This window comes from Diabrotica undecimpunctata, chromosome 3, assembly GCF_040954645.1.
Source record: "Diabrotica undecimpunctata isolate CICGRU chromosome 3, icDiaUnde3, whole genome shotgun sequence".
NCBI classification, from domain to species: domain Eukaryota; kingdom Metazoa; phylum Arthropoda; class Insecta; order Coleoptera; family Chrysomelidae; genus Diabrotica; species Diabrotica undecimpunctata.
The window spans coordinates 120,863,754-121,007,932 of NC_092805.1; the positions used below are offsets into that span (position 1 = coordinate 120,863,754).

Here is a 144,179-nt window from a genome sequence, read left to right on the forward strand (position 1 = left end):
CCATTCGTGAATTCACTATACATAGATTTTCCTTCGGTCTTCTACGTGGAAGTGAGTGTCACAGACTGGAATTCATTAGTGTCCCCACCTATGTCAATTTATTTTCATACAACTGCACAAACCTAGCACTATAAAGTTAATAGAATTCACATACAGTCCTACATAAACGGGCGGCTTGGAGCTAAGATTGCCCAGAGCTTATTCTGGGCGCACCTGCGTTCTATATTTTATTTTCTAACTTGCTCATGTCATCTTTAGATGCGAAATTTTGGTCTCTATTATCCTTCTATGAAGGCTGGCTATAACCATTACAAATTCGTCTAGCTTCTGCTTGTCTTAAAAGCGTCTATGTATTTAACCCGGTCCAGTCGCGAATGTTTTTTAGCCAGAATATTTGTCGTCTACCACGATCCCTTTTTCCAATTTTTTTACTCTTCATAATCAGCTGCAACAACTCGTACCTCCCATTCCTAAGTATGTGCCCCAAATGTGCTGTTTTTCTTCTTTTAATGGTGGTTAAAAGTTTTCTGTGTCTTCCCATTCTGTGCAACACTATTTCGTTCGTAATATAATCGGTCCATGGTATTTTGAAATTTTTTTTTAAAAAGCCACATCTGAAAAGCTTCCAGCTTTCTCATCAAGTCAACATAAGTTTCTTCATCTTCAAAAAGGCTGATCTTAATATTCTTGATATTCTTGATCGAATTTCTGATTTCAGATTTAGATCTTCAGTAATCCTTCTTCTTCTTCTTCTTTAAGTGCCGTGCATTTCTGCGTAGGCGTCCACCGTACATCGTCTTGTCAGGTGAGATGTTAAATAGTCAGGATTAAATAATTCTGTTTTTAGCAGCATTGCGAAGCATTTCATAGCTGTAGATTCCTGTCCATTGTCGAATATTGCTCAGCCATGACATTTTTTTACGTCCCAGACCTCTCCTACCCTCTATCTTCCCTTCGAGTATCAGTTGTTGAAAAGTATATCTTTCTCCTCGTAATATGTGTCCCAAGTATGCAGTCTTCTTACTTTTTACATAACTAAAAAGTTCCCTATCCTGTAAGCCCGCTCTTCTGAGTACTTCCTCATTTCTGACCCTGTCCGTCCATGATATTCTAAGCTTTCGACGCAGACACCACATTTCAAACACTTCAAGTTTGTTAATGGAACTGGCCTTTAACGTAAATGCTTCCATTCCGTACAAGAGAACAGGCCACACGTAACACTTATGCATCTTGTATCGGAGGTTGAAGTCCAATTTGCGATCAGCCAGAAACTTACGAAGCCTCAAAAAAAAGCATTTCTGGCTTGTTCAACTCTGCTCTTTATTTCATTCTCGGGGTCCCAACCCTCGTTCAGCAAACAACCCAAGTATTTAAATTGCCTGACCTGTTCGATTTCTTCTCCAGAGACATATATCTTTGCGTTGGGGTAATCATTTCTACTTATAATCATTGTTTTTGTCTTCTTAATATTTATTTTTAAACCCCGAGCTTCACTTGCAAGAGTTAGATCATTTAAAAGGCATTGAAGATCTTCGATGTTATCAGCCACTATGGCTGTATCATCGGCATTTCTGATGTTATTAATCAATATGCTGTTAACTTTAATCCCCTTATTTGAGTCTGCCACTGCTTCTGCGAAGGCTTTTTCTAATCCTTCAGTACTTCATTTTATTCACTTGTTGAATATCCTCATTTTTATCTGGATCTGGATGACTTTACCCCTCTTACGTATAACCATGGTTTTTGTTTTTCTTTTCGTTTGTTTGGTTTCTGTAAGTTACGCTAACACACGATTAGATATAGGGAGCTCTACGGCCTTAACAACTTTTCACTGCGTTTTCTCTTTAAGAAAGTCTTTTGTAATATTAAAGGATTCTTAATCAGTGCATATCAAGCTAAAGTACCCGCCCATGAGGCGAGTTTCTTTATATCGAGAAGTACTTTATATTTCTTCTAGTTTTTCATGCGTTAGATCTACACCCATATTTACTCGTATATTTAGTCTTTTTATGCTTATTTATATTTTCAAAGACCAGTTGTCTTTCCATCTCTTTGGTGGTTTTCCTGGGAGCCTTCTTCTGTTTGGTTTTCCATATATTACAATTTTTGAATATATCTTTTCTATCCACACACCTAATGTGATCTTTAGGTATTTTCATATTTCAGATATCGACTTCTCTTTACTACGAGTAGTACATGGATTTTTATCGATGTTTTATCAGGGCATCTTTTATAGGAGATATTTCATTGTCGGCATAATTTTGTCACAGTAGTTTTTGGAGATTACTGCTATCGTGATCCCCATTAGAGCAGTTTTACCTTCCATCGCCACAATCTTTTGGTGAGGATGTTGTAGTTCTACTATTTGTGTGATTTTCTCGTCGGGGGTACTTCTGGTAAATATAGTTCTTTAAAAGCCTGTGTCACATCAGTACTCTCTCCAGAAGTAGTTGGAGGTGTCCGCAGTATAATAGCCTTATTAGTGACAATAATCTGCTACCTTTTTCCTGAGTTTACATATCATGATTATGTAAGTTGTAATTCTTTTATATAATTTGTCTAACTTTAAACTTTTAATTTTAATCTAAATTCTATACACCCTACATCAAATAAACAGATTATGACTGACTATATTGTAAAGTTTTCATCAGACTGGTTATAACCATTGCCACTGATGTCTCAATATATTTTATATTGTGCCGATTCTCTTATAAATTAAATTTACTGTTCTTATTAAGTTAACGTTATATTATATATATATATATATATATATATATATATATATATATATATATATATATATATATATATGTTACGGTAAATATGATTAAATGGGAATTATTAATAATTACTGGTTACTATTAATACAACCCTAATAGCTAGGTAAAAGTAATAAATATACCAGAAATAATCACATTGACCGGTTATTATTAATAAATCCCGTATTCAAACGGTAAACGTGATAAATATTGAATACCAATAAGTTCTTAGAAGCTTGCGGGGTGGCGGGAAGTAAGTGTATTAGTCACTGAGACATACCAGTGTTAAAATAAGGCGCGCGTATTACCACAGTAATAGTAAATCTGTAGTCGGAAGCGGTTCTGTGTCGTTGTAAAACATTTTTGTTTAGTTGAACAGGCGGTGTGCAGTTTCGAGTATTCTGTGCATACCTACCAACTTATTTTACAATGAGTGATTTCGAGTCCATGAAAGCACGATTTAGCGATCAAATTGATCTTAAATCTGGAAAAGCAAACAATCATCAGTTATTCACCAGAGGTGAGTATTATGCATTTTTAATGAAAGTTAAAACAGCGAAAGACAAGATTCATTTTCATTATATATTGTGGAGTTTGTCAAGGTTTATTTAAATCTTTGTGTACTGTGTCAAAAGAAAATGAGTATTCCAAAAAAAGGACTCGTTGTGAAGCCAATTTTAAGTAGTGCATTTAATTCGAGATGTCAAGTCGATCTTATTGACATACAGTCACAAGCGGATGGTGACTATAAATTTATTATGGTCTATCAAGACCATCTTATTAAATTTGTCCAGCCCAGAGCATTAAAAACCAAGCGTTCCGAAGAAGCTGCGTACCATTTGTTGAAAGTGTTTACCATATTTGGAGCTCCACACATTTTACACAGTGATAATGGTCGAGAATTCGCAAATAAGATTATTGAAGAAGTCTGCAGTATGTGGGACAAACTGAAAAGTGTCCACGGAAAACCCAGACACAGCCAGTCGCAAGGTTCGGTAGAGAGAGCGAACCAAGATATCGAAAAAATGTTGGCCACATGGCTGGAAACAAACAAAACGAGTCAGTGGTCGGAAGGCCTAAAGTTCATCCAATTTATAAAAAACAGAGCTTACCATTCCGGCATTAGCTGTAGTCCATACGAAGCACTATTCGGTTGTAAGGCTAAAGTAGGATTGAAAACATCCTCACCTGCTGGTACTTTAACTGAAATTAGAAGCGAAGAAGATTTAGAAGCAATATTAGCAGATGAGTCCGATGATGCTGATGATGGAGCAAAGCACCGTGGTAATTTGAATGTTAACAGTACAACCGAAGATTCACAATTAGCGAATGTTGAATATCCCGGTAACGCTAACAGCCCAATAGAATTGCATGTGCAATAGTTGCTGTCAATGGGGAAGACAATGACAATGGGGAAGACAAGACAATTGGAGTTGAAGAAAATGAGAGACACGAAGAAGATGGAAAACTTCAAAGAAAATTCAAGAGATTCGAGATATTGCTAAACAGTTACTTATAAAACAAGTTGACAAAATGTTAAAGCACTCTAATGATAAATTCCCTATTAGAAAAGTAGGTGAAAGTGTTAAAGTGCGAATTTCAGAAGTTGATAGAGCTAAGGCCGATAGCCGAAATATTATTGCCATTATTATTTCTGTTAAAGATGAAAGGCTGTATAAGCTAGGCACCAAATATGGTATTTTAAACCAACTTTATGCAAGAAACGAATTTACCACCTGCAAGGAAACACTTATTTCAGTCAATGATGTGCCTGCTACTGAAATAGGTCTCAGGGAATGCACCGGTAAAGATTCGAATTTAGGTGGTCAAGGATTCCGTCACTACAATTGTAGTGGCCAATGCAACTCAAATCGCTGCAAATGTAAAAAAGCAAATGTTCTTTGTAAGTCTAAGTGCCACAAGAACCTGTTTTGCAAAAACAAGTAATTATAGTCTGGTAACTTACAGCTAATGCGTATGTACGAGTTTGTTTTTACTTATTGCATGTCTAGTTGGGATTTTTGATTGATAAATTATGTTTAAATGTTTAAATTTATTACCTAATACGAGTCTGTTTTGATTTAATACATGTCTAGTTGGGATTTTTAATTGATAAATTCTGTTTAAGTGTTAACCTTTATTACCAAATATGAGTTTTTTCACTTATTAGATGTCTAGTTGGGATTTTTGATTGATAAATTAATGTTTAAATGTTTAACTTTATTGCCTGATACGAGTCTGCTTTTACTTATTACATGTTTAGTTAGGTTTTTTGATTGATAAGTCCTGTTTGATTGATAAGTGTTTTAGGCTTGGTTGCACCAACAGATCTTAAGCTTAAGACGTGACTTAAGCTCGGTTTACGAAACATCCGCGTTACACCATTGAGTTTTAGATCAATTTTCGGTTTGTCACAATGGATTGCCACGTGCAATGGATCGATAAAAATTATAGTGCAAAGTAAGTGAGACGGTTCTATCTATAAGCTGATCTGGGCTATACTGGAGCTCAAGATTTGTTGGTGTAACCAGACATAAATCTATTACAAAAATACGAGTCTGTTTTTACTTATGTCTAGTTGGGATTTTTGATTGATAAAATTATGTTTAAATATTTAACATACCTGTCTGTTTGTTAGTCTGTTTTTACTTATTACATGTCTAGTTAGGTTTTTTTTATTGATAAATGTTCTTTAAGTGTTTTAACTTTGTTACCAAATTCGAGTCTGTTTTTACTTATAACATGTCTAGTTAGGTTTTTTGATTAATATGTTCTGTTTAAGTGTTTAACTTTATTACCAAGTTTCATAAATAAACAGTACCGAAGCCATAATGCGTTTGTATTACATTTACCAGAGCTGTTAGTAGTAAAGTATTAATAATAACCTGTTAATCTAATGATAAAGGCATTATTAATCACATTGACCAACTGCTAAGGTTATTATTAATATTTACCGGTTATTATTAATATAGACCGGACTTATCACATTGACCGTAACATATAACATCAACTTTCTTACTTAATTTAGGATAAAGTTTTTTGTATAATTTTGATTTAATCTGTTTTGACTTTAACTCTTGTTTTGTATTGTGTGTTCATTGTTTGTTTCATGTTTGAAGCTTTTAGTTTTTATTAAAACAAAAACCTTTGTACTGTAGTCTGATGATTGGGCATATATTGTAAGCCTTGAAACCGCTAGCCTACAATTTATATACAATAAAAATTACCTAAGATCATGAGAATTGACTATCTCATATACATCATTTTTATATTTTGTTGAAATGGCATATTCTGGTCCCACGTATATAGGAGAAATAAGGTAATAGTTACAGAGTTCATAAGTTTGATATGTCCTAATATAAAAGGAAGTGCGGTCTGCTGCCTCCAGTTAAACCGTTCGTAATAGTTATTTTAAGGCACACAATTGTCATGCAAGTTTGGGCACTATTTTGTTAGTCTCTTGGCAGCAGTCTGCCTGGAACATGTTCCATATCTATATCATGATGGAACATCACGATGAAGGAGTCTAGAAACATTTACTAATCTTTCTTAATAGTATTATTCAGTCATATCGAAATTTATTGTAGCCTACAGCTGCAGTACTTTACCATACAATAAATTTAGAACTTTAAAACTTTTAAGTCATGTAAGGTATTTATAATACATTTTTTTAAGGTGTGTTTTTATTATTATTAGCAGGTGCTAATTAACACGCACCCAGTGAAATAAAACAAGAAAATAAATGCTTGCAGGGTTTAATGTTAACAAAAAACAATGCGAGTCCATTACCTTTGTGTTTTTGGTTGATTTTTTATGTTCATATTTACAAATATTTTGTTTTTCATATCTTCCAGCGTACGTACACCAAGATACGAAAACAGTCGTCGAGTAAAAAAAATCGGTCGGTTTTGTTTAGGCTGCTGGTTTTTCATCACCTCCGGAGACTCCAGTTGCAGTGGAAACCGTATCGTCTTGAGCTTGGGTGCAGACCAACGATGGGAATTTCTTTTCTAGAGCTTGTCTATATTTAGGATGGCTGAAAAGTAATAGAATTTAATTAACATAACAAAAAATTAATTTATGGAAAACGTTTTTGTAGTAGATATAGGTATATACTATATATCTCAAATAGACGTGTTGAAGCATACGCAAAAATAGTTTTGTATGAGTAAAGAAAATATTAATTAAACTCTATGAAGATAATCCAAAACCTTCAGAAAGACTTAACAAGCGCTGGAATTATTGGAATTATTGTTCATGTTTCCACTATATGAAAACAACTTTTAGAATGGAATGAAAAACAATCAGACCGCAAGAATTTTCTATTTTCGTCTACAAAGTCATAATGAAATATTTCAAGAACAAAAACACATCATCCTTGAAAATTCAGTAAACGTACCGGATATACTAAAGGGAAACAAAGCTTACTTTTCAGTCGCCCATGTGTTTCGCTCCAAAAACTCATCCTGGAGATCGAAAATCAGGGTCTACAAACTATTATCAGACCAAAGTATGTTATGGATGCGAGACATGGGTGATGACAGAAGACACAATCTGTATCTGTATCCGTAGAGTAGGGAGGGCGAGTTAAGTTTCACAGCACTTAGGAACCTGCCATTTCTAGGAAGGTGGACAAGTCATTAGGAGACTTATCTTTTATATGGGCAGGTGTGGGCCAGGACTCACCGAATGCGTACTCTCGTATTAACGATAATTCCGGGCATTCACATAGGACATGCTCTATAGTTTTGTCTTCTCGTTCACACTTCCTACATATAGGTATGTCTGCTAGCCCCAGTGTGTGGAGGTGTTTGCTTAGTTGACAATGACCAGTTAAAAAACCAACTGTCAAACGTAGGTTTTTCCTGGCCATTCCCAAGTAGTCCTTTGATGTTGACTCTTCAAGGTTACTTAGTGTTACCCTGGCAAGTTTACATCCTTGCCCTTCTTTCCATCTTTTTACGGTTTGTGTATGGGAGTGACATTTGAAAACTTCCGCGATTGTTGTAGTTGACCAACCAAAAAGATCCCCAGGTCCTAAGAGTCGCCTACCGCCTCCCTAGATAATTGGTCAGCAATGCGGTTGCCTTTATTCCTATTGTGTCCTTTAACCCACCTCAGGATGATGGTATTACCATCCGAAGCTTGAGTTAGTGATTCGTGACACTCCATTACTAATCCTGATGTGACACGTGGTCTATTCAAGATTAGTAGCGCTTGTCTGCTATCTGTGCAGATCAATATAGTTTTCCCTGCTATACCTTTTTGGGTTATCTCTTTTGCGGCTATAGAGATACCAGTCAGTTCTGTCTGAACTACGCTAGCATTTTTGCTCATAACCCACTTTCTTCTTAGGTTCAGTGATCTGGAGTATATCCCGCATCCTGAGCCTTCTTTCATTTTGGAGCTATTGGTGTACGTCGCATCATTGTCACTAGCGCCACCTCTTTGACATATATATCGTGGCGTGATGTCAATGATCAACTCCATTGCAGCAGTTGGTGTTGTTTTCATGGCACCTGTTATATTTATGCAATCCATCCGCTGAATATGGTTTAGTTTGTTAGTTGCTGTTGCCTGTAGCACTTTTGGTACCCAAGCAATAGCTCCGTAAGTTAGCATTGGCCTAATGACAGCACTGTAGACCCAGGCAATCACCCTGGGCGTAAGGCCCCAGATGCGTCCGACCGTTTGTCGACACTGCTCGACACAAGACACAAACCGAAAACTAGAAGTCTTCGAAAGAAAAATCCTTAGGAAGATATTTGAACCTATTAACAAAAACGGAGTATGGAGATCCAGGTACAAGCATGAACTCTAGCAACTGTTCAAAGAGGCACCGATCTCAAAATTCGTTAAATTTCGGAGACTTCGGAAGCATTGCCAAAAAGAGCGCTAGATAGTAAAATGCGGAACGCAAGATCAAAAGGACGGTCACGGAAAAGATGGGAGGATAAAGTGGCAGAGGACGCGTAAAATTTGCTAGACGTGAGAACCTGGAGAAGATCGGTGCGGGAGTCGCAAGGTTGGAGGCATAGTTTGGAGGAGGTCAAGGTTCGATTTGGGCTGTAACTCCATTAGAGAGAGTACCGGATCTTAATCCCATTAAAAATATGTGGGCTGTTTTAAAAACTAGACTTCCTTAAATAGATCACGCAACAAAAACAAAATTGATTGTGGCTGTAATCCAGATGTGATTTCGAGATCAACAAATATCAGAAATCTGTAAAAACTTGTTGATTCTTTAGCAAAATGCATCTAAGAAGTTACAAAAGCCAAAGCTATTAAATATTGTTTAGTAAATATGATTACTTGTGTCTACAATAATTCGCATACTGCTTTAGTTTTTTTTTTTGTTGCTGAACATAGATTTTATGTCTCCCAAAATAGCCGATCCAGTCAATTTTCAGCTTTTTCATTACGCAATTTTTGTTTACACTTTAAACACTTACTACTTGTATAAACACAGTTTATTTTACATATTTCGTCTGATTTATTTTGAGCCTGAGAATTATTATTCCTCCAGGTCTCTACAAATGCAATCCAATTCCAAAACCCATTATATTTATGATTTGAAGTCCAACTATTTTAGGCCTACTCCTCTTATACAAATGCGTCGAACCCAATTTGATTTGTCTAAAAATTTTAACATCTAAAACAGTTTCCGTGACTTATTAGCCTTGAATATTTTTATCGGGTTGTCTTTTAAATCCATTGGGAAAGTGGTCGTCCGCGAACAGAAGAGAGTATGTTGTGTCATTATCCACCGTCGCATTTCCATTTAGTCACATTTCCGTCGACATATTTTGAGTGCTTCTACGAGGTATATTTTAAACAATAGCGGTGCTAAGAAACATCCCTGTCTTAAACCTTTACTAATCCGAATATTATCAGACGTCGTCTTCCTACTTTGACTGAGCTGTTACATACTGAGTATAAGGCTTTTACAACTTTAATTTAACCTCTACGGACACGATTTTTTTTTCATGAACTTATTTAATGTTACAATATGGTAATGGTAAGCTTTCTCAAGGTCGGCAAAGGTTATGTGGATAGTTGACCCTCTGTCAATGCGTTTTCCTATAATCTGTTTAATAGTGAATAACCCGTTTATACAACACTTTAACTTGTTCTCCAATTCGGTGTTTTAGTACTCGTCCATAAAGCCTTGCTATAGAACATATAACACTAATTCCACTGTAATTTTGCAGTCTTTTCGGGTTTCTTTCTTATAAATGGAAGATATGATCTTTCTATTCCATTTGTTGGGTAGCTGCTTGTTTTCGTTCAGTCCTGGACCTGGACCAGGGACTTTCCTATTCTTTAGCTGCATGACACTTTTTCGTACTTCGGCTGCAGCTATTATTGCTTCTTATTGAACATTGCCTTCATAGATTTTTTCTGAAGTGTCTTCCTGAACTTCGATTCTATCTTCTGTTAGGAGCTTATAATAATATTCTTTCCACTCTTGAATGCTTATAAGATGTAGTCTTGCATCGTCTTTATTCTGTGTTAGTAGTTCTCTAATAACGTTCCAGCCTCTATTCGCTCTAGTATTTCCGGCACACATAAATACTTCTTCGCACGTTCTTTCCCAGTAATTGTTTTTGGCATCCTTTAATTCTTCTATATATTTCTATTTTCGAGAGTTCCAGTAGCTGTCCATTTATCGGATGCTTTCTTCTTCTCTTTCACCAGAGTTTCTAGATCATGAATCAGCCAAGTGCATTTCTTTCTTTTATAGTTATTACAAGAAAAAAATATGAAATGAAAAATTAAAGAATGTAACGAAGTAGGTATAAATTGAAGGCAAATAGAATATAGAATAATTTTTAAATCGTGAATTTAGATAAGTATTTAAACTAGTCAATTGTTTTTTGTTCTTTTAATGTTATTTCAATTTTTTTTTCTGGAAATGAACTTCTTGAACTGTTATCATTTATGAAAGCTTAAAATTCTCACTAAATATTATTTTGGTTTTTATCCCTATGTTTTCTCCGTAAGTTTCTTCTTGGATCATATCAATATCTATCTATCTATCTATCCCCTGAACAAACACACCTTGCCTAAACATCGCCTACCAGGTTTTCTTTGGTATGCATCCTTGCAACTCTGCAATTCTTAGTATATATATATATATATATATATATATATATATATATATATATATATATATATATATATATATATATATATACATCGGTTTAGAACGTCTTTCGACGTTGTCCGATACCTAAACACCATCTCTTCCTATCTTCGCAGTCGTTTGTTGTTAAATTTCTTTCGCTCATGGACTTGTTTACGCCGTGTTGCCATTCTAATCTGGGTCTTTCTCTTTTCCGTCGACCTATCGGTTGCCATTCTATTACTTTTTTGGGGAGTCTTGATGCTGGCATCCGTTGAACATGCCCATACCACCTTAATTGTTTCTTCTCTATATCTTGAGTTATATTTCCTTCTATTCCCATACGTTATTTTATTACATCATTTCTGATTCGGTCTCGTCTGGAAATACCTAAAGATCTTCTAATTGCATCCATCTCTACTGCTTCTATTCGCTTTTTGTTCTTTTCACTAATTCTCCATGTTTCAGCGCCATAAAGAAGAGTAGTTTTAATCATGGTCTCATATATATTAAATTTCCTTCCTTTCGTTATCAATTTAATCCACAGTATACCATTGAGACATCCTAAGACTTTCTTTGCTTGAGTGATTCGTTTTTCTATTTCCCGTGTATCAGTTCCTGTATTGTCAAAGGCAACACCCCAGTAGTCATAGCTCTGACAGCAGGAAATATGTTGTCCGTTTTCGAGGTCTATGTTATCTGACTCGTTTCCAATACAAAGATATTTGGTTTTTGTTGTATTGACATTCATTCCCCAGTCGTTATATTCTTCTATCAGTTTTCTTAGCATGTACTGCATGTCTTCCCTGTCGGTCTCTAGCACTACCTGGTCATCAGCAAACTGGAGTGTATATATACATGCATTGCTAAGCTCTATACCCATCCTATGTACCTTTCTTTTCCATCTTTCCAATGCCGCTGCAACATATATCTTGAATAAGGTTGGTGAGATACAGCATCCCTGTCGCAAGCCTTTTGTAACCAGGAATTCTTCCGTTAGATATTTTCCTGTTTTTATCTGTGCCTTAGAGTCTCTATATAGTTCTTGTACAGCATTTATCAATGTGTGGTTGATGTTAGATCTTTTCAACGTTGTCCACAGTTTTGTTAAGGGGATGTTGTCATATGCTTTTTGCAGGTCTACAAAAGTAATATGAGTTTCTAGATTCTTAGCCGATCTTTTTTCTATTATTTGTTTAAGACAAAATACATTATCGGTGCACGATCTTCCTGCACGGAACCCGCTTTATTCTTCCTCTTCATTGTGCTTATATTCTTCCTCGATCATATTTCTCAAAATTCGTCCATACAGTCTGATCAGGGTGCTGGTTACCGATATGCCTCTATAATTATTACACTTCCTTTTGTCCCCCTTTTTGTGTATTGAGGACATGTATGCCGTTCTCCATTGTTCTGGTACTGGGTGTCCATTTACTGACACTGATTGATCACATAAGTTAATATTTCAAATAGTTTATGAATTCCATTCTTAAGCATTTCAGCATAGATTCCCTCAGGTCCAGCGAATTTACCATTCTTTAGGGTCATTACAGCCTTCCTTACTGTTTCGATGTCTACCCTCGCTTCCTCTCCTTGTATATGTACTGACTGTGTTGGGGAGTTCGCTAGGTATTCTTGTCTTGTCTCTGTCAGCAAGCTTTCATAGTGATCTTTCCATTGTCTTGGTTTTATGGTGTGTATCTGTGCTTTGTCTTTTTCTGTATTTTTTACTGATTGTATAAAATTCCATACCTCTATACATTGCTTCCCTCCGATGTATGTATTGATTTCTTGACATTTCTGATCCCATGTTTTATTCTTTTCTTGTTTTATCATTTTTTGTAGTTGTCTATCGGCTTCTTTGTAAGCTTGATGGTCTTCAGTATTTTTTGTATTTAGCCATTTTAGATGCTGTTCTTTTTTCTGTTTTACCATATATTCGATTTCTTCGTTCCACCATATTTTGTTACTAAGTTTGTTTTGCTGTGTCCCGAGTGTCTCCTTAGAGGCCTGGTGTAAACTAGCAGTAATATTCTCGTAAATTCTTAGTATTGGATGCTTATAACTTCGGCGTTGAATGTTTCCCTCTTTGTCTAATTTTTACACACTTTTAAACACTTTTACACATGCCACACACGGGTTTATCATCACGTTTTTATTTCTTACTTTCTTACTTTACTTACTTTCAATTTTATTTCTTATTTGGGTACATCTACTTTGAATTTTTTGATCATTTAGATTAGGGTATATTTTTTTAGTAGATCTGTGACTTCAGAAATTACATTGATATACATCCTTACAATGCTTAGTGGGTATGAAGATCATGTACTGTTTTCGAAGAAACTTATTAGTTGTTTATAATTTAAGAGATAACTAGAATTTTGGTCTCTAAATAATTCTTCTATTGGTTTCAGCCTTTCCTCTAGTCTTTTTTGATTTCTTGTCTTGGTTTAATTTAATCTTTTTCTCTTTGTTTTTTTTTTTGGTAATTCATAAATATGTTCTACTAAAGAAGTTGGGGACGGTGTAGAACGCTCGGAAACTGTGCGTTTTTGTGGTACTGGAGCTGTTTCTATTTGGTTAGTTAGGAGTTTTGTGCTTAGTGTTTTATTTTGCACAGCTTGTTCGTTCAGTTGGATTTGCTTCCGTTGGATGTCTTTAGTCACCTGATTGTTACTATTTTCAATAGGGTTCTGGCCTGCTTCTATATTGTGAGGTATTGAAGGTGTGTCGCCTGATACAGATACCTTTCCTGGACATTGTTTTGCTAAATGCTTGGTATTTTTGCATATTTGGCAAGTCTGATTTTCTAAAGATAAGTATATTCTATATGATGTCTACTCATGAGTGATAACGAAAGAATCGGGTAAGGTATGTTTGGTTAGAGGGGATATGTAGGTTTGCCACCTGAAGATGGCATATATCTTAGCCATCCAATTGGCTGTAGTTATACGTAAAATAGTGGGTTTGAAAATTTGCTACTTTTCCTCACATACTAACTAACCGCTAACTCTCCTTTTTGAAGGCCCATCAAAAGACTTTGCGGTATACTCTATCATACTCTTTCTTAACAATAATGAATATCATATGAACGATCGTTACTTAATATCTATAATTTCTCATTAGCTTCCATATAATAAATATTGCTCATTTTAGCTTTGTATAAAAAAAAACTCATTTTCAAACATTTCACTTTACTCTATCAGTTACTCTATCTCATATTTTATGGTGAAGCTGAGTAGTTTTATGACCTTGTATACATGTCTTTTTTGTTATGTATTTTCCTTTACACATTTCTTTCTTTATTGTCTACAATTCATTAATTTTTATCTAGAAGTTGATAAAAATGAAATGTCTTCTTGTTATTGTTATTGTATAGACCTCCCGGAAGACCACCTAAAAGATGGAGGGATAGTTGGCAATCTACCTTCCAGGAAATTAACCAGAGGCAGCTTCAGAATTAAACAGATCGAAAGATGTCCAAGAAGTAGTAGAAGAAGAAGAAGACGTTATTGTATCATTATAAAGGGTTTAACTAGTGTTTTATCGTTTCACTGTTTTAAAATTTTTTAAATCCATAGGCTCTTCTTGCCCTCTTCGGTCTCAAAACATTCTTCGAAGAAATGATCGAATTTGTTGCTTCTTAGTAGATAATGAAATCTGATTTACACAGGTGAAATAGTAAGGATTTTAACTTAGCATGTTAGCAACTTAGCAACTTAGTTTTCAGTGAAATATTACACATTTTCTCTAAAAATAAATTATTAATAAATAATGTAAGCGAAGATAACTTTAAAAAATATTTTCAAAATAAAATTTAAAATAAATTACCTAATTCCGTATACTATAGGATTGTATACAGCATTAGCTTTGGCGAAGAGCGAGCACCAGATAGTAGCCAACGGGCTGATTTTGGAATTGCCCATGATACCAGCGAAGTTTGTGACCAAGTAGGGTGTCCATGCCATAAACCATAGCGTAATGGTCATCAAAGCAATTTTGGCTAATTTGCATTCTGCACTAGTCTGTGAAGCTTCCGAAGATCGGAGAGAGGCTACATTCATCTTTTTGGCTTGTTCCCTCATCGATTTTTCGTGAGCAGCGACAGCCTTAACAAAGATAAAAAATCATAGTTTTCAAAAAAAATCAATTATATAAACTAATTATTTGAGAAAAGTTACTTTTTTTGCTAAAAGGGTATCCAAAAAATTTTTTTGTTGAAAATTAATTGGCTTATTTGTACTTTAGTATATAGAGACGGGTTTTCTTAAACAAATTTCATGTCAGGTCAAGGTTGCTTAGGTGCTTATGTCACTATTTCTTGCTAATAATGTTAAGTTTCACCGATACCTACGATTTAATTTTAAAAAATGGCAAACAATTGCTAATTTTGCGAAATATCTTTAACATAAATCTTGCATTGCATTTTCTACTCATTTGATTACGATAAATAATAATCTGTAAGTTAATCCGCTTTTTAGGTACGGAGATACCGATATTCAAAGTTGATGGATCATAAAAATGATAGGTTTCGAGGCGAGAGTGAACGAAGGGAGTACGCTTAAATCACTAGGTGGGAGTTGGCTAGAATAAGTGGGGATAGATTAAATTAGATTTCAAAAACAGCTGTATGGGAAAAGAGACTTAGACCTTACTATGACCGAGAGAAGACAAGAAAGGGAAAGGTCAATTGAAACATGTAAAGAAGAATGGAACACCATGGATGAGGTGGCACAGTGGACAAAGATGCTGGTACAGTGATCAAGAAGAAAGAAGAGGAAGAAAGACAGCCGGACCAATGACAAAGGTAAGGATTTTGTAAGTTGAAGTTATGGGGAATAGATCTTGATAAGAGGCAAAGAAGTTTACAAGTAAGTCAGACTGTGGGAAGGAGGAAATGCCCGGCTAGGAGTGACGCCGTTCTATGAGCGATGTGGGTCTTCCACGCGCTACCTGAAACAAGTTTCCTCTCGAGTTAAATCAAAAAGGTATGAAAAGCTCAATTTTTGTGATTCAAAAAAGAAAAGATGGAAAAAAGGGACAGGGACCCTCCTTGCTGGCAGTCTATCGATAAGTGAAGGGCGTGATTCAGAAATGTTGCTCGACCTTACAGCGGCCATTCAGCTTCCGGAGCGCTGGATTACAGATGAGGGTCTGTTTTAACCGGTAGTCGTTCGGCATAGACTCGTCGACTAGAGGGCGTTTTAAAGTACCTCGGTAACTATTACCGGGATTACGAAGAATAAATTCTGCACTAAGGTCAGGCAGGCGGCGTCCTGGACTGATATGTCTTTTAAAGATTCCAGACCCCTTCTATAAAAGCGAAAAAAAAGTTAGATTTAATTAGGTTAACTTTTGTTAAGATATATTTAGTTAGGTTAGCCCTCGATATTTTATGTGTTATTATAATGTTATTGTAAGAGAGGCCATGTATAGATCGGATTGCCTTTAAGGTTCACAGCTGTTTTAAATGTATATCGAAAGCATTAAAGAATCTCGTATTTGGAGGAATCTTTGTAATACGGCAAAATTACAAAAATTCTTTTTAAATTCGAAATCGCCATTAAGAAATAATGCACTTTGTAAACATAAATAATTAATGTTGTAGTTATTTCTGGAGTAATACGGACGTTTTACGCAGTTATGACTATAGTATATTTTTATGTATGAGAGAGTAATAAAACAATAAATTATGTATGCAAATCCCTAAACTGTTGATACGGGTGACTCAATGAAAAACAGATATTTGTCAACAAGTTTACAGAAGTATATAGGAAAACAATTTTAAATTGAGTATGACCACCAGGTATAAAGGTTGGAGCAGAATAGAATACAATAGTTGTGAGGGTTACTAATCCCTAAATAAGGTTGCCAGTGTCGGAGTGATGGAGGTTAACAGGTACTAATGAATTTGCAAGAAATGTAAGATGTTTATTTTATTGGTTATATATAATCAATAAAAGTTTAATAAGTACCTACCTATTTGCAAAATAAAGTTTAATTATTTAGATAAAATAAAACGTTTTATTTTATCTATTTGCAAAATAAAGTTTAATTCTTTGCCCATTTGCAAAATAAAGTTTAATTCTTTAGATAAAATAAAACGTTTTATTTTATCTGAAATGAGTTCATTCCACGAAGTAAGGGTTTCAACAATCAAACATTTAATTCTTTAATTCCAGGAATCTACGACAGTAATTGACTAGATAATTACCTTCTAAACTTATTCCACAGAAAATGTGATAGTGGGTTTTTCCATTTTGTATATAGGAAGGTCCAAGTGGCGTATTCAAAATTCTTAACAGTTCACTAAAAGTAGGTACTTCAGTTGCAAGGTGCAGTTTATTGTGTATACTAGTGTTATGGAAAATTTGGAAGTGCCGTGTAAACGCCGAAAAATTGGTCCTCTAACAGTTAATGAAAAAACATTAATATTTAATTGTTTTAAATCATTTACAGACAAACGTTTATGTGAAAGTGTTGATGAGACCGTTGAGTTAGTTAGCAGTACACTTGGTGTTGGGAAATCTACGATTTACAGAGTTATTAAAGAAGAGAAATGTGGTAGTTTTCAAATGCCACGTAATGCTCCAGGAAAACCAAAATTTCAAATAGAATATCATTTTAAAGAAGGACTTCGACGGAAAGTGCATAATTTCTTCTTTAGACAAGAATTTCCAACATTGGATAAAGTTCTTGTCTCAGTTCGAGATGATAAGGATTACCCAGAAATGAGTCGAAGTACGTTATGGAAACTTTTAAAAGAAATAGGCTTCCGCTGGAAAAAGAATCCCAGAAAGTCTATTTTATTAGAAAGAAGCGATATTGTCATATGGAGAAGACATTTTCTAAGAACCATAAAGGAAATGAGAAACCGAAAAAGAAAAATATTTTATCTTGATGAAACATGGATCAACGAGGGTCATACACCAAATAAATTTTGGCAGGATGAAACTGTTACAAGTCAAAGGCACGCTTTTGTAAAGAACTTATCTACTAGTTTAAACCCACCATCAGGAAAGGGACGCAGGCTGATAATAGTACACATTGGCAGTTCAGACGGTTTTGTTGAAGGTGGTTTATTAACTTTTGAATCAACTCGTACCGGTGACTACCATGAAGACATGAACGCTGATGTCTTTCAAGAATGGTTCGAACAAATGATAGATCTTCTTCCTAAGAACTATGTAATAGTAATGGATAATGCAAGTTATCACTCCAGACTTATAGAAGGACTGCCCACAACCAAGTGGTTAAAAAAAGACTTGCAGAATTGGCTGAGTTCAAAAAATATTACGTACCATCCCGGATCTATAAGAAAGGAACTTTATTCGTTGTGTGCCCTTCATAAAGAAAAATTTAAAAAATACGAAATTGATGAAATTGCCAAAAATCGTGTAATGACAGTACTTAGATTCCCACCATATCATTGTGAATTAAACCCGATTGAACTGGTATGGGCACAGATAAAGAGTGAAGTTTCAAGAAAAAATACCACTTTTAAAATTCATGATGTTAAACAGTTGTTTTTGGAGGCCGTAAATAATGTAAAACCTGAAAACTGGGAAAAGGCAGTAAATCACACTATTAAAGAAGAGGAAAAAATGTGGAAGCTGGACAATATTACTGATAAAATGATCGAGCCAGTTATTATAAATCTTGGTTCTGAAAGTTCATCTTCTGAATCTGATTTGGATTTGTAACAAGTAGCTGTAAGTTTTATATTACTATTTTTATTCATCTATTTAACATACCTTAGACGGTTTTAAAAATTTTTTTTCTCTTTTGTAATTTTTAAAAATTAAAAAAAATGTGAATTTTTTAAAACCCTTTTTAATGTAGGCCAGTCAGTTCTAATATAGTGTGTGATAAAAAAAGTCACTTTTGTTTACATACATATAACACTTTATAACACTGAAATAATTCATTTATTTTTTACAATTATTCAAAGTAATTTTTCAATTAATCTTGAGCACGCCCATGGAGTGGTCGGAGCTACCAGTTAAAATTATGCTAATTACTCTCCCGTTCATAAAAATAAACTATAGTAAGGATTACTGAATTTATAAGAATTAGTAATTACCGCACACAATTGAGAGTTCTTAGAACGTTTTTAAATAAGTATAAGTTATTTATTTGCTGGCTGCCGAATTACTAATTACGAACTGAGAGACAGATTTTTGGATTACTTGAACTGTTAAACTGAGACCGAAGAAACGATTAATAACTTACGCTATAGTACTACCAAATTTCTAAGAGACTTATTAATATTCAGCTCAGAGGGGTGCTTTTGCTGGTGGTGTAAAATTCCATAAACCTGTTTTATGAAATGATCCATTGTTTATATAATTTCTCACCTCGAACAATAGCACCCCACGAAGTAGGATCTGTATGATACAACAATTGGGTTTTTTTACCGACGTCACTAAGGGACGTGAACAGTTAATACATGATAATTGTCGCTTCAGAAGGATTTGAACAGGTAATGCAGGTAGTTAATGCAGATATTAATCCTTATATAATATTTTTAATCCCAACTAATAAAAAAATAGATTGCAAAAGTTTTAAATTAAGTCTCTTCTTCTTCTTCGTGCGACCAGGATTACTCCTGTTTGTCTGCCTCTTATTTCAGTCATTGTTGACTGTACATTATCTTTCCACCTTTTTGGCGGCCTTCCAACGGGTCTTCTGCTATACGGCTTGTTGTTTTTACAGATGTTCGCTAATCAATCTGGTTGAGTTAAATTAAGTCTTAAAGACCAAATTATCCTGGCTGTTCCACTACAAAACAACTGGATGAGGAAATAGAACTATTCATGAAAAATATTCGTCAAGCAGTAAGGGAAAATACTGTCACATTAACTCCAAGAGGAAAAGGGAATAATTATTCAAAAGAAATCAGAGATCTTATAACAGAAAAAAAAACTAACAAAAAGATGGCAGCAAACTAGAACTCCACAAGATAAAACCCGTTTAAATAATGCCACTCAACAATTAAAAAAAAAGAGTTACAAAATTTAAAGAGTAATATATCAATAAATACCTACCAAATACTAACATGTAATTTAACAGCAGATAGTAACACCGATTATTCACTGTGGAAGGCAATAAAAAGCCTGAAGACACCGATAATTATCCCAGCTCCTCCAATTAGGATGGAAAATAGTAATTGGGCTAGAAGCAGAACAGAATGCGGAGAAATTTGCCGTCCCCCTTAAAAACACATTTGATCTAATGATAACCAAGGGAAAGTGAATCCGGTCCAGATAGAAGAAAGAAAATCCCAAAAAGCTCCAGGATATGATCTGATCACTGGAGAAATATTAAAGAAGGGAAGGGAAAGTAATAATCAAGGTGACTAATTTAATAAATGCTTCATTCAGACTGAGATAAAGGCTCTTTCTGGAAGAGGGAAAAGTTATTATGATCACGAAACTACGAAAACCTTTTAACGAAGTAATCATCCTATAGACCAATATCGCTACTCCCGGTGATATCAAAATTGCTTGAAGAACTTCTATTGAAAAGATTAAAACCAATATCACTTTGGTTTCAGATACCAAATCATCACTTTGGTTACAGAAGCAAACATTCTACAATTCACCAAGTAGGTACATAAAATAACATATTTTAAAAGAATCATTAGAAGAAAAGAAAGTCTGCTCTACTGTCTTGTTAGATGTAGCTCAGGCTTTCGATAAAATTTGGCATGAAGGTTTAAACTACAAATTAAGAAGTAAGAACCTTAATGTCTGAGATTATAAAAAGTAACAAGAAGAGGGAGCTGGAATACTTTGGACATATAATGAAAGGTACCAAATGTAGCTCAGGCTTTCGATAAAATTTGGCATGAGGGTTTAAACTACAAATTAAGAAGTAAGAACCTTAATACCTGAGATTATAAAAAGTAACAAGAAGAGGGAGCTGGAGTACTTTGGACATGTAATGAAAGGTCCCAAACGTAGCTTCCTACAAAATATTATGCACAGGAAAATAGCAGGCAAACGCAGTCCAAGACGAAGAAAAACTTCATGGTTGAAGAACTTGCGAGATTGATATGGTATTGATATAATGGTGCTATAAAATTAAGATATGTATGATTGTGACCAACGTTCTAAAAGGACATGGTACATGAAGAAGAAGAATGCCTAAACATTATTCAGAAATCTTAAAGACTAATATTTTGCTACTTACTACTTAACACTAGTGAGAAAGCGACTGAAAATCTGCAAACATCACTTAATAAAATACATTCATGGACCACGCAAATCAAATTAAATGAAACAAAACTGACTCATATTAATTTTATAAATACAAGAATCCAAAATTTATCAGTTACAATATGTGATATCCAAGTTGCTTATGCAATGTCAGCAAATATCTAAATATCACCTAAGACGCGAGACTGCACTGGACAGTACACGTCAAAAGAAAAGAGAATAGCTTGGTAATCGATATAAGAAAATGTATTGGATGGTTGGGGGAAATTCTGTATTATCCACTTATAAGCAAATATTAAAACCAGTATGCGTATATGGTTATCAACTCTGGGGATGTGTCAAATCTGGTAATATAAATATCATCCAAAGATTCCAGAACAAAGTACTGAGGAATATAGTTACTGCCCCTTGGTACGTGCGCAACAGTACCCCGAGACCTGGGTATGGAAATACTGGATAAAGTGATCAATAGGACAGCAGCAAGTCACGAGCAGAGACCGCATAACCATGGGAATGACGAGGTAATCCAGCATTGACAACAATGGGGCTATAAGAAGACTCAAAAGGACAAGACCTTTGAGATAGTGTAAGTGTTGAAAAGTAGGGTACAGTGCTATAAAGTGTTGCGTGTTAGCTTAAATGCATTATAATTATGTAAGATAAGATAAGATAAGAGGACGGATAAGTTCTTAGTTTTAGTAACTTCGGTATTTCTAAATAAAAAATAAGAAAGCTTGTATTTGATACTCTGACATTGTGATGTAAAATAACTAATAGTTGAAAAACTGGTGTTTACTAAGAAATATTTTTATATATTTTGATATTTTAGTGAGAAACTGAATTTGTTGAACCACTGTTTCTTATGTCTACTGCAGTAGTTAACTGCATATGTCTGTTTTTATAATTTAGTTAATTGAAATAATCGTCTCATGACAAATTTAATAGACTTAAAGATTTAAATTGCTCTTAAGTAAACATAATATTTTAAATTTATGTTCATATTATCAAACATTGTAATAGCTTTACACATGCTGATACTCATAAAATGTAATACAATTATAAATTAAATAACAATGAGTTGTAGCAGTGTTGCAGTTTTAAATAAATATAAAACTAATTTATAAATAAAACAACAAAAAAAGTGGTACAATAGGCGGTACTGTAGACTATTGCCAAGCTTCATACTAGATTTTCACTATTTTTAAATTTTAGATATTATTTTTAAAATTGTTTATGATTTATTTATTATTGTTTTTATAGATTTTTTAGAGATTTTAATAAAATTGAAAAATTTTACATGTTAAATAGCGGAATCTCCTCGTCACGTAAATGGACTCTTCCAACTGTTTACTGTGACTGCGAATTACGAACCGCTATTTCGTGGCGCTTCTTCCGTGGCGCCGTGTCATGGAGCTACTTCCGTGACGCTCGCCTCAGTATTTTACTATAGAGGAAAAATAATACAACGCTAGGCTTCGCTTCAAAAAAAAAATAATAAATAGTACGCGCTTACAGGCTGCTCTTTTCGTATATAGCTGCATACAATACTGCAAGCAGAGTATTGCATGCATCAAAAGGCAATCCAGTCGCGTTATTTTATTACTTGCCTCTCCCTGTTTACACCAAAATTCGTAAATTTTGTAATCAGCGTCCGATGTTCGTTAAAGCACTTGTTTTCGCTACTATTGTACAAAATCCAACAAGTTTGTAGCATTTCTATTTCCCCTGGTATATGTTCAAACGCCAAAAAATATTCTCAATCTTTTTGCATCGCTAAGAATGATAATATAAACATTTCTGTTCTGTATATAATAACACAAATTTATATTTCTTTGCCAGAAACGCCAAAGCGTTTGGTTTTATTGTTTGAGTCCGGATTTTTTTTTTTTTTTTAATTCGTCATTGTTTTTCGTGATTCATTTTGTTTATCGGAAATAGTGAAGTGGTAGTAGCAGTTAGAGTTAAGAATTAGATTCGGAAGAAATAGCTTCGGGCGTGTAGGTCTTCAAAGCCGGCAATTTTTTTGTGGAGAGGTGAATCTGGGCTCAAGATGTTATTTGGCAGTGTTTGTTGAGTTAATCACCGTTTTTTAGTTAATTTGTTGTGCTGTGTCCTATGTGAGGAGTTTTGTAAAGCAGCGTTACAACAATTTGAGAGGTGCACATGGTTTTAAGCAGGAGCGTTTTGAGCGGCCGAGTTTTGAAGAGTGCAGTGCAGAGAATTCAGTGCAGTTGCAGGTTGTTCTCATCGGATAATCCGAAGTCCGAGTCAGTGTTCTAACTTGCGAAGAATTGTCCATTTTGTGTTCCATGGTCATCCCAGACCATTTGCAGTTTGTGTGGGACAGTATTTTCGATCCAATTCCAATCCCAAAAACTCCTTAAAGGATATACCAGCCAGAGTGATATAAGATACTTTTTGTTAAAATTTTTCTAAGTAATGTCGATCAAAATTATGTTATTTTGATTTATAATAATTGCTTAAATTGCTACAAATAGCGCCACTGTAAGGTTTGTTGATAAATTTTGTTAATATTATTTGCAATGCACATATAACACAGATTATGCGAAATGAATCCAGATATGCTCTCCTTCAAGCCATCCTGCAAGGAAAAATATTTGGAAAACGAGGTCCAGGAAGAAGAAGAACATCTTGGTTAAAGAACCTCAGAATCTGGTTCAATACAACATCTGTGCAGTTTTTCCTCGCTGCTGCAGATAAGATAAAGATTGCCATGATGATCGCCAACATTCGTAATGGATAGGCACATCAAGAAGAAGAAGAATTTGTAATAATTGTTGATGTGAAATAATAATAAATATGTAATGTTTCTTTCTAAATCAGGAGTTGTAGAATTATTTCCTTTAAAAAGATTTTTTATATTTTTTAGGAAAGAAAAGCCTTCAAGAGGATTCTTTTAAACGACGTCCAATTCTTGTGTTTGTTGCCCAGGAAATCTATGTAAGTATTTTTATTTCTTCCTTTTAAGTTACCCTTTCCAGTCCCTCAAATAAAGATACTTACTTACGACCCAGTTCTCCAACCAAAACAAGAGTGGCCGTTCGCAAACGTTTGGGTTTGTTTGCTTACCCTATCTCCAGCACAGTATTTGCTCAGTCCCCACTTTCAACCCCTTATAAGTGATACCCAATGTGGTAGGCAAATAAGATCGTTACAAGTTCCGTGGAATAATGAAATTCATTAGACATCTTATCTCCGTCGCAAGATTTTTTCCATGTCAAGATAATATTTATTTACATATATAGGTTGTATATAGGTTATTTGAACTTTTTTGAGAACGATTTCTGGACTGGAGGTCGAAACGTAAAATACACGCAATTTTAGTTATAATTCATTAGGTAACAAAACACGAAAAAGTTAAGACTTACTTACAATTAGTGAGTAAGTCTTTTCTCTTCTAACCTATTGAAAATGAACTCAGCAAACTTTTGATTGGAATCTCTCTAAGATTTCAATGTTGGAGTTTGATACAGTTGCCCAGAGTTGTATTCCGTAACTCCAGATAGGTTTTAGAATTGAAAAAAGTAATGATTTGTGGCCAATCAGCCAATATAGGTTGTGTAATTTGAGACCAAGTTGTTTGATTTTTATAAAACTGTGTATCCTCCAGTCAATTTTTAGTCAAGGTGCATTCCAAATTATGTGACAGTTTCTTGCTGTCGCTGATTACTGTTGAAAAATGTGGCGGGTAATTACTTTTGTAAGTTGTAAAAGAAATATGAACCGACTTTGATTCGTTTGTTTAGAAACGCCATCGCTTTAACGAAATTTGCATATTGTTGAGTCTAGTCTGATGTAGTTGAGAAGATGTTCTTGGGTCCTGATGTAATGACATCACGTCTGCGTACGTGGCTGTCGTGGTATGGTTATTTGTTGGTAAGTTCGCTGTGTACAATAAGTATAACACTGTCCCCAAGACACTGCCATGAAAAACATCGGATTCAACAGGAAATAGTGACGTATGCTCATATGTTGTATAAAAAATTAACAATCATTAGGTTTTTAGAATTAGGAAGTAAGTAAGGGGAAGGTTTTTCCTTAATTTGTATAGAAGGCCTGAGTGTCAGACTTTATCGAAAGCTTGCGAAATATCTATGAAGGCAGCAGGCAGTACATTTAGTCTTCCAATGCTCTATTCACAGTTCTGTATATCCAATAAAGCTGGTCTGTGGTTGCGTGTTGGGGTCTGAACCCAAACCTGAGCAGAAATTAGTTCACGATCTGAAAGGAAGGATTGTAGAAAGGAGTGGATTCTTGACAGTATCAGCTTCTCTAAGATTTTTGACATTATTGGTGGCAAGCTAATGGCTCCATGTACTTTAACATGTCAACATGTCAACATTCATAACATTACCAAAAAAACCAAATGCAAAAGAATGCCAAGACCACCGGATAATAAGTTTAATGAGTCATACGCTCAAAATATTTTTAAAAGTTATACACCGGAGAATATACAACAAACTTGAGCAGGACATAAGTGAAACACAATTTGGATTTAGAAATGCACTGAGAACGAGGGAAGACCTGTTCGCTGTAAATGTACTTGTGCAAAGGTGCATGGATGTTAATCAGCCAGTATATATGTGTTTCTTGGATTACAACAAAGCCTTCGATAAGGTCAGACATAACCGTCTTATCGAATTACTTGAAAAGCGAAAAATCATTAGCGCTATCTATTATTATCAGATCGCTGTGGTAAAAGAGAACAACGTCTTTTCAAATGAAATACAGATTGAGAGGGGCGTCAGGCAGGGCTGTGTCCTGTCTCCTACTTTGTTCAATTTGTATTCAGAGGAAATAATCCAGGAAGCACTAGAAGAACTAACCATGGAAATAAAAGTAAATGGATGACCAATCAATAATATACGGTTTGCCGACGACACTATTTTATTAGCGGAATGTCTTGAGGATTTACAACAAATGGTTGACAGAGTAGTAGAAGTCAGTGAAAAAAACGGACTGTCCCTAAACACAAAATAGATACAACTTATGGTAATTACAAAAGCCCAACAGCGCCAAGAAAACATAACAATACATGGAGAACAAATTAAAAAAGTTGAAAAATATAAATATCTGGGTACAATAATTAACGAAAATAATGAGTACACAGAAGAGCAACAACAAACTCAAAGAAGAGATTAAGGCAAGAATAGGGCAGGCAAGAATACGACAGGCAAGAAATTCTTTCAACAAACTGAAAAAAGTACTCTGCAGCAGGGACATTTCAATTTTTTTAGAGATAAGACTTCTGAGATGCTACGTGTTCTCCGTATTATTTTATGGCTTGGAGGCTTGGACATTAAAGAAAGATGTTTCGGACAGATTAGAGGCCTTCGAGTTATGGGTCTACAGAAGGATATTAAGAATAAGTTGGGTGGATAGAGTCACGAATGTCGAGGTGTTGAGAAGAATGGGAAAAGATAAAGAGGTTTTAAATACAATTAAAGTCAGAAAACTGCAATATCTGGAACATGTCATGAGGGGTGAACGTTATAACTTGCTGCAATTAATAATACAAGGAAAAATACAGGGTAGAAGGAGTCGCGGAAGAAGACGCATCTCCTGGTTAAACAATTTTAGAGCTTGGTTTAACTGCACTTCTGCTGACCTCTTTAAAGCAGCGGTATCGAAAGTGCGAATTGCTATGATGGTTGCCAACCTTCTTAGAGGAGATTGCACATGAAGAAGAATACTTTAACATCTTCTTTTGGTTTATTTGGTTTGGAAATTAGAATACTTTTGCAACTTTCTGCGAAATACGCGGTTCATTGCATTACGCGGACTGCATTGTATAATTGAGTCAGGTACACAATTCTTTTCCTGGGTAGTTGCTATATAACTTTGCTTTTGATAAGATCAAAGCCTATGGAATTTTTTAAATAAGTTTTTCTATTATTTTGTTTACTTCTTTTATCCTAAATTTTTCCAGTGGGAGTTTTAACCTATATGCAGATTCTAAAAACTGTTAAATAGATGCTTAAAATTCTGATTATTATCAGGTGGGAAAGGTTGGAAGACGTTTACGAGATGCGTGACAAATACTTCCGTTTTTTCTTTATTATATAATTATTATTTCTGACTTCTGACCTACCCGCTTCTGTTGCTTACAGGTTCCCAAGATATTCTTTGATCTCATCGTTTTTGTATTTATTTAGCAGAGCTCTGAGTTAAAGTGTTGCCTGATTGAGTCTAGAATACCAGTGATCTATCAGCAAGATTTTAAATAATATGCCCTAGTTCCCAGAAAAAACAATTTTGTAGGCGTGTGAAATATGTATACCTAAAGAAAATGGTTAAATAATCACAACTACTTCAGTAACCACAACATATTTTAAATAAATTGGAAAGTTAAAATAAAAAATAAATAAATAAAAAAAATTAAAAAAGTGCTAACAATTTATCTTTTTAATTATAATGATCGTAGTGGTAGTATAAGTATTCCGGTGGTTAAAACTTGCCACAAGCAAATGACTTAAAAACCATCGTAAGGATATGGCATCATCAATTAACCTATATTTGTCCACTGATGAACGTAAAATGTTCCACCTATTTCTATTTTGAGCTTCTTGCTTCCAACTTGTGGTGATGCGCTTTATATAATTCGTCGATCTAGTCGGTGACCGTCCTAGATCAAGGATATGTAAGTTAAGTTTAATAGGAAATGTTTTAAATCATTTTATGTTCTCTGACGATATACTGCTTATAGCAAAAAACTACAAAAAATTAAGCACAGTGATATCAGATCTAGAAAAAGCATCACTAGGATAAGGGCTGGAGACGAACCGTAAGAAAGAAACAAAGAAAAAAAGTTACGGCAAATGAAGAAGACATGTCCAAAATTGACATAGACGCAACAAAAATAGAACATATCCAAGAATATAGTTACTTAGGATAAACTATCAGGACAGGTAAAAGTAGAAGAACCAAAAAAAACAAACACAATAAAAAAATGAAATGAAAAATACTTCTGAACTTACTTAAGAACGAAGGTTCACAATGCATATTATGTCGTACCTATTCAAAACCACTCTAAAACTAAAATGATGAAATGTTGGACATAACGGAATATCTGAAGATGAAAGATGGAAAAAAAAGATTGGACACTAGAGACCATATACTGCAAAAGTTTCAACAGGTCAACCACAAATGAGATAGAGCGGTAATATACATAAAACTGCAGGTATAATATACAAAAGGTAAATGGAAGATAGAGATACATGGAGGTGAATGTTACAGGACTATATTCATAATATAAATTATAGATCGATAGACAGATTGTCGTGACCAACTACGTTTAAATTCGCGAAACCAGTAGACAACGAATAATGTTTATCGCCAAAAGCGACCAATACATTTATTGACATTGATACTATTTTAGTCTTCCTCTAAAGTCACATAAATTCAATAACCAAAGAACACTTTGCACATAACAATTTTACTCTTGTTTTCGCTAGTCTCTATATCTATACGATTTTAAGAGATTTAGTCTAATGCCCAGACATATATGAATGCCTCGCTTCTTGATGAAGTTATAAGTTATCATTAATGTATAAACCGTTAGGATGGTTGTTAACCTTGTTAATCGACATAAAAATATTTTGCCTTCTTAGACTTAAATTTAAACTACATTATTTGCGTACTTTCGAAATTATATTCCCTCGTTCATCAAGAGGTATAGTCTTTCATAACGATCAAAAAATAAGTAGGTTTTTATTATTATATGCCTCTCCAGTTTCTTGTATCTATTCGATGAAATATATTTGTAGGGCTAAGCGGGTACAACTTAAGGTGAAAAGACCGCGATCGTAAGTCACTGTTAATTTTAATTTAAAAGCCCTCCATTGCTGCTCATCAATCTTGCCTAGTTCTAGTCCATTTCGTGACAGTAATTCGTAGTGCAATAGCCAAAAGAGCCAAACCACCTCCAACCGCACCTTGTAATTTGTTTCCCCGTGAGAAGTGATTGCAGCCCTTTTGAGAATATATTACCGACATTTTTGTCTCGGATAAAAGCACAATCTAGTCGGTAACCTCTTGGGTGCAATATACTTGTTTATTTAATGATGTTGCTTCTCTATACACGAGCGCATCGGTGAATTGTTGAAGGAGGATTACTTAATAAATATTTAGTAAAATATTTATGTAGAATATTTTTAAATAGGTACTTATCTTATGCTTCTTATTTTACTTATCAATCCTAGGATGAATTAATTTTATTGATATATTTCTAATTCCTTCGTTCCTCTCCTCTCGTTCGCCGCCTTCCTAATACTCTTCTCTGTTATAAGTATCATTGCTTTATATGCTTTTGGTTCAATTTGTATGAGTCGGGCAGTGCTACTAAGTGGTCAAACGAGTACTCAAAAAAAAGAAGTTAAGTACTTAGGTTTTTTGACAAACGATTAACTTCGAAATCTCATATACATATAACGAAAACAATTGAAAATTAAATTACCTCTTCTGAAACAGTTTTCTTGTAGCATGTCTAAGTTATACTATGTTTATATGAGATTAATCCACATTTGATTATAACAAATACATTTTAACTAATTAATGTTTGATGTTTCGATTTCCACTCCGGAAATCGTTCTCAAAAAAAAATATTTGATAACTTTGTTAAAAACGGTATATAACCGCCAAAATTGTTGATAAGTTTATGTCATGTCACCAAATTGGAAGTTGACTTACTTTTGGCCACGGTGGCCAAATGATTGGTGATTAATTATATATTGCAGCCTCGAATGTTGTTTTCTCCCTGGGTCTCCTTATCCTTATATCCTACCCATTAAAATAAATCTTAATATCTCTTTCAGTTTTTATTACCTAACCTCCAAATTTAGTTTATCGAAAGTAAATGGATGTTATTTTATCCAGTTTACTATACAGAAAATTTATGGATGTTAGCGTGAATGTGTGTTGACTGTATTGTTTGATTAAGTGCGCTCGTATTTGAGTTGTTTATACCAGTTCGGAACCGTAAAACAGCCAGCCTTTGTTAGTTTCAGTATGGAATCTAAAAGAAAACTGAATTTAGAAAAATTTATCAAGAGGTGAACCAGACGATATTTTAAAGTGGTTGGATAATATCTCCGAAGATCAGGCGATCGACTCTGATGTGGGAGAAGATTCGGATGCTGAAGATATTTTTCCCACTATACGGCTATCTTGAGTATCTACATCGGTGAGAGGAAAAATAAGTTATAAAGAAATGCATGATAACGACTCCGATTTCGATAGCGATGATTCAGTGCATGACTCTAACTTTATGCCACCAGATCTTAGCAATCCTAGTAGAAGGCTATCTGTATCTTCTGATGAGGACACTTTAAATATGGTTGTCACACCACTGCAGTCTTTTCACTTGGATGAATGTTACTGGTCGAAATAGCAGTTCTTACCTCATATCTTCGAAGCAGTAACATTTGTCGAATCCTCCGGTTCGAATATAACAAGCCAGTCTCCGCTTGATATTTTCTTAAAAATATTTGGAGAGGATCTTTTGCTTCTAATGGTCGACGAGTCTAAGCGTTATGCTCAGCAAAACGGCAAAAAGTTGGATTTGTCACTAAATGAGGTAAAAGCATTTATTGGTATGCTAATTATCATGGGCTTCAACCACTTGCCAAGTTTACGTTTTTATTGGTCGACAGATCCAAATTTCCATTCAGATAAAATATCTAGTATCATGCCCGTGAAAAGGGTTTTAAAAATATTACCATATTTGCATATTAGTAATAACCAGGAAATGCCAAAAAGAGAAACACAAATTTTGACATGTTGTACAAGGTAAAACCTTTGATTTCCTATTTGAAGGAAAAATTTCAGAAAGCGTATAGAAGTAGAAATTTACCTGTAGATAAAAGCACGATTGCTTTTAAAGGCAGAACCAGTCTAAAGCAATACATGCCAATAAGCCAATAAAAAGAGGCATCAAAGTGTGGGCTCTAGCCTGATACAAAAATGTATCATTGTGGCTAGTACCATACACTACGTAACAGAAAAATCTTGAGTTCAGCGTATGACTACAGAAGGATTAACAATAACAGTACAATGTCCAAAGAATATTGAAGATTATAATCGAAATATGAGTTGATCGTTTCGATCAACTTCATTCTTGTTACAGCATTGCATGGAAGTCTCGAAGGTGGTGGTTGAAACTTTGGTACTATTTTGTCGATACTAGTATTGTAAATGTATATTATATTATATACAAAACTTCAGCTTTGAATAAGTAGCCTTGAGTCAAACCTGAAACACAACTAGTATTCAGAAGCATTCTGGCAAAACAAGTTGTGGACGAATTTTCTTCAAGAAAAAATCCAAGTTCTTGGTTGGTAATAGGAAAAAATAACACAAAAATGGTAGATGATAGAGCGGTTACTGTTGAGAATACAGTGCGACTGATAAATGTTGGCGACCACTTACCAACCAACGCGGCTTCAAGAAGATGTGCAAGATGTATCACAGAAAAGCACCCAAAAAGATCTAACGTAGTTTGCGCTAAATGTGAAGTGGCCCTCTGCATACCATGTTACGTTTTCTAAATAAGGTTTTACAATTTTATGTTTCTTTTTCAAATTATCTGGTTTTATTTGGAATAATATATCACATTTTGACGTTACAAAGTATTGTTTAATTACGGAATAAACTGGTTGAAATTTCTACGAGAGATTTTATGCAAAATTATTTTGCATAACTGGATACTGGTTGAAAAATCAATCGGCTCAGAAAATATTCTCAGACTGTTTTTGTTTTTAATATTTTTATAAACTACTGCGGTAGGACTACTTTTGCTTAAACGTCTAAAAATTGACAGTGTTATTTAACATAAACATTGACGTTTGGTTCTTGATAGAGTACTAATTTATCTTTGCAAATGCGTAAATAATGTTATCTACTTAAGAAAGATTTTGTTAGTTGCCTGTACGATTGCCCATTTGCTCAAACGCTTTAGACAAAATAGTCCAAGTCTTAAATTCGCCCGCGAAACATTTTGAAAATTTAATAAACAGGCGCCAAGTAATGCTATTATACTGAACATTATTTAGAAGAATTGTATTACTAAAGTTCTCACACCATTTGTAAATAAGTTTTAAACATTTTGCAGTTCAAGAAACTTACCCTTCGGTAGCCAGTTTTTTCACCAGGGTAAGCATTTGAGAATCAACCGAGCGAGTTTATTTGTTAATAAAGTAACCATGACAATGAAAAATGGATTTGAAATTGAGTGTAAATTTTATTGTAAAGTTTTTTATTTTATTTAGAATCTAAGGTATATTAATAATATAATTAACTTATAATTATTTTGGTTATAAGTATAAGGAACTAAAGTAATTTAAGTATATAAAGGATATTATATAGAAAGAAAAATATATTACAAAATTTGGTATATTTTTGGGCATATCAATATTAAATGTGGATTAGTAAATTAGTTTTTTATTGAAAGAAATAAAAAATAGTTTCAACAAGAAAAACGAACTTAAAAACATTGTTTTTGTGTTTTTTTCTCACACTGTGTATTTTTGTTAGATGTAATGGGCGTTGTAAATACATGCGTAGTTTTAAGACACAGAATGAAATTATTTTAAAATCAAAATTCTTAGTAAATCAGATATTTGTATAGTAAAAGAATTTGTTTATAATGATACCTAGATCTCTTTTAATACAGTGTCTGATATCCTTAAAACTGTTGAATGTGTAACAGTCCCACAGCCCCTCAACGTGTGATACGACAATGCATATGTAGATCGATACAAGACAAAGTAGGACCGTTGGTACACTGACAAATAAAAGTGTATACCTGAATAATTTCATTAAAAACGTCAGAGAAAATATGAGCTGCCAAATTGAATTTTTAAAACATGGCAGCAATAAAGTAGAAAATGGAATTTTTGAATTAAATTTTGTAAATGGGACACATGGTGTTTACATTTTGTATGAGTATGTTACAAAATGAGCAGTATATGTTAAACAGTTTGTTAAAAAACGGAGTAAATTTTTTAATATACAGATGTCCTAAAACATACCTTAATAACAAAGTAAAAATAAGTGAAAAAAATTATATCCCTTTGCCTAATAATTATTCAAGGGTATTGGTATATGTAATAAAAAATATAAAATGTTTTAATAGGTGATAAACAAAAATAAAAACTATAAATGATTCCGGTAAATATGTACTATATTTTTGTGTTGAGATATATAGAAAATAAATAAAAAAAAAGTTCAAATTTTAAGGTAGAAAAAAACTGTGAACACATCTCAAGACAAAATTGAATCAGGGATAATAATTAGAAGGTAAGCTTCTAATTTCTACCAAAATCAAATTAGCTAATTGCAGCTTTGGACCGTTTTGTCTGTATGAATTCAAGAAATGTAGATCGTGGAGAAAATTGAAGTGAATAAAGTATTTAACCTACACAGAGGCGAACATTATATTTGTAAAATAATTTTATTACTTTGAAATATAAAAGTAGATTTTAGACTGAAGAATGGCACAATTTTTAATGAATTTATACAAGTGGTAACATATTTAAATGGCATCGACATCATTGCTAGGTCCACGAATTACTGGCTAAAGATATTCGGTCGTTAAGGACACCTGGACTTAAGATGAAATTTAAAATACATAAATGCCCAAAAAAAACCAAAATATATGTTCCTTGACGAACATATATCAAAGTTAAATAATCAAATGCCTAGAATAATAATTAACGGTATGAAATTAAAGGATGTGTACTTCTTCATATATCTAGGATCGTTGCTGAAAATTTACTAGCGGCAAATTCTAAGAAGAATATATGAAGGAGGGCAACAATTGTTGCGCAGGTATTAGAACTTTGAGTTATATATGTTTTGAGGAACCTAATGTAAAATTTATTAAGGTAGCACATTTCAGGAAAAAACAGAACATGATTAAAAAGGTTACAAGGGTTAAAAAGTAAACAGTTACTACTGATAAAGAACAGATAGAAAATTGTACCGTAAAACAGGAAATAATAAGCATACTAAAAAAATAACGTGGACACCCAGCCAATCAGACAGTGTTAAGAAAAGCTGGATGAAAATAAAAAATATATTTGAAGAACGTTCAGGAAGAAAATAAGGGTGGATAACAGTAAATACTGAAGCTCATGGATCAAAATATAGAAATCAGAAATAAAGATAAAAATAAATATAAGAAAATCCACGCAATAAACAGAACAGAACAATAAATCCAAACAGAAGGAAAGATGAAAAGAAATACTGTGGTTAAGTTAAAGTAAACATTGCAAAAATGTGCTCTACGGAAAAATACAGGAAAAAGGAAATACAGTCAAATGTGGTCAATGTGCAAAAAGTGAGTCAGCAGAAACTGAAATTTCATCATTGAAGCCAAATAAAATCATCTAGTTACACAGTTAAGACAGTTAAGATTTGATTTCACGTACAGGGCGCCTGCGCATCCGGTTATACGTATTTCGGCCTAATAGGCCTCATCAGGACGGCTTTCGCAGTCGCTCTGAACGTGAAAATAAATCTTTTCTGTCTTAGGAAGCAACTCTAACATGGCTTCGTATAGATGCAAATAGCGACATCTGATAATAAAATCCGTAAACTAATTTTCGAAACCTTTTCGAAGACAGAAAAGATTTATTTTCACGTTCAGAGCGACTGCGAAAGCCGTTCTGATGAGGCCTATTAGGCTGAAATACGTATAAGGGGATGCGCAGGCGCCCTGTACGTGAAATCAAATCTTAACTGTCTTTTCCTTTTTATTCCGATATACTCTGTATGAGTACAAGAAACCAATTCGCTAAGAATTTTGCTTAGTTGAGGAGATATGTTGTGGAATGCAATTTTTAGATTCCCCATGTCTCTAATAACATCTTTGTCAACGTCTGTTTGCCTTGCAATTCTTAGAAGGCACATATTAAAGCGAAATTCTGAATTTGGTTTCGAAAATTAGTTTACGGATTTTAAAAACCAAAGTTTTACAGCTAGAGAAAAGAATCTACGAATTAGAAATTAAAGAATATTCAACAGAAAGACGGTATTAGATTTAATTTCAATGCAGCGCATCCGCCAACCGTTTATACGTATTTCCACCTCATTAAGTATCATCAGAGCAACATATTCAGAGGCCCTGAATAGAAATTAAATCTCTCCCGTCATAATACAATAATTATAAAAATAATTATTTACAGACGTTACAACGCCATCTAATAACAACAATAGAAATCCTTAGAATTCGTACTTGGCGAAACTAAATTTAAATTTTTACCAGTGTGCTTTCTAAAACTTGCAAAGCAGACAGATTTATAAATTAGTCGACAAGGGAATTGATAATTAGTTTCGTAAAGTAGGAAATGTTATGATTTCTATTGTTGTTAAAGAATATTCCTGTAATCTGGAGATTCATGGAACCCAAATTAAAAATGAAGATCCTAAAGAGGTTCTAATGGAAATTGCTAATCATCTTTTATCATGTAATTTGACTAGTCAGGGGATGTGTCAGACTGTTAGAACCAGGAAACTTAACATGAATCTGTAATTGTGACACAATTTAGGTCTCAAGATATTAAACAAAAGTTAATAAAGCAAGAAAAAATCGTAAGATAGACTCAAAGATGATAAGTTGTATTACAGACAAAAGTAATATTTCAAAAATATACATAAATGAGCAATTAACTTTGTTAAACTGAGGCTTATTCAACATGGATTATACATTAAGAAAGGAAAAAAGTTCAAATATTGTTGGACAAAAAATGGTCTATTTGAGAAAATGTGAGGATTCGGAACCAATTTATATCTATAATGAGGACATAATACAGAAACTAGTATAGGTCAGTGACAATTATGGTTAATTTATTCAATTAAAAATGGCTAATGAATGTAAACTACAAATTTAAATAAAGTTCTATGTAGTAATAATACTGAGTTTAGTATCTTCTTCTTTACGTGCCGTGTCCGCGACGGAGGTTGGCAATCATCATGGCTGATCTTAGATGCTGCCGCTCTGAATAGTTCGATTGATGTGCATCCGTACCATTCCCTCAAGTTACGCAACCATGAGATTCTTCTCCTTCCTACACTTCTCTTGCCCTGGATTTTCCCTTGTATAATTAATTGAAGTATGTTGTATCTTTCATTACGCACAACATGCCCCAGGTATTGCAGCTTTCGTGTCTTGATGGTTTCCAATACTTCCATTCTTTTGTTTACTCTTCTCATGACTTCTTGTCCATTCTATGATATCTTCCGGATTCTTCTACAAACCCACAGTTCAAATGCTTCCAACTTTTGAATAGTCTATGCGTTAAGCGTCCATGCTTCTATCCCGTAAAGCAGAGTCGAGAAAATATAACACCTTGCCAGCCAAACTCTCGTTCGTGCTTTCTCTATTCGAACTTTGATTTCTTTGGAATAATCGTTTGTGTGATTAATTATTGTGCCAAGATAATTGTAGTTTTCAACTTGTTCTAAAGTTTTACTATTAATTGTCAGGCTTTCATCATTATTTTGGGTTTTTGATATCCTCATAAATTTAGTTTTCTTGATGTTTATTGATAATCCATATTCTGTTCCATACTCAACTATCTTCTTCATTAGCTTTTGGGGGTCTTGGGGGTTGTCTGCTATTATAATAGTATCGTCCGCATATCTAATGTTATTAATTGGTGTTCCGTTGACCTTTATTCCTGCTGTTTCTCCCTGAAGAGCTCTTTTCATAATTTCTTCAGAGTGTGCATTGAATATTAGTGGTGACAATACACACCCCTGTCGCATTTCTCTTTTAATTTCGAACTCTTTTACTGTGTGTTTATTAATGCGTATGTGTGCCTGCTGTTTATAATATAGAGTTGTTAAGGTCACTGTAATTGTTTTGCTTTGATGACGTCCATTCGCTCTTTGTGGCGGACTTTATTGAAAGCCTTGTTGCAATCTATGAAACAGACGTACATATCTTGGTTCACATTCAAGCATCTCTGGATTAGTACGTTGAATGCAAAGAGAGCTTCACGGGTACCTACACCTCTACGGAATCCAAATTGGGTTTCTTCAATATCCATATCAAGTATTTGGTAAATGCGTTTATAGATGATCTTTAAAAACATTTTAAGTGTGTGAGACATCAGGCTTATGGTGCGGTGGTCGGTGCATTCTCTAGCATTTTTATTTTTTGAGAGATAAATAAATGTTGAGGTCAATCATTCATTGGGTATATCACCCAACTGATAAATTTTATTAAAGAGCTTTAAGAGGACATCAATGTACTCATTTTCTATTATTTTAAGGATATCAATAGGCAGTTGATCTGGCCCCAGGCTTTTTCCGTTTCTGGTGTTCTTTAGTGCATACAATATTTCTTCCTTTGTAATTTCTACACTCGTTTCTCTGTCCTCGAAAGGTATATCTTGTAGGTTTCCTCTTTCGTCATCGAAGAGCTCTTCCATATACTCTTTTCATCATTTGAGCTTTTCGTCAGTCGTTATTATAGTAATTTCGTTTTTATCTAAAAGAATTGTGTTGTAGTTTCTTTTTTTTCCCATTGTTGGTTTGTCTCGTAGGTGTTAGTATCTAATTTATTAAAGTTTTCGTATATTTTCTGTTGGAGTTTGTTTTTATATCAGCTTCTTTTAGTTTTCTAACATCAAATTTTGGAGTTCTTTGTCATCTGCCCCTGGATATGTTTTAACTGATTTGACAGTGTTACGATATCTCTCTTTAATCATTATATAATCGATTTGGATTCTTACCACTTTTTCCTGTTTATCTGCTAGTGAGCGCCATGTATATAACCGTCTCATAGGTAATTTAAAGAACGTGTTTGTGATTATTAGACTTTGTTCTTGGCAGAATTGTATTAGGCGATCTCCTCTATCGTTACGTTCTCCTAGTCCTTAATCTCCCATTATGGTTCCAGCTCTTCCCTTGCCAACTTTTGCATTGAAATCGCCCATAACTATCGTGATTTCCCTGTTCTTTGTCATTTTCAGTGCATCTTTAATTTGTTGGTAGAATGTTTCTACTTCATCTTCTGTCGCATCCGTCGTTGTTAAGTTTAGTATACTTAGTTAAATGCTCAATCAATAAGGAATACAATTTTAGAACTGGAAGGATTGGTAGTTAAGTTGAATAAGCCAGATGCAATTGTAGTGGCTGAACATTGGTTGAGAGCTAGTGAAGAATCATATTTTAATGAAATGGATTTAGTGCAGTGTATGCGTGTAGAGACAAGGAAGGTGGAGGTGTACAAATATCTTGTTACGGTTGTATGTTACTGATATTTGTTCTTCATCATTAAACGGAATGAAAAGATGCGTATAATATAAGTGTGATATTTTTTATAATTTTAATCTCTTATTATATACTTTCTGTGTTCAACATTGGATGTCTCAAAGTTTTTTTTCAGATTTTCTTTACCTTACCAACTTCAGACGTTTTATAACTCCCTATCATTTTAAACGATAAATTTAACAATGTTCGACTAAAAACATTTTAATTCGATGTGTTTAATATTCTAATAATTTTTTATTAACGGTAAATTTAACGAGCAATAAATTACAATTATCAAGAACATGATCACCAATGAATACGTATAGTTTTTACATTTGGATTTTTGCACGTTACACATCACCTACCACTTCCTGAATAAGTACCTATCAATATACCTAATACGGCATAAAATCAAAAAGTCGGATCTCTATACTTTACCTGTACGATGAAGAAATATGAGTAGATGATGATGAAGAGTGGAAAGAAATAAACGAAAATTCCGTAAACGTAGAGATAGCTCTTGCTTAGCGGATCTTGGTTCAAGTAATCGGTACCGCAGGCAGTCATGTTGCCCTCGGGGACGTATCTGCAAAGAAAAAGGAAAAATTTCTTGTAACATAGCCATTCCCACACTTTATCGACGCTATTTATTATTATTGATAGCTGCACCTATAAAAATTGTAAGTGGTACATTACAGCCGATAATAGTCAAATTAAGTTTACAGTGTTGTATTAAAAAAATAGACAGTAAAATTATGTATTGGTGAGATTTAACAAACTGAGACTTATTAAGGATAAAATAACAGAAACTGTTACATAATAAAATGATAAAAAATAAAAACGTTAAAGTAAATTTTGAACCAGGAGTACACATTGGATAAAAGCTTTTGTTTTTAAGTATTGGAGGATTTTTTATTTTTAAGGATATATTCGAATAGCATTCACTTTACCGTGAATTATCTAGTGGACGATGATTCAAGCCCTGGCCAGAAAACAAAAAGGCTAGCTAGTTGTTTAAAATTCTAAAAAAATCTGCTACTTAAACTGGAATACGCTGATGTATTGGATTGAACTATGGATAAGCAGTACAGCAAGAGATGAGGGCTTGCATATAGGATATACTTCTACATAGATCCCTACCGGAAAAACGGCTTTTGTCTTTTGCCTTATTCTAATAATGACGTTTTCTTATACATTTCGTTGTCTTCTCTTCGTCGAGAAAAAGGGCAAATCTCAAAATAATCAGACGTACAAAACTTACATCAGACCTATTCTCGAGTACAGAGCGCTCCTTTATGCCGTGCTAAATCAACAAAGGAATTCTCCAATTAACCAATATCCAAACAATACAGATTCGGATGCAATGTATCTGCAAAAGATACATCCTGAGAACCATCGAAGGTTCAAACATCGGATTAAAAGTGGTTCTTAAGACGGCTTGCCACCTCCAAAGGCAAGTACTCGCCAGATTTTCCAAGCTAAAAGTTCCATTTTTGCCAACTGAACAAGCTTGTTAATTTAAGAGGCAACAAATGGGTACTTCGACATCCTAGAAGTTACGCTCCTGAGATATCGTAGGTACCTGCATAGCACAATAAAATACGCGGCAGAAACAGGACCTGATACAGAGAGAACAAAGAGAATGAAAACTCTTAGAAAAATTGATGGTAAGACACTATGGGACAGAGCTAGAAATGTAGATGTACAGATATACGACGTAGATGCAAGGTGGAGAACATCAAGGACTGGGTAAGAAATAGAAGAGTAGAATGGAACGATCATAAAATCCGAATGACAACAAATAGAGTAGTAGAGACCGCGAGAGACGGTTCCCCAATAGTAAGACACTCAGTAGAAAGACAACGAAAACGATGAAACGACAACTTACTGGAAACACATTGAAAAACAAGCATGGACATGTCAACATAAAAAGAAGAAGAGGAACTGCATAGCTAAAAAAGCTGAATTAAGAACCATTTCCAATGACTTCTGTACCTGGTATAAACACGATGACCTTTGTCTGAGTAGTGCAAGTAATGATTAATCAACATCTTCTTATCGTTTACTCCTACGTAACACTTTCACACCATTACTTTATAAAACGTCCACTCGCGCCCCTTTGATTTCCTCAATAAAAAAGGAAACAGTCATGAATATGCGATAACCTAAATAAGGTCATCATAGCTCATTCGATCGACCATCCAGTTTTCCATAATTTCGTTTTCAACCGTTTATAATATCCTATAATGTTCGATAAATTCTTCTATTTATACCTGTCTTGACAATGTCGGTGTATTCTTCTGAGTTGAGTTTTTTTTCGTTATTAAGTTTACTCTCTTTTCCATAATTTATCCATTTTTCATCATACATATTTTTGTACTACCTTATTTAAATATATTTTTACTGTGTCCCTCTTACTTTTTCTCTTCCTTTAGCTACTTCTGTTGCCAGATAAATGGAATAACACCGTTGTCTCCCAGTCTTCGGTAGAAGAAGAATCCCTGACAGGAGCATAAGAAAAATCAAAAACAAAACCTTTTTGTACTACCTTATTTAAATATATTTTTACTTGTGTCCCGCTTACTTTTTCTCTTCCTTTAGCTACTTCTGTTGCCAGATAAATGGAATAAAACCGTTGTCTTCCAGTCTTCGGTAGAAGAAGAATCCCTGACAGGAGCATAAGAAAAATCAAAAACAAAATTAAAGCAAACAATGACGTCAAGGTAGCGACTTGGAACATCAAAAGCCTGTATGAAGCAGGAAAGCTAGCAAATGTGGGCCAAAAAATGAACATACTAAATATAGAAATTCTATGTTTGAGTGAGGTACGCTAGAAAGCCCAAGAACAAACCTAACATTAAACTATCAGAAATATGCCTGACACAAATAACCACTCAAAATATAAATATAATATGGAAAAAAAATCAAATAAATTCTGATCAATACTATGAGGAAAGAAATTCCAAAAACTTCTTCTTCTTTTTATATAGACATGAACTCTGTCTGTTTTTCAAAGTGCCTCCAGTAAGTTGTCGTTCCATTGATTTCGTGGTCTTCTTACTGATCGTCTTCCTATTGGGGAAACGTCTCTTGCCGTCTTTACTACTCTATTTGTTGTCGTTCGGCTTATATGATTGTTCCATTCTACTCTTCTATTTCTTACCCAGTTCTTGATGTTCTCCACCTTGCATCTACGTCGTATATATGTGCTTCTAGCTCATCCCATAGTGTCTTACCATCAAGTGTTTTCATCTCTGCTGTTTCTAACATCCCTTTTGTACTCTCTGTGTCAGGTCTTGTGTCTGCCGCGTATGTTATTATTGGTCTGATGACTGTTTTGTAAATTCTGCCTTTCGTTTCTTTCCCGATATTTATATTCCTTCATATTGTTTCATTCAGGCAGCTTTATTTGCTCTATTCACTTGATCTTGCACTTCCGTTTCGAGCTTTCCGTAGCTAGATAATGTGATGCCTACATATTTAAACTCCATCACTTGTTCTATTATATGATTTATCTGTAAATCATCTTCACTTTAAGAGAGTAGTATTGCGTCGTCTGCATAGCAGATTATTTTAAGTTGTTTTTTTCCCATTTGATATCCTTTTTTAGTTCTTACTTTTTTTATTATTTCATTAATAATTAGGGGTGACCAGGCAACACTGCCTGGGGTGATTGCGGGGTGGATTGAGTAGCTCTGCGGTTACCACAGCCGGTCCCAAGCCCGGATAAAATGTGGAAGGTGATTGGCAAGGTTAGCAACCTAAAAATCGTAAAAACAAATACTGTTCAAAGAAACAATGTACATTTTACATATAATGGATGAAATAAGAAGGCATAAAAATCTTCGATTATAAACGTTTGAATAGGGAAATACTAGAAAAAATGAAAGACGCAAAATAAAAATGGCTAGAAGACAAATGTAAAGTAATAGAAGAATTGGAAAAGAGGCATGATTCTTTTAATATGTATAAGAAAGTGAAAGAATTGTCATTCAAACCAAGAAAAAACCAAATTTCCCTGTTGTAAATAACAAAGGACATTTAATTTATAGCACCAAAGAAGAAATACAAGAATGGGAAAAATTGATACAAGAGCTGTTCCGGAATGAAAGCTATGGGCATTGCGATAAATAATTTTAATGAAAAAGCCCACCAACTCTAAAACCCTAGGTGGAATATGCCATTAACCAATTAAAAACCTACAAGAGCCCTGTATTCCACGAAGTTTATCCTGAAACACTCAAATACTGAAATACTGAAATACTCAGATTAATAAGTCTTACGAGCCAAGAAGTTAGAATTCTACTGAACATTGTTTATATTGAAATTATATAGAAAATGTGAAGAAGAAGTGGGATATGACAAAGTTGGATTCCGAGTAGGAATGGGAGTAAGAGAGGCTTTGTTTTCTCTACAAGTACTTTTGCAGAAGTGTTACGTTACTGTTACAACACAAGGATGTTGTCCTAGGCTTTGTCGATTTCGAAAAGACATTTGAAATGTTAAGTACTGTACATAACATTAACTTATATGATAACGACCTCAGATTAATAAAAAAACTTGTATTAAAGGCAAAGTGACAGGGTTAGGATCGAGGATCAAACATCCAGAAATATTAGTATAAGCAAAGGAGTAAGGCAAGATTGGGTATTGTCCCCTAAGCTATTTAACTTTGACTCGAAATTGCTATTCAAGACAGCACTGGAAAACCTTTCTACAGGAATAAAAATTAAAGGAGAACAAATTTCTAATATAAGATATGCAGATGATACTATACTACTAACTGACACAGATACAAACTTTTAGAAAGTCCTAGACCATCTTAATGATGCTTGTAGAGAGTCTGGAAAGAAAATTAAGGAGAAAAAAGCCAAAACAATGGTAATCCAAAAGAGGCAGAATGTCCCTTTACCTAAGTATAATAATAAATTGGAAGATAATAAAACAGGTAAACCATTACAAATACAAAACTACAAGCTTGACCCAGAATAAGAAATTAAAGCGAGAATTGATAAATCTAAAGATATTTTCTTCAAGTCTTCTCTGCGATACACACATCAATATCAAACTAAGGTTAAGACTTGTAAAATGTTTTGTCTGATCTGTTATTACCTATGGAGTCAAAAGGTGGACTCTGAAGATAAAGATTCTGCAGAAGTTAAAGAAATTTGAAACGGGTGTACCGGAGAATTAAAAAAATTCCTTGGACTACACGAAAAACAAATGAAGAAATTCTAAATAGACTAAATCTAGAAACATAACAATTGAGAACATAACTATAATAAGAAAAATCAGTTATTTGGGTAATTCGCTACGTAATAAAGATTGAGGTACATTCCTCAACGGACTAGACTTTACAGAACTTATATTGTTAACTTGTTCGTTATTTTTTATCCTCCGTCTTTTCATAAACAGGATAGACATTAACTTATATTCAATATGGTTATAATTATTATTATTTCATGGACTTCAAAATGCTTGGCCTAAATAGACGATTTTTGTTTAGATTAGAAATGTTTCTCTAAACCATTTTAAAGTTTTTATGATTAGTTAATTTATATAAAAATAACAGATACTCCTAAGAATAAGAAGAGAATAAGCGAACATATAGGTTACCACAAGATCTTACCTGTTCCAGCCGAATAGTGGTGCAATGGTCCAACCAACGGACATAGCCCATATCAACAAGATTCTCAACATAGCAGTCTTTTTCGTAAGAGGCTGAGCACTCAGTCCTTTAACAATAACATTGTATCGGTCCAGGGCGATGAATACCATCGTCCAGATTGAAGCACAGCCGAAGAGTGAGCCAAACATACCGTATAACTCACAAAAGAATGGACCTACAAAAAATTACATTGTATTAAATTTATTACATTTTAACAAATATTTCTTTTAAAAAATAAGAAAAATATATTTAAGCTGAAATATTACAGATTGGAAAAGAATATTTATATTTTGGTACAAGGAGTTACATCTCGTTTTGTTAGAGTACGTGCCAACTACTGCCAACGAAGAACTTAAGATATTTCACATTAATTAAACAGTTTAACATCCTTGAAGATGTTTTGGGGCTGCTTTTCTTATAAAAATTCCGGAATTCCTGTGCCTATAGAAGGCATGATGATTGATGAACCCGTTAAAATATAAAAAAATTGCTACAATATAAGTTGGAAACTGAACTAATAAAATAATAAAAATAATAACGGTACAGATGAAGATATGTCGCCATCCAGTTTATATGTGTTTTATTGACTTTAAGGAGACATTTTATTGAGTAAGACATACTGAAATCCTAGCAATTCTTCAGCAGGTAGGTACTATTGATAAAGACCTACGTATCATTAAAAAATTTTACTGGCATCAACTTCAGGATTGGCCAAGATAATTCTTCTTCTTCTTTACGTGCCATCTCCACGACGGAGGTTGGCAATCATCATGGCTATTCTGATCTTAGATGCTGCCGCTCTGAATAGTTCGATTGATGTGCATCCGTACCATTCCCTCAAGTTACGCAACCATGAGATTCTTCTCCTTCCTACACTTCTCTTGCCCTGGATTTTCCCTTGTATAATTAATTGAAGTATGTTGTATCTTTCATTATGCATAACATGTCCCAGGTATTGCAGCTTTCGTGTCTTGATGGTTTCCAATATTTCCATTCTTTTGTTGACTCTTCTCATGACTTCGTTGTTTGTTACATGCTCGGTCCATGATATCTTCAGGATTCTTCTACACACCCACAGTTCAAATGTTTCCAACTTTTTAGTAGTCGACGCGTTACGTGTCCATGCTTCTATCCCGTAAAGCAGAGTCGAGAAAATATAACACCTTGCCAGTCAAAATCTCAAGTCTAGTTTCAGGTCCCTTGCATAAAGTACCTTTCTCAGTTTATTGACGTTTGTTCGAGCTTTCTCTATTCGAACTTTGATTTCTTTGCAGTAATCGTGTGTGTGATTAATTATTGTGCCAAGATAATTGTAGTTTTCAACTTGTTCTAAAGTTTTACCTTTAATTGTCGGGCTTTCATCATTATTTTGGGTTTTTGATATCCTCATAAATTTAGTTTTCTTGATGTTTATTGATAATACATATTCTTCTCCATACTGAACTATCTTGTTCATTAGCTTTTGGAGGTCTTGGAGATTGTCTGCTATTATGATAGTATCGTCCGCATATCGAATGTTGTTAATTGGTGTTCCATTGACCTTTATTCCTGCTATTTCTCCCTCAAGAGCTCTTTTGATAATTTCTTCAGAGTATGCATTGAATAGTAGTGGTGACAATACACATCCCTGTCGCACTTCTCTTTTAATTTCGAACTCTTCTTATGCTTGTTCATTAATGCGTATGTGTGGCTGCTATTTATAATATAGATTTGTCATAAGATAATTCTGAAGAGCTTCAAATACGAAGCGGAGTAAGACAGGGCTGCATTTTGTCCCCACTAATTCTTTCTGATCTATTCGGAGTTCGTATTCAATAAAGCATTGGATAGTGTTCAATGTTATCTCAAAATTAATGGCGTCAATATTGATAATTTAAGGTACGCAGATGACACGGTGTTAATTGCAAATAGTTACGATGAACTTCAACATCTGATATAATAAGATTACCACGTGTGATGAGTATGGACTGAAGCTAAACACCACAAAGACAAAGGTGGTGGTTCCCAATGAAACGTTAATATAACCAGGAGTGGTATCAGCTTATGGAAAATAACTGGAGAGAACCAACAGTATTAATTACGTAGTTGTAATATAAATGAGAACTGGGACATAAACAAAGAAATTAGAATGCGTAAAGAAAAGGACAGAGCTGCATTCTTTAAGATGAAGAAACTTTTATGTGGAAACAATATAACAATATCACTTTGAGTGATCACTGAAAATTAGATCAGTAAGATGTTATGTGTTCTCTATTATATTGTATGGTGTCGAAAGTTGAACTTTAGCCGATACAGTTCTCAGAAATCTAGACGCCTTTGAAATCTGGATGTATCCGATAATTATACGAGCAAATTGAAGAGATAGAGTTCGTAACGAGATTGTTTTGTAGCGGATGAGAAAATTACGGAAGTGGTCAGAACAGTTAAAAGTCGCAAACTGGAATATTATGACCATGTTATGCGTCACACAAAGAGATGTAATATACTTCGTTTAATAATACAACACAAGATAGACGGAAGAAGAGGACCAGATCGAAAAAGAACGTCATGGCTTTGAAATCGAGGGAATGGTTTAATAGATCCTCTGCATCACTTTTCCGAGATGCCGTGAACAATTGGGCATACCAAAATTGGTATGCTCAATGTAATAGCCCACGCCCCATAATCGAGTATGGCACAGAAAGTAGAAGAAGAGCTGTTCTTCAATAAGTTTTGGCTCCATGTCACCTGTCTAAAGTCATGATGATTTTAAGGACAAAAACATACCAAGCCTTGAACCACCACAAAAATTACCGAATCTTCATCCAATGGAAGATGTTTAAGCTATAGTTAAAGTTATACTTTGTAGAAAATATTGCTATATTTTCTATATATTATCCTGTTTTTTTTTTCTCGTTATTATATTTGTTTTTTAAACTGCAAAGTTTGTTCTATGTGAATAATTTGATACACATATAAACAAAGATGAGCCTTTGGAAGACAGAACAAAAATGCCAAAAAAAAATATCTTGCCGTCTTATATTTACAGATATGAATTAGATCTTCAAAAAACAACTTTTTTAGACTAGGATTGTCTCATATTTTGTTTGTTGCGTTTTTAGTGTAAACGACTAGTATATTTAACTTACCCAAAACCCATGTTTCATTATAACAGTTAATAACCATAGGAGGAGCCATAGTAGTCATCATTAGGAAATCAGAAAATGCTAAATTAACAACTAATAAATTGGAGGGAGTTCGTAGCGCTTTTGTACCCATAAAGATGTAAATTACCATTCCTGAAAAAACAAACAATTTCGTATTAATTTAGACAACAGAAAGAAGGTAAATTCCTAAAATTATTATTATTTTCACCTTTTTCATATACGATAATTTACAAAACGACGCCTCTAACAAAACTGAAATCACATACCACATAAACAAAACTAACAAAGTTATAGGATGTAATTACGTACAATTTGGACAAAAATATACTTCCTAAAATAGAACAAATACTAATTGAGCCCAAATACTGCTACGAGTAGCTGAAATAAATTTCGAAAAATAGCAAAAAAATATTTAGAAACAGAGTATCACGTGAAGAGTAAGAAACATATAAAACAGGAAATGGAAGAAAAAATAGAATAGCCGCACTAGGAAATTAAATAAAATAAGTGATGACAATTGATAAAAACCCGTTATCGAATATGAGCCATCGCCTTGAGGCAAATAAATTGTTAAAGAAAAATGGCATACCAATAAATTGAGCAGTAACTACAGTTTTGGTCAACGTTTCATCTTAGCTTACAAGTGCTGAAGGCCAACGACAAGATTTAGTACAAGTCTCATGACCAAGGACCAGAGACAAGTAGGTCTCACCTAATTTAGAAAGAATAACAATAATATTTATTTTTGATGAAGTGAATAAAAAATATATTTAATGAACGTAGCGTGACCAATTTGTGATTTACTATTGAAGCAAAATAAGGCAATATTCCCAGTGTTGATGGGGAAAAATAAACTATTTAATGGACAAAAACATTGTATGCTTTGTTTATCATACTAACAATATTTCCTATTTTTCTAATGTAGTCAGTGTCATGACATTGTTTACTATGAATCATACTTTACCATTTCCTGTAATGGAGATGAAGCCCAAAACACCGATCATGAAGCCCAAAATGCCGTGCCATAATGGGTTCATAGGTGGGAATTGGTACCAATAGGCATCTACCATATGTAACATATCTGGCAACACCTAAAAGAAGAGCACCTAGGTCATTTTTAAAGTAACCAAATAAAATGTAAAGTTTTTGGCTTAAAAATGGACTTTCATGATTAAAACCAACAGTTAAAAGCTTCCCCGAATATTATGTCATTCTATAAATATTTACCTAAATTTTGAAACTTATCTTGCCCTTACCATGTCCATTACTGAAGACAGATATAAAATTGGCAATCTAATGTCTATCATATCTATTCATTCTAGATTTTAGAAATATTTTGGTTAATAATCTAGTCTTAAATATTTCAACTACTTACAATATATTCTCTTAAAAAATAACAAAAGTATCTTAGTTTTCTACTCTTACTAGTGGTTGGTTATGGTTATGATTTGCTAAATATTAAAATTCTTCTAACTATTCTATTAGTTTTAATTTTGTAAGATTTATATTTGATAAGATACATACCAACTGCCTCATCGCTTTGAAATAAAATCCAAAATAAAATAATAAATTTTTAAATATCCACAACTATTGAATATTCCTGCACTCGCCCTTCTGCAGTTTTTGGTCCCGTCTGTGTATCAGATAACTCTGCAGTCAGCAATTATTTGTGTTTTATAGTTTTGTAGTCATAGTATTAAATTTTCCTTTTTTTCGTATTTTGCTATCCTCAACAATTTTAATTCACCTTCACCCAACGTATTGTTTGGGGACATCTCGTTAATTCAGTTCTTCCTGAATACATTTGATTGGAGATTCTTGCTTTCTATACTGACGATATTTTGCATTCTTTGGTAGATAGTTTTTCAAGTGGTATCCATTTGTTTTAATCCTTTCCAAATATTGCCAGAGCCAGCCTTTCACAGGTTGTCATCTTACTCTACTACTATATACTATAAGTATGTCATCGTTCATTTTTGCATCATTGGTTGCCTTGTTTGGTTGATGGTAGCTTTGTTCACATAAGATTATTTATAAATTTAAGGTATTGTATTAAAAAAACAAATATTACTACAGTCAAATGTGTTTACCTTGTCCACAACGGTGATATTACCGCCGAAGCCGGCTGCCCGCTGGGCGGCCCACCCGGCATAGCTCGGTTCACCCATTACGGACATTATTTAATATGGCACTGAAACAAACAAAATTTAACATTAATGCGATCAACTACTGTTTTTAAGCTAAATAAAATATTTTATTTTAGAAGTAACGTTTTTTCGGTTTATTACCTACGTTTAGACAATATTTGAAAGAGATTATAAGAAAATAAATAGAATGGTAAAATTTGTGAGGTAATATAACTAATTTTATATACTAATACTAAAAACTATTTATATTCTGCTTCCCCAGTCTAGTTTTGCAAATAATTTTTTACGTATTTTGTTAAGTTTGGATCAATTCTTTTTAATATTAAGGTAATCATTCCTTTTTGTTAATATCCTTCTGATCCTTTGTTATACCTAACAGCTCTCGCATTTCTTTTCATTTTTTAATTAGGCAAGGAACGGTTGTTTCATTATACTAAAGTTTGGTTAGATCGGTTAGATTAAGTTTAAAGTTTCATTGCATCAAGTTAAGCTTATCCCAGCATAAGTTTGTGGTGGATATTCATATTTAAATATGTGAAATGCAATTTGGATTCCGCAATAACATGGGTACACGTGAAGCACTTTTTACCTTACAAGTCCTACTTCAGAGATGCAGCGATGTCAGTTGTGATGTCTATATTTGTTTTATTGGCCACGCCAAGGCATTTGACCGTTGTCCGCACCAGAAGATGGTCGCCTCCCTACAAAGAGTAGGATTGGATGAGAAGGACATTCGGATCATCATAAATTTATACTGGAACTAGCGGGCTCAAGTCAAGCTCGAAGACCAGCTGACCGACCAAGTGAAGATCATGCGAGGAGTAAGGCAAGACTGTGTGCTCTCGCCGACTCTTTTCAATATGTGCTCTAAGGAAATTTTTACTGAAGCCCTCACAAACCAGCCTAAATGATCTACAAGCCTTACTAGACCGAGTGAGAACTGTGAGCGTAACATACGGACTCATCATCCAGCCTCAAGAGTCCACTGCTGAACATAGGCCTCTTCCTCGTGTTTCCAACCCTGTCTATCTTGCGCCGCTCTTATCCAGTTTTTATTGAGTCTTCTTAAATCGTCAGTCCATCTTGTAGGTGGTCGACCGACGCTTCTCTTGTCTGACTGGGAGGACGCATTGATCAAATAGCTTTCTCTTTAGGCATACGGGCAGCTCACTTTTAAAAGTTTCTCTCAGTTTTCCAAATGCTGCCCACCCAAGGCCGATTCTTCTCTTCAGTTCACGAGTCTGGTTATCCCTGCCAATCATAATTTCATGTCCCAGGTATTTATATCTATCTACGAGTTCTAGTTCTTTCCCACCAATACTGATGTTCTGGTGGGTACCAAATTGGTCATTATTTTGGTTTTCGAGATATTTATATTTAAACCTACATTTTCTGTAGCCACAACGAGTTCCTGTACCATCTCTCTTGCCATACCTAGATCTTCAGCTATTATAAGTATATCATCGGCGAAACGTAAGTTGCTTAGATATTCTCCATCTATTTTTATTCCCTTTGTCATCCAATCCAAATTCTTAAAAGCATGTTCTAGCACCGTATTAAAAAAGTTTAGGTGACATTGGGTCTCCTTGTTTAACCCCCCATTCTATTTTTATGCGATTTTTGTTAGTATGTAATCTGACAGTGGTTGTTGCCTGCAGATATATTTTGTATAATAATTTAGTATATCTATAATCTAGCCTGCATTCTTTAAGCGCCTGTAATGCTCGACTGTGTCAAAGGCTTTGTGAAAATCGATAAATATTAGAACTAGAGATTTATTGTATTCCACTGCTTTCTCTATTAGGGTTTTTATACTTTGTAGATGGTCATTTGTTCCGTAACTTTTTCAGAATCCTGCCTGTACCCTTGGTTGATAAGTCTCTAATTTTCTTTCCATTCTCTTAACTAGTATTCGCGTAAACAACTTATATATGTGGCTGAGGAGGCTAATTGGTCTGTGATTCTCTAAATTTGCTTTGTCTCCTGCTTTGTGTAATAGAATCATAGTAGCGTTGTTCCAGTCTGTTGGAATATTGGCGTTGTGAACATACGGACTAGACCTTAATATTAAGAAAACTAAATTCATGATTGTTAGCCGTGCAAATTTAGATCCCGGAGCACTAATGGCAGGTAGCGAAGAGATCCAGAGAGTCGACAGATTCACTTACCTCGGAACTACCCTCAACTCACAATGGGACTACGCTCAAGAGATTAGATCCAGAATTGAAATGACACGGTCTACATTTATCAAGTTGAGATCCTTGCTGTGCTGCAGTGATCTCAGTTTGGGAACCAAGATACAGATAGTGAGGTGCTACATTTTTCCAGTGTTACTATCTGGAGTTGAAGCCTGGACACTGACGCAAGCCACAGAAAAGCGGATTGAAGCCTTCGAGATGTGGATCTATAGGAGGATACTAAAAATATCGTACGTGGACCATGTCACCAACGTTGACGTCCTACAACGCATGACAAAAGAAAAAGAAGTGAAACAACGTAATTTAGTGAAACAACGTAAGCTTAAGTAGCTCGGCAACGTGATGCGGAACGAAGAAAAATATCGAATTCTCCAACTCGTTATGCAGGGTAAAGTAGTTGCAGGAGAGGACCGGGACGCCGTCGTATCTCGTGGTTGAAAAACTTCCGACAATGGTTTGGGATGACCTCTGCGGAGCTATTTCGCAGAGCAATCAACAAAACCATGATAGCCTTGATGATTGCCAACATGCGGACCGGATAAGGCATTGAAGAAGAAGAAGAAATATGCGAAAATATGGGCAAGTATCAAATAAGTATAATAATTATTGATTGAATCATATACTACGAAAAATTTTATTCCTAACAAATGATTTATGATTCTCTTCAAATTGAAGTATGTTTTAAAAATAAATTAGCTTCTATTGATCCATTGCTATGTTTGCATTCATCATCATCATTGGTGCGACGGCCAGAAATGAGCCTCGACGTTCCTAAGCTGATTCCTTCATTCGGTCCTAATCTTTGTAGCTTGATGCCAGTTGATAAGACCGACCTTTCTGGAATCCTCATTAACACCATCTTTTTCGTCTAGTTCGTTTGGGTTTGGACAATAAAATCGTCGTGCGGGATAGCTTTCATATGCTCTAGTTAGATGTCTTGCCCAACGCAGGCATCTACTTTTTATTGCAGTTACTGTAATTCTGATTTCGACTAATTCTTTATACTTATTATATTATTCAAAGTTGATGATGCCAAGTTCCATTTTCATTTTAAATTTTAAATGTTTTATTTTCGGTGATGACCAGAGCCCATAACTAGTTAACCGTTCTAGTTAACCATTCTTGACCAGAACCGTCTTTCCTGCTGCGATGGAAACTGCAGTACACATCTGGATTTATGAGTCGTACGTGCGACAAGGTCCACGTCATCTGCGGTTGCAAGTATTTGGGTAGATTTATTAAAAATTGTACCTCGTATGTTTCTTTATCGTGCATATAATGTTCTAAGACTATTTACTATAACATAAAGTTATAAATTTTAGTTTATGGTATACCTTTGTTTCTCTCTCTTAACTTTCATTTGTTTGGTGTAATTTTATAATCTAAGATTTAATGTCACATTGTTTTATACCAATTTTATTATCTCTGCGTGATGTACGCGGTATGTTCATATCGATTTAAAGATACTTGGTAATCAATAGAAATTTTTTGGAAGTATTCACTAAAGAAGTTTTTTTTTAGGAACTTTTTCGAATAATATATTAAAAATGTAGAACATAAACAAAAAAATAATTCAAAAAATTAAGAGAAATTTATTGATTTGGGAGGCAGTTGTCAATAATGAACGCTTAGTACATTTCACGCACTATAAATATTTGCAAGACATATTTGCGAGACATATTTATTAATGCTGAGAATATAGACACTTATATACGAACAGTGGTATCCCTAATAAGAATACAGGAATTAGAAATAACAAAAATCTGCAAGAAGTTGAGATCGAAAAAGCTCTTTTTGGGCTCAGAAAATCAAAAATCAGAATGCAATCGACGCATTATAAATATATGATATTACATTTAAGATTCATAACAAATATAGGATAAACAAATTTGTAAAACCTAAATATAAAATTTTAGGATAAGCTTAAGAATTAAACAAGATTACATAAATGTTTAACTTTATCCTAAAGGTAGTTTTGGGAAAAAGTGAAACACAGAGAAGAAGGCATCATTAACTCTTTAAAAGATAAAAAAAGAAAAAAAAAAGAAATTAGCCTTTACATATACAATTAAGATATATTAGAAAAGAGCCAGAAATAGTTGATTCGAATTCCAAACTGTATAGGTACTAACTTGGACTATAACGCAAAAAAATTGGACTAGAAGCAAGCAAAAGAAATAAATTAAAAAAGGAGACAGTTGCCTAAAACCACAGGAGGTTTATCTGAGGTTTAAAAACATCGAAGGAAAAATTGTAAGTTTAGCTGTAATAAGACTGTGAAGTCTATAGTTTCACGTGCGTAACAGCCTAGAATTGCATATAGTCCGTTAAAGAACTGACGAAGCACAAAAAGGTACCTTTGTTACGGATTTTAGGACATAAAGTAAACGTTAGTTGATAAACGAGATTGCTGGTAATACTGCTAAATATGGGGCTACTGCTCCTCTTATAGGAGAGATCTATTCCGAAAATAAGAAAAGAAACTTATTGCAGCCTACTCTAAAAATATAACAGGCTAAAAGCAAGTAAAAATGATATTCAAGCCTTTTGAACGCTACCTAAAAATATTCTTAGAGTTTCAGAAAACTATATATATATATATATATATATATATATATATATATATATATATATATATATATATATATATATATATACATATATATATATATATATATATATATATATATATATATATATATATAAGGTTCTTGAACTCCTAAGTGGAGCATAGAGCTTCAGTGAAAACGCGCCATCGGGTTCTATTTTGCGCTAAGGCCTTCACCTCATTACAAGACTTTCCTTGGCCTCTTATCTCATCCATGATGGATCTTCTCCAAGTTTGTACTGGGCGACCTCTTTTTCTTTTCCCTTGGGGATTCCACTCTAGAGCAGTCTTTGCGATACTGGAACTATTTTTTCGGAGTGTGTGACCGATCCAACCCCACTTTCTGGACTTATATCAGGTGTAGCAGATCTTCGTTTCTGATGGTGTTAGGCCAGAATATACGAACAATTCTTCGTAGACATTTGTTAACAAAGACCTGCAGTTTGTCTGTGAGGGTGTTTGTCACTTTCCAGGTATCATATCCGTAGAGTAGAACAGACATGACATTTGATCGGAATATTCGAATCTTTGTCCTTGTAGTATACTCGCCAGATCTCCAAACAGGGTTGAGCGTGCTGAAAGCTTGTTGGGCTTTTCGTATCCTCATACGAATATCGTCTTCTGTACCTCCGTTTTCTGTTATGACACTTTAAAGATACGTAAAGTTTTCCACATTTTCAATCTGCATATTGTCGATAGTAAATAGCGTGTTGTTCCTTGCATTTATTCTCATGGACTTGGTTTTACTAATATTTATTTTCAAACCTATTTTATTGGCTTCAGTAGAAAGTATTTCCAATTGGTAAGCCAGATCTTAGAACCTTTGGCCTAATAGGCAGATATCGTCCGCGTATTCTAGTTCGCTTAGGCGTGTGGTTAACGTCCATTGTATCCCTCTTGTGCCGGAGTCTAGTTTGGAGAGAACATAGTCTATAGCTATGTTAAAAAGAAACGGAGAAAGCACGCATCCCTGTCTAACTCCAGTAAGTACGTCGAATTCGTCACTGTTGATCCCATTGTGTGTCACGCTGCATTTCGCATCAGTATATAGTGACTTTATAATAGAAATTATTTTTTGCGGGATGTTTCTTAGCTCTAAAATTTTCCATACAGCAGCGTGAGACAAGCTATCAAAGGCACGTTCAAAATCAACAAAAACCATGTATAGGAGTGTGTTCCATTCAACCGATTGGACCATTATTACCCTCACAGTATTAATGTGGTCTATGCAGGAGGATTATGGTCTAAAGCCTGCTTGATTAGCTCGAAACTCAACCTTGTTTGTTATTCTTTTCAGTATGATGGTCGTGAAAATTTTATTTGTGACAGTAAGCAAGGTTATTCCTCTCCAATTTTTGCACTAAAGAAAACTAAACTCAGTTTAAACCAATTTTTCAGAAAACTAAACTCAGAGTAATTACACACGCTCTGTTAACCCTTTTCATTTGTTTACATTCCGTGAAAATGTAGAGGAAATGACCAAATGTATCGTCTAAAAATTCTTGATCAGTACTCATTTGCCAATATCATAAATATCTGGAAATGGCGTTTTAGAACCTGATCAAGTAACAAACGTCACTCTAAAAAGCTCCAATTTTTTCTGGATGGTCCATAAAAAGTGAACAATCAAAAGCACTTTTGGAAACCACTGCCAGTTGTTATTTAATAATCAAATCGATATTTGATTTCTTGATCCATTTAGTCACGATAGATAATATTGTTCCCTACAATATTAAATAAAAGAATATTATAGACATATACGCACATATACACACTTACGCACATATATAGGTACCTATTATTAAATAAAAAACTAATAAAAATACAAAAAAAGGAAATGGAAACATTAAATTGACCAGTAAATATACTCTTTATCCAGGATTAAATTGATTTACAAATAAAGAATTAGAGGTCACTTGTCACGCTAAGGTGCCTTTCATAGCGACTTTATACTACAATACAAACGGGAAACTGCCAGGAAGGTAATATTACATAGGATAGACATAAGGAACAAATGCTAAACACTTATTCAACAAGATAATTTGTTTTATTTTATAATTTCATTGAGACAAGTTTAAGAGACAAGCTTGATTTTGTGGGAAAGGTACTTGTTCTTGGGTCAGAGTTTGCATCAACTAGTTAATGCATTATCATTATGTTTAAGTCCAAACAGCCTATGATTAATATCATCTACATATCCATTGCAATCGCAAAGGCCTGATTGCAAAGATCGCAAGGACACATCTAACAAACATGGAATAGATTTTTCTATTGGGGTGACTCCTGATGGCAAAAGGTTCAGTAGGTAAAACAGGATGAATTTTGGTACAGAGATTGTTGCTTCGATTTCAGAAAGCGTACCATTCGATATCCCCATTTTGTTTTAGACTTTCCTTGTGTGTAGCTGTTAGATCGCTTCTATCTAGCCAGATTATTTCTGATCCTTTTAAGATCGCTTTTAAGAATGCTCTTAAAAATACAAAACCACATCTACAATAAATAACTTTCTTGGATATAAAAAGATAGAAGCTACAACTAAAAAAATGTTTAAACACAAAGCCAAAACAACATGGATTAAATTTTGCTCCAGTCTTAACTCTAGTTGTCCATCAACTCCCATACGGAAGATGGCTAACAAATTAAACAACAAAAACACAAATATCAAACATGCTCCATTCGCAGTTGCAGAAGATATTCTTCAGAAGTTATGTTCACCATTTGTTGACAAACATATACCTCACATGGGTTTACATTCAGAAGAAGATTATTTATTAAAAGAAATCATCCGAACTGGAATATGCTATCAAGACATCCAAAAACACAGCTCAAGGTCCAGATCAGATTTCTTATATTATGTTTAAAAAAATGGGTGTAATGGCTAAAAGACTACTACTACATATTTATAACTGTATTTTGCAAACTGGAATACATCCTTACAAATTTAATGATTGCTTTGTTATATTAATTCTAAAACCGGGAGAAGACAAAGATAATCCGGAATCATATAGACCAATAACATTATTGTCATGCATTTTTAAAACATTTGAAAGAATTCTAAAATTGAGAATGGAAATTTGGTTAAGGCGGCATAATATTCTACCAGCAACACAATATGGATATAAACAAGGCTATAGAACCACTGATTCAGTAGTTCGTCTGACTACAGATGTTCAAATTGGTTTTTCTAATTCTATGACAACAGGTGCATTGTTTATCGACATAAAAAGTGCATATGACAATATTGATTTAAATATACTCTGTAATAAACTTATGTTTCTTGGCATTCCAAAATCGATAGCACATTTACTATCAAATCTATACAAAGACAGAAGTGTATCGATAAGAGTAGGTCACAATATTATTGGACCCAAGATTACATCAAAAGGTATTCCACAGGGAGCTGTTTTAAGTCCACTTCTTTTTAATTTGTACACATAAGATTTGCACAAATTATGCTCTCCCAATATTGTTTACTTACAATATGCTGATGATATTGTCATCTACTCACATAAGAAAACGTACAGTGAAAGCACTACTGAACTCAAACATATTATGTACAACTTGGATAATTGAACTTGGTTAAATGGATTCAATATTTCGTACCAAAAATGTGCCGTGATACTTTTTTCAAGAAAATATCCTATTAAAGATCACGCTGTAACCTTTTATGGCAATGATATTCCAATTGTTTCGGAATTTAGATATCTTGGTGTCGTATTTGACAGACAATTGCTTTGGACTCAACATATTAATTATACAATTGGTCGCTGCGAAAAAGGTATTAATTTTCTTAAAATGGCGTGTAAAAGATCGTGGGGTGCAATTTTCGTAAACTTAATAGAATCCAATTTAAAGTTCTAAGAATTTTGTTAGGATTGATAAAAAGCACTCCAAATGAAGCCACCCTAGTTCTAGCACCTGAAAACCCATTCTCATTGCGCAGAGAATTTCTGGCAATCAAATATTTTCTAAACCAACATTATCGTGGCACTTATAATGTAAAAATAATTAATGAAATAAATACAGCGGATTTAACATCCACATACTTCATTAAAAAAACTCTTCACCACTTGCAAGAGCAATTATAACTTGCAACGAACTCAAGTTAATAAATTCCCCTTGTAATCTTATCTGGGAATCGTTGGATATACCACATCTAACAAGTGTTCTAGCAGTTCTAGCTACAAATATTATTATTCCTCCAAAACGAATTTTGTTACACTACTCACAAAGAAATCTTAAGTGGCTATTCAGACCATATTGTGATCTATACAGACGGGTCAAAATCACCAACATGTACAACCAGTGCTTACTTTGTACCAAAAATGAAGATTAAAAAATCATTTATTTTAAATAATCAATCCAGCATCTTTTCTGCTGAAGCATGTGCTATATACAAAGGCCTTGAATTGTGCTGTGAAAACCAGTGGAACAAAATTGTCATATGCAGTATTACACTCCTTACAAAACTTTAAATTCACAATCAATAGCAATATATTCATATTAGAAATTTTTCAACAGTTACTAAAACTATCAGATCCATATGGTGTTAAATTTGTATGGGTTAAGGGACACTCAGATATTTTTGGCAATACTATTACTGATTCTATAGCTAAAAATCCATTACAGCACCCACATATGGTTAGAAGAATTCAACACATGTGATCTACTTGCCTATATCAAACAACATATTAAATTTAAATGGGACAGACGATGGATTCAGTTTGGTGAAAGCACAGGCACTAATTTATACAAATGACAACCAACAGTAGCTGTAAAACAATTTTACAAAGATGTTACACTAAGCAGAAACACAGTGTCAACTGTCTTATGATTAAAAGTAGATCATGGATGTTTTCCGAAACATCTACACAAAATAGGAGTTCTCCCAACAGACCAATGTGAGTGTGAAACTAGTATGGCTGATTTAAATCACATATTTTTCAACTACCCACTACATTGTAATACAGGCACGTATCTGCTAAAAGAATTGATAAAAGAGGGTTTAAGTACACCATTAAATCTATTGAGTGTAGGCAATATAAAAAATTTTAAAATCAATATGATATTTCTTGTAAAAATTAAATTAAAGGTATGAGTGTAAAATTATGAACATTTCCTTTGTATGTTTACCATATATGTTGCCCACCTACCTAACCGTGGTTTATGTCTTGTTTGTTAAAATAAAGCCTCTCTGATGAATCCCTGAACGTGAAAAGTGTCCTGCTTGTACAATCCTGTATGAATGAATACTAATATTCATATGTAATTACATAATTAAAAAAAAGATCGCCGCTCTAACAAAAAATCTGTTTTGATTTTACCGAAAATACCAAAGTGTCCCTTTACCCAGATGAAAATTACAAAAGTATGTAATTCCAGCAATTTTAGTTGGATTTCTAAAATTTTAGTTTTTAGTGAGTTTTCTAAATTTGACAGCAAATTTTAGAGCTTGATAAATTGCAAACATTTGTGCAGAGTATATGGAGCATCGTTTATCTAACTTGAACATTAGGGATTCTTGGTGGTCTAGAATATATAAAGCACAATTCCCAAATTTTTAAAATCAATTAGATTGTCATTGTCAAAATTTGTGAAACAAACATTTACTTTGGTATAGGAGATGCCGAAATTCGATTGAAAGAAAGTTAATTTACTTGGACAGTTTAAGTGATTAGAAACCTTAGGATATGCTACTGCTAGAATAGGGGAATTTTTAATATGCCACCATTTGTCGACAAGATTACAAACAAATATGTCACATATTTTTTGTAGTAATCTAGTTAGGTAAACAATGTCAAATATCTAAAAAAATTACATGGCAGACGTTGATTAACAGCACTTGCAAAGACTAAAAAAAGACTAAAACTAAAAAACTGTCCTTTTGAAAACAGCTGAATCCGTCTGGACGAAAACGATGGATATAAAGTGATTATTATAAGAAAACAGTTTCAGGTTCATCAGGCAGGGTAGAGTCGATGGCAAAAAGGGAATATGTAGAAAGAGGAAGTCATGGCTGCGAAATATTCGAGACTGGACAAACATGACTGTAGACGAATTCTTCCACGTTGCAAAAGACAGAGAAACTTTTAGAAATGTGGTCGCCAACCTCCGTTAATGGGGACGGCATAGGAAGAAGAAGTTTCAAGATAATATTCACTTATATATAAATTGACATACCTTAAGAAATTACTGGGCGTTACACTCAGGATACATGCAAAACAGGAAAGCAAACTTTGCAACTTGATTCAACTAAATATAAAATTTCTTAAAAGGAATCTTCTTCTGTATAAATGTATACAAACATATATTCGCGAATAGATTAATTTTTAGCAGTAATGACTGTCTTATTATTATTTTTGTTTCCATTTAATCATTTAGTAACACTGTATAAGTAGTGCTATGGACTCTTCAAAACCATTGCTCAAGAGTACCTATTTATCTAGCACCTTTATATTTCACTAAGTATACACATATATAAGATATATATATACGCAAGGTACAAATCAAATGTCTGATGTAATTTTTAAAGCTATGAAACGTTTTATTTATCACAGAACCGTCACGTATATTGGAAGATGATTTCAGGACCAAAATAATGTTATAATCATATAAATAATATTCGTTTACGTATATTAAATAAAAACACCACAAATAAAAAGTATTGAACTCACCCTAGATCGGATCACAGTTAGAGAATATAAGCACGGTTAGAGTCAATCAGGTTAAGACTTTTTACATTAAAATACTATCGGAAGACGCGCTTGGGCTCGACTCGAATTACGATGGTTGTAACTTTCTTTTATAGCATTTTCCGAGGAAACACGTCTTACAGTCCTAATTCAATAAAGACAAATCTCTTTGTTTTTAAGGATTCCTTTAAGGGTACCTTAATGGAATTACGATTCTTATTCTAATAGAAAAAATTAAAATTATTAGTCAAGGTTAGACGTTTATACAGGATGAAAGGTTTGTACTGTTGTACCGGTGGTATTGGAATTAAATTCTGTAACAGTATAATAAGAGACATATTTTACCTCGTAAACTATCTTGCAATACTTCTGAACAAGACACACATACAGCCTTTATTTAATATAAACTTTTAGAAGCTGTGAGCTATTTTTTATTCAACAAATTCAAATATTATATTTAGTCCAGTCGTTAAAGAGTTGACACCTAAAAATCATACGAACAAGCTGAATTTTGCAGAGAATATTAAGTTTGGGACTCCAAAAAAGTTTACCACTTTTACCCCTGGGCTTTCCACTAAAACCCCCCTCGCAGGGGGTAAAAACGCAAAAAAATCGATTTACCAAGAATCCGTACACCGTAGAAAAAAATGTTTCAAATAAAAAATGTAGCTGAGATAATTTTAAACAAAAATGTTTATAAGCATTTTTTGCGTAGAATGAACCGTTCTCTTACAAACAACGCTTGAAGCGATCCTATTCTCCTTTGCTAATGACAAAAATCGCGCCACGTTTATTTATTTAACACCCGTATAAAATCTGAGTTTATTTGCGGCAAAATACAAAATCTGCATACGAAAGCTAAACTCTTTATCTTTAAAATTCATCTTGATTTTTGTCGATAGGTCACTTGTACCAAAAGATATCGAATTTTTACCGTCGAGCTCATACAAATTTTATTTGAAACATTTTTTTCTGCGGTGTACAGATACTTGGTAAATCTATTTTTTTGCGTTTATGCCCCCCTGCGAGGGGGATTTTAGGAGAAAGCCTGGGGGTAAAAGTGGTAAAAAATTTTACAAAGAGGTAAAATACTGAGGTATCAGGGTATCAGGTGAATGTAAAAGATCACGATGAATGTAGAAGATAAGCAAGGAATCCTGATGGTGGACGAAGACCAAACATGTGAACGATGGAAAGAATATTTCGATAAGCCGCTAAATCATGGAGTATCTACTGAATAAACCCCAAATAGTAGTAGAAGAAATACCAAAGCCCACAAGAGAAGAAATTAAAGAAACAATAACAGATATGAAAAATCAAAAAAACCCCGGGGAGAGCAGCATTGTGTCAGAGAACTTAAAATATGGGGGAGAGGTTTTAATAAACCAACTTAGAGAGCTAATAGTAGAAGTGTCGAATGCCGAAAAAATACTTCAAGAATGAAACAAGTCCATTATAATTCCTATACACAAAAAGGGAGATGGAACTGCATGCGCAAACTATAGAGGAATATCCTTGTTAGAGATAATATACAAAGTGCTAGAGGTAAAATAGAGGTAATATGCAAGAGAATACCAGGGAGGATTTCGCAAGGAAAGATCAACAACCGATCAAATATTTATGCTAAAACAAATCCTGATCAGTTGCTATGAATACAACAATTCAGCACAACTACTTTTCATGTATTACAAAGCCGCCGACGATACAATAGACATAAAAAAATTAATAGAAACGCTAAAAGAATTCCAAGTACCAGAAAAAATAATAAGATTGGTTAAAATGACAATTAGGCAAACCATTTGTGCTTTGAAATGCAACGGTACAGTCTCAGAAGAATTTGAAGTAAAAAAAGGTGGTCGCCAAGGAGACCCGTTGTCTACCTTGCTATTCAATATAGCTCTAGAAAAAATTGTAAGGGTTAGTGAGATAAATAGGTCAAACACTCTTTTATACAAAGAGCATCAATGCTTAGCTTACGCTGATGATGTGGTTCTCATTGCAAGAAATGGAAAAGTATATGCAAGTATAACAAAAAGACTGATTCGGGAAATCTCTAAAATACTACTTAAAGTTAATATTAATAAATCCAAGTACATGGAAATTTCGATCAAATACGGAATAAACACCAGGGGCTCCTTTAATTTGGAGATGGAGGATGGATCAGTTGTAGAATTCGAGAAGGTGGATGAATATATGTACTTATGTACTCTTATTGATCGACATGTAAGGAAGAAACTGAAATTAACCTGAGACTGACCAAGAGCAACAGATGTGTTGGGGCCATGAGCAAAATAATTAAGGCCAAAGATATATCTCGTAACACACAAATAAGAGGGTACTAAATTATAATTAGACCCACAATACTATACGCTGCCGAGACATGGACTATGAACAAAACCATACAGAACAGATTGGAAGCATGGGAGAGAAAGATACTTCGCAGAATGTTTGGTGGAAAAGTAGTAGAGGGAGAGTGGAGAAGAAGACTAATCTAGAAGTGTACCAATTGTATGCTACCCCTACAATAACAAAAGTAGTGAAAAAAAACTAAACTCGGACATCTAGAAAGAATGCAAGGTAATAGACAAGTCAAGAATATTGGTTGGAGAGTACCTGAGTGCAAAAAAAAAGAGAGGAAGACCAAGCAAGAAATAGAGAGATGTAGTGATGGAAGATGTCAGAGAGATGGGAATCAGAGATTGGAACCCGATAGCTAGGAACAGAAAACGATGGAAATTATCCATCCAGCAATGGGCATAAAAGGCCCGTTAACGCTATACATACATTTCATAGATTTGATTTAAATTAGAATTTATTGAGTAGATTTTGCGAATAGGTATATTGTACTGAAAGAAAAGGGTCTCGTTAATGCGACTGAGCCCATGTCTAGATTAGTCCACGCTACGCCGCTGACCAATAGAGCCGGTCGCGTTAACTCCCTCCGGTTATAAGCGCATAATTCACAATTAAAAAACAATATTTTAAAATTAAATTAGCCCAAATTACTTACCGAAATCTTCTAGAGGAATGGTTGAACTTGAAATTAGGCACTTACTAACTGCAAAAATAATATTTTTTACAAATGCCGTGCCGTTTTAAAATGATCATTTCGAGCTTTTTAAAACTTTAAACAATATAATAGGTGTCTCAAAATGCACACAAGTTAGAGTTAGAGTTACTAAAAATTGAGCGTTACACGAGAGAGAACAACTCGTTTCCATTGTTAAACAATATTTTAAAAATATTGAAAGTTTGGCAGCCACAGTTCGAAAATTTCGCACAAAATATGGTCGGAATATTGATTTAACTTCTGTTACAATTAATGTAACATACTTTATTTGTTGTCAAATTTAATTTCATTTCTTAAAAATATTTCGAATTTATTTTCAAATAAGTAGACGTTCCATTTGTTTGGCAGCAATAGCCGTGTCCAATTTTCGTCGATATAAATTGACAAATATTCTCATTTTCGAACTCACTTATGTTGGAACCAACAAGGCACTGGTAAGTATTGTTTTTTAGATTCTTTTTGCGATAATAATGAGTTTTGTTTTTTTCTTGTAGAAAAACGCAGTTTTTTACCTGTTATTCCTGTATCGAGGATGTTTCTTCTTAATATTTGAATGGTATTGGTTTCTTCGTATGGATTTAAGACCCTTTATATGTTTGGCTACGACCTATCTGCGACTGGGAACTTGGCAACGTTCAACATTAAAGGCGGGTTGAAACGATCCAAGAATGCTCGAATTCTAACTTGGACCAAGTGGACTTGTACAAGTGTACTTGTACCAAGTTGGTTGCAACGGTTAAATGACTTGGATGTCAAATAACCATTGTAAAGATGGCGGAAGTGATTGTGGAAGGTGTTCTAGTGGTAGCTTGAAATCCATAAAAAAGGAATAAAAAGCAAAAAATGCCGCACTTCTAGCATCCTTTTTTTATATTCATTTATCCGTACATTCCATAATGCTCCCTCAGCTTCATATAACTTCATGAATCTAACACTTTCCCTTTCAGACCATTTTCTTTTTGTGTTTACTTCTCGTTTTCGATTTTTCGACAACGACGCCATTTTAATTTTACAATACCACACTACTTGGATCCAAGGAAGTTGGCTAGCGTCCTACCTACATAACTTGGATAGAACCTGTTGATACAAGTGTACTTTAATGAACAGGTGACACGATCAAAGTAGCTTCCAAGTGTTGCGCGCGCAACGTCCAAGCAGACTTTAACCAGGTACAATTGGATCGTGTCAACCCGCCTTAAGTTAAGTACAACATCAATGTGTTAATTGTAGACTCAGTTTCGTGCCTTTAAATTAAAAAGTTCATTTATTTTAATAATAAAATTTTAGTTCGTTAACGGATACATGATATGTTTTTGTTGATTTGAGTTTTCGAGTGATATTTTAAGAATGTAAATTTGTATTCTCACATATTTCATATATTTCCTTTATATTTTAGACATACTTACTGAAAGATAAAATTAGATTTTGGTAATAAATTGTTCCATTTTTTTAAGATATATTGTTTTATTTTTATGACATAACAAGTAGTTTACCCCAAAATCTATTTTATTCACGGGTGATCCATTAACCATAAATAGTCTTTCTTTTTTTGTTTCATAATATCGATTACGTATTAAAATACCTGTAGGTATTCACAGGTTAATAAATGAATACATGGCGCCCATAAAGAGTATTTTTATTGGCTGGTGGATTCCTTGTCGAACCTCTAAAAGGAAGAAGCAATTTCCCTAAGAAATTGCTTCTAAGAGATTAAGAGTCTTCAAATAAGTAAATTTTTAGTAGCCGGAGTGTTGAGTTTTAGAAGAGCTTTGAGTACTATCCTAATAATTACGGATAAAGTTATTTTTTTTTATAACGTAACAATATTCATCGAACTTTTATTTACAACGTAACACTTCGTTAATGTGAAGAGAGTAATTGAAAAATTCAGTCAGACTGGGTCAATTAGTGATACTAGCCGCTCAAATATCAATATCGAAACAGTGTGTGAGAGTGTTGCTGAAAGTTCAGGAACATCAATTCGGCGTCGTGCACAAGAATTTTCAATTTCAAGAAGCTCTCTACAGCGTATACTCACTTCACTGAAGATCTGCATCTCCATACTTACAAAGTTCAACGGACATAAGAACTGAAGTCTAATAACCAAGCACAGCGAAAAGAGTTCGTTGAATGGATTATTGAACATCAACAAGTGGATGCTGATTTTTCGAGCAAAATAAACTTAAGCGATGAAGCATATCTTCACCTTAATGGCTTTGTTAATCGTCAAAATTGCCGAATTTGAGGTTCTGAGAGCCCACATGTGACTGCCGAAAAAAAATAGTTCCACAGCCAGTGGCGGTTCCTTCATAAGTGCACATGTGCACGTTCACTCCCACAATAATTATTTTCATACAAACATTTATATAAATATTTAAAATTTATTATTCTATAAATAATATTTTTAATCAACTAATTAACCGTAACTGAAATCAGAAATTACAGATCCGCAGCTTATGAGTAATAGGTAACATTTAGTTATTTTTATTCTATTTAGACATGCGGAAACTTCACGGGTTCGAGACATGAGACACAATCTCCAGAGCACTGCTCAGCTAAAAGCCTAAAAATTAATTTTCATTGGCCCAATACCACCGACCGCACTTCTCACTTCCCCGCAATAGCCAAGCGTTGTAGCCGGCCTGGTGTGCACAAATCGATTGTGATCGGTGATCCTAAATCCTATCATCGTCATTGTAACTTGTACGGACGACAAATACACATTTAAATTTTGCGGTGTTAGTGTTGCTTATCAAGTTTCAAACAATTTAAGAATGGAGAGCGTGAATGTTAGCGTGGATTATTTAAAATCAATTAAATTTTCTTCACTATCTTTAGAAGAAAAATTAAAAGTGCCGGTCGTCCTAAACCAAATTTGTTAATTTCGAAGGTAACAAAATGCAAAAGTCGGGATTATAAACGATCATTTAAAATTGAGATTTATGAAAAAACTGACTGGTTGTGTGGGTGTGCTACTACCAATACTCTTTACTGTTTTCCGTGTTTACTATTTGGAGATGAGGAATCAGAATAGACAAAATATGGCATTAAAGACTTAGTTCATTTATCCGAAAAAATTAAAAAGCATCAACATTCAAAGTCACACATATCTGCTAAATTAGGTTTCAATTTATTAGGTAAACAAGATATTCGGCAACAACTAAATAGTGCATACCGATTAAATATTGCAAAACATAATGAACAAATAAAAAATAATAGGTACGTCTTATCAAAAATTATAAACTGTGTCAAATTTTGTGGTGCTTTTGAACTTGCTCTCCGCGGCCATGATGAAAGAAAGGATTCAATAAACCCTGGTATATTTAGAGGTCTCATAAATTTTTCCGCAGAATTGGATTTAGCTCTCAAAGACCATTTGCAGCAAGCTACTGTGTTTAAAGGAACGTCAAAAGACATTCAAAATGATTTACTCGATTGTATGCTTTCAGTGTGTCAGGCACATATCAAAAAAGAAATTTCTGCTTCAAAATTTGTTTCCATTGTGAGTGATAAAACGAGTGACATTTCAAATATTTTTCAAATGGTTATAGTTTATCGTTACACTTTACAAAACGGGACCCCTGTTGAAAGATTTTGGACTTTTTTAAAACCAAATAACCACGATGCTGTTTCCTTAGCTGGCTGCATAGAAGAATGTTTAAGTTGTGTTTTATCAAGTTCCGATAAGTTAATTTCTCAAAGCTATGACGGAGCAAGTGTTATGAGTGGCGTTCATGGGGGTGTGCAAAAACTCATTCAGGATAAATTTAGATATGCCAATTATATACATTGTTATGCGCATCAGTTAAATTTGTTAATGTCTCAGGCAACAAGCATAAATACTAATGTACGCATATTTTTTGCTGATTTGACCGACATTACTAATTTTTTTTCAAATTCACCTCAGAGAGTTGCCATATTAGATGAAGTTGTGGGAAATAGGGTTCCATCAGCATCTGCTACAAGATGGAATTTCAAAATTAGAACGGTGAACATGGTGTATGAAAATAGGGAAGCCCTAATAGAGTGCATGGAAAGAATACAATCCACATCCAGGCAATCTGGTACCATAACAAAAGCAGGTGCACTTTTAAGGTTATTGAATGATAATAAATTTGTATTTTGGTTGAAAGTTTTTCATCGTGTTATGCCCCACGTTGACATACTATATTCACAAATACAAAAAACTGCTACTGATTCCATAATCGTAAAACGATGCCTGACTACATTTGAAGAAAATATACAAAAAGAAAGAGACAATATTCACACTATAAGAGAAACCGAGTTAACAGACATTGACGATAGTCAATCCAGGAAGAGACGGAAGAAAGATGACAGAAATTCTTATGTCTCCACAATTATTCAAGCTAAGGAAGTTTGCGATACTATACTATCTGAAATTAAAAGAAGGTTTTTGTTTACAGGACATTTGGAAATAGCAAAATTATTTTCAGTGGACAATTTTGAAATATACAGCTCAAATTTTCCTACATTGACATTGGAATCAGCAATTAACAATTATCCCTTTTTAAATAAAAACAAATTAAGGACTGAATTGGAAATTGTTTATAGAAGATCCGATTTTAAAGAACTTTTCGGAGCAGTTCACTTACTTAAATTTTTGATTGAAAATAATTTGCAAGAAGATTTTTCTGAAATTAATTTAATTCTTCAAGTACTTGTTACGATGCCAATGACAACAGCAGAAGCAGAACGATGTTTCTCTACATTGAAACGTATCAAAACTTTACTTAGAAGTACTATGGGCCAAGATCGACTAACTGCACTCGCCATGTTATCAATTGAAAAAAAAATGATTCAAGAAATTCCAAATTTTAATGAATTGGTTATTGAAGAATTTATCTCAAAAAAAGACAGGCGACTTGATTTTCAATACAAAACTTGCTTGTAACATTTAAAAACTAAATTATAATTTTAAGTTTAATAAAATACATTATTTATTGTAGTTTCTTAATAAGATCCTTTGATTTTTACAATTTGGCGACACTCAAAAAACTTTTGTTTACTTAAATAGGGCTGAAGCGGAGGCCTATGGTGTTATCTATTTTTATATGGTATATATAATATGTGTGCACCCCCAATACTTTACACCAGGCGCCGCCACTGTCCACAGCTTGTCACTGTTTGGTGCGGATTTTGGACTGGAGGCATCAATGAACCATACTTCTTTGAAAATGAGACAGGATAAGCAATAAATGTTACTTGCTCGATATTGCAACATAATAACAGAGTTCTTTCTGTCTAAATTGTATGATATCCATGTGGTTTCAACAAGACGGTGACACATTCCATATAGCCCGTGAAACCATTAAATTACTGCATAAGGCATTTTCTAGTCGTGTAATCTCTCGTTTCAGTGATTAGAATTGGCCCCTAGATCGTTTGATGTAACACCCTTGAATTTCCTTTTATGGGGTTATTTAAATTCAAAGGTCTATGCTAGCAAGCCTACAACCCCCGTGCATTGAAGAAGGAAATTCAACGCTCAATTTATACAAAGTAGGAATAGAAAATTTCGGCAAGAGTGCGTATATGCCAGAAAATCCGTGGATACCATTTACCTATTGTGCTATTCCATACATAGGCCTGTATGTCAAACAATATAAAAAAAATTGTTGAAATGAAATAAAAAAAAATGATTATTGCAACATGTTTTAAAAAAATCGTTAAATAAATTCAACCACTTTTTGATGGTGACATCTTGAGCCTTATTATGAGGTGTTTGCTCATAATTATTTTGGAAAACGTTATTACGTTATTTTGGAAAAAAATCTGATTGGAATATTTTTTTCCAACGAAACCAAGGATTTCACCTTGTTTAAAACTCATTTTGGCAATAAAAATGGTTGCCTGTTGTTATTATATAATAAAATGCTTACTCTTATTTCAATGTTTTACAGGTATGTCATTTTCTCTACATGCTATAACTTCTGGAGAATTCCACTGTCACGTACGGGACATATGCACAATTTTTCCTAGATTATAATGTTTGCCAATTTACACTTAGATCACAATATTTATGCATTTCATAGACTTACGTTGAAAAGACATGCAAGATGTACTTTTTAACATGTATTATTAATAACTACTGTGTCTTGTGACTTTACTGCCTCAAAAATAAGAGCTGTCACGTACGGGACATCTTAAGTCAACCACCTATTTGCAGGGAGAAACTCATTGTGATATTTCAGCTCAAATACGTATTATAGTATTAATTGTAATTTTTGTGTGTGAAGCCATAATTACAAGCAACATAACCGTGTATGCAGATATCTATGAATTCTATAAATAAGCTTAAAACAATTTTTTTTATCTGTGTCACGTACGGGACTCATCCGTCACGTACGGGACTTTTATGTCTGTGTCACGTACGGGACTCATCCGTCACGTACAGGACTTTTACATCAAACATGTAAACTAAGTTAGGTATGACAAATAAAAACTAATATTATTGGTTAGAATGCAATTTTATTGTTTAAAATACACAAAACACACAACAGCTTAATTTGGCCTTGCAATAAGTTAATATTTTCTATTGACTGTAAAGAAACATAAAATGTCAATACTCATTAAACTGAAATAAATTTGTACAATCCCCTATTATTAACAACTATAGAAGGGGCAATCTCTCGTAATACATCTTCCTTAGAGTAGAAAATGCAGTCGGGTGGTTGAGGCCATTTGACGTGATTTAATGGACCAGTTGGAACCATTACTGATATCTGTACATATTCATTTTCTATGAACATAATTTCTACTGGGAACTCTTTCCCATCATAGGTAACAACTACCCAACTGCCAAGAACAAAATTAACTGAACCTGCTGGCGAGACAGGTTCAGTTGTTGATTTCATCAAACAGTTTTTTTTTGTTAGAAGAGGACCATTACTGCATTGAAAAACATGAAGTCCTTTTATTCCATGAATGGGCTGGACATTCCCAAGGGTTTTACATGAAATTTCTTTGCTTATGTGGTCCTCCCCTATGTACCATACTGCACTCTTAGAACTTACTTTTGCTACTGCAGCAAAGTCTTTAGCTGATTGTACTATACACTCATTCTCTCCTCGAGCCATCATTTTTGTTCTTACTAAGCGCTTGATGTTTCCACCAACCCCGTCTAGTACACCCTTGCCATGGGAGATGGCAAAAAATTTCCAGGTAAATGTTTTTTTATATTTATTAGATAGCAACTGCAGTGTCTTCACCATGAATTTATTTTTGAATTCTGAAGAGGGACCATCACTCCAAATCACTTCTTCTAAAATTTCGGGATCCTCTTTAATATCTTTATAAAAGAAATCCAAAAACACAAAAATTGTATCTTTGTCTTTGTTTTTTGTGTTAGAACAAATTGTAAGTTTTGCAGTTTCCTCCACAAATAACTGCTGCTGTAAACAAAAGGACACTTTTGCGTGACCATAACGCACTTTGTACCTCTTCTGGTACTCGCAGCTAAAGAACATAGCAAAGTCAATCTGTAATACGCGTTATGTCCTATTCTTTTTGCCATTTTCAAACTCACTACTCTGAATTCGTTTGGTGTTTACATGGTACATCATGTGTGGCAGATATTTGACTAACATTTCATATAGGTCACAAGTGCAGTTTTCATTTATGACCAACTTAATTTTGTTGTCATTAAGTTTTTTCCACTCCTTCCAATTAACTTTACTGTCTGGATCACTTAGGAGCAACAAAAGTTTACCATTGTTACAAGTTTCGCACAGATTCTGCCAACACAGAGTTTAAGGCAGCATCACATACGACATTTTTCCAGAAGTCATTATTATACATATATTTTAAAGACTATAATTTGAACATAAAATTCTCATAAATTTTACACTTACATTGTTTAGAGGTAGTTTGTTTGAGTAACAACACATTTTTTGGCCTTAAGCTACAAAATTTAGAAAAGCCAACCTTAACATTTTCATTTTCTTCCTTAAATATACTAAATGCCTCACTTAGAAACATAGTCATGTAGTGTTTCTGCAACTTCTCCTTCCTCCCATCTTTCCAAACAGTCATAACATTTTTCATCCCCGGACAGGTATACACTATGTCTGGCCGATAAAAGAAGTTGATAATTGAAGTCTCTTCAGTTCTTGGAGGCCTACTGCTTGTATCCGTTAAACTTTCTTCCATTGCATTACTAAACTGTAGACCAATGCGTTTAGCAAGACCGGTCACTACTGCTTTTTGTTTGCGAGGCGAGTTTGGTAAAGATCTTACAGTTCTCCAGACGGCTGCTGAGAAAGTCCGCTAGCAGCTATATGGTAACACAGGTGAAGAGTTATTGTTGCATAGACTGGCCTTTGAATTGCTTTGTGTCTTCCTTGCTCTCTGAAGTCTTTCTGTTCCTTTCAGCGAGTTTTTGGGCAGAAATTAAAAAAACTTATGTTTTAGCTGATAAAAACACATGATTGTCACATGTCCCGTACGTGACGTCACGTACAGGACACTTTTATAAAAAAGATTATCACCAATCTGAATGTGTAAAAAATCTACAAAAATTAAGATGGTTAGTAATAACATATATGTACTATTTGGATGTATAGTTGGTATATTTAATAATTGACACTTGCTGTGATGAATGTGAAAAATATATTTTTTTGTCACGTACGGGACATTACAAACAGCTAAAAGTTAATATTTATTTTATAACCTTAAAAGTTGCTTGTGGTTCCTTATAATACACAGTTTTAGTAATTTATACATCAACCTTTATTATTTAATACAAATAAATAAAGAAAAATATTATAAGATACTTACCAGATAACCTCAAAGTAGTCTCAAGTAACAAACATCAACTAGAAGCTGGTGGCGCCATATTTAATTATGCTATAAACACCTGCACAATTTTTTTTTCCAAAAAACTGATTTTTTCCACAGAGTACAACGCTTTAATAATCTAATAACAATCATTAAAAGTCATAATACCGAATTTCATTTTTTTATGAAAATGTCTTTGTTTTCATAGAATGGCCCTTCTACTTGTCATTCCTCAAATTATATCTAATATCATTAACGTTAATGCAATTGAAGCATAATTTTTGTTCCAGCTCTTTTTTTATGGACTTGGCATAGCCAATTGACCAGACTATTTTGTATCTTATATTTTCCAGCTCACTTGACTATTATAATTCTCAATGTATACACTTTTTGACTGAAAAAATGAGTTATATTGCATACATTTTCTTAAAAAAAATTATTATTATCGATGTAGACAGGAAAACTAATGGTAGTAATAAAATAAAACATTTTCATATTTACTCATTTCTTTGATTTAATTTTAAAAATATATTTATATTTATTTAACATTAAATAGTACATTTAAAACAAATATGTCTTCAGAAAATATTAACTTTAGTATTTTAAGGAGAGACTGTATCTCCTACACTTTTGTTATTAAATATTTCAATCCAGTAGCCATCAGGATCTGCAATAAAAGCTAATCCCTTCATTTTTCCATCATCTGGTCTTTTTACAAATTTAACACCAAGTTTTTCAAATCTTTCACAAGCTTTATATACATCTGGAACCATGACACCAATATGTCCTACAATGTTTGCATTTATTAATAAGCCACAATAAGATTCTTAAAGCAACTTACCAAAGCCTCTAGGATCCTGATTACCATTATGAGGTTTATAATTTTCATCATTTTCTGTTCCCCAATTGCTAAAATAAAAAAAGTCTTATTTTATCTTATCTAGGTCATTATTCTAGATAAATATTGGGCTGAGATTAAGCCATATAATTCAAACAAAAAAATTTATAAAAAAAAAATAGAACTGGCAAAACTATTATATAAAAAAAAACAAAATTCTAAATCATTCATTCATCCTCATTCATCTCAAAGTTTTCTAACTATTTTTTGTCTTATTTTGAGCTGTGGTCTTTTGATTGATAACTCTTAAATGCATTTGCATCCTTTTTATAAAACATCATCCTTAGCTGTAACTCAGAAAAAAGGCAATCAAGGACAGATCCAGTGGCAGTGATGTCAGCATATATGAATAAGCACAAGAGAATAGACAATTCAGCGGATGAAAGGACTGATCAACCACCCATTAAAATTGGAATTGTTAAAATTCCTGAAAAATAAGTATGCTATTGAAATAAGATTGGAAAGTCACAAATATAATAAAATGAAAAACGATTCGCTGCAGTACATAAGTATAAAGAATAATGTGTTATAAGATAAAGAAAATAATATTGTTCGTTTGATTCGATATCCTCAATCAACATCTGCACTACGAGCGTCATTGAGAGAATTGACATGTTAAGACCCTAGATCAACGTCTGTACTACGAGCGTTCTTGAGGGTCTTGATACATATGAGTACACAAAGAATATTAAAAAAGATGTAATTATGAAAAATATTAAAAATTGACCAATTATTGATGAATTACGTTAGAATGAACTAATTATTATTAAAACTAAAATGTTTGAGGAAGAGGATATAAAGAGGATATGTACAGTACAAGACAAGATAAAAAAATTAGAATAATAATAGATGTTCATGTTACCAACAGGTAGACAAATAAACAGAAATATATTGTACAAGAATATATGGAAATTTGGAACAGATGTTGAGGAATTCGTAAAATGATGCGTTGTTTGTCAAAGACTGCATTCAAGAACGCATTCAACACTAGCAAACAGCCTTTAACCATAACGTCAACTGCCAACAGTGCATTCGACACAATATTTATAGACTTAGTAGGTCCACTAGGAACTGAAGGAAATAAATCTGTATTGACCTTGGAATGTGAATTGAGCAAATACAGAGAAGTATGTGAAGAAATAAAGAAGCTGAAACAGCAGTGAAACCATCACTAGAAAAGTTGAGGTATGGAGTATCAAGAAAAATATTTACCAACCAAGAGAGAACAACTAAACTCAACAGTATACCACCTAACCATACCACATCAACAGCATAAAATACACAGAAGAATTTAAATGCATATCTTAGGATACAATTGTCCAAGTTTCCACACAATTAGAGTATATTTCCAAATAATTAGAGTATACTATATAGAGTATTTCAGAACGAAATAGAACTCTTGTACAATTTTGATAACCAAATAGAAATACAATTTACATTCAACATGAAACCTGCAAACAAGCAGAAAGCCTTCTGCAAGCCTGTCAGACAAGTCAAATATAAACATAAATAAAAAATAAACATTACATTTCATATTAAAATATTTTAAAAACTTTCAAAACATTACATAAAATAAAATACACTACAAGTTCTTAAAATTCAAAAAACTCCTTGACACTCCTTCAAGAGACACTTGCATACAATGCAGGCTTTGCAGCTCTGTGTGGATCCTAGTCTGCTCAACATCATCAAGATTCATCACCTTCCTCCACCAAGCACATATTCCCATATTTATCATGTCTTCATAGATGTTATCAAGGAATCTTGTTCTGAGTCTTCCTTTTCTCTTCTCTGACCAATGGGTCTATCCAGGAGTGTTTTTCTAGCTGGGTCAGTTCATTCCATCGACATTATATGCCCTACCCACCTCAAATACCCTATCTTAATGTGGAATTACTATTAATCAATATACTTACTGTGTAAGCTCTATTGTAGCTTTCCTGCCAAATGTCCACGTAACTCTCTCCTGGGAACTTAACTCTCCTGTCATATCTTTTGGATCTTCATATCCCACAAAGTAAAGTGAAAATTTCATACTTGGGAAATCCAACTTAGTTAACAATTGCATACCTAATACTTCCGTGTAGAAGGGTATTGATATTTTTGGATCCTTAATTCTGTACATTGTTTGTTGCATAATAAAGTCCTAAATAATACTTCCTTAAAAAAATAGCCCAGAAATTTATATAATATTACCTTAGTTTCTTCAGCGGCTGGTTTACATAATTTCAAAATGTCTTCATTAGATATTGGAGGATTTGGAATATCTCCCATTTTGATTAAAATATATAAAAAAAAACTGGGTACTTTCTGTTTGCTCCTATTTTCAATTCAAAATCTTAATGAGAATTAAGCGTCTATATTCTTTGATATGATAAAATATCATTTAGGTGACTGACATTTACTTGTATTGGTTATGTTTCTCTTCTTTTTTCTTTTTGCTGTCATATTTATTCTTAATAACATTACACATGTTTATTTAATTCAATAAAAAAATCAATTATTATTTAATTTATAATAAATATTTGCAATCGATACAATTGTAAAGTATTATCAAAATGAAAACGAGGGATAGATTATCTTCCTTTCGAACACATCTTTTAATTTTTTCATTCTATTATCCATAAAATCAGAAAGTTAATTTACTACCAAAGAATATAGACGCTTATAGAAGAATTTTTCACTGTTATTTTTGAGCATAGCAAAAGATGGGACATAAATAAAGAAAAGTGGGACGAGTGGAACGCACGTGTTGCACGTGGTACCACTAAGGAGCGGTTTGCTTCTAAAATATGAAAGAGTGGGGCAATAAATGCAACTTTAGATATTTTTATATGTAGATGCCGCGTGGTCGTAGAATAGGATTAAATTTTTGCGTTTTATAAAATTGTTTAAAGAAAATAATATTATTTTAACTTTTAATAAATTAATCTTTTTAGAAAAATTATTATAATTCAAATTTTTAATTGAAATATGTACAAATCTTAAGTATAAATCAGTTTAAGACTATATTGTAATAATTTCACCAATATTAATTCATTGTGAAAATTATGTTTTAGATACTATTAGTTGTTATTTTAAAACAAGATTAAATAGTACCCATACAGCGTAAAAACTTTCACATATAGGTACTATTCATTAAAATGTACTGTTAAAGTTTATTTTGTTATTTCAAAAATAAATCAGGAATGCTTTTTGTTGTTATTGAAAAATTTTGGATGAAATGGAAGTTTTGGCGAAATGGAAAATTTCATAATTTAGTAAAAAGTTTCATTGAATACTTTTTTTTAAATTGAAATTTTTTAAAATTGTTTCGTTAATTTCTGGGCAGAAAAACAGTATAATAAAAAGTTATGTGACGGTTTTTCGTTGTGTTGGAACAAACCAATTTTTAATTCAAAGTTATACAATTAAAAAAATAAATACTTTGAATATTGTAAATATCATACATTTTTAAGTTTTAAAATTAAAAATTTAACAATTTAATATATTGAAAATAAAGATTTTATTGTGAAAAAACAAAAAAAAAGACAGTTTGCAAATCAATGGCATCGAAATTTGTTTAGGCGTAGATGCAAAGTTACCCGTTCGTACTCCTTTCCCACTTCCCCCTAACTACATATTTCATTATGAAATTTTCAAGATAGTTTTAAGCCGACGGCCACGGCACCATGCTGTGAGTTTATGCAGCCACCCTCTTAAACCGTAACCAAATCGCCCATTTGAACTGGTCTTCTATAAGCGTCTATCTTCTTTGTTACTACTATAGACCATGCTATCTGCTACTTAAAGTTAAAAGAAGACTTTCTTAACCTAAAGATAGTTTTTATTTTTGTTTAAAAAATTATAAAATGATAAATACAGACACTGAAAATGGAGAGCTTTCTACAAGACAAAGATCAGATCCTAGAAGCAGATACCAATTCACACCCGATGAACTGCGTGTTCTAAAAGATTGCAACAGAGAAAGTTTTTACAAAAGATGCATACCAATCAGTGCATTTTTGGCTGGTTCAACTTATTATGGTATAAAGGCTGGATTTTTAAGAGGAAGCCCACGATTTGGAGCTACTCCAAAAGTCTTCGTTGCTGTAGCAGTTGGTTATTTTCTTGGCAAATTTTCCTATCAGTCCAAATGTGCAGAGAAACTGATGCAACTTCCTAATAGTCAAATAGGGGAAATGTTAAGACAAAAAAGACGTGGCAATATTAAAGAATCTATAGATACGGGATTTGGACCAAGTTTGTGCTATTTCTAATATGTGTACTTGCAATACTGTCTGCATCCATTTAAACAAATATTAGTTAACAGGTTGTATTTCTGTATTTGGTGGCAATCCCATTATGTCCTAATTTACTAATTACTTAAACTCTTAATGAATGTTTGACGGTTGTAGATCTATAATTTGTAAGATATTTAATAGTTAAATAAAGAATAGGACTTCTTTCATTGGACTATTCTGGCCAAATATTAAATTAAGGCCATAATTTTAATGCATATGAAATTGACTCATATTTTTATTTAAAAGTTAAATATCTTACAAAATATAGATCAGCGGGAAACAGCATTCCCACTCCAAACTTCTTGTAGCTTAATTTGTAAAATTGGACCACAATCTGGTTTTATTCCAGATATTTCATGTTGGAAATGCAACTAATAAATATAAAGGAAAGGAAATTCTAGTCAATTCTAAAATTCCTAATAAAGAATTCTTGATTAATATGTCCCAATATTTTCTTTATATGTTTCAATGGCAATTAGTTTATCAATCTAAATTTATTTAAGAATGATATTTTTATGGAATTAGGGTTTATTGAATTAGTTGTCGAAATATATTTTTTCCAGCAGATTGTTTTGTCCATGAGCAAAAAATTGATCAGTAAAAATATATTTGGAAAACTACCCCATCCCCAACAAAAATCTAGTATTTCTATGTTGATCTAATTTCATTACTAAGTTTTAATTTTTTTTTTCTATAGTCTGTCCCTTTAATATTAAAAAAAAATTCAATTCTTTCCACTGATATTAATAGCAAAATAATGAAAGTTGAAATGCTGTTTCTATCAGCATTTCAACATTTTACCGTTTTGCTGTTTGTATTTATTTTCTGAGTTATGGTTAGTATTCCTTTTGTAAAGTAAATGTAGTATAACCTAGTAAGAGGCTTTAGAATATTATCAAAAATATAATTTGAATTATATAGAAAATGATCACTATCTAGATATGCTAAACATAAATATCACATTAATAATGATCCAGGCCACTTTTATTATTTTATAAGTATTATCTTTAAGATTTTCTGATTATAAAATTAATATCCTATTAGCAAGTATTACATAAAGCATCAGTGCTTTATTTGGCAATTTTGTATTTTATCATTTTTTGTAAATTTACCATCATGTTTACAAAAATGTCACACCTTTTAAAGTATTTGAGTATACTTGAAATTAATTTTATTAAATTATGGATAGAGGATATTGCAAGTAGACAACTCAAGTGTTATTTTTTAACTGCATTTTTATTTCAATAATTATATTTTAGGTTTAGGTTTAGCCCCATTTTCAAGTATTAATCCTGCAGACACATATAGTGATGTAAGTCCTTACAGCAGTTTAGACATAGATACATCAAGACCTGAAAACCCTGGTTTGGATGACTATCATAGACCATCTTTAGATAATCCAGCTATAGAGACACTTGAAGAAATGCCTCCAGAACAAAAAATATCTACAAGTTATGAAGAACTGAGGAAAAAAAATAGGGAAGAATATATTCAAAAAAGAACAGGTGGATATAAAGAACCTCCTGCGAGATCAACAGAACCTTCTTTTCTAAGTCCTAGCCAAGAGAAACCTACAAATGAAAATAAATATGGGGATACTTGGGGTTAAACTGGTTTTAATGGCATTATCAAGATTTCAATAAAAAAAACTTTTATTTAGCAATGTATGATTTTAAGTATCTTATTGACTCTGTTACCTATTGTTTGTAGAATAAACTTGTCAAGTCTTTCAAATGTTTTTCTATAAAGGAAGATAAGTAGATGTTTTCTTTGGTAACAGTGACAACCATCAGGCATGGTATAGCAGTAATTCTTAAAGAGGGTTATCAAATTTGTATATCAACTAATATCTAACTTTACTACATTTTCAAATAACTAATGATAGGTTCTACCATGTTCTACACATACAAACTACACCTGGAAAATCTTCGAACTTCGAACACATCTTTTAATTTTTTCATTCTATTATCCATAAAATCAGAAAGTTAATTTACTACTATAGACCATGCTACCTGCTACTTAAAGTTAAAAGAAGACTTTCTTAACCTAAAGATAGTTTTTATTTTTGTTTAAAAAATTATAAAATGATAAATACAGAGTTTTCTTTGGTAACAGTGACAACCATCAGGCATGGTATAGCAGTAATTCTTAAAAAGGGTTATCAAATTTGTATATCAACTAATATCTAACTTTACTACATTTTCAAATAACTAATGATAGGTTCTACCATGTTCTACACATACAAACTACACCTGGAAAATTTATATATATATATATATATATATATATATATATATATATATATATATATATATATATATATATATATATATATATATATATATAAACCCATAAAATATCTTATTTAATCTATTTTGAAGTCTATAAAATGGAGAAAATCCCCCAAAACCCATTAATAACAGTTTTTCGGATTTTTGAACATGATGCACCATACGGAAAAATCTAAAAAAAATCAGATACCATCTTTGATCCAATACACAAAATGAAAAAAAAATTAGACCTGCGTCACCTCCAAAAAAGTTATACGCTTTTTTCGAAAACAATGGATGTTTAATTTTTTAATCTAATAAAAAGTAAAAACATGAGAAAATTGTTTCAGGTTGTGTGGATGTCAAAAAATATATTTAATCCGCCAAAACTCACAAAATCCGTGAAAAACATGGTTTTTTTAGTGGTTCGCCAAATTTTTTAATGTCAAGGTATCATTTAATTTAGATTATACATAAAAGATAATAATAAGATAAGAATAAAAAATTAAATAAATAAAAGAAATCTTAATTTGATCTATTTTAAAGTCTATAGAATGGAGACAATCCCTCAAATCCCCTTAAGCACCATACTGGAAAATCTGAAAAAATCAGCGATATAGTTTTTGTTTAAATACACAAAAATTTGACGTTTTGTGAGTGGGGAGGATGGTGGGGGTAGCGGGCTAAATGTGCGCTGATCCTTATTTTTTAATCGCATAGAACGTCAAAAAATGGAAAAAATTTAATTCTAGGAGTAAGGGCATTTTGCCTATCTTAACGGAGGGTACCCTTTAATAAGTTTTCGAACTAATGTGTTATCACACAAAATTAATATTCTTATTGCTTGTAACAGTCCATAGAATCAAACTTACATAAATTAAATAAAACAAAAATATATATTTTAAATCTTTATTTTTTTTTACTTTTAGAACATAAATTGTTCCCTGTCTCAGGTCTGTCCCATCTTGAAGTTCAAATCTTCCTGAAACGGCCATTATATTCTCCTCTATTTTCGCATCTTCATATTAATAGTTCCATCTAGAAAATATAAAATTTATAATTAATATATAATTCAAATAGGAACGCAACAATAGTGATTATTTCAAAACTATTTGCTGATATCACTTATTTTGCAAATGGATGTATGTTGGTTACAAAATTCCATATTTAAGGAAAACCTTCCAAACCTTTGCAAAAATAATAGTGAAAATGACACTGAACCTCTAAAAATCATACGAACAAACTGAATTTTGCTGAGAATGTCAATTTTGGAACCCCAAAAGATGAAAAAAAGTTTGCCACTGCTCCTACCGGGCTTCCCCCTAAAACTCCCCACATATGGGGGGGGGGAAGGGGCGAAAAACGGAGAACATCGATCGATTTTCCAAGAATCTGTACCCCGCGCAGTAGAAAAAAATGTAAGCTAAGAAATATAGTTAAGATAATTCTGAACAAAAACGTTTTGTGTAGAATGAACGGTTCTCTCAGAAACAACGCTTGAAGCGATCTGCGATTTTTAATGTCAATTACGCACGTGATATCATTATTTAAATAAAAGTTGTTACAACTCGACAGTAAAAAATTCTATCTTTTCGAGTGTTCTATCAATAAAAATCAAATTGCGGTTAAGAGTGCAGCTTTCGTATGTAATTTTTGCATTTTGAAGAAAATGAAGTCAGTTTCTATAAAGCTGTTACAATAAATAAACGTTGCATGATTTTTCATTATTCTCATGAGATCAATAAAATGTATCACTTCCATTGACCGGTTACTATGGAATTTCTATTGTTAGAACCTAATCTTGAAAACCTGTAGCATGAAATTTGGATTTTGGCAACAGATATGAGACATTTGAACGTAGTGATGTAACGAATTTCAGTTTTTGAACATTCGCGAATGCGAATATACGCCACCGACATTCACGAATACGAATATTCAGTTTTTTTTAATTTGGCAATTTTAATTGTCTCCGGCACTGCCGGCAGTCTCATTTGCGTGAGGTGAGTACGTTAGATAAGTTCAGATAAATTTAGTATTTCAGCAATTTTCAGAACAATTATACAAATCATGTACTGTATTACATTACAGTGTAGTGTACATTATATGTATCTTGTTCCGAAAATTGCTGAATTAATAAATTTATCTGAACTTATCTAACTGAAGTCGAACTTTTTATGCTTGTTTGTTTAAACTCTTTACATAAAAACACAGAGTATTTTTAATTTGTAGTTTAATAATTCTTAGACTTTTTCAAGATGATTGTCTAAAATTAAAAACTTTTAGATAGTTAAAGTTTCAGAGAATCATTTGTTTTTGTTTGTTTATAATGCATCATTTATTTTTTGTTTTCCAATTTTATAGTTTTCTAAGCTTGTAAAATAAAGTGAGTTTTCTTAATAAAAAAACTGAGAAGTGAATGGATTTTTATTTTATTAACCTAATCTTCAAATTATTTTTTTTTTCTTATACATATTTATATTCGCAAAACATTCGCACAAATTTCGCGAATGCGAATATGCAAAAATATGCGAATATTCGCGAATGCGAATATTCTTTACATCACTAATTGAAGTATGCCTAAAAATGCTGAATTCTATCATCACTGAAACATCTATCGCTATATATGACCTTGTTTATGAAAAGAATCGGCCCGAAATGCTGGTTTTTCAAATTTCCATTATTGGCCAGCTTTTTATGTAAAATATCACTGGCGTACAGATTCTTGGTAAATCTATTTTTTCGTTCCCCCTACGCGGGTAGGTTTTATGGGGAAGCCGGAACCGGTAGTGGTAGCAAACTTTTCTGCTGTCTCAAAACTGTCATTCACAGCTAAATTTAGCTTGTTGGATTCGGTGTTGACATTCGTGACATGACGTCTGTCAAAATTTTAAGTTTTAAAAACAATTAGTTTGGTTTTTACAGCCGTCAAAAGCAAGCAAATTTTGTGTTTTCGGAGAAATGGAAAAAGTCGAGTATCGTTCGGTGATTAAGTTCCTCCACAAAAAGGGTAAAATGAATGTGCAAATCAAAGCCGACCTGGACGAAGTTTATGGTGAGGTTGCACCTTCGTTAGCAACAGTAAAATTTTGGAAAGCTGAATTTGTTCGTGGTCGTACGAGTGTTTTGATGATGAGCGTCCTGGGAGGCCAAAAGTCATCACGCCAGAAATCAACAAGTCCATGCCATGATTATGGCAGATCGTCGAAAGCTCCGAGAGTTAATAGAGGTCCTAAACATTTCCTACGAACGCGTACACATCATTCACCATCATTTGGACATGAAAAAGTTATCCGCGCGATGGGTGCTGTGTTTGCTGACAATCGATTAAATGCAAAAACGTCTGACCACTTCGGAGACGCTTTTGGCGATGATACGGCGCGATCCGAAGGATTTTTTTTGCCGATTTATCACCGTTGATGAAACCTGGGTGCATTATTACACACCGGAAACCAAAGAACAGTCGAAACAGTGGCGCAAATGCGGCGAAGGGCGCCGAAGAAGGCAAAGAGTGCACATTAGGACGGCAAAGTGATGGCGACTGTTTTCTGGGATGCGAATGGCATCATACACGTCGACTACTAGGAAAAAGGAAAAACAATCAATGGAGAGTACTACGCAGCATTATTGGATCGATTTAATGCCGAATTACGTCGAAAACGCCTTGGTTTGGAACGCAAAAAAGTGCTCTTTCACCAAGACAATGCACCGGCTCACCGATCGGCCGTCGCCCTGGCAAAATTACACGAATTGGGCTATGAATTTGTTGAATACCCACCGTATTCCCCAGATTTTGCCGCAAGCGATTTTTTCCTGTTTTCAAACCTAAAAAATGGCTCGGAGGACGCCGTTTCGCAACAAATGATGAAGTCGTCGCTGAAACTTCGGCCTATTTTTAAGAGCTCGAGCAAAAGTACTATTCGGATGGAATAAAAAATTGGAACATCGTCTTACTAAGTGTATCGAGGTAAAAGGTACTATGTTGAGAAATAAATCGATTTAATTCCACAATTTAACTTGTTTTTTCTATCAAAGGCTAGTTTTATATCAATCCACCCTCGTAATTATTGATATTATATAATACTGGACAAAAAAAACAGATCAATTGTTTCGTGATTTTCCGCAATTATTTAGGATAAGCAAAAGAATAACGTATTCGCTAATATGAGAATAGAAATATTATCTCAACAGCCTTCAAATATAACAAGTCTCGTAGAATACTTCATAAAGGATTGGCAATATATCTTGGTCCAATTGCTCTCACTTTTCGCAAAGTATTCTGGTTTCAGTTTCTTAATTTTTTCTGGAATGTTTTCACATCCTCTAAAGGCCTTTTCTTCTTTCGTACCGTACATCTTCTATTTAAATATGGGCTATGTACTGGCCAATTCATCTTTCTGTTTTCTTAAAGTCAGTAAAATACTACATTTTTTTATTGTTGAGCATAAAAATAAAGTCCGCATCAACAAAAAGTGTCTACGGTACATGCTCTACAAAAACAGTCGCTAATTTTAGTTTTTCTTAGTTATATATAATAACGGATTTATTACGGCTGTCGCCGCTTCTCCGCCCCCAATTTCCATCTTTTTCTGTCATATGCAGTTGCCTCTTCTAAGTCTCTTGCCGCCATTGCTTCATCAATATCGTTGCGCCAACTTCTCCGTGGTCGTCCTCTCTTTCTTCTTTCAGGAGGGATCCATTCCAGTACTCTCCTAGGCCATCTGTACTCTGGCATTCTTTTAACATGTCCGAACCAGATTAATTGTTTTCTTTCTATGTCATCATTGATATTTCGCTCCACTTTCATTTCGTTTCTTATTTGTTCGTTTCTAACTCTCTCCAGTTTCGATCTACCGCAGCTTCGTCTCAGATAATCCATTTCTGTCGTCAAAAGTTTGTTTCTATTAGCTTTGGTGACGTCCCATACTTCCGAACCGTAAAGTGTAATACTTTGGACTATACTACCGTAAATGTGTTTTTTGGTTTCTCGTCGAATTGTTTTTTGCCAGAGAAGAGAGTTTAAGGCACGGGTCGCTGCTCTGCCCTTGTTTATTCTTTCCCTGATTTCATCTGCGCTATTTCCCTTCTTGTTGAAAATGACCCCCAAATATTTGCAGGATTACACGCCTTTGATTTTGTCGTCTTCCAAGACTAGGTCACATATTTCATCTGTTCCCACTGAGAGATATTCACATTTTGTCATATTCATGTTTAGACCTGCCACCTCATATTCTTCTTGCAGTTTTCTTACCATATAGCTAAGATCGTAGCTGTCTTCGGCAATTACTACCTGGTCATCCGCAAAGAAAAGTGTATATAGCTTGTTTTCTTCCACCGTTATTCCCATGTTTCTACATTTTTTTACCCATTTCACTAAGGATCTGTCCAAATAGATTTTAAATAAGGTGGGTGACAGACAGCAGCCTTGTCTTAGTCCTTTTGTTGTTTGAAAAGGAGAGGTGATTTCTTGTCCCATTTTAATTCTTGCAAAGTTTTGTTCGTAATATTTTTGAGTGGCGTTAATAAGAACTGGGTTTATTTTCAAGTTACCCATTTCTATCCATAGTTGGGAGGTCGGTACACTGTCATATGCTTTTTCCAAATCTATTAAAGCTATATGAGTTTCTCTATTTCTCTGCACTCGTTTTTCCATTGCAATTTTTAATGTGAAGATATTATCCATAGTGGAGCGTCCGGCCCTAAATCCCGCTTGTTCTTCGGGTTGTTTGTCTTTGATATCATTTTCTATCAGGTTTCATAGTACTTTTGAGTATAGTCGGCCTATAGTAGCAATCACTGCGATCCCTCTATAGTTTTTAGGATCCATCTTTGTGCCTTTCTTGTGTATTGGAGAGATATACGATTGTCTCCATTCTTCTGGAACTTCTTCTCCGTTTAAGCATCTTTCGAATAATTTTCGGATCATCTCAAACAGTTTTGATGATCCATACCTAATCAACTCTGGATGTATTCCGCCTGGGCCTGGAGATTTTTTTAATTTCATTCCCTTAACTGCTTCATTCACTTGTTCTATTGATATTTCGATTCTTCCTTCTACTTCCACTTGTTCATTTGTCTGTTTAAACCTTTCTCTTCTCTCTGTTAATAAGTTCTCAAAATGCTCTACCCATGTGTTCTCTGGTATTCTATTTATTATGACTTGGTTTTTTGTCGTTGTTCTCATCGTTTTTATAGTTCTCCAGGCTTCAGAGCTCTTTGTCCCTCCTATATGGTTGTCTTGTTACATCTTGTTTTTCTTAGTTACATTTTCATATATAATCACTAAATACATGCGAGTTCCTAATTTTTTCGAAGAGCATAGTACTTCCGACTTATGGAGTTTTTCGTCAAGGCTGTATCATGCATAGTGTTAATGATTTCTTCCCCAAAACGATTCTCACTTTACGGAAAGTATTCTGGTTTCAGTTTCTAATTTTTTTCTGGAATGTTTTCACATCATCTAAAGGCCTTTTCCTCTTTCTTGTCGTAGATTCTCTATTTAAATATGGGCTATGTACTGGCCAATTCATCCTTCTGATTTCTCCGTCATTAAAATAATGCATTTTTTGATTGTTGAGAATAAAAATAAGTCTACATCAACAATAACTGTACGGTACCTGCTCTACAAAAACGGTCACTAATTTAGTTTTTCTTAGTTCTATTTTCATATATAATCACTAAATACACGCGAGCTCCTAATTTCTTCGAAGAGCATAGGACTTATGGAGTTTTTCGTCAAGGCTGCATCATGCATAATTTTTTCGTCAAGGCTGCATCATGCATAATATTAATTAGGTCTTCCCAAAAACGATTTTCACACATCTTTTAAATGTTACAACTTAGGCTGAGAAAACAAACTTTTCTACGCTTCTACTATCTCTTCTTCCACAAACAAGTAATTGTACACATTCCAGGAGAAAAGAATGAAAGGGACTTTATAGAGAAATGTTTAGAAATCAAAATTGAATTACTAATACCAATTTTAAATTTTCATTTAAATATTAACGGTTTTTATCCAGTTATGTATAAAATAAATACAGCAAACGTCAATTATGGTGAGGTTTCGTTGAGCAGATGTTAAAAGAAATTAACTAATACTTAGCAGTAACACCCTCCAGATATCCCACTGAATTAATGCCGGAGAGTCTGGTAAATCAAGACGAAAATACGTAATTTCGGGAACCTCATCATAAAAGACGTTTGCTCTATATATCATGTTGACATACTTGCTTCTACATCAATTTCCTTGGTGTTCCGAACAAATTCAACCTAACCTAAAAAATAAAATATGATTAGTTTAAGTTTTATTGTCTACTACACTTGTGTCATCAACAATTATGATTTAAATTATTTTCCTTTGTAAACAACATATTTATACTATTATATAAAACAGACACAAGTATAGTCCAGCTAACAAAGTTATAGAGAACTTAATTTTTGGTTTAATTTTGACAAAATGCTAAATGAAATTCTCTAAACATTAACATTGCAGGTCAATTTAGAGCAGAAATATATTGAGTTGGTAATCATTATACTGACTTTAATTAGATCCGGTGATCTAATTTATTTGAAGAAAATATTGCTAATATATTGATCAGTTCAAATTAAATGATATCGATTAAAACATTTACTGGCATCAAATTATCTTCAATAAAATATAACTTGTTGAAATAAGTGAGCCCATTCAAGCAATAGAGCTACAAACAAATTTGTAAATTTTCCCTTGGTGGACCACACTAATAAAGTAAAAAAAACAATTCAGCAAAACTAAGATTTGGAAAATGTTGCCAATTTATTTTATAAAGATTTATAAATATTTTGCAATCATTGTAAGAACTTAAATAGTTTAAGAGCAGAATATGTTGTATAAATCAAGAAGAGAGAAAATATTTACTTATTCCTAATTTACATTTGACAGTCATATTCAGTGAATTATTTTATGTAATTTTGTGGCTGGCATGTTGTTTTTTTTTTGTGATCTATTCGCATAAATATTTTTTTAACACTTTCGCAGTAAAATGACCCCAAGTTAAAAAATTAAGAAATTACTACTAGATAATAGTGCTCTGTAAAGATGAAAAAATCTGCATCGATACATTAAAATTATGATTCTAGTTCATAAGAGTTTTGGTATCAATTCCAGAAGACAGTGTGAAAGTACAACAAACCAAAGTGCGTTGGACTAACTTTGTTTACTAATGTAATTATATATATTTTTTATTATAATTATTCAAAATATTCGTCTCAGCGAACATTGATTAATATATTGAATATAGCGGTTGAACTAAAATCATTAGAAGTAACACCACAGCCTAAAGCTTTAATTGATCTGTTAGTTATCTAAATTAAGTTTTCTGATGAACAGGTAGATGTAGTGTATTACAAATTAATTAAAAAGGCATATACATTACCTCACGATTATTTGGCTTTTTGTTATTTTTTTAAAATAGTTTAATCCTCTTTTAAATCCTTTAGAAAATCGTTCACTTGTAAATGAAAATAAATACTTCTTAGTGCCTGTAGTTTTTAATTACAAGGCACACAATTTATGGCGATGGAATATTTATCCAATTTTCTTTTTAAAATGTTATAAAGATCAGGGGTTTCTTTAAATTCATAAAATACATGGGTTCCTTGCTTTTGAAAAAATATGAAAGTAAATATCTTAAAATCTCACAATGTATACATGCAATGTACAGGGTGTCCACTTAAACTTTCTGTATAACAGTTTTAACAGAGGTATTAATTGAGCTTTACATATTCATTTATATACAACTACTTACTAGCAACATTTAGAAAAGTTTGTACATTAAATCATGTGAATATCCAAACCAAGAAGCAAGTAAATAAGATCTAAACTACATACCAATTGTGAAGAGAACTAGGGGTGGAAAATAAGAGCAGCAAGTAAGTACGAAGCGATGAGACTAAACTGAAAGATTAGTTAACAGCTGAAGAAATATTACTTTTAAGAAAGCATTTACAATTTAACGTGAAGTTTGTAGATTATTGAGTTATTAGTGTTGCCAACAAAATGCAGTAACTGTATAAGTTATTTGAAGTTAATAAGTATGTCAGATGTGTTGGATCTGGAAAACAAAACAAGAATATTGCTACATATACAGCAAAAACAATTTGTGTAAGTATATCGATGGTTAAGTTCAAAACGTCATATAATCTATATATTTTAAAATTTGATTTTGCCCACATTCACAAACTCTTAAATTTTGCCATATTATTGTACTGTGTTTTCTAATCTAAAGCATGTTAGGTCAATATTTGTAACAATCTGTTTTATTAGAGAATATAATTTCTAGTGTCTAGGTTTTGTTGTTAGTCTGGTGTAATGCTTTGATGTCATTATTCAATATAAAACAGGCTATCAACAAGAAAGTTATGCCGCACTTCCAGTGCCAGCTAATATAAGTTAATTAGTTTCAGACTCTTTTGGTACACATATTTTTGATTAAATTTTTTTTATTTATCTTTTTTAAATTTGGAAGTTGCCCCTGTTGCACAAAAAATAACTCACACTCAACATTCAAAGAAATATATTTTGAAAAGGGCATTTGGGCAAAATTTCAAATGATTTTTTTTATTGTATATTATGTATATGCTAAAATACAATTCTATATCGGACCACAACATCAGATATAATTTTGATTCACTTTAAACATTTAAAATGTTATTTCACAAAAACTGAATATGGACACCCTGTTGATTTTGTTCAAATGAGAAGAAAAATTTTGTTAATTAATAAGAAACTTAAAATGAATGAAATTTATACTTACACGTTAATATATTTTTGTTTCCTATGTTTTAAAGTTAATCCTTTAAGAAGTATGTGTAAATAGAGGCTATATTTTCTTTTTCAAACTGTCTGTAACTGTACTCTTCTTTTGATATTTGTAATTTTGAGAGGCGTTTTAATTATATATACAATTAACTTTCAAGTAAAAAACTCATGTTTTCAAATTCTACTCTGGTAAGAGTATTCCCATATCACCGAGGATAAACCACCATAACTAATCAAGATGTTGGTAAAAAGGATAGGTTACAAATTTTAGGATGAAATATGTTCAAATTATTCTTCATCACACTTATACCTCGCTTTAGAAGCTGTTGGCACTAACATCTTATAACTTAGGAATGAATTCTTAAAAGTATTCACCTTAAAAGGTATTTAAGACATATTTGAAGATAGTTCAAAAACTGTGCAGTCGATTTCTAAAAATCAGTCTCACAATAATGGATGTGTACCGTATTTTCCGACCTTACAGTTAAAACTATTGATTTAAATGTACTAATTTAAAAAAATTAACCGTGAGTTAATAATAAAAAAGAATTCAAATCAATAAAGAAACAAAAAACTAATAAAAGACAATTCAAAATTTAATAAAATATGATATTTATATATTAGAAGCAAAAATTACCAACACTGTAGTTTACCCGTAATTCAGAAAGTCCATTCTACATTATAAAGTTTAACAATATTCATGTTCAATTTTCTTGAAGATCTTTCCACGTGGATATAATCATCTTCTGATGAGAGGCTTGATATTAATATATAATTGAAGGGTCTATGTTACAAATTAACAAAAAGTGTGTTTTCAAAAAGTGTAACTGTTATTAAAATATTTCAGACATGTTGAGTTGTCTTAAACTAAGTATGAATACGAAACCTGAGCACAATTAAAAGCCTAAGAAGCAAAATTACGATGCTTCAAACTGAAAGTGTTTGGAAAAATGTATGGTCCAGTAAATGATAAAAGTAGAAAAAAACACCAGAACAAAAATACAAATAAACTATATAAGCACCCAGACATTGTAAGATCCAAGGCACAGAGGTTAAGATGGGCAGGTCACATACAAGAATCAGATGACTGAAACTAGCATAGCAGTTATATACAGGGCTGGTCAATCAAAAGAGATCCACCCTGATATTTGGAAATGTTCATTGGATCTTGTGAAAATGCTGATTTCTCAGAAGTACCAACATGCCAAAGTGATTCATAATACAAGGGGAAAAGTGTTACCTAAACGAGATCTCAGAGAGCTGGCTAATTCACTGCATGATTATAATCTTAGCATTGTATGGTCACACTGCAGTGCCTAAAGATGACTCATACAAAGACCTATCCCGAGGATCATGATGAGAAATATCAACAAACAAAAAATAAAGGATATTTACAAAAATATTAATTTTATTTTCACAAATTCTAGAAATTTAGTATCTTTCAGTGGTGTAATAAAAATTCTAGAGTAATATACATAGACCCTTCTAGGTGAGTGACCCAAAACCTACCAAATTTTTTCAGTAGTATGGATCTCAATGAAACTTTTTGCATTTAATTCGTATGAGTATCAGGAAATTTTGTAAACAAAAATGATGAAATAAAATTTTCATGGAAATGAAAATTGCATTACAGTAATCCCTCGTTATTCACGGACTCATCAACCGCGGTTTCGATATCCGCCAAAATTTACTTTTGACGAATTCTTTACTCTATACAGCACACGATATCATTCCTATGAGTCACATTTAGTAGTAGGTATAGATATCACAGATATGTACATACATGATATACTTCTTCATATTTCGTGTAGGGTAACAGCAATTTACGGTTCTCATTTTAACGTACATAGTTTTTATACTGAAAAATGTCTTTGTCTGAAAGGAACAGTACAGATTTTGTTAAAAGGAAAAGATGTGTAATGGGTTTAGATAAAAAATATTCAGTTGTTAGACTGTTTAGCTGCAGGAGAATCAAGTGGAAGTCCCGCAAAGATTTTTAAAGTGAATGAATCCATTCCAAGGATCAAAGAGTAACAAAACTATTCGTTCTAGTTCAAGCAACAAAGTAACTTGTTTTTCGCAACCTTGGAAAAATGTAAAAAGCACCGGTCGAAGATCAAACAAAAAAGAGAATGTCAATTAGCACACGAATAAAATAAGGCTCTTCATCTTTATGACAATCTAAAGGCTGACAACAAATCTTCTAGTTTCCAGGCGAGTAAGGGGTGGTTCGAAGGATTAAAAAAAAAAAGTTTCTTTACATAACGTCAAAATCCCAAGAAGTAACAGTCGAGACGGCAATCACGTCTCTCACTTTAAGCAACATACGATTTATCGTCTGCTCAAAAACTTCAAGATATGGTTTTTAACGTTTGTAACGTGGATCCTTCTATGAAAAGCAGTTTGATTTCAAGAATGGCTTAGAAAGCTTATTGGTACTGTACAAATAAGCACAAGAGGAAATTATGAAGAAAATGAAGCAGCCAACCATCATATCATATTTTAAAAAATAAAGTTTTTAAAGCATTCTATACTCGTAATATGTACACATTTATTAAATATGACTATTGAACTGCTTATTTTATTGTTTCATCGTATATCTACATATGTACTAATATATGTATCCTAATTGGGACTATATTTCATATTTTTCTTTGGATCGTGAATCCCTCGCCAACCACGGTTTCACCAACCGCGCCTTTCTCATCGGACCGCAACCCCCGCGGTTGAAGAGGGATTACTGTATCGAACAAGAAAAATGCATTTTGAAGTGATGAAAAATGATAAATTTGTAATTTGGAAATAATTGACGAAAATGAGTTCAATATTACTACTCAGAGGGTTTTGGAGTCACAGAATGCGAATATCATGACGGCGATGGTCTCCGAGGTACCTGGTGCACATGGGCCTATCTCCTGTAGTTTTGTGGAAATTTGATACAAAATCATGGCAAATTCGTTATTCTTGAGTTTCTGTGGTCATGGTAATGGTCACTGATGCACCTGGTGCCCAATACAGACCTCGTCTCCTGAAGTTTCGTAAAAATTCGATACAAAATCAGTGCAAACTCGTTACACGGGGGTTTTTTGGTGCCGCGGAACACTAATATTTCAGCAATGATCTTTAAGGCACCTGGTGAGTTTTATGGAAATTCGATACAAAGTCAGTTCACACTCGTCATCGCGGGTTTTTGGGGTAGTTGACTCACAAATATCGTAAAAGTGTTGGTCTCCAGTAGCCCTGGTGCCCAGGACGGACCTCGTCTCCCGGAGTTTTGTGTAAATTCGATACAAAATCAGTGCAAACGGCAAAATTCGAAATTAACTTTAGAAAATGCACTTTACTTGTTCAATAATACAATCTTCATTTCCTTCGACACTCATATGAATCAAATGCAAAATATCTCATTGAGATCCACCCTACTGCTAAAATTTGGTAGGTTTATTGCCTCATTGCTTCGCCTATTCATGTACATACATCTACAATTACGTCGAGTTTTAGAAAAAATATTAGTTTTGTTTCCCATTTTCTTGTTTTAATTTTTATCAATCATTTTTTATATATTATGTATAACATGGTAATACCTCAGGTGAAGTCAAAATTTGTTTTAACAGTTTCTACAGAATTGGAACTGACCTCTTCTTGAAAATATGGATACTTAACCAATTGCTACAAGCAAAGGTTTTAATTCTTGGTAGAATTGTTTATAGGTAGTATTATATATATTATATAATAAACAAATCTGATGATTTTAGTAATAAATACAACAAATATGTGGTTAATTTCTGGAAATAATGTGATCTTTGTGGTGTACGGAAATCTTTTCTCTAAGGTAGTTTTTTTATAATTTTTTTAGAAACCATATAATTTTTATATGGTTAAAAATTTAGTTTTGATTGTGGTTGTTATTTAGGATTTATATGTATGCTATTTTATAGCTTATAAATATTTTATATGTTCCAGATAAAATTATTTAAAGTGTCTTTTCACAGTAAAATGTTTCTAAGAGAAAACTCCTATTTTTTTGATAATTAAGGATTATTGTCATATTCCTTCATGCTTGATTTTGTGTACAAAATAGATGTGTCTTTAATAATTCCTGTACTTTACTCTGAAACTGTAGTACTTCTTTACCTTTGTAGTATCTTTTCAAAAAAAATTAATATTCAGGAACCAACTTTTTAACTTGCACTTTTAAATCAGTGAATACATTAATACAATTTATTTTAAATAATAAGCTATAAACAAAAAGGAATTAATTTATAATTTCTCATCAAAAGGACTATATACCTGTTGTAAATAACCTTGTAGAAATATGTACACACTGTTGAAGGAATTTTATTGATTATTTAAATATCATTTACAATTGTCAAATTAAGTAATTCAGAGTTTTGTAATATTTTACGCATTGATTAATGTCTCTTAACAATATATATGTATATAAAATACATATTAAGTTTTAACAATTCTGCAAACAAAACTCTGTGGTATAGTATACAAATGCCCACATTGATTTTTAATTTGATTATGTATTTCTGAAATTTATAAAAATATTTGCCAAATTAAAATATAAATTTCAAACAATCCTCTGAATTTTACATGTATAATTTTAAATCTAAACTTACATGGAATAAAATTTGTTGACTGTAATATTTAAAAAGGAAAAACAAGTTTGGGATTTAAAATCATTCTTTATTTTCATCAGTTTGGTCACATTATTCTTTGATGTGGGCACTCTACAATATTTTGTTCCATTGATTAAAAAACACCAATATGTTTTATACAAATTGTTTATTATCCTATTTTTAAATTAATTGTATTTCAAGACACTTTATTATTAAAGTACTTGTTCAGTTTGAAGCCACTACACTAATCATTCATTCGACAACACAGTAAAATTGAATGTAATTAAATTACTCCTAATATAAAAAAGTTGTCCATATACACTAAACACATTTTGGGAGCTTTTTTATAAATAATACTAATGGTAGTTTGGAAGAATTTTAGTATCGCCTTGATGGGGCTGAACCTGAAATAGTTGAAGTGAAAATGTTTTGATTATTTGATTCGTCATACAGATATGCATTTTTAATTATGATGCATGTATTTTTTTATATAAATAGTGCTAAAGCCAGCATTTCTTTTATGAACATTTATATCATACAAAAACCCTTCGAAATATTCTCTTTCAAATTAAAAGATGGTAGAATATTTAGTTTATATTCCATGTTTCTTTTAGAAATGACAGCAAGTCACTAACACATCTGATCAATATGCATGTAGGGGTTATTTAAACATCACAGTATTTTGAACTATAAAAACTTTGGAAAATAAAAAAAAATCTCAAGTTTTTATAAACCACGCAAGTTTCATAAAAGCAACCAAACTTATAGTCATTAATGACATATTGTAAGGAAAAACAAACCTCTTCAACTATTATTAAATAGTAATTTTTATCGTTAACCTTTTAAGAAATTAAAATCGTCATATGCCTATATAACCCCTATACCTCTTGAGTAACAATATACAGAAAATATATAAATGTAATATAAAAGCTTTCGATATAAGAAAATCAATTAATTTGATATCAAGAAAGAAAGGTATGCCATAAATGGAAAAGTATGCCATCAGATTATGACAGAAAGCCACAATTTTATATCATACTACTATTGATTCATCGTCATGACAATCACGAATATCTTTTTTTTTCAAAATGGAGATTGCACAGCCATTTATAAATATTATGACAACATTCCAGTCTCCATAGAAACTAATAATGTCTAACTTATGAATCTGGTACCCAGTAAACTCAGCTAATAAAGTTGAGCCAATAGATGATGAGAAATAAAGACAATTTTAAGCTAAACTTACACAAGTAAAAGATGCTGAAAGTTAGTATTTAGTTTCCTACATAGCCAAAATGTGTTTTCATTGTACTTGGGTTTGTCATTGGTAGTTGTATGATTCATTTCTCCCTGAAATTGATTAAGAAGAATCACAGTTAGTAGAAAGTGTATATAACCTAATTTAAAAAAATTATTTGTAAATACTTCCTCATACCAACAATTGCTAATTCAAATAGCTGTTGTTATTCTAGTATCTTTAATTCCAATATTATTGTTAATTCTAAGATCTACAGCTACTACTTCAGCCCATAATATTCCTTAAGTATAAAACCAATGTGGTGTTTTTTAGTCTAAACCAATTTACATAATTGAAATAATTCACATATTATAAACATACACAATTACATTACATATTTTGATAAAACAGAAACTTAAAATAGTGTATTAAGATACTTGAAATGACATTAAATAAAAAGAAACATTAATCAAAAGCAAGTACAAATATTTTTCACACAACACGAAAACTACTTGATTATCTAAAAACAATTATACATTTATACAAGAACATGAATTGATATTTTCCAAGAAATTTAAAGCTACAATGTGCTAAAAATTCTAATATGTGTACCTCAAGTAGATTATGACATTAAAAAAATAAACTCAGATAAGAGGACAGATCACATAATGGGTAATGAATTATTTTATGACCAATTTAGATTTGATCAAAGCTTAGATAAAGCAGAATGTTAATGTTTATTGTTAAGAAACCTCTAAAATTAACATTAATATTAAACTGCCAAGAAAAGCATAAGGATGAAGAGTTTTTAAAAAATGAAAATACACATAAGTTGAAAATCATACACCAGATAAGGACTTTCTTTAGGGCATTCATAGAAATACTGAGTTAAAATACTGTTGTGAAACTGACTGAGGTTCCAAATTAATTTGAGAAACAATACTTAGTGTCTGCTATTATGTGAAAATATAGTAACTGTTAACTCATACAGACTACATATATTTGAATTTCCTTACAATATCAATCACAATAGACTATAACAACTGTCTTGTCACATATGGTTCTGGAAAATGTTCACTTACCATAACCACCTTGCTGTGCATATCCTCCACTCATATCATCATAACCTTGACTATTGTAACCACCCTGTGCACCTGTGTTGTAACCACCACCATATTGATCAGTTCCTTGCTGTGAGTATCCAGAATAATCACCGCCCCCACTACCATAGTTGGAAGATGGATTGGAATATTGCGTGGAGTAACCACCACTTTCATAACCACTTTGCCCTCCTCCATATTGATTGTATCCTCCATACTGACCACCACCACCATACTGATTTGAGTATGATTGCTGACCACTAAATCATAAAATTTTAACATATAGATGAAGATTATGAATATTAATTTGATTACATTTTTTAAGTGATGCAGAGAAACAAAATTAGAATGAAATTTAATTTAAAATATTATTAAATACGAGAAAATAATCCTTACCCTTGGAATCCATTAGATCCCTGTCCATTTTCGAACCTAGGTCTCTTAATTCCACCTGGTCCTCCTTGCCCACCAAACTGTCCTGGTGCTCTTTTTTGTCCTGGACCACCTGGTCCGCTTGGACCACCAGGTCCTCCCCTGCCACCTCCTGGGCCACCACGTCCTCTAAAACCACCTGGTCCTCCTCTACCCATTCCACGTCCTCCTGGTCCACCAGGGCCTCCTCTGCCCCCTCCAGGAGCACCACGTCCCCTAAAACCTCCTGGACCACCTCTTCCCATTCCTCGACCACCTCCTCTACCTCCCATACCACCTTCCCCTGGGCCGCCTATTAATTAAAATAAATTTTAATAAACAAAAAAATTTGTCATAAAAACATTATTCTCTCAAAGTACCCTACAACCACCTTCAGAGCTATATTTTCTAAAAATATTGCCTTCTCATAGTGTCAAGATACACATTTTTGATCCAACTAGGGATCCTAAGTATGTAGTTGTTTACAGCCTAATGTATTCTATATTGTTAGATTTTGTAGCTGCCTTATATAAGGCCACTATTTTGTGCAATTTGTTACACTAGGTTAGTTATGGAAAAAAAATTAAAAAAAAAATTAATGAGAAATATTTCCACTTAAAAATTAAACCTCACATAAAAATTGAGTTTAGGTTACAAATATTAAAGAACACATTACCTCCTGGAAATCGTCCTCTTGGAGCTCCCCTTGGACCTCCACGTCCTCTCATCATTGGACCACCACGTCCTGGTCCTCCAGGTCCACCTCTATAAAATTAAGATATTAGATCCTAAATATAAAAAAAATATAGTTGAACTCACCGTCCCCTGAATCCTCCTCGTCCACCTGGACCTCCTGGTCCACCTCTGCCAGGTCCACCAGGACCACCTCTTCCTCTACCCATACCCATGCCCATCCCTCTACCTCCACCCATACCCATACCTCCTCTGTTTGGGGGTCCTGTTGGAGCTGCTGCTGCTTCTGGAGCTGCTGCTTCAGCTGTGGTATCAGCCATTTTTGTCTAAATAATTTTGTTTGTATTATTTATAATTTATTAGACTGATTTTTTATTTGTAGTAAATATAAGTACTTGTTAAGTATAGTAAGTCAGCTTAAGAGTTAAGACGGATGCAGAAAATTTGTCAAATAAATTAGGATGTTATGAGCATCTGGCATAAACATAAGTAAGATATTCCTTATTGAGACACTCATTCTAAGTGTCACCCAAAACTGATGGAATGCAGTGTTGCTGGATTTTCAATAATTGTAAAATTTACCATAGTTAAGCCACTAGACATATTTAGTAAATTTAAATTAGAAAAAGGGGGTAAACAGCTAAGCAGACAAAAGAAAGCAGTTCTCAGCAGAGCAGAAGCTATGCAATGCCAGAGAAACAGGATAATATTCCTTAACTAATTAGGATGAGTAAAATCGAAAGACCCATGGGAATTGGTAGTAAATAAGTCTCCTGCTTAAATAATGTCCAGTGGACAGTGGACCAGGATACAGAGTTGAACAACTGTTCAGAATAGCTAAAGACAGAGTCTTGCCGTGTTAATCGTTAACGTTAAGGGGACTTGATAAGGCACGTTAAAATTAAGAAAAGAGGGTAGATAAATAACATTACCTTATGATGGATTGCATGGTAATGCAAACGAAGTTCATAAAAGTGGAAAATGAAGCTGTAAATAAAACCTTTAATGGAATACAAATAGTTCCACACAAAGTCAAGAAATATAATTTGAAAAAAAAGAAACTATCAAAACGAAAAGAAAAAAGATGTTTGAAGTGTATAGTGCAAAATAGATAGAAAGGGTTTGTAAAACGTTGTGATTGGTGTCCAACCGTGAAGATGAATGAAAGAGTTGCTTAGAAAGTGTGGTCGAAGCTCGAAGCAATGGTTTTAAAAAAAAGTATAAATACGAAAATTGCCAAAGCGTTAAACAGAGAAATCACGAGATTGTTCTTAATTATGTTCCTTAATAGGATTTAATACACATACAGCTAAAATTTAATATAAAGCAAGTTTTACAAAATGCCGGTAAGTGCCGCTTGTTGTAAGTATGTAGCCGTATCACGCCTCAACGGTATCTTCAAATTGTTTAATTTATTAAAAAAAAAGTACAAATTCCAGCATTAAGATTATAAACAGAAAATTAATGAATAGTTCTACTCACGATTATACTTTATATTATTTAAAAATTAAAATTATTTCACATATAACACACAACAGCGTTTTACTTTTGTTGAGATTCAAGATGGACGACGACGACGCAAACTCGTAAAACACAAAAGAAAGACGATCTTTGAGCGTCATTAATCAGTTTTACCACCCAACAGAGGTAACACGTACGTCATTTCCGTATTGTCTCTTACTAATGTAGTTTGACATCCAGCCTGTGAATACTGAGACCGTGTCTGTGATGCAGTCACATTTGTCATCTTTATTATGTTTTTAAAAGAAGTAGAGTAAATGTAGGGGTTAAGATTTTGATTCCAAAAAGAAAATTTGAGATAAAATATTTTTTTTAATTTATTTACTTGTAATTGTAATGGTTGAATCTGGTCTTCATCCTCTTTTGAAAATATCAAATCCTAATGATATTAAGAAGGTAAAAATGTACTCGAAAGAAATACTTTTTATCCGCATAAATAATTGTCCAATAATTGTTACTTAATAATAAAATCAAAATTATGGAAGTATATTATGTTGTTGTCTTCTGTTGGGTTATGCCAACACTTTGACTTTTCTTTACTAAAATGTCCCAGGCATTATAAATTAACTATTGATTTAAATTGATCTCTTTATCCATAAATAAAGTCTTCCATACTTCAGACAACAGAATTAGTAGCAGGTTTGCTTTGTTATTTAATATAGTCATTATTTTTACTTCTAGCTTTGGTTTTAATTTTTCCCACTTTATTTCTGTCCTAGAATATGGATAGCTGAACATTCTTTTTTTTTGTAGGAATCTGCATTATATTTAACCATTTTTAACTCAAATAATTTAAATTTTTTCACTACTATGTTGTAGTCACTATGACACTGTCTTGATTGTAAAATTAAACAAGTTGAAGTATTCAGGAAATAATAATTTATACCAATTGGACGACTTTCTGCAGAAAGGGACCAACCCACAAATAGCAGAAGTTGAGGAAAATGAAGTTAAAGTTTCTGGGACAAAAAAAGTGTAGCTCATTTAAATTTATGTGACGAAAGTTCGTAAGTGGGTTAATACATTAGAATTATGTTTCTTCAAAATGTTAGTGTTAAAATAATAGTGCAGCTATGCATATATATGTATAAAAGGGGGTTGGTTACTTTCTGCATTTTTAAGAAATGAACTCTTTAGAAAAGTTTTATTGAAATTATTACATTTAATACAACAATACTAGTATATAAAAAATATAATTGTAACACAAAACTAAAACACAAAAACATATATTCCCAAAACTGCTAATGTGTCATGGTTTCATCTTCAAGGTCATCAAGTTCATCAGGACGGCTGCTAAATCCCTCAATATAATCAATAATTTCAGAGTCTCCAGTTAAACGTTTATAATATTCTTGAGCATCACCTGGTATTAAATGCATTACGGATTTTATGTCCTCTAATTTTGGAAGAGGAATAGGCTATCTGTTGGGCCACATTTTTGTGAGTAAATGGCTGAAATTATTATTGGTTACTGCTGGCCTTCCATGTTTTTTACCGATGTAAACTTCAGAATAATTTTCATCTGCAAAGCTTGTTTTCATAAATATATAAAATGGTTTTGATTTATCTAGCATTATCTCCCTTGTCTTTAACCAATTAATTTTTTGTTTGCTCATGTCAACTTTTCTATTACAGATTTGTTTTTCTGCTTCTGCTGTACCAAAAAAATCAGAAGAAGTCATTCTAACGACATAAAATTTGTTTATATTTCTGCAATTTTTCATTAGTTATGTAATCTTCGGCAGGTATAACCTTTGTTGATGTTTGAGTGCAGACTCTATGTCTAAAAAATTGGCATCATTAGGTAAGAAACTATGCCCTGATATGAGGAACCGGATATAAATCTTATTAAGTGACGCATGAGTTTCAAGTGCAGCTTTCAGACCATAAAATTAGTTCATCTACATCGTTAGATACATGATTTTTAATATATTTTAAAAGACATGATCCTACATCTTGGGAACCACGACCAGCTTCATTTTCCATCCATACATTGCATGATCCCTTTTTGCTCTTTCTAGAGTAAATTCCTAAGTTGTACAGCCAAATTTGTCTTTTATAAAATAAAATTCCAGTTGGTAGGCATGGAAGGGGCAAAGTTTTTTCCAAGTCGAATGTTAAATATTCTACCTTTTTATTGTTAGTTGCAGTATCCAAATCTTGTTACATTTTTGCCCTGGCTTCTTGCCAATTTTTGATATGGGTATCATGTTCATTTACTAACATTACTTTTACCTCATTATCTTGAGTGCTATCTATTTTTGCCTGATAAGAATCGCAGGTGTTACATGTGTCTTTTTTGAGACTCTTAAATTTTAAATTAAACTCAAATTAAACGTCATGAAGATATGTCTGTACACGACAAAGCTAACAGGATTATTAGGATCTTTGTATTTTCATTATACATTAGTTTTAGTGTCATTTCCGGAGGCAAAAATTGTACATCACCACAATGCAATCTGCGATAATGGCTCACATATTTTGGAATCCTGCCAATTTGATTAATTATTTCTTGTTTCCGTTCTTGTGATATTTTATTTTTTCCACCCTGTTTTTGTCCTCTTTTGTCTGTCAATGTAGAGGATCTAAGTTTTTTCATTGCAGTATCAACACGCTTAGTAGAAATTCCGAAAGTATTAGTAAATAAGTTGCGACATGCCTGTATTTTATTTAACATGTATTTTCTGGAATATTTACGATTGGAAGTTGCCTCGCCATAACTTCGTTTTTTATTGCCTTCATGAACCAACACACCAATGAAGGCTGTTTGAGCATTGTAGTCTCCCAACTCCCAATACTTGTTAAATTGTTCTTCTCTAACATTTATTGGTACTTTAACGTAGCAACTCATCTTACAAGAGCAATTAAAATCTTTGAATTTTTTTTTCTTAACAGTTTTCCCTTTATAGTTATAATGAACATTTTTTAAATTTCTCTGGCGCTTATTTTCTTCTCTTGTTAAACCAAGATATTTTCGTTTTCGTCCCATCATTGGCCTACCTGTATTGACTGGAATAGAGTTTATTACCTGTTCTAGAACTTCTTCTATTTCCGAATTTACATCACCTTCCTGATAATCTTCTTCATTGTGTTTTCTATTAGTTTGATATTCATCCTCTAATCTGAATTCTGGATCTACGTCGGAATTATAGCCATCATACTCATTATCTTGATCATTGTTTGAAGATTCCATCTAATTTAAAAAGGAAAAATGTCAGTTAAATACTAATATAAATAGTCGCGACTAAACTAACCTCATTTTCTGCTTTTGAAACATTTAAAACCAAATTTAGTAAATGTTGTCATCTGGAGGATCTGTAACTCATTGTTTAAGAAATGTTTTACTACCCAATAATTATTAATAATTATTAATTTGCAATATTTTCACTACTTTATAACACAAACATGCAGTGTATTTTATGCTATGTGATTCCCAAGTTTTGCAGAATGAAACCAACCCACTTAGATCTTTTCTGCAGATTATTTCATTGAGTACTGAAGTAATGTGGGTTGGTTCACTACCTGATAGATGGCAGCATGCACTTGCTGTGGCCTGGTTCCATTCTGCATATATTTTTTAACCACTATTCAAAGCGGTACCATCAATAAAGCAAAAAAATGTATTTTGTGGGTTGGTTCTTTTCTGCAGAAAGTCGTCCAATTAAGAGTTAAAGAAATTTAAGCTACATATTGTTCATGTTGACTGCTTCAGAGTAGGTAATGTTTAAAAATAAATTCATTATTTGTATCATTTTTGTTGCAGTTTTTACATGAATGCATAGATGATTTGATAAAAAAACATGATATAAGTTTTGATAATTATAACAGTGGTCCTATAGAATGGACTAAAGATGACTTTGAAAAGGCAAAACGAAGTGTTCAATCATTCTACAAACAATGTGCCATAGAAAATAAATTCCAACTAAACTCTCAAAATTTGGAAGAAAATATTTATGAAGCTTTAGAGAGTTGCTATATTATAAGGAAAAAAGATATATTTCAGCATTTAGCCAAGTCTTATATTCTAAAAAATGGACATAACTTAATAGAAAATATAGATTGGAAGTTAAAGTGGGTATTAGGGTCCTCTGATTTAACTGTGATAAAAGAACCTTATCTTCAAATTGACTTAAATGGTATTGAACTCTGTTCTGGAGAGATAAAAACTACTTGTCTTTCATTTGAAGCAAATTTGGAACAAGTGGATCAATTTATCAAAGAATTGACAAATATAAAGGCAGATTTAAATGCAAAATAAATTATTGTTGAATGCTAAAAATTTATTGATGGTCAATATAAGAGATTATACTCTTTTTCTTTTATTTATATTTCATTATCATTGTAACATGTTATTTATATAATCATTTGAATGAGATAAAATATAAGTATACTATATATTCATATAAAAGAAATTGAAACTAGACAGGTATAATGTTGTATTGAAAAGATCTTGTAATATTGAAAATACCAATAAGATGCTACAAATAAATAGAAAAATTGTGCAAATATGTGTGGTTTTATTTAATGTCCTATTGACCAAATCTTATTTTGTGAAATAAAAGTAGAAAGCAAGACATGTGAAACACCTACACCACCTTTTTTGTGAACTTTCAAACAAGTGCTTGATAAAGTTAACTGTAGTAGATCTCCTATAATCTGAAATGCATATTACTATTAATTTACAGAAAAGTGTGTGTGGATGACAAAAGACCTTTTCAGGCAGTGGATTGACGGATGCTTCATGTAGTAAGTTAAAAAATTGTTGAAATGTCATAATTTTTATCAAAAGGCGTTATTGTTTCTTGATAATGCTCTTGGTCATCTATCTTAAGAACTAACAACAGAGTAAATGCATCTCTTGGTTTTTGCTCTTTGTCAATCTTGGAATGCATTGCCTGTATCAACTATTACATTGTCATGCAAAATAGTAGGGCCGCATATTATCATCACTTATAACAACCATCTACTTTGGAAGTAATTGAACGAATTGCTGCCAAAACACAGATGACTTGGGATATTTGAAATCTGGTGCCGTGGAATAGATAAAGAGGAAAATATTTTTTATGAAATGTCAAGCATCAGCACAAGATGTCATCAACGTATTTGAGCTTGGTTTGCAATGGACTCATTATACATGTATAGGCTACAATGAACATTTATTTTTGAAAATATTAATGGGAAAAAGATTTGGTCTCATGCTTTAACAACATGTTTAGTACATGTTGTTAATGTGTATCCTGTGAAACACTCACATGTTTAGTACATATATACATTTGCTTGAACATAATTATTTCTTAATGTAAATAAGTTTAGTTATTATTTTTTGTAAGGTATATAGGATTGATGATATTTTTATAATAAAACGTAAGCTCTCTATTGTAATGTTTATCATCATACATATTTTTCTTCTTATTGTGCCATCTTCTAATGAAGGTTGGCGATCACTTCTTTAAACACTTCAGTATATTTTGCAACGTGAAATATCTGTTCAACACTGAGGTTAATCGAATCTCTGATATTCCTTAGCCATTTCTTCTCTCTACGCTTCCTTGCATGCTGACATGTAGAAGAAAGTATTTATCCTTTCGAAGTATGTGGCCCAGATACAATGTTTTTCTTATTTTAATTGTAGTCATAAGCTGTCTGCCATGTCCAATTCGTCCAACACTTCCTCGTTTGAGATTTTTACAGTCCAAGGAATTTTAAGAATATACCTATATAGGGGAGAAGTGGGAGGTGTGGGACACTTTTTGAATATTTTTTTTAATTATTTATCTGCTTCTTGTGAAATAATAATGCTAGGATATATTAGATAGCCCTTTGGCCTACTCAATTTAAAAAAAAATAGCTGATATTAAGTATTCTTTAAAATGAAGTATAATGGATAGTGTGAGGAGCTGTAAATGTCCCATGCCACTGGGAGGACTAGAACACTACTAGGGAGGTCTGGGACAGGATGTAATAAATGTTTTTTTTTCATCACAATAGAAACTTTTCTTTATTGTACATTGTATTCTGACAATTTAACCGGAAATACAAACAATGATTTTACTCTCTCTGTACCTCCAGATGAAATTGGTGCAGGCAAATTAAGCAATATATCCTGTTTCTCAATAATGCTATTGTCCCCCACATTCGAAAAATAAAATTTCCAGATTCATCCTTTTTTACGCATGAATTGAACTTCATCAAATGAATCACACTTCAATACTCTCCCAACATAATAAACAACAGACTTTTTAGTACAAACTTTAACAAGCACAAAATCGTCAGTCTTAAGATTCACAGAACTATTATTCCAATCTATTTCTTCCATTTCATCCTCCTTAGAACTCAGAGATATTTCTAGATCATCATCTATATCTTGATATGGAATTTGTACTTCCTCGGACGAAGACTCAGAATCTTCACAAACTTTCTTCTTATAAGATAAATGGCGGATGGCTACAGATAATTTACCAGACTTCTTCCATTCTGTCTCGAGAGCTAATCTTTCGGCCTCTGCTTTCTCTGGTGACTAGTTAAAATACGACTGCCCCTCTTCCTTCCTCTTCGAGCTTCTTTGCGTTGTGCAGCTTTAGGAAATGGTCGGATTTGCTCAGGTGTAATCAGGATTTTCATTGGCATCATAAGTTATTGAGTGCCGTTAGAGTCTTCAGAAGTTGATGATTTTTCAAAAGATGTAGTAGGATCTTTTGAGGAATAATTTGAACTGGCTGTATAGTCAATTTCAGGATACTCTTGTTCTGCTGAGAAAGACGTACCATTAGCTTGTGTAGATGGAGGAGGCCGGTCAGTTACTAAAGACATTAGAAATTCTGCTTCAGTGAATGGCTCACTGTTGAAAGGGTAGATGCCAGTCTTTCGAAAACTAGCAATAATGTTCTTCTATGTTACAGTCAAAGGATAAGCTTGCCCCACAAGATCACCTATGCAGTAGATGGATATGGTTTTGCCTGGGTGATTCAGTAGCCAATCATTAAAAACTGTTATATTGACTTTTAAATGGGACAAAAAACAGACACATCGAGGGGCTGCATTCTGTGACTACAATGTGGTGGAAACGTTAAAAGTATAACTCCCTTTTCTTTTGCTGTCATTATCACTTCTAACCCCACATGGCTCTCGTGGTTGTCTAAAATTAACAATATTGGTTGTTCCTTTGTTGTTCCAAGTGCATTTTGTGTGATGAATTATGTGTTCTAGATTCTGTTTAAAAAGATCACTTGACATCCAACCTGTCTTGCTAGTTAGTGCAATACTGCCTGGAGGTGCACCATTTAAGAAAAGCTCCTTATATTTGTTTCTGGGAAACACAGGTACAGGTGGTAAAGCGTTTCCTATTGCATTTACTATAAAAAGGCCAGTGATTTGCTCCCCCCTTTCAGCCGATGTCATTTGTGCTACTTGCTTTTCACCACGCTTAGCCAGGACCTTGGGTGGAATATTGACTGTACTTATTCCTGTTTCGTTACAGTTGAATATACGATCTGGGGTAAGATTATACTTTTCATAGATAGTTTTTAAGTTATTTAGGAACATATCAACATTGGTTTTGTTGAAGCTTGTTGCCCTTCCCAGACTTGTAGGTTCTGAAGACCTTAGCGAAAGTTCTTTGTGGCGTTCCATGAAACCTTTGAACCAGTCATATCCAGCCATTTGGTTAACTTTCCATGAATTGCATACTTTACATTTCAGGGCACTTGCATATTGCGACGCTAGAATTCTGACCTGCACTGATGTTAAACCATAATGCATTCTACTTGCAGCCAGAATGTATTCTACTAGAGCCAATTCTTGCTCTTCGGAGAATACCATACCACATATCAAATTAGAACAAAAAACAGCGCATTCCTTGTTGGAAGCTTCATCATATTTCTTCAAATGGTGTTGAAGAGCCGATTTTGAAATACTATAAGTCTTTGCTACCTGCCTTATGCTGTTCCCTTCTTTAATCTGCCGAATGGCCTCTACAATGCGAGACCTTAATGGAGCAGTCCTCTCAGGATTTTTTTTCTTCCACTTATGAGGCATCTTACACTATAGCAAAGCAAAAATATGCTATTAAAAGAATTTAAATAATATCAAACTAAAAATAATACAGCAGGGGAGTTCTGGGACAATGTCACACACCTCCCACGCATGCTATGTCCCTCTCCCAGTCCTCCCAGTGGAGCATTTTACAATAAATCAGTGAACAAACATAACCTTAAGGTGCTCCAGCGTTTTGGTTGTTATTTATACTGTGGTTTTGTATTATATCACAGTATAAATAGCAACTTGTTATCTATACTGTGGTCATACTCTGTTTGAAATTCACGACAGATACTGGCAACGGCTCCATGATGTGGGTACTTTCAACCGTTGGCGGAAATGAAATAGAACTGAGCTTTCATAGTTTTTGCTAACAAGTTTTTGGTCTAATGACTAGTACCCAAATCGACAGAGACATGTTTGCTTTGCGTGGACAATGGGGATTAAAACTGATTCGCTTCTCCTAATGACTTTATAATGATCTTCATTTCCCAAAGAATGTGTTTACAATGGAAGATCTATTGATATAAATAAGCTATCGACAATAAGTTTTTGATATATTTTACTTTTTTTATAGTATTTTTTCTTCATGTTATTGGTTAGTTCGACAATGTAACTCTTATTTATACATCGATGATTGAATCATGCTTTAGTTGAAACAATAATGATAGTCTTTTATAGAACCGTAGGCAATTTTTGTGTGCGCTTATATTCCAGTGCTATGATTCTTAAATCCGGTCCTGATGCGCCGCTCGGGACAAACCGGCAACGTGGTTGGCCATTATCCCGTAATAAATATTCTACTGTCTATCTATCCTGCCTATCTTACCTGTACTGCATTCTTGTGTGGCTTATACTATAGCCTAAAAAAATTGTTCATAGAATTGTTCTTGCGTATATTTTCTCTTTTATCGTTTATTTTTTTTTTTTTTTCATTGGGTATGATAATAACTTTATATTTTATACATTCAATGGAAGTAATTAAATAAAAACCAGTTTAACAATAATAAATTATTTATATTTACATGTAACGTACTTGAGAAAAATCAATAAAATGTACATCAAGTAAGTATAATACAAAAATATGGAACATTAAGATTAGCAAAGCAAAAATATAATATATAAAAATTTAAATTATTTTTACAATTAAAAATTTTTCTAGATGTATTAAAAAGCTGTAAACGAACAACAATGTAAACATGTAAATCGATTAAAAAAATGTTATAAATTGATTGACTGAATTCGTATACATACTTTCTAAAAAGAAATTCTTTGTTTTTAACAGTTTTTGTTTAGAAACATTGTTTTTTATACATGCTATTTTCTTTCTCGTTATGCAAAAATACTGTTAGATCTTAAGAAAACCAAGCTCAGTGAAAGCACAGGTGTTCTCAGAAAGAATATACTGTAACTGGATAATTGCTTGCCAACGGTATAAATATCTGTAACCGGTCTATTCAGAACCTGAAACGTAAGAAACGAATAATATAATTTGTTGGAATCTTATGTAAGACGTTGGAAAACAAAAAAACAACTTTCTGTCTCTAGTCGTGGTTGCTGGGAGGGGAATTTCAATTAAAATTATCTAGAAGTGCGGACTCGAAAAAGTAAAAGTAAAGCAAGTTACCTTATCAAAATTACTTTAAGATAAAAATTAGAGAAGTGATACGCAATAGTATCCCACATATTAACAAAAATATCTATCGACGCATTTAAGTTCCCATTTTTTTTTATTTGCTCAAAGCTTTTTTGAAAGGATCTATTGAATTTTTAAAAACAGAATTTTATCAAAATATCTGGGAAGGGGATAATTATAATACTATTTAAGAGTGTATGGATTGTTTGATTACTGCTTAACTGGTGTTTACTGTCATACAGCAAACGCCAACTACGTTGTTCAAGTAAATTTAAGATCCAGTAACTCTAGGCGAAAATACGTAATTTGGCACACCTCATCATGACTGCTGTAATTCAATTTTTAAACTTATACAAAAACTGTTAAAAAGATACTAAATCAATATAAGTGTCAATAAAAAGGTAAAGAAGTTTTTGTCGAAATTATGAGTGCATATTATATTAAAAATCTTAATTTGCTGTTAAAAAAATGTAAATAAATAATAAAAATAATGCAAAATAAAGTATTTTAAATGATCTCGGTGAGTAATGATAACCACATTTCTTTACTTATTAGTTTATGATTTCTAAGAGAACGGTGTGTGTTGGCATTGGATTAATGCATATATGAGTGAATTACAAAAAATAAGTACATATATTTACTACTTTCTTAAATCCTACAATAGAATTGCCTATATCTGCTTTTTGGACAAATTTTTCATTATCTATCTGTTCGAGATAATGTATTCTACTATATCCAAAACTGGCCCTTCAAAAATGAAGATTGTATGTATCTGTAGCTTATTATCTTCTTTTTCTTTATTTTGATGACGAAAGTGCATATGTATAATAAATCGACATTTTCTTAGGTCCCTCTGTTGTTATAGGTTCTTCGTTATTTTTATACCTTGTTAGTGGAACACCAATCGTTGCAGCAAAGTGGCTGATGTATGTTGTTTGATAAAAAGATTTCTTCGAAAGATGTGTCTAAAATAGATTGTTTCTTGCAGAGTATTTCTATTAGATATCTACATTTTTTAAAACTTTTTATTATTGACGCATTTGCCCTACGAGCTAAACAATTCATTCTGAGTACTTCTATCTTCAACAGAACATTTCAAAAGTACCTATGGTCCTTTTATCTTATTTCTTAAAGTCGAACGTTTAAGTACATGGTGGAAAACTGAGTAGATTGGGCGCACTTATCTGATTTTGACCTCTACACTTAACTGGTAGTTTATTCAAAGGCCATTTGCCAAATCAATCGTTTAATACTTTGCCATTATTAATATCAACTGTATTTCTTCAGTGAATCGCGGATGTATAACGTGAATTAATCTCGATGTTGGTTATTTATTTCATTTTTGTTTATTGTAATCTGTTATTCGTAGATATCTAGCAACGTTATAAATGTCACGTTTGTTATTTTTCTTTAAATAATTATTTTATTTCAATTTCTTTTGATTTTATTCATTTGTTAACTTTCCCTTTTGTATTACTATTTTTCTTCTAAAAATAGTTGGAGCTCAACTTTCTATTTACTAAATATTCTGTCATTATCTAAATTCCAATTTTAAACTTTCACTTAAGTATTTCAATTCTATTTACCGTATTCACACCCCATATCTACTCCATTCTATTCTATGCCATAGATATATATATATATATATATATATATATATATATATATATATATATATATATATATATATATATATATATATATATATAAACGACTCCACTCCAAACGACAAAATATATTTGTCAGTTTTCGCTTGAATGGAATTCGTTTTTATATCGTTGAATCTTCTCTGGGGTGAGCACAAATTTCATTTCATATTTGTAGTTGATCAATTTTTTAAATATCTGTCTTTTTATAATTTACTCTTTTTGACTTTGTCTGTTTTTGTTTTTTATACAAAACCTCCAAGCGATGCTTTATTTCTAACTTTATTATTCCTTTGTATATGCATTTAGGATCTTTATTTAAATCATTTTAACTAATTTATTTCAATCATAATTATATCCAGTTAATTATCCTTGCCTTCAGCTATGTCCTTACAAAAAATTGTTTTCTTTCTGAAAACTTATTCAGACGGTAATACAAGGGTTCTCATTTTAGTTTTTCGGACTAAATAAATTTTTCTTGTCCCTTCATGTTGGGTAGAACTTGCTAAAGCCTCGTGGTGTACCACACATGGGATGACCACTGCAGCAGAGTAGATATCATGCAGGCAGAAAACAACAGCTGCTTGAAACTACAACGGGTTCAAACCCCGGCATCTCGACCTACATAAAATCTACTGATTCAGCTACAAACCATCCAACCAGCATCTGAAGCCATCAATAAGTTATCCCATCAACTATAGTTAGCCATAAGTATCAATTTCAAAATTTTTTGTAAAGCTATAGAAAGGATTTACTTTGATGACATTAAAATTTCATTTAATTTTTTTCAATGTACAATAAATATGATTAGTTAATATCTTGTTTTATTTGTCCCAGTCAAACTCATTTTTCAGATTTGCAATTAAGATAAGATGTTCTCACTGCTGAGAGACTGAGCTACACGGAGCGAAAACAATTGGCTCCCAAAGAAGTTGGAGATTGATTGTTATACATCTCCCAACTTTCAGAGGGTAGTTTTATTATTAGAGGGGAGTATATCCATCTATGATGCCGAATAATGTAGGTTCGATTTCCTAGGTCGCTCCTTCGAAGGCCCTGGCAAACGACAAAATCGTAATATGTCTAGCACAGCTTCTTTAACTTCGGAGTCGACGATAAACTGTAGGTCCCGTATATCTGTATACACTGAATGATAAACAACACATGTATAAGCAGAACACGCTCCAAATTGGGTAAGAGTCAATAGAAAACTTTACTTAAAATGCTAATAGTTTTGACTCTGTATTTTTTAGTTGAGTTCTAAATTGCACTTAAAAGTTTATATGTATGTAATATAAAAAATAGAATACATAAAATTTTTGTTAAGAAAATTAAACCAAAACTCAAATCCCCAAATTGACCAGCTAAGTATATATGAGAAAATTTAATTAAAAAGAGGAATTAATTCATTTGCTAACACCATTTACGAAAAATTTGTCCCGCCAATTGACATTCCAAGCCCAATTTTTGTATGATTCAATTAATTATAGATTTCGTGTTGAAACACCAAAAATGTACCTTTTAGAACAGTTAAACCCGAATCCCAAATGTGTGAATATATAAATTTTAACTAACACCACATATATATTGACTATCTACTTACAACGAAGTTTTAAAAATAGAAAGAATCTCTTTTTATAGCACAAAAATATAATCGCTACTTTACAACCAGACTTTTTACTGTATGTACTTTACTACTTAATAAGTAAGTACTTTACTAATCCTATCACAGTCCTAATATCATTTGTAATCTTACAGAACTTCCAAATAAATATTGACATAAATTAATTATTTGTCATCTAATATAATACTTAAAGGGACGACAAATTTAACTTGGATAATTACAAAAATTTATATGGAGCGAAATATGCAGGTCCCCAACATAGATCACAATATGGCTTATAATAAACAATACCATAATTTATAAATAAACTAATTTCCTTTTCTAGTTTCTTGCAGTTTCATAATTTTCCCCCAAATTTGAATACTAAATCTTAATGCGTCATCAATCATTTTATATTTGTAGATTTTTGCCAAATTAATCAATCATTTAATTTTTTCTGCGTATAATCCTTTAAATTTTGACAAAATCCAATCAATCATGATAAACTTGGTAACACATCACCCTGCATGGAACGGTATCAGAAATGTAAATGATTTCTTATTTGATTGTAGATTTTTGGTGCTATATTATAAAAATTATTCAAGCTTCTTATTGCTGATTGTTTATTTTCTTCAATAAAATCATCATAAACGCTGTTAAACGTATTGTGAAGTTTTTGTTAAAACACAATTCTTTATTGTGAAGTTTTTCAGATCATACTGTATGTTTCTTTCGCACATTTTTACAACTGGATACATAATATATCCTCACCGTCTTGAATAATCTTTTGTATATTAACAATTTGCTGTCTATTGCTAGCTGTAAGGTTTTAACAATAACTCATAGCATTGATAATGAGAGAGCAGAATACAGTGGTGCATCTTAAAATAAACCAGGGAAACCTTATTTAATAGCTGCAAACAACTGGAGAAAATCAATAATATGACTGTACGCCGTTTCATTCATCAAACACTCTCTGCTTTCTTTTTGCCGAAATAAATACAAGGTGAAATTTGTTTACAAATTTCATCTTGTATTTACCAATACCTTACCTGCCAATACATGGCTAAAACAGAGTAGTAGATGTTCTTAGAAGTGAATTTGATTTAGTCAATAAATTTATTTCAAACGTTAAAAAAGTATTTTTGAAAGCACCTTTATGTGTGCAAATCTATAAAGGAAAATTACCAGGTGTAAGTTTGCCTCTAGAGCCCGTTGGCAAATTAGTTTACTGCCTAAATCAAAATATTGCCCTTTAATGTCAGTAGATGTAAGAACGAATTTTTTCTGTGTCCAAACACACTTTTAGTAATAGAAGGCAAAAGTTTTTAGTTAAAATTTTTCCAAATATTTAATTATAAATTCATACTGAAATTTTTTAGATACTTAATTATAATATCAGTTTTTGTGTGTCACTTCATTTGTTTTTATGTGAAAAATAAATATGTATTAAACATAAATATTTATATTTAATATTTTGTTTTATTTTTGAGTATTTTTAATACTCAATTTAGGCAAATTTAGGAAAAATAGTAGCTAAAGCATATATTATTGCACATATTTTGGTAATGTTGCGTTACATATATTCCGCTCTCTATTGATAACATTTGAGTTTTGAGATTATTTTCTTTATAATGCGTTTTTCTTCGTCTTCTCTATCAAAACTGCTTATACCGTTCTTATTTTAATTTTTCTCCTATTCATTTCTTATAGTTCTTTCAGTGTTGCGACAATTCTTTCATTTGTTGATTTATTTTTCCTTTTTCTCTTCCTATATCTAGATATAGTCTATCTATATTTTCTTCTATTCCGTTTCTTCATTTAATATATTTCTTTTATTGTTTATCCATGTTTCATAGGCATATATTAATGTTAAGAAGGATACTTTGTCATACTCTTTTAATTATTTTGTTCTGAAACTATTTTCTTGTGGTATCTTAATGCAAATACAATTTTTACTGGGAATAAGCCACAATTTTACTTTAAAATTAGTTTATTTTGATGTTTATATATAAATAATCTTTCAATTATTTATATTATGTCTCTGCTTTATTTATTTTCTTCTTGTCTTTAATATTTCTACATTCCTTTTTCCTTCTCTGATACGATTAATCTCAGGAACTCAAACCTTTATCTTCAATCAACAACAGTATCATATGCGGCTAAAGTATTTATAAACGTGATATCTTCTCCTATTATATTTTTCATAGCAATTATAGATATTATCTGTTCCACTTGTTCTTTTACTAATTTCCCTTCGAATTATTTTCCTTTTCTTTCTGTTCATTTGCTTTTCTATTATCCCAATACGGGTTTTTTCATGATTTTTATCGAGTGGAAAGCCAGAAAATATCACCCTATCTGTTTGTGCCACTGTACTAAATGATGTTCGATTACTTAGCGTTTGTTAGTAAAGTTAATGTGCATTCGTTTAGATCGTTTGTTTTATAGATATTGTTTCGCAGAATCGAATCCTTATTTACCTTGATAATTATTGTGTCATCCTAAAATATGTCAAATATTTCATGGTGCGTTTTTTGAATGTTCGGAATTGTTGTCCAATAAATACAAGATGTATCAAAGGATGTTTTCATGTGGCACTTGTTGGCGCCCTCTTCGGTCACGTCCGATTTATTTGTGCAGCGAATCAGTTCGCATTAATCTTCTTTGGTTCTAAATTGGTTATGTGACTTGGTATCTTCTACAATTTTTTCTGTCTCTGCATATGTCTCTTCAGCCTTTGATTAAACACTTCCCAATTAACTCAATTATCTGGCCCAATCTATTTTTGAGTTTTCTTCTTGGTGTTCCTATCACTGGTTTCCACTGGTTGATTTTCTTGAAAACTTGTTTCTGGTCCTCTCCTTTCTAGATGTCCCATCGACCCCATATCTTTGTGCGTTGATAAATCAATCATTGTTGCTAAATTTCATCAGCTTTCAGCACTATATGTGATTACTCGTTTCAATGCTGATCTGTAAATTTTCAGTTTTGTATATTTGGCGAACAGCTTATCATTGAATAAGTTGTTGTATTTCCAGTACGTTGTCAGAATGCATTGGTTAGTTTCTTTACTAATTAATTAATTAATAAGCATTTAGTAGTAAGCAACAAATTATAATTATGACCTATAATTGCCTTTGTCCATCATTAATTTTCTCCATAGATAAATCAGATAAGCATAATCAGATAATATACTTATTCTTTTCACTATAAACGCTTACTGTTTTTATGAAATTGATTATGTACAAAGTACAGTAAATTCGTCTGGTGTAACGGGTTATAATATGATCATTTATGAATAAAAGGGTAAATTTAGAAAAAAAATTAGTTGGGAAATATTAATTTAAATTCGGATTTATGTAAATGCTGCCCTCATTTTGCTATAAAAAATAAATAAATTAGAAAAAGGCAAGAATGTTAAGCGAGGTTATAATCATTAGCCACCTTAGTCACCTATGTTTAACTTTAGTAAAGAATCATTGTTAAAATCGTACATTAGAATTTTTTCAAGACCCGAAAAATAATAAAATAATCTCAAATGTAAACAATTTACCCTTCTTTCATAATATTTGAATTTAACTACAAACAGTCATGTTCACAATATTTATCTAATATGGAATTTGGTTCTGGTAATACTGTATCATGTCATATGTACGAGTCCTGAAGTTCAAGAAGCTGTTTCTGATTATCTGCAACATATAATTTGCAGCCTCTTTATCGTTGACTCCTGGACTGAAACGACCTCGAAGCAACTTAATAGTTTGGCCTCTGAAACACGGAAGGCCCGTGTCTAGCATTAGAGAGACTAGTGATATGATTGCTTCACAATGCGGTCTAAAAAATAAAAATACTATAATTAATTATAAGGATATAATTGGGATAGTTACTCCCACACAAGGAATTTAAAATAAATATTACATAACCTAACTTGTATGTATAATTAAAGCATTCGGTCCGCTTCCAATCTCTTGCAGATATCTACGTTCAAGGTCAAGATTTAACACCATAAAACAGAACAGAGAAGATGTAGCATCGCAGCACTCTTACGTTTATACCAAGAGAGAAAGTGGGTTTTTGAAGAAGGCCCTCATAAGGTTGAAAGTGGATCTAGCTTTTCCTGCTTGTTTATAAAGTCGACCAATATTTCAATCTGGCACAACTTATATTATCCAATTTATTTTAATTATTTAAAGGAATATTGATTTTACTGTAAAAATCATAGATGTAATAGTACTAGTCTAATAGTGTAATAGCTGCAACTTTGTTAGATATTGGAATAAGTATTATTTACTATATTTATTGGAAATAAACCAGACTGTTAATTGAAAATACGTTATACTTGATGTTTAGATTTCCATTAAATTTTTAATTTGTATTTTGAGAACCATTTCCGAGGTGGACATCAAAACGTAAAATACAACGTTTTTACAATTAAAATTGTGGTGTATTCCCAATACAGTAGAAAATATGGAAATGCCACAAGAAAATAGTTTCAAAACCATATTATGGAATATTATGTGTTATGCTGTCAATTTGTTAGTGTACATCATTCAATATAAGTCGAATATTTGGAAGATTTGGAGAAGTTGTATCACGCGTAAAAAAAACGTAATTAAGATTAAAAGAAGGCAAGAAGTCAAATTAATAGGTGATATTAAGTAAAGAGCTACGTAATCAATCCCAACTATCAGCAACTCCGTTTTAACTGAAAAAGACTAACAGAAGCTGCCTTAGCTAATAGAAGACTTGCTACTGCAATGTTGCTTAACGTACAATTACAAATCACGCGGATTAAGATTCGCTAGTGAATAATTAACATTAGAATATTGATTAGTAGAAAAAATTTTTGTTTGTAGATGACGCTAAAGTAAGTCTAAAATCTATATATGGTCGTTATAGTATACAGAAAAGACTTGGAAACATTTTTTAATCACTATCTCTTCAAGTGAACCTTTTTTTTTTCGGAAGCCCTCTGTTATTAATTCGAAACCAATTAGCTTATTGCACATATTCGATTTATTTATGATACTTATCCCAGGGGAACCTTTTGGTAATGGATCAAAAATTTTCTGGCGAAAAATTTGTTTTGACCTACGCAAATAACTATGGTCCTTCACGCGCGGTCTATGAATACTGATTTGTATTTAGAAAACATTATACAAGATTATGCTATGCTGTTTGCGCCCTTTTTTATAGGGGCTACATTCATTTTTATCTAAGATAATGCAAAGTTTAACATAGCAGGACCTGTGTTAGGTACGTCATTACCTAAATAAAATTAATATTAGAATTTTAGAATAGTCACTGCGAAATTCAGATCTGGATCCAATTGAGCACCTTTAAGATGTTCTGAAAAAATCAGTTCAGTGGGATGTATTTGCCCTAATAAAAATGTAAGAATTTGAGTATTATGTTCTTTTAGAATGGAAAAAGATTCCCTAAATTCTACAAATCAATTTTTCTTCGTCTTCCTTCCTTTTGCTTTGCTTTTTTATCTTTAGATATCTAGTCATGATCTTGGATGGAGCGTACTTACCGTACTGCGAGGTATGCTTGGACACATAAATCAGAGAACCACTTGAAAGGTGCAGCTTCCATTTTCCCACCCATTATCATAACCATTTCGTCTGTTAGTTTTATGTCGGGTTCGAAACCCAGATTTCCTCCGGGAGAAGATTCAAACATAAACCCAAAGTCTGAAAATAAACAAATGTTAAAGCCCCAGTTTGTGCTACAGTTTTTCCAAAAATACCTCAAATATATTTAAAAATCTTAAGCCTTAAAAATTGACTTAACCCGTAACCACAGACGCGGAGTCAATTTGACTCATTGCAAGTGCGTAGTGACGAGTTTCGAGATTTCCCCTACTCGGGAATGTACTCTATATGGCCAGGCATATATGTACCTTTTCAACGATCAGTATTCAACGGTTAGTGAGACGGCTGTGTCGTTTGTATATGTTATTTGCATTTTATTACGACTTCAGTTTTCGACGGAGTCAAAAAGACTACAGGTCTGTGATAACGTTATATTTCTTGTTTCCATATTTTATAAATCTGCTCGGTTTATTTTATGTTTTAGTAATGGATTTCGAAAGTAAAACTGGTCCATCAAAAAGAATCAGATATGGCGATGCAAACTATGAAGAAACTTTGCTGAAATGGGCGGATGAGGTCGATGAAAACGAGAGCGATGCTGATTCAGATTCCGAATTTATTTATAGCGGTCATGAAAGCGATTCGGAGCAAGAAATAGACAATAATTGTGAAAGACTTTCTAGTGAAGATGAAGATGTAATAGAAAAAGGTGAGCCATCGCATGAAGTTTCTGTAGAAAACTATTTTTACGGAAAAAAACCGTTTCAAATGGTCCAAGATATCCCCTTATTCTAAAAATACACGCACTTTGCAACATAATATTGTAATTAAGTGTCCGGGTATAAAAATTACAAAAATTCATAAAACCGATCCAGAAGAAATTTGGAATGTTTTTTTTGATAACCGCATTATTCAGATTATTCTTGAATACTCAAATTTACGCCTGGCAAAATTGAGGGAGAAATATCAAAACAAAAATTCTAGTGATATTCGGGATTTAGATATTGTTGAGCTAAAGGCTTTTATTGGAATGCTTTTGCTTACAGTTATCTTCAAATCTAATCACGAAGATATTCGTTCAATTTTTGCTACTGATGCATCGGGCAGAGATATATTCAGATGTGTGATGAGCTCGAATCGTTTTGCTGTCATACTCTTATGCTTACGATTCGATGACCCAGAAACTAGACTCGCACGAAAAAAGGATGATCCTTTAGCTCCAATCTCCGAGATATTCAACGCTTTCGTTAAGAATTCTCAAAGAGCTTACACTCTAGGTACAAACACATGTATTGATGAAATGTTAATTTCATTCCGAGGACGGTCAAGGTTTAAGATGTACATACCAGCAAAGCCTTGTAAATATGGGTTGAAAATGATGGCGTTGACAGATGCTAGAACTGGATATTTATATAATGCATATATATATTGTGGTAAAGATTCAGATGGCTTTGATTTGCCAGATAATGAAAAAAAATATTCTAAGCCTACGCAAGCCGTTCTCAAACTTGCTAAGCCAATTTTCGGCACACACAGGAACATAACCGCCGATAATTGGTTTAGTTCCATAGAGTTAGTGAATTTATTAAAATCAAAAGGTCTGACATATGTTGGAACATTGAAAAAAAATAAGCGTGAAATTCCAGTTAGCTTTTTACCAAAAAAAGAAAGATCTGCAGGTTCTAGTTTGTACGGTTTTACCAGTGACATTACACAGTGACAAAGAAGCACAAGGCCGTTTTGTTAGCCTCCTCAATGCACCATGATGAAGGAAACGTAGGAGAATCTGGCAAACCGGAAATAATCGACTTCTACAATCTAACAAAAGGGGGAGTGGATAGCTTGGATGAAAAGTGTAGTGTTTATTCAACGGGTCGAAGAACGCGGCGTTGGCCAATGGCAATTTTTTATAGAATGCTGGATATTTCGACTGTTAATTCTTTTTTGGTTCATCAGTCGTGCCGAGACAATGTGAAGCTGAAACGTTTCGAATTCAATAAACAACTTGCAATGCAGCTAATAGAACCAGAAATGAGTCGTCGTTTTCAAAATATGCACATCAGTCGGGAAGTCAGAATGTGTATTGGTCGTGTTTTAAAAATAGAATTAGAATGCTCTAGTGCTAACCAAGAAGAAAAATTTGAAGTCAGAAAATACTGCAAGCGTTGCCCAGCTAAAAGAAGACGAAAAACAGCACACTTCTGCATAATTTGTAAAATTCCAATATGTATGGATTGTACCAAAAGAGTTTGTGTGGAGTGTGCACAATGAAAATATACGTTGGGAAAACTTACTGCACGTTTCCTTAATATTATTTTTATGTTAATTTCTAATTAATGTAATTGTTATGTTGTATATTTTTAACAAATTTTGAATAAAAACTGCTTAGCAAGTTTTTTTTTTAGTTAAAAATATTGCGAAAAATAATGTATCAAAATTTTTCAAAAATTGTATGCATTACATTTATTTCTCTACAACTTGATTGCGTTTTACTAAAATACATCCATAATTATATTAAACATTAATACTTATACCCTACTTAAGCAATATAAGGTAGAGGTAAGCTTAGTTTTCCCCATATATTTTTTTCAGTCATTCAAATATAGGAGTCATTTTGACTCAACGTCTGTGATAATGTTCAGTTAGTTGGACGTCTGTGGTTACGGGTTAAAAATTATTTATTACTACGAGATGTAAAGATCTGAAAAGTGTAGTTAAAAAAAACTACTACAAATGCCAATTGTGCTGAGGTTGAAGCCGGTTGCGCGAATAACGTATTTCGTCTCGAGACACCGGACTCCTACCGGCGAAAAGATTAAAAATTCGGCATTCATTCAGTGGCGTATCTGCCAATCTGACATACACTATTTCACTGACACGTTTTACTTAACCAATACCCATGAAATGGGTCATTCTCAAATCTAGTATATAACTAGTACTGATATTCCTTTGCTTCGCGAACTTCTCTACTTTATTCTGTAACTGATTCTATAATGTCCTTTTGGAAGCACAGCTTTCTTATCGCAAGCGACAGACGGAGCGGTGGATCGCGCAGAAGTATGATAAAATAAAAACGACTGAAACGCAATAAAACGATAATGCCAAATCGCGCGACTACACACTACGTGGAGTAGTAAACGCAGTACCATGCGTGTTTCTTAATAAAAAAAAATAAAATAACATAAAATAAAATAAAACAGAAGAAATTAAAATAAAATAAATTAAAATAAAATTAAAAACTATCACTCCGCGTGTAGACGATAATAAAGTTATGCCTCTCCTCGGTCTTGAGAAATTGTGATTCTTCTTAGATGCCTTCATACCGAATTTGCTTAAAGCTTAAAGTTATAAAATTAATTAAACTAGTTAAAAAATAAAGTTTTTCGGTTTGGAGGTTTCTGCAATAACGTACGCATTAACCGTTTTATAGATTTAATAAACACTTACCAATATGTATAATATGTCCATCAGTATCTAACATGATGTTGCCGTTGTGTCTATCTTTGATTTGTAACAGAAATCCGATAACACTGTATGCTGCCATCGAAATAATAAAATTTCTTCTAGCGCTCTGGAATTCTCTGGTACTTTCATCGCCATATTTTTTTAAAAAATATTCATACATTCCGATATCAGTCTGTCTACCTAGCTGATCTCTTGATTTGGCATTGGGAACACATTCTATGACGCCACACTAAAAAAATTGCCATGGTTATATTGCCTCAAATTTTATAATACACTTTCAGAATTATTAGATTTTGAAAATAAAAAATACACAATATTAGGAGATGTAACAACAAAGTTGGACTTTATAATGCATTTACTGTGTCAATAACTATTTCCTTTTGCATTTTAGTATTTCAGAGCTTCAAATAATGTAACCAAATTAATGATTATTTTAATTATTGTATACTTACCCCTGGAGCTGTAGCTACTACTCTATAAGGAAACAAGTATAATTCTAATCCAACCGTTTGAAAAATATTTTTAAATATTCCAATAACTTGTAACGCCAACATATCTTGCCTGACATCGTCTCCAACTTTGAAAATTGCAGCTTGCCACATTTCAGGACCCATACTCTGATCTTTAGCCTAAAAATTATATTATATAACCAAAAATGATTTTACAATACTTGCGACTGTAGTTCTATTTAACTAGATACTCTATGATGACTACTATATGATATGACTACACCAGACTCTATACTACTATTGGTCTTTGGTCGTTTTGTAGATTTTCATTTTTGTGTTTCGGTTTATCTTCTACGTTTTTTATTTCTATAGAACGCTGTATTTCCCGCTTGAATTCTTCTTTTCATATCTACACTTTAATTTCTTCTGTTGACTAGTACTCCCATATATTTGAATGTTTCAACCTTTTCGAAACTGAGTGCATCTATTGTCAGTTCTGTCATTTGTGTCTTCTTTTTCTTGCATACGCTCATGTATTTTGTTTTATTTTCATTTATTTCCAGTCCTCTCAGTTTGACTTCGTTTTCTATTTCTTGGAAGGTTTTTTTTAATGTCCTTTTATGTGTTGCTACTATGGTTATATCGTCCGCATATCCTATTATTTGCACTGAATTCTTATTTATAGTTCCTGCGTTTGACAGCTTTTTTATTATCTTGTCTAGTGATAAAATAAATAGTACCATTGAGAGCGCCTCTCCTTGAGTCTTGGATCATTTTTCTTCTGTTTAGTTGGTCAAAGCCTGTTAAAAGTATATGTGTTCCTCCGTCGTCTCGTATGTTTTCTCCTTCACTTTTTTAGCGTATGTATAGCGTCTATCGTGTATCTTCCTTTTCTATAACCATACTGGTAGTCTCTTATGCTTTGTTTTGCATATATTGTTAGTCTGCCTCTAATTATACCAATCATTACTTTATAATATGTTATATTAAGTAAATTAATTGCTCGGTATTTTTTGCATATTCTATGATCTCCTTGTTTTGGGATTGTCACTGTAATTCCCTTCTTGCATTCTTCAGGCATTATTTCTTTACTCCATATATTCTGAATTAGTTCATAAATCATTCTGTATAGTGCCCCCATACTGTATAGTATAAGTTCTGCATATATTCCGTCTTCTCCCGCTGTTCTCCCCTTTTTAAGTTTGCATATTTTCTGTTTCACTTCTTTATAGGTCAATTCTTCTTCTTGATCTTGTTCGGTGTTCGTTATTGTTTCTCTTTCTTCCTCTCTATCCGTTTCTTGATATATTTCTTCGAAATACTTCCGCCATTTTTCTACTTCTATAGCTATATTAGCTGTCAGTTTTCGGTTACCTAGTTTTAAATATTGGTACAATAGTTTTGAGTTGTGTCTTTTATTTTCTGTTTCTATCTCGTTCATAATTACTTCTACTTTTTGACTTTTTTTTATTTAAATACTTCCTTTCTTTGCCTTTGATCTTTGAATTTTTCTCGTTCCTCTACTTTGCTTACGCTTAACCATTTCAACCTTGTTTTGTTCGTTTCTTCCACTGCTAATTTGCACTCATCGTCAAACCAATTATTTATTCTTTTACTTTGCATTTTGCCAACCATTTTCTCTGTTTATTCCTTGTTTGATCTTTTTCCACTGTTCCTCCATTTGTTGTTCTTTGAACTGCATCTCTGTATTTATTTCTTGTACAAATCTTCTTTTTACTTCTTTCTCTTTTAATTTATCTACGTCCAATTTTCTCTGTGCTTTTTGCCATTCATTCTTCGTTGTTTTTATTTTACATTTTGTAATCACTAACATATATTCCGAATCGATGTTGGCCCCTCTGTGAGATCTAACGTCATTTATCGATTGTTTGTGTGTCTTTTTATCAGTACATGGTCTATTTGATTTCCCTTTAGACTTCCTGGTCTCATCCATGTTATTTCGTGTATGTTTTTGTGTTTATATCTATGTTTAATGTCGCTTCTAAATTACATAGTCTTTTTAGTTTTAGTTTTCTTCTAGTGATTCATAGAACTGTCGCTTTGTCAAGTGTTTTCTGTGGGTGCAAAGACATATTTATTATGGACAACTGGTACGGTTTGCTGTTTACTCTTATGTATGATATTCTTTCACTTATGGGTTTAAATTTCATAACTTTATGTCTCATTTCTCCTATCACCGTGGAAGAATTGTCAACGTGTGTATAGAAGCTCATGGCATTACAAGAATGGAGTGGCCACCGTGTTCACCTGATATGAATTGCATTGAACATATTTGGGCCGAACTATCTAGGCAACAACAGGCTCCTTCAACTGCCCCAAACCTTAGATCAGTTGGCCAATACATTACGCGTGATTTGGGAACGTATACCGCAGCAGTTCATCAATAATTTAATAAGAGGTCTTCCAAATAAAGTTAAAACACTAAGGCGACACAGATGTGGACCCACACACTATTAATTTTTCTTTTCGGGATATTAGAAATTGAGCAGGAATAGAAATTTCAGCTTGTTAATTTTACAATTTTTGTTTATTTTCATTTTTTTTATTCTTAAAGAATTTCTTTCTTTCGGTTCATCTGTAGAAAAATACGAAGTAAAAATAAATCTTTATTTATCACTCCATTTTTCCATTTGACCTTATGAACAAAAAATAAAATACACATTTTCATAATATCCACTTCAATATATATATATATATATATATATATATATATATATATATATATATATATATATTTATATATAACTATTAAATAAGTTAAACAAGTTTGGAAAGCAATTATCTTAAAAAAAATATATAAAAAAGGCTAGGTGATAAAAATAATTAGGAAACGACAAACTTGCCTTAAAATATTTAAAGTCTCACATTGTATGGCTATTTTTGTACTTATTTTTTATATCGACTCTCTTACTTAAAATTAATATTAATAAAAAATCTCAAAAAAAAAATATAAAACAAACTATTCATATACTTTTCTTCTAAATGATTGTTAATATACTTACTTGGTTTGTTGATACAGCCATTGCTATACTTTCTAATTCATTGATACCACACCTGGTAACTTTAAACCTAGCAAGATATGGAGCTTTTGCTGCACTTTGCATAGGAGTTCCACTTTTATAATCTATATCTATCACCATTGCTTCAGGATTGCTGGGCAAATAACATCCCGACTGCACCTAAAACATAAAATAAAGATCAATGATAAAATTAAAATAATAAAGATAAAATAAAAATAAAATTTGAAATAGATCAATGCGTCGTTATATTACATCTAAATACATTCTATTTCTTATTCCAACTTACCTTTACTTTACTTAATGCTTCTAAACACGCCCTTTTCCTTTCAATACCTTTGGGGAAAGGTCTAATTTCACCAGAAATATTCGTAATTTTATCAAAGAAATCGAACTCCCTTTCATAGAACAGTTTGGCAGGTCCAGAGAGATCACTGACAATATTTCCGACTAAAGACTCCAAACTTTCGTAGATCGCAGCTAAAAACATAGTTTATGAATAATATGTTAATATGAGAATGGAATAATAAGTGTTAATAATAAGAGAATAGTGTAGCAAGAGTATATGCACGACCGTAGACAAAATACAAATAGACTGAGCGCTGTAACACAGCCCCGTTCCCCCAGTGCAACAGAGAAAACTGACGCAAAACAGACCCTGCATATCTTTCTAATGGGCCGGGTTGGTTTATCTACTACGTGACCTAAATGACCAATGGGAAGGTCACGTGGTCGATAAACCCGGTCCATTAGAAAGAGATGAAGGAACTGCTTTGCGTTCGTTTTGTCTGTCGCACTGGGGGAACGGGAGTGTATTGCAGGGCTCAGTCTATTTGTAATATATGTCTATGTGCACGACAGAACTGTTCCATATTTTAAACATAAACTAAGTTTGAACTTTGCTTGATGAACAAAATCTAATGAGTAACGTACGAAACTACTACTGTAGATTAATACACAAAATGCTTATATGTGTACATAATGTGCGCCCAAAGTCTCTCCTCACCATATTTTGTAACCATAAAACTTAAATGAATAAATTGTTATATAACTAAACTAACGCATTATGTTAATTGGTTTTATGTTTTAGTGACATAATCATTAATAATGAAGGATAGGCGCCATTTCTAATAAGATCAGATGACAAATAATATCTCATTTGAAAATTAGTTTTAAGTTATTTTCAACGACTCCTACACAATTATCAGTTTCGGTCCAAAAATCCCAAAATATTTATTTTGCTAAGTGATTTTGTTAAGATAATTTTGAATGATAATCGTCTTCACTGATGTTTTTGTAGTAGTACTGAAGTACTTGCAATATAATCTGTATTATAGCATAATTAAGCCAATCAGTGGTTTTCAAATGCCATATGGAGTAAATTTCCAAATAAACTAAATTTGGTAATCTAAGTCTAAACTTAGTAATAAAATCAATGATACATACGATCTTTTTGTAGCATGTCTTCATCCATAAACATATTCGTTTTCATGTTCCAAATTAACTGATGTGCAACTATTTGCGACTTTTTCGCTATGTATTTTATAAATTCTGTTACATAACCCATCTAAAAAATATAAAAACATAATTAACATTGCTTCAAAATGAAGTTAATATTATATATAAAAAAATCATAAATACAAGATTGTACCTTGTCATGTCTTAACGCCTGTACAAGTTGTGGAATGTAAAATAGTACTGCATCTGCTGGATAGGAACTGAGTACCCTAACGGCGTATTGTGCAGAGATTGGATGTGAAGGGAACTGTCTACTGAAGTACGCCAGAGCCTAAAAACATGAATTTCATTATTTTTAAACTTCTTATAAAATTACTTAAATATTAGATAGGTACTTAAACTCTTTGGAATTGTTGGAATTTATTTTTCAAATTATATACAAAATTCAATATCGGGTAGTTTCCAAATCTACAATTTACAATTCCAATTTTATCTTGAAATGTGCCCTTTTGATTATAGACTCGGAGTTTTGTTTTCCCGTGTATATCTCGCGATTTAAATATATTGCCTATGGCCGTATGCTCTCTTTTATCTCGCTAGATCAAATGATCCTTGAGAGATGAGGATGACGCAAACTTTCTTCTAGAACTTCTTTTCTATTTATCGGTGTTAATCGTACGAGGCGGCGTTAGGTTGATTTCGATGATTTTTTGTTTTATTTTTTTAATATTTCTAGTTTAGCTATCGTCCAATTTTTCTTCTCTCCAATCTTTTTTTGTTTATGTCTCTCTCTCTCTCTCTCTCTCTCTCTCTCTCTCTGTTCTCTCCAATCATTTTGTGTACCTCAAACACTGTCCATCATGTGTTGTGTTACAATCTTTAAGGGTATTTCTGAGTCTACTACATTTAGTTGTTTTAAGCCTAGTTTGTTTCTTTGTTTGTAATTAAACCACATTCATGTTTAAGATAAATTATTTACCTGAATTGGGGAGACTCTTGCCCACGTAAGCATGTTAACTAATTTCGGACTGTCACTTAAAATCGCATCAGTAGTAACTAAATATTGCAATGCTTCTGCTACGTGAGCTACACTCGTAGGATTAATTTGGACTAGACTTTTTATTTCACCTATAATGGTATCATTCATCCTAAATCTGAAACAAAAATATTTTAAATCAACAGTATATACATAAATTAGGGTCATTATACATATAGGATTTAAAATCCACAAGAAAATTCCTGTAGTTGGTTTTATACCATGTATCACAAAAAAATTATTTAAAAATTCCTTTATAAAAGGCATAATAATAAAAACCCTATCGGGCTACATCACAGAAGGATTAATTGTGTATTTAATATAGAAGGTGATCAGAATAATTGATGTAAAGTAAGTTCCCATAGACACTTCGTCTAAGGACTAGCAACCCTAGTGGAGTCTTACGTTGCCATGTAATCAATTCCTATTGTAACTTAAACATCCTAATTTCTAATTATCAAAAATGTAACTCAAAGTTATTCATATAACATTTAAAGTGTTTGTACCCATGTATTTACTGGCTCAAAACATGTACATCCAAATAGCACTGATAGTGAATAGTTTTTCCGAAAACGTTCTGTGATGTAGCCCGATAGGGTTTTTATTATTATACCTTTTATAAAGGAAGTTTTTTTTAATTAAATTTATTATATAGGATTTAGATTTATATGCTGAAATGTTAATGAACAATCGTAATGGACGCATATTTGAAGAAACAAAAATAGGGAACAACCATTGTAGTGAACAATGCTAAAAAAAGCTGAGACGTAGATAACTGTCTATTCCGAATCTTCTAAATTACACTACTCTACTTACAATTAAACTGTGCTGTGTTCCACTACTCTGATAACAGTATAAATACTAGATGAGAATTTAAGAATGGAGTTTTGTTTATTGGCAGTCGAGTTAAAATAGTAAATACCCGACTGATAATACCTTTGCTGAAATCTGAGGACTAGTGTTTTTTAGCTTTAAGATACCATAGGAAAATAGCTTCAGAACAATAATTAGTAATTGTAGTAGGAGCCAGAAGTGGTCGTACACTGTTGCCAAACGTTGGAATATCCTTTGCGCCGTTGCGCAACAAAGTGACTTTTGCTTTCTGTGCTCTCCACAGCAGTTTTGGAGTATGCTTTCAAAAAACTCGATTGGTGCAAGACCGGCATCAATATGGACGGAAAAATGGTTAACAACCTTCGATTTTAAGACGATATTATCCTGATTGTCGATGATTTACACAAAGCTGAAGCAATGCTAAATGAACTTTAGGTACATGAGGTATGATAAAATAAAAACGATTGAAACGATAAAATGAAACCACTGTAACGACAGATCGCGCGACCATACTTCGTGGAATATTAAATGTAGTGCCATCCGTGTGTTTTAATAAAATTAAATAAAAAAATAAAACAAGTTAAAATAAAAAAATATATAATAAAGTTAAAATAAAATACGTTATAAAAAGTAGTGGAAATAGTAGATTACACAAGTGGAAAAAGTTTTCAATTAAGAAAGAAAAAAAATTATGATGAGAATGTATTGTCAGTTTTCTTATAAAAATGAAATTATTACCTAGAAGGTAGATAAACTGCTAACGTTGGTGATATATCCCATGCTAATCTAGTATAGTCTTGCCAATGCTTGTCTGTGATAGTTTTGGTTCTCCAAAATGCAACAGTTTCTTCACCAGCCATTTGTAGTTCTGGTCTTAATGTTGGATTATGCCAGACTATTAAAAATTCGATTTCCACAGCCTAAAAATGTTTCAAAATTGTTTATTGTTATTATTGTTTAAAAAATGTGTATGAAGTAGCCTATAAGTGCATTACTCTTATGGCACAATGGGAGATCAAATACTTAAGAAGCAGTCAAAACTTGAATCGACACACTTTTTTTGGGAGTGTTATCTCTTGGCAATATACTTCAGACACATTATACGAAAATATACTTCAGACACATTATACGAAATCCAGATATGCCCTCCTACAAGTCATCCTACAGGGAAAAATATTTGGAAAGCGAGATCTAGGAACAAGAAGAACATCCTGGTTAAAGAACCTTTTTTGGACAACCCGTGTATGAGTTCATTAAAGTGTTGCGCTGTAATTGTATGTAGTTTCTTTAGGATAGTGCTAGAGGGTTGGTTACGGCAACTCAAGTACTCTACTTTCTAAGCGGTGAAACATGAATCTACTTCAGGGACTCGCGTGTAACGAAATTTTGAGATGGACCCTCACACGGAAGGTAGAAAAAGACAAGATCCAACTCAGAAGACGATTAGTTAAAGCATACATATTATTCACAAAAATAATAACTAATAGACTGACAAATACATTTGACAACTACTTGTGGCATTCTGCAAAGGCAACAGATGACCATATACTACTTAAAAGTTTAAGAATACAACCACCCCTTCACCTGATTTGTATAGATTACAGTAAGGCATTCGCTTTCATAGAGCTCTGGACTGTTCTCCAAGGAATGAATATTGCAGATATAGATAAAATGACAGGCTGAGCACAAAGTAAATAAAATCGGAAAGGGGTATTATACAGAGATAGATGATATCTTATTACTTACAATAGAAAGTAGCCTGGTTCACACACTTACGATCCTTAGTAACCGAAAATAATGATATATGAACATAGATAAAGACATGGAAAAGTAGAGAAAACAGAAATATTATGCAAACAAGAAGCTGCTGATCTCTACAATCCTTTAGTTACCGTTGTAAAAGTTACAAGTGTACCATAATAGGACCTAATATGTGACCTATGATTGTGAAACGAGAAGTCTGTCGAAGAAAAACAAATATGACCTAAAACATTTCGAAAGGAAGGTGATAATTTTACTGATCTAAGATAACATATACCAAATGAGAAGAAAAGAAATTGAACAAAACAAGGAAGATATAATCGGTACAATGTCATCGTTGAAATGGAAGAAACTTGTTCATTGCTGACCAAGTGAATACAAACGTGATAGACAAAATCCAGAATATGAGATCAATTTCTACTGAATTTATAAACCAAAACTGACTCAAGTCAAGTTTAACTTCTGTTAATTAAGGGGATTATCTCGAAAATATGTCGTTAGATAAATATAACCAATAACAATCAATTGGTTAACAAAAAATCTGGATAAATTAATAATGTCAGTTTTACTTACCAATAATTCCAAAATTAAATTTCTCTTCTTTAAATAGCATTTTACAAAATTATCTGCAACAGGCATTCTTTTCGTCGATTTCGCAGATCTTCTACTTAGTGTGTTGGTACTATTCGAAAGAGGCACAGTATTGATCCAACCTGTAGCTGCTTTGTTAAAATCGTTAGGTTTAGCCAATTCGTTGCCCTGTACCGGAGGAGCAATTGTGAATTCCACTTCTGTAAATATTAATCTTTGTTAGAAAATCTCCCAAAAGTTTTGAAAAATTATAGTACTAGCTATATTAGAAGGTTGCTTTATTGTTACACATTGGCGCCCAACGTGGGGCCCAATGTGTAACAAAAAAGCAACCAACTACATCGTTGAGTACCTATTGTTTAACAATAAAACGACATCTCAGTCATGTAACTATGAATAAGACACTGGAGAAGCGGACCTTCGAAAACCAGATTATGCAAGAGCTTCAATCATTAAAGGGGCAAAATGAAACTAGAAAGTTCTATAATATCCTAAATAAGACAAGAAAAGAATTTAAACCACGGCTGACGATGTGTAGAGACAAAAATGGACATATAGTCAGTACCGCTGACGCAGTACAAAGCAGATGGGTTGAGCACTTCAAAGAACTACTTGGTACTGAAGTGGAAAATGATGCGTCACCCCAAAAACCAAGAAATAACACTCACGTAGAACCTCCCTCAATATTTGAAGTGAAAGACGCAATCACACGACTCAAAAATAGCAAGTCCCCAGGAGTGGATTGTATCCCCGCAGAGCTCATCAAACATGGAGGTAACAGCATTATGCACCAAATTCACAACAGAATAGTCAAAGTCTGGGAAGAAGAACAAATGCCAGAGGAATGATGCACTGGAATCATATGTCCACTGCACAAAAAGGGAGATTTGTTGGAATGTAAAAATTATAGGGGTATAACTCTTCTGAATACAATGTACAAAATATTCTCCAACACCCTGTACAGCCGTTTAAGTACGTACGTGGAAGAAATCCTTGGTGAGTATCAAAGCAGTTTTAGGCCAGGTAGGTCAACAATTGACCAGATTTTTGTGCTACGTCAAATCTTAGAAAAAACCAATGAATTTAATATTGACACGTTCCATCTCTGTGGACTTTAAGTCAGCGTATGATAGCGTCCTAAGAGGTAAATTATACGAAGCCATGAATGAACTTAACATTCCCCATAAATTAATAAGGTTCGTAAAAACAACTATGAGTAAAGTGATCTGCAGAGTGCAAATACAAGGCGATATGTCACAAGCGTTTGAAACATATGCAGGGTTACGGCAGTGAGACGCGCTGGCGTGCCTTCTCTTTAATATAGCATTAGAAAAGACTATAAGAGATGCCGAGTTACACAATAGGAGAACAACCTTTAATAAATCAACGCAGATTATGGCTTACGCTGACGATCTGGATTTGATCGCACGTACTACACGAGGACTTAAAGAGATGACTTCCACCTTCTTGACAGCCGCACAAAATATGGGCCTTAAAATTAACGAGGAAAAAACCAAAATGTTAGCATCTATTCCAAATAACAGAGATAGAGCTAGAAACGCCGAAGAAAACTTCAGTATAGACCAATATAATTTTGAGGTAGTAAATAAGTTTACATATTTGGGTTCTCTCATAACAAACGATAATGACACATCTGAAGAAGTAAAACGGAGGGTACTGCTAGCAAACAAATGATATTTTGGACTAAGCAAGCAGCTAAAAAACAGAAATTTAAGCCAGAAACATGGACCATCTCCAAAACAGACGCAAATCTTCTGCTCGTCTTCGAAAGGAAGATACTAAGAAGAATAATGGGCGCATTCTGTGAGAATGGTATTTGGAGAAGGCGATATAATTTCGAATTGTACGAGAAGTATAAAAAAATAGTAAATGGTAGAGATGTAATATCCTTCATAAAAATAGGTAGGCTTAGATGGGCTGGACATGTGTCAAGAGCAAATGAAAATTACCCACCCAGACGAACTCTATTATCGGTCCCAGCGGGAAATAGGAGTAGAGGCAGACCACGACTGAGATGGAGGGACGGTGTGGACGAGGACGCAAGGAAAATCGGCGCGGCAAATTGGCAACGGTTGGCGATGAACAGAAACGACTGGCGAAATAGACTGGGGAAGGTCAAGGCTCAACTAGAGCTGTAGCACCACTGATGATGATGATGATGCCAATTTTAATGTTAGGGGTTCGACTAGCGCTTTCTCAGGCATAGGAACGTCTTATCTTAATTCAAACTAAACAATGTTCAATGAGAACTTTGGCAGGGACAAATAAAAGATTATACTAAATAGACATATTTATTAGATATAAAAAAAAAATATAGTAAGCCAATTTTGCCTACGCTTTTCAATAACATAAATGTAAAAATATACTACTTATGGCTGATACAGAGATATTGTCATTTCTGGAGAAGAAGCTGAATGTATTTTTCAAATAGCGATAAATGGATGTATTATTCTGAAGCTATTTTCTTGTGGCATCTTAATGCAATTTATTTTTGTTGGGAATAAGCCACAATTTTACTTTAAAATTAAGTTTATTTGACGTTTCGATTTCCAAAGTGTATATCGAAACCTCAAGTAAAATTACTTTTAAATTTTGTGGCCTATTCCCAACAAAAATAGTAAATTGTAGGATGTAGTAGTAGCAGCATTGATGTAGGTTGTAGTAGCAGCAGCATTGATTTTGCTTCTAATACAGCCAATCTGCTGCTAAACATCAATGTCGCATTGATGTTAATGAAGTGGTATCAGCTAGGGGAACATCCATAAACTAGGTCGTAAAAATTTTTGACTTTTTAATACCCTCCGCCCTCTTCGTCGTAAAGTGTCGTTTACAGTCAAAACTTTACCTCATGTCGACGTCGCAATTTCAACTCATGACTCCCTTTTTCTGTGATTTAAAAAAAAATCAATGTTATTCCTGGATCTTTCAAAATAAGCTATAAAACTTTATCTACGAATGTATGATAACAAGAATAATTAATTAAGATAGAAGCCCTTTGGTAGAAGCTAATAAAAAATTATATTTATAGAGATAATAGCGACAAATTGAAATTCACCAAACGACGTCGGATTTCATTCGTGCCCCCCTCCCTCCTGTCGCATACCCTCGTAAGAAGCGAAGTCCCCTCTCCCCGTTCATGACGACGTAGTTTATGGATGTTCCCCTAGGATTGTAACTTGCTACAACCACCCTCCAATCGGCAGTTGTGGTGAACAACACACGTGCTTTTAATTGGGCAGTCCCAGCAAAAAGGGGACCAAGAAAAAGTGCAATAAAAGAACAATTCCAAGAAGAAGATTGGGAAAAAAGTCTTTCTAAACGAAATTTTTTTAAGTTTACAAAAGAGATACCGCTACTTCAATTAGTTTAAAGTGATATTTGACAATGACTATCAGAAATAACAACACACAAACAAATTTTGTATCTAGATAAAAGTTAGTAGAGAGTTTTTGTGCAAGCAAATACGTATACGTAACGTATCTTTTTGACATATAAGCAAGCGATTAATGGTTGAACTAACGCATCTAGATACGTATTACCTAACGTAACGGGATGGTACGTTACGTTCATACGCATCCCTATCGAGCCGAAGGTAACCGAATGAGCAAGGGAATCTTACCCGATTACCAAAATTTCAACATTCAAATTTCATAAGCACACGTGGTACGTGTATTTTTACATTTGTTTATGTGGTTAAGTATATTTGTTTTGATTTTTATAAATAATGAAAAGTAGTAGAAAACGACTTCACTTCAGCAATGAAGATGATTTGTTCTTGTTGAAGGAAGTCGTAGGCAAGAACCCTTACGACCATCCAGAAAGGTGGAATTTAATTCAAAAGAGAAAAATATTTTTATTGGTATCAAAATTAAAGCGGCCGTGTAGTTGTTCAAGATGTGGAGAAGAAGGGCATCTTCTATGTCTTCGTTTTTATCATCAATAAAGGCACCTACATTTAATATCGCCTCCATCTCAAAAATTAAAAATTGTTCAAAAAAATATTTGTTATTTATTTTGAATATCAAAAATAGGGTTAAATGACAAGGACAAGACTGGCACGGACAATTTATTAGTTAATCACTAATTCGATGAGGGCAACACCGTCGTTACGTTGCGTGCAGAACTTTAACTCTCAATTTAACCTTCATCTTCTTCGATACGTTAGTTCTTTACGTATAGGGAGATACGTTACGTTAGGTGGTTACAAAAACTCCCTAGTAACAGGGAGTATACTACTGGGGTAAATGAGAATTAAACTGGAATAATTGCCAATTTAAATTGAAGAATGATCATTAAACAGAGTATTTTTAGTTGAAAGAAAAGTTGAGCGCCAACAATTTTTAGAAGAAAAATAGTAAAACAAAACAAAGTTAACAAATTAATAAAATCAAAACTAATTGAAACAAAATTATTTGAAGAAAAATAACAAACATAAGACGTTTATAATGTTACAACATTAAGAAATATTTTCTATGGATTTGATTGTTAATGTATCAATAATAGTTTAAAAATTACCTCCTACGTCACTAGCCTTGAGATATTTCTTGTCTGAATGTAAGGTTTGCCAAAACCTGATCAGCGTTGATATATCTTCTCTGAGCTCTGCTGGACTTTGAGATGGACATGTAACAGGTTTGCAGAAGTAATCTAGACAACTACAATATATTCTTTCTCTAAGAACATTCTTTCCTAAACTTTTCGGGAGAATGTCACCTTGTAATAAAGCCAAACCACACGACAGGAGTCTGAAAAATGATTTATTTTTAATTTATTTAAATAATCTTTTAATATCAAAAAATGTGTATAGATTTTTATTACTTTATGTTATGCATTAATGTCATACCTTTAAACAAGGCGGAATCATTCCGTCGATAGACGAACAAAAGAGGGTTTATAGAAAGAGAGCTGGTTGATAATTTTGAGTAGTATTCGGCACAACATAAATAACTGTGTAAATCATATTTAGCAATGTTTAAAGACAAAATTGAAGACTTGACTGAAGGGTATTGGGGTTTTATCAATCCCTAAACTTTGAAACTGTAATTTTTAATTAAAAAATGTTTTCGGTACAATTTGAATTTAAAATTTTTTAAATTCCATATAGAAAATAAATAAACCAGATCATTTTATAAAGTCTAAAATTTGGCCAGAGGTTTCAAAATTTATTGAGCATAATACCTAATATTTATTTTTAATAGGAACAAGTTATATCAAATGATGCAGAGCTTTAATATCCCCCAAAAATACATCCGACTGGTAAAAACAACAATGGATTCGTCAATAGCAACTGTCAGAGTCCAAAATGAGCTCACTGAAAACTTTACAATAGTCCAAAGATTAAAGCAAGGAGGCGAGTTGGCACCGACACTATTCAACCCGACCTTGGAATATGTGATAAGACAGCTGAATATAGGAAGAAGTAATCTCCTAACAAATAAATTACTACACATTGCCGCCTATGCCGATGATATCAGCATCATGTCTCGCAGAACAGAAAAGGCGGCAGAAATATATTCACAATTAAAAACAAAGGCAAAAGAGACCGGACTAGAAATAAATATTCAAAAGACAAAAAAGTTAACACAGGCGCTAGGGGAAACAGACGCACAGTTGAATTAGAGGAGAATATTGAAACGGTAGGAAGTTTCACATATTTAGGAGTTGCATTAAAGACGGATGGAACAGAAGAACCAGAAATCCAAAGAAGAATAGTAAAGGAAAACAAAGCTTATTTCTCCCTCGATCATGTGTTCCGCTCCAAAAACACACACTGGAGATCGAAAATCAGGGTCTACAAAACTATTATCAGACTAATAGTATGTTATGCATGCGAGACATGGGTGATGACAGAAGAGACAAAAAGAAAACTGGAAGTCTTCGAAAGAAAAGTCCTAAGAAAGATATTTGGACCTATTAACGAAAACGGAATATGGAGATCCAGGTACAACCATGAACTTTACCAACTGTTCAAAGAGGCACCGATCTTAGAATTCGTTAAACTTCGGAGACTTCGATGGGCTGGTCATGTAGTAAGAATGGAGACAGAACGATTGCCGAAAAGAGCCCTAGATAGTAAAATGCAGGGCGCAAGACCAAAAGGAAGGCCACGGAAAAGATGGGAGGATGAAGTGGCAGCGGACGCGCAAAATTTGCTAGACGTGAGAAGCTTGAGAAGATCGGCGCGGGACCGACAAGGTTGGAGGCATAGTTTGGAGGAGGCCAAGGCCCGATTTGGGCTGTAGCGCCATTGGAGAGAGAGAGAGAGAGAGAGAGAGAGAGAGAGAGAGAGAGAGAGAGAGAGAGAGAGAATATCTAATATTTATTAATAAAAAACTTTTTCAAAGATACATGGCTTTACACCTGCCAGTGGTTAGAAATGCTCTAGTCGAGTACGAGAGAGTATCGCTCTGTCGATAAATCTATACGATTGGACCCTTCGAGACCACGAGACTGAAAGCAAGAGTGCAGCTGTAGGAAGTTATTGTATTATGAAATTTTATAACTGTATTTTTCATTCAAATTTGCTGCTAAGGTTTCGACACATTAAACTTTGTTTTTGGTAGATTGATAGCACCTTACAGTTCTTGTGTAAAGTTTTCTCAATAATTTTTTTATCAGCGATTTAGATGTTGGGCATTCACTTAAATAAATAATAACCTACTTAAATTTGACTCCGATAGCCGAAATATGTCTGGTTTGTGACGGCGGATTACTTCCAACGTTCATAGCTAAAGAGTGATGTATTAAGCTGCTGATCATTTCTACTTTTTCATAACTGCTGTACTTTATTGTTTCTACTAATTCACATATGAACTGGACCCAAATCGCATGTGGTTTTACAAATGGGGGATCTGGTTCCAATCTGCAACCTAGAAAAGCAATTTCAACATTAGTATAATATATTACTGTGGCAAATTATACAAGATAAATGATGTAGAGTTGGAATGTAATAAAAATATTACCTTCGTAGGCTGCTAGTGGGCTAGTATGATGTCTAGCTGCGGAAAACAATCCAAGCTTTTTCTGCACTGTACACTTCCAAGCCGAGACCATTTCTTGTAGAAAACGAATTTCCAATTCTGGTCTAGCGGTTATTAACCATTGCCAACATTCTACTGCTGTACGCATAGCTTCTACTGTAAATAATTCTACCTAAAAGAGAAATTGAGAATTAAAATCAATACGATTGCAGACGTTTTTGGGGAATATGTTCAGGGGAAATAGCTTCAGAACAAAATACAAATATATATATATATATATATATATATATATATATATATATATATATATATATATATATATATATATATATATATATATATATATATATATATATAGTAAAGACTACGACCGTCAATTTATATTTCTAAAGTATTCAACTAGTGAATTCAGAGGTTTAATTGGTCATTCAGCACCACCACGGTCAACATCACCTGATAAGATTTTAAGCACCTTGTCAGTCTTCAATAGTGTTGATCCTCACCTTCAATTTACATGTGAATTGGAGGTTGATAACGGCATACCGTTTTTGGATATGCGAATCATACGCACACATAGCAACACATTGGGCACTACGTGGTACAGGAAAGAAATGGCGAGCAACCGGTTCTTAAATTACCACTCTACACACCCAATAAGATACAAACATAACCTTGTACAAGCTCTTAGCTTTAGAGTACACACGTTGACGCATACGCGGTACAAGAGGGAATCGTTGGATTTACTCAAATCCATTCTCATTGATAACTCTTACCCCTCTCCATCATCCACAGATATCTTTTCTCTAAAAGCTATGGTCATTCTATTTCGGAAGCACCTAACGGTGCAATACTAGCCTCCATATCCAATAGCATACAGACGAACAGTTCCCCGTTAACCCCAAAACCAGCCAAAAAATATGCTTCTCTTCCATATTTCCCATAAATTACGAACAAGCTTACTAAACTATTCAAAAACTTACCCGTCAAAATATCCCTAAAAAATACTAAAACCGTTGGAAAGTTATTCTCCAAGTCTTAAACTCCACTAAGCTCTTTAGAGCACAATAATGTTGTCTATAAGATACCCTGTTCAGAATACAACTCCTGCTACATTGGCCAGACCAGTCGGTCTCTTCTAGGGCGTATAACTTCACACAAAAGCGACATTAGACTTTCCAAACCCTCCTGTGCCCTTGCATAACACGGCATTTCCACCAAACATCACATTGACTTCAAAAATACCAAAATACTGGCGGAACAAAATAACCATCAGAAACGCTCCTTTATTGAAATGTGTGAGATCCTCAAGAACTCATCGGCAATATCAAAAGAACCGACATCGACAATTTAAGCCAGGTTTACCACTCTCTCATCTTACGAAATAAATAATACCAATTATTCTTCAGTTAAAATATGGCTTATCTTCCATTCAAAATAATAACACAATCATCCCATATTTCCAAGTTTCATTAAAACATAAATTAAAAATAATATATCAAATATTTCCGCCATACAAATCCACCCGTCCAACTAATCATGCAATGACCCCTGTAGAAGTTCATAATTGTCTCAAACCTTGGAATTTGGTGATATATGGACCATATATATATAAGAATAAGTAGGGATAACCAAACATGCGAAATCCAAAGACGAATTACTTTAGCGTGAGCAGCCTTGAGACACACTTAGGGCCAACATACCATTAGCCTTTGAAATTGAGTGTGGCACAGACACGAATGGAACGGTCTATGCTGGGAGTAACGTTGCGGGACTGAATAAGAAACGAAGATCTGCGAAGAAGCACGAGTATTACTGATTTTTGTGGAACGCATAGACAAAATGTGGTCAAGAGCAGACAAACTTAGTAGAGGAAGACCACCTACACGTTGGGATGACGATATTAGGCGTATCACCAAAAATTGGCAACAAAGCATAAATTGGTAAAGAATGGAGGAGTTTAAGGGAGGCCTATGTCCAGCGGTGGACGTGATAAATGCAGGACCAAATTATATACTTGGAAAAGTAAGGAGAGCGTTAGGAGAGACAGCAATAAGTTGGCTAACAGATTTGTTTAATAGAATTATTGGAAGTGGGAAACATTACAGGTGAATGGAGAGGCAGTATCTTAATATCTGTGTACAAAAAAAGAGATGTCCCACAATGCATAAACTACAGGTTATAAAGCTACGTAGTCACACCATGAAAATATAGGAGGAAATAATTAATAGACGCATCTTCTTTAAGTGTCATGTCCGACGATCGAACGTTGGCGATCCTATTGGTTATAATATTTTTTCGACAGCTAGAAATAGATCAGCGTATGTCTTATAATACTACTCTCAGAGGTTTCAGAGCCAGGATGTTCTTCTTCAACTTGGGCCGCTTCTTTCTGTGATCTTGCCGTATTATGAGGTGCAGTGGCACTCGTTTATTTCTTTTACATTTAGCCGTTTATAAAACTAATACTAGATCTACCAATGTAAACATTTACTAAGGAAAGTTTAAATTTGATTGTTTGTGAAAGCTTTTAATTATGAAATTAGTAAATGTTTTAACACTTTTAACTACATTATTTATATATTTGAAATGTCTTCTCTGAATCTCTGGAATACTGTGATCTATTGTTTTCATTAAATGGCTTCACTTTTCTCACAAATCCTCAGTTTGGCAATATTTAATTTGTTCCTTTGCTCTTTTAGTTAATTTAACTTAAAGTATCACACCATAGCAATTCTTAAAACTGCTATTTGGCTTGATAATATGTGCTTAGAAACTTTGATCTGTTATTATAACTCTTTCATTATGTATATGTTCTTTTAGTTTATTGGTATTATCCTTTGGCATTTATATATAATATTTGGTATTATTTGATTCAAAATATGACTTACCTGTGACCAAGCTATGCAATGCAGAAGACTTCTATTTAATTCATTGGTAGAAATAAGTAGCGCTGTAGCTTGCCATAAAGCATCCCTATGCAATTGGTCTGACCTTTCTTTACAAGATGTCCAAACTCGATTGAGTATTTCGTTAACTAAAGTGTTTTTGTCTTTTCCTAATTCCATCCCTATAACCTAAAAATAATAGAAACGAATTAACTAAAAATGTAAAAAATTTAATGTTTGATTTTATATTACACATAAATAGGTATTTATTATAAATAAAAATTCGAAAACATTCTTTTTTTTTACCTTTTGAAAATTAACTCACATTTGCAAACAATTATCATTATTTTTTTAACAGAATTAAAAAAAAAATGGCACAGTAAGCGGTACTGTAGGCTAGCGCGAAGATCCATACTGTTTTTTGTATTTTTAAAATTGAGTAAAGTAATTTTATTATTTCTTTATATATAAACATACTTTAATTTATCAAAACTTTTGTAAATTCTGAATTGATATTTTGTCACATATTATGATGTGACTCTTCTTAGCGATAAAATTGAAAGTTTTTTCAGTGTATAATCAAGAAAATATAAATATATTCTTCGGCATGTTTAAAAAATGCACTGGTTGGGTTCTAACCTGACGCTAAGCTTTCGTCCATTTATTCTTGTAGCTTATGCCTTAACTAACAATTTGAAATTGTCACATTGACATTAGTAAATGTGACCAAGACATTTTCGATGCAATTTCCTAAACTCGGAAAATACTGCGCGAAATTAAAATGTAACAAATTCGAATTTCTTCTGATACAATGTGATGCCTGCAATCTAGATTTCTGCAAGAACCACTTCAAATATAAATGCCACAATTGTCAGTATATAAAAACCAAAAAGTCAAGTATAAAAAATCCAATTTTAATTAATAATAAATCTATCAGTAAAACGAAGAAAAAATTAAAGCCATTTATAGAAACGCATAGCACATACGAATATTCTGAACCAAAAAGGGTAAAATGTAGAAAACCAAATGGCTATTGGAATATAGGATATATTTATAGAAACAAAGATTTCATCAAGGATAGTTCCGGTATTATACATCCCTACACCACCATATCGGAAAATGTATGCGCCTTTGAAAACTGCAAACAGAAAGAACTTATGCAACGAATGTGTCCGCAGTGTCTGAACAAATTTTGTGTGAGCCATAAACATCCTATACATCATGATTGCTCCTATTTGAAATATTCGCCATAAAAAGATATCAAATTTTGTAAAAGAGATAAAAAAATAAATCGAGATTATGGTATGGTTCAAAATCTTATGTAAATGCCTTAACCTACCATTATTAACCAAAGCAATCAATTTTAATTGAATACATATATTATCCATTTTGTAATTAAAAAACTTTTAAACTCTTATATAGTTTTTTATTTCTTTCAGAAAAATAGGACTACTGAACAGTAACTTTAAATAATGCGCAATTACTTATTACTATTTCTTGTGCTGATCTTCGAATCTGTAAATTTTTGCCTGCTTTCTTGATTTTTAGTGTTCACTTGAATATGGTAGAGTAAGGACGTATTCCGACAAGTGCAATAGCAGAAAGTAGTTATTAAAATTCTAGTTATTAAAATAAACAGTAAAGTGGCAGTGGCGTACTAAATTCTGTTTTCTACAATGTACAATTTACACACACAGAACACAAACAACCAGTGTCTATTATAATATCAGCAAAAATAGCAGGTAAACAGCAGGTCCACTATTAACAAACATCCAGGAACACGTACCCAACTCCCCAACAATATCCACCTCTGGAATTCACATCCGAAAATGTACCAAACCACATATACTGGCAACAGACAAATACTCCTATACCAAATATTCCACAAAATCAATTCGCTCTTCCACCACAACCTCAAAAATTCCCACCACAACCGCAACCAACTTATTAAAACCAAAGCAACCCATCTACTGTGGGGCAGATCTTAAACAGGCAGCTAAAACTTAGAACCTAGCAATACTAGCAGTAAACGAAGATCCCATACAAGCCTCATAAGACCTGCAACATCATCTGGACATACTCAGTGATTGGTACATAAAATGGCGAACAAAAGTAAACAAAATCAACTCAAATAACATTTATCAGCCGCCACAACACATACCCACCTGTAAGAATGGACAATGTAAGAATACCAAAAGTAACAGACACTAGATACCTTGGCCTCCATCTTGACGTCTCACTTGGAAGAAACATATCCAGATCACAGCTCGACTTAAAATTCCGGCAGATGTATTGGCTCCTTGGACGCAAATACTCAAACCCTCTGGTACTACAGACCACACCTATGGGGCAGTGCAAAGCCAACGTCGCTGAATATCACGCAAAGATTTTAGTCTAAAAGGCTAAGATCGATAGTGGATGCACCATGGTGCGTAAGTAATCAAACTTTTCACTTCGAAAAAGTCAGTAGAGTCTTACGGTGCCATGTTATCAATTATAATTGTAACTTTAACATCACAGTATCTAAGATCCAATAATGTAAATTCAAATTAATAACATTTAACGGGTTTTTACCCAAATATTTAGTGGCTCAAAACATGTACACTGATGATGGAATATAGATTCCGAACACGTTTTGTGATGTATCCCGATTGGGCGTTTTAATTATATACCTTTTATAAAGGATTTTTAAATAATTTTTTTTACTTCGCTACGACTTAATCCGATCGACTTAATACGATCTTGGACATATAATCAGAGGACCAAGATATGAGTTCCTTCGGCTAATTCTCAACGGTAAAATCGAAGGAAAGAAATAGATAGGACGGAAGAAACTCTCTTGGTTGAGGAATTTGCGGCAGTGGACAGGTTTGACAGCAGACCAATTGCTACACGTAGCGCAAGACCGAGATCAGTATAACAATATTATAAGCATGGTAGTCGCCGACGTTCCGTATGGATATGGCACTCTAAGAAGAAGACGACTTAAAGATTCTCTTTATCAGATAAGAAATCCATGGAGCCACAGAGTCACAAAATGAACGTACCATTCACCACGAAAATGGGCTAGTAAGGGAATTATTCAACCATGGTCCAGCCAGAAGGAGACTAGATAGAACCTGGCCCCAAGACCTACTTCATAACTAAATCAAAATAGAATAAGGTGAGACATCATTGGATGCCTTTCCTTCACGACCAAAACCAGTAACACATTTACTTTATACTCTATAATGATGTAAATTGTAAATACACATAGTTATATTAAAAAAAATTCTTGATTCTTAAAATTTACCACAACGATAGTTTCATACTATTATATATCTCATATATCGGTGTTCCAATGCCGTTATCCCATAACACAAACGATAGAAATCTCTGGACAGTTTATTATTAATCAGAATTAATCTGATTAGTGGATGTATTTACTTGTTGGTATATCATCACAGGCTTTTGAGAGACAATGAATATGATGTGCATTTCTAAGTTAACTGCTGATCTTTCCTCTATTAACTGTTTTATACAGAATCTATTGTCGGTGCATGATCTTTCGGCTTTAAATTCGCATTAATCTTCTTCTGTAAATTCTGCTTTTATTAGATCTCTCA

General features: G+C 33.1%; 6 protein-coding genes and 1 long non-coding RNA gene across 11 annotated transcripts in view; 2 read left to right on the forward strand and 5 right to left on the reverse strand.

The window, feature by feature from the left end:
• Positions 1 to 6,498: 6,498 nt before the first annotated feature.
• Rh6 (Rhodopsin 6) lies at positions 6,499 to 60,933 on the reverse strand. The gene is made up of 8 exons (XM_072526787.1): positions 60,823 to 60,933; positions 49,286 to 49,386; positions 48,160 to 48,286; positions 47,178 to 47,327; positions 44,011 to 44,224; positions 38,820 to 38,967; positions 14,716 to 14,993; positions 6,499 to 6,795 (listed from the first exon to the last, which is right to left on the reverse strand). Exons 2-8 carry the CDS (start codon positions 49,370 to 49,372, stop codon positions 6,672 to 6,674), a joined length of 1,128 nt encoding a protein of 375 aa, XP_072382888.1. The 5' UTR covers positions 49,373 to 49,386; positions 60,823 to 60,933; the 3' UTR covers positions 6,499 to 6,671.
• Positions 60,934 to 73,210: 12,277 nt separating this feature from the next.
• On the reverse strand, positions 73,211 to 76,034 carry Glo1 (Glyoxalase 1). The gene is made up of 4 exons (XM_072526789.1): positions 75,801 to 76,034; positions 75,521 to 75,750; positions 73,548 to 73,615; positions 73,211 to 73,493 (listed from the first exon to the last, which is right to left on the reverse strand). Exons 1-4 carry the CDS (start codon positions 75,876 to 75,878, stop codon positions 73,309 to 73,311), a joined length of 561 nt encoding a protein of 186 aa, XP_072382890.1. The 5' UTR covers positions 75,879 to 76,034; the 3' UTR covers positions 73,211 to 73,308.
• A 1,304-nt stretch (positions 76,035 to 77,338) lies between these two features.
• asrij (OCIA domain-containing protein asrij) lies at positions 77,339 to 79,621 on the forward strand. Its single transcript, XM_072526788.1, has 2 exons — positions 77,339 to 77,846; positions 79,147 to 79,621. The coding sequence occupies exons 1-2, from the start codon at positions 77,456 to 77,458 to the stop codon at positions 79,494 to 79,496; spliced, it is 741 nt and encodes a 246-aa protein (XP_072382889.1). The 5' UTR covers positions 77,339 to 77,455; the 3' UTR covers positions 79,497 to 79,621.
• A 1,431-nt stretch (positions 79,622 to 81,052) lies between these two features.
• LOC140437325 (uncharacterized) lies at positions 81,053 to 99,661 on the reverse strand. Of its 5 annotated transcripts, XR_011950363.1 has the most exons (8): positions 99,499 to 99,661; positions 98,143 to 98,342; positions 98,000 to 98,088; positions 97,309 to 97,636; positions 96,895 to 97,172; positions 95,822 to 95,925; positions 87,381 to 87,428; positions 81,053 to 81,195 (listed from the first exon to the last, which is right to left on the reverse strand). XR_011950363.1 is itself a non-coding variant. In XM_072526794.1 (7 exons), the coding sequence occupies exons 2-6, from the start codon at positions 98,334 to 98,336 to the stop codon at positions 87,424 to 87,426; spliced, it is 894 nt and encodes a 297-aa protein (XP_072382895.1). In that variant the 5' UTR covers positions 98,337 to 98,342; positions 99,499 to 99,661; the 3' UTR covers positions 81,053 to 81,195; positions 87,381 to 87,423. The 5 variants fall into 5 exon arrangements, 3 of the variants coding, with proteins under 3 accessions (XP_072382895.1, XP_072382894.1, XP_072382893.1); XM_072526794.1 differs by lacking the exon at positions 95,822 to 95,925; XR_011950362.1 differs by lacking the exons at positions 81,053 to 81,195; positions 87,381 to 87,428 and adding an exon at positions 94,622 to 94,979.
• A 117-nt stretch (positions 99,662 to 99,778) lies between these two features.
• On the forward strand, positions 99,779 to 104,043 carry LOC140437326 (uncharacterized). The gene is made up of 2 exons (XM_072526795.1): positions 99,779 to 99,933; positions 103,301 to 104,043. The coding sequence occupies exons 1-2, from the start codon at positions 99,874 to 99,876 to the stop codon at positions 103,793 to 103,795; spliced, it is 555 nt and encodes a 184-aa protein (XP_072382896.1). The 5' UTR covers positions 99,779 to 99,873; the 3' UTR covers positions 103,796 to 104,043.
• On the reverse strand, positions 101,760 to 103,271 carry LOC140437327 (uncharacterized). Its single transcript, XR_011950364.1, has 2 exons — positions 102,792 to 103,271; positions 101,760 to 102,730 (listed from the first exon to the last, which is right to left on the reverse strand). It is a non-coding gene; the product is annotated as an uncharacterized lncRNA (long non-coding RNA).
• Positions 104,044 to 108,612: 4,569 nt separating the features above from the next.
• Pi4KIIIalpha (phosphatidylinositol 4-kinase III alpha) overlaps positions 108,613 to 144,179 on the reverse strand; it is a 102,402-nt gene continuing 66,835 nt past the window's right edge. The window contains exons 15-29 of the mRNA XM_072526796.1: positions 140,578 to 140,763; positions 137,672 to 137,861; positions 137,371 to 137,578; positions 135,225 to 135,454; positions 130,671 to 130,888; positions 129,075 to 129,256; positions 127,446 to 127,620; positions 126,660 to 126,797; positions 126,455 to 126,575; positions 125,298 to 125,488; positions 124,994 to 125,170; positions 121,974 to 122,150; positions 121,504 to 121,750; positions 117,996 to 118,155; positions 108,613 to 116,293 (exon numbers count right to left, since the gene is read on the reverse strand). Coding sequence (XP_072382897.1) covers positions 116,068 to 116,293; positions 117,996 to 118,155; positions 121,504 to 121,750; positions 121,974 to 122,150; positions 124,994 to 125,170; positions 125,298 to 125,488; positions 126,455 to 126,575; positions 126,660 to 126,797; positions 127,446 to 127,620; positions 129,075 to 129,256; positions 130,671 to 130,888; positions 135,225 to 135,454; positions 137,371 to 137,578; positions 137,672 to 137,861; positions 140,578 to 140,763 — 2,826 coding nt within the window. The 3' untranslated portion in view covers positions 108,613 to 116,067. The remainder of the gene's footprint in view (positions 116,294 to 117,995; positions 118,156 to 121,503; positions 121,751 to 121,973; positions 122,151 to 124,993; positions 125,171 to 125,297; positions 125,489 to 126,454; positions 126,576 to 126,659; positions 126,798 to 127,445; positions 127,621 to 129,074; positions 129,257 to 130,670; positions 130,889 to 135,224; positions 135,455 to 137,370; positions 137,579 to 137,671; positions 137,862 to 140,577; positions 140,764 to 144,179) is intronic.

What these genes read in the sequence shown, in the direction of transcription:
- Rh6 (XM_072526787.1), bottom strand. Translation starts at nt 49,372, where the DNA reads ATGTCCGTAATGGGTGAACCGAGCTATGCCGGGTGGGCCGCCCAGCGG. An exon ending in CATCTCCATTACAGGAAATG is followed by an intron (nt 47,328 to 48,159) that starts GTAAAGTATGAT and finishes TTGTTTTTTCAG; the next exon opens with GAATGGTAATTTACATCTTT. An exon ending in CCTATAGTATACGGAATTAG is followed by an intron (nt 6,796 to 14,715) that starts GTAATTTATTTT and finishes ATTACTTTTCAG; the next exon opens with CCATCCTAAATATAGACAAG.
- Glo1 (XM_072526789.1), bottom strand. Translation starts at nt 75,878, where the DNA reads ATGGGAGATATTCCAAATCCTCCAATATCTAATGAAGACATTTTGAAA. An exon ending in CAGCCGCTGAAGAAACTAAG is followed by an intron (nt 75,751 to 75,800) that starts GTAATATTATAT and finishes AGTATTATTTAG; the next exon opens with GACTTTATTATGCAACAAAC. An exon ending in TCAGGATCCTAGAGGCTTTG is followed by an intron (nt 73,494 to 73,547) that starts GTAAGTTGCTTT and finishes CAAACATTGTAG; the next exon opens with GACATATTGGTGTCATGGTT.
- asrij (XM_072526788.1), top strand. Translation starts at nt 77,456, where the DNA reads ATGATAAATACAGACACTGAAAATGGAGAGCTTTCTACAAGACAAAGA. An exon ending in AGATACGGGATTTGGACCAA is followed by an intron (nt 77,847 to 79,146) that starts GTTTGTGCTATT and finishes ATTATATTTTAG; the next exon opens with GTTTAGGTTTAGCCCCATTT.
- LOC140437325 (XM_072526792.1), bottom strand. Translation starts at nt 98,336, where the DNA reads ATGGCTGATACCACAGCTGAAGCAGCAGCTCCAGAAGCAGCAGCAGCT. An exon ending in GGATCTAATGGATTCCAAGG is followed by an intron (nt 97,173 to 97,308) that starts GTAAGGATTATT and finishes TTTATGATTTAG; the next exon opens with TGGTCAGCAATCATACTCAA. An exon ending in TGCACAGCAAGGTGGTTATG is followed by an intron (nt 95,926 to 96,894) that starts GTAAGTGAACAT and finishes AATCAATTTCAG; the next exon opens with GGAGAAATGAATCATACAAC.
- LOC140437326 (XM_072526795.1), top strand. Translation starts at nt 99,874, where the DNA reads ATGGTTGAATCTGGTCTTCATCCTCTTTTGAAAATATCAAATCCTAAT. An exon ending in ATCCTAATGATATTAAGAAG is followed by an intron (nt 99,934 to 103,300) that starts GTAAAAATGTAC and finishes TTTTTGTTGCAG; the next exon opens with TTTTTACATGAATGCATAGA.